Here is a 129,220-nt window from a genome sequence, read left to right on the forward strand (position 1 = left end):
AGCGCAACGCAACCCACCCATACCCCTACATTTACCCCTTACCTAACACTACGGGCAATTTAGCATGGCCAATTCACCTAACCTGCACATCTTTGGACTGTGGGAGGAAACCGGAGCACCCGGAGGAAACCCATGCAGAAACGGGGAGAACGTGCAAACTCCACACAATCAGTCGCCTGAGGCGGAAATTGAACCCGGGTATCTGGCGCTGTGAGGCAGCAGTGCTAACCGCTGTACCACCGTGCCGCCCACTATTATTTCCCCAGTCTCATGCAAGAGGGGTAGTCAGTAGCAGTATCCTTAGAAGCTTCACCACCCAGAAGCCATAAGCACAAGCTTCTATTTGCGTAGGTTTCATTGTCTGCCTTATCTAAATATTTAATGATGTAATACACCTCTATCATACTTCCTCTCAGTCTACTTGGCTCCAAGAAGAACATCTCCAGCTTCTCCAACTTAACTTTGCAGTCAAAATCTCCCCATACCTGGAAGCATTTTTATAAATTTCTTCTGCAACTTCTCAGTCTTGGTGACTGGAACTGGATGCAATGCTCCAGTTATAGTATAAGCAGAATTTAATGAAGATACAATATAAGCTGCCTGCTTTCATACTCAATTTCATACTCCCAACCTCAGGATTGCACATGCATTATGAACTAATCTATCAAAATATTTTATTTGTGATGTAGAGGTGCAAGTTTTAAGTATCCTTTAAGTCACCACTACCCATGTGACCATATCAATCTACACAATTTTTTTTACTATTTATAGCAAACATTAGGGCTAAGTACATTAAAGGGTCCTGATATACATGAGTTTTTCTGTATCATAATAGAAAAGATTGGTCAATTTTCATTCTCATCATTACTAATATTGAGGAGCTCAATGAAACAGTAAATGGGACTGTGTCACTATTTGGTACATGTTAATCCTTTTGTCTGTTATGGCTGAGTCAAAATTGACTCCCATTGTTTTGTGTTGTTGATTACATGATTACACCACTTCTGGGGGTGAGTTTAGCTCAATTGGTTGTGAAGCAGTGTGATGTTGACCGTGTGGCTTCAATTCCTGCACCAGCTGAGGTTACCACGTAGGACTCCTCTTCTCAATCTCTCCTCTTGCCTGAGGTGTGGTGACTGTCAGGTTAAATAACCAACAGTCCTCTCTCTCTAATGAGAGTGCAGCCCTATGGTCTGGTAAGACTATGGTAACTTGACTTAACACCACTTCCTTGTCATGCTGTATACTCGTGCATCCACAGAGCTAAGACTTACTATTAGAGTGCAAAGTGTTTGCAAAATAAACTATTATTAATTGATGTGTTTTTCAAATAAACTTTTGTTGTTGTTCTTCATTGTGTGTAAAGTATTATAAATAAAGATTTTGGCAAACTTTCGATTGTTTTGTTTATGAGTCCTCGAGTGGAATTTCCTGTTTATTTTGTGTACTACAAGAGCTGGAATTCCAAGGATACTTGTGAAGCAAAATCAGGTAGTATTAGGAGCTACCTACTGAATAGCTGGTTTCATCTGGACGTTTCATCTGGACAACACTGATGGAGTTGTTCTGCAGATTACAAAATGACCTGACGTCTATGAGAAGGGGCAAGTATTGTGTTACCTGTTATGTATTCACTGAGTTACTCTATATCTTTGAGTCACATGTGGCAGTGATGAATCCAGTTCCAAATCTATAATGATTTATTTACTTTACTTTAAAATGTCTCAAAACTTACAGAATTTCAACACACATAACTGGTCTCAACTAGATTCCCAAGCCTTATCTCTGGAAGCCTCTCTCTTTGATTAGTTATCTAACTCCACTCATAGACTCAAGCAATCAGATCAGACGATGGCATATGATAAATTTCTCCCTTTTAACCAAAGACACTATTTTCAATTACATCATTTTAAACATTAGGTCATTTCATAGAGTTCTACTTGTTTGTTTTCTCAAAATACAAAAATAAATCTTTGACATACAAATATCTCATTGACCTGTGATTTGATCTATGGGCTGAATCTTACATTTTATTGGCTAACTGTGAGGTGTATCAAATTTTTTGGTGGGATTTTCATCACAATGTCTAACAAGATTTCTTGCCTTATCTTACAAAATATACTTCATTAACTACCTACCCCACCCCATGTCATCTCTTATGTCCAATTCTAGCCCTATCTTACCACATGCATTCCTGGAACAACTCTCTACTGCCAGAATATTCCAGAATTGACCACCAATCATGCTGCCATCTGTTGTGCATCTGGGTAAGTACTGTCGGTTGGACAATGATCTGCACAGTGGCATTTCTGGCATTTGTCCCGGCAAACTAAGGAAATTTTCTGCAACATTTTGCGGACAGGATCCTGGAGATCCTACTGGACACAACAGTGCACAGGCAGGATGTCCTCTTCCCCAGGACCCAGCAGAGGAGGCAATAACACCAAACTATGCCAGCCTGATTCAAGTTTGCCATCTAGGTCAGTGCAGTCTCAGCAATGTAGGAATAAGGTCATCAATTCTCATCACTCTGTCAATGAAAGTGGCATTATCTCCTCTCTGATATGCCACACTCACTCTAGCTCTGCCACCCTATCCATCTCTCATAAAGGCTCATGTTCTACCACTTTCCCTATTGCCCACAACATCTTCTCTCACTCACTACCACTTCCCCCAGCCCCAACACCACTAAACCTGCATGCCTTCTGCGCTCCTTCCTGTCTCACTGGAGACACCACCCCACCTGCACCAACAGTAAAAGTTATGCCATCCATCTTGATCTCCCTTAAAACTTGCCTGTATCTTACTTCAGGAGAAATACAGCTTACAATAGAGCAGAAAAACTGAAAATGGCTGATAGGCAGGCTAATATTAATCTCTTCACCTCTTATGTGGAGAGCACCCTGACTCTGACTACAACGAGCATCTGACTAACCGTGTCCAATCTTCTGGACTGGAATTTGGGGAATTTTCTGACTTAGTGTGACATGGCCACCAATTGAAGGCTATACTCACTCCCTGAGGCCTACTGACAACCATGACAAGTTTCATGGCTTATTTTTATTCATTCATGGGATGTGGACGCTCTGGTCAGATCAGTATTTATTGCCCATCCTTAATTGCCTTTGAGAAGGTGGGCGGCACGGTGGCACACGTGGGCGGCACGGTAGCACAGTGGTTAGCACTGCTGCCTCACAGCGCCAGAGACCCGGGTTCAATTCCCGACTCAAGCGACTGACTGTGTGGAGTTTGCACATTCTCCCCGTGTCTGCGTGGGTTTCCTCCGGGTGCTCCGGTTTCCTCCCACAGTCCAAAGATGTGCAGGTCAGGTGAATTGGCCATGCTAAATTGCCTGTAGTGTTAGGTAAAGGGGTAAATGTACGGGAATGGGTGGGTTACGCTTCGACGGGTCGATGTGGACTTGTTGGGCCGAAGGGCCTGTTTCCACACTGTAAGTAATCTAATCTGTAAGTAATCTAATCTAAGGTGTGTGGTTAACTATCTTCCTGAACCTCTGTGGTTCATTTGCTGTAGTCAGACCCACAATGCCATGAGGGAGAAAATTCCAGGATTTTGACCCAATGGCCCTGAAGGAACAGCAATATATTTATTTCCAAATCCTTCCAAGCATTTTAGGTAGAGTGTTAGGTAACTTTAAGGTGGTGGTGCTTCCATGTATCTGCTGCCCTTGTCCCTCAAGATAGAATGAGTTGTGGGTTTAAAGGGTGCAGTTTAAGGAACTTTAGTGAATTTCTCCAGTGCATCTTCTAGATGATATGCTAATACTGAGCGTCGGTGGCAGAAGGAGTGGATGTTTGTGTATGTGATGCCAATCAAGTGGGCTGCTTGGTCCTGGATGATATCAAACTTCGAGAATGTTGTTGGAACTGCACTCAACCATGCCATTGTGCAAGATTCTATCTCATTCCTGACTCGTGCTTTATGTATAGTTTACAGGCTTTACGAGTCAGGAGGTGAGTTACTCATTACTATCTTCTTAGCCTTTGACTTGTGCTTGTAGCAACTATATTTATATGGCTAGTCCAGTTCAGTTCCTGGTAAATGGTAACCACCAGACTTTTGATAGTGCTAGCATCACCATTGAATATCAAGGTAACATGATTAACTTATTTCTTATTGGAGATGGTCATTGTCTAATATTTGCATGGCATGAATGTTGCTTGCCACATTTCAGCCCAGATCCAAATATATTCCAGGTCTTACTGCATTTGGAAATAGACTGCCTCAGTACCTGAAGAGTCACAAGTGATGCTGAACATTGTGCAATCATCGCCGAACATCTTCACATCTGATCATCTGATGGAGGGAAAGTCATTAATGAAGCAGCTGAAGATGGTTGTGCCTCGACACTATCCTGAGGAACTGGATGACTGAGAAGTCATAAAACTTTGTGCATGTGCTAAATGGAATGTCAGTATAGCAGTACTGTGAGCTGGTACCTCTGGCAAAGGGACAAATGCCTATAAAGGCAATGTAAGGCAGGGATTCTGTGAGCATCCAAGCAGGCTAAGAGTGAGTAAGTGCTGTGAAAGCATGCAAGCAGGCTGAAGGTGAAGCCTGGTTCAGTCTATAAGCCGTGCGTGTGCTTCTAGGTGTCCAGTGCCCTTGCAGCATTACGATGATTGTTGCCAGTGCAGATGTGGGGTTTGTGTGGCTCGTGCACAGGAGGTGTAACATTGTTGGTAGCTGATGACCAAAATGGTGGTCCTTTGGTGTTTATGGGTAGTCAAGTTCAAGATGTACCCATCCTGACTTCCAATTCTTGATATCTAGCCTGTTTGGCACATTTGGCAAGATTGAAGCTGAAGATTAATGACGCATGTTATTGAAGCGTTTAACAAGCTATCATCCATTTTAACGGAAAATGGCAGTTGGATAGAGCTTTTAAGGATAGCGGAATCAAGAGTTATGGGATAAGGCAGGAACAGGATACTGATTGAGGATGATCAGCCATGATCATAGTGAATGGTGGTGCTGGCTCAAAAGGCAGAATGGCCTACTCCTGCACCTATTGTCTATTGTCTATAAAACTCATCTCTGCCAAAGGAGAACTTGACTCATCACTGGGCAAATGTAACAACATGCTGCTGATATCAAGATAGGCCTTGTCGGACTTCTTATGAAATTTTGCCATGACATTGGTTTCAGATAATGTCGCTTGGGCCCTTATAAGATTCTGCACAAAAGAATTTGAAGTCGTGGTGCTGTGAGATCATCTTGTGAAGCAAATGATCAACATCACTCGTAGGATATAGAAATATATCCACATAGTTACTGTCCTCATATGTTCATCAAGGCCTCTCTTCTGACTAAAGCCTTATGTTCTGTGTACTGATAAGATATTTCCTTGTCTGTTATGCATTTTTAATCAGATATTCTGGCTGAAAGGTTTGTTACCGTAAGGAGACTGGTAAGGGTGCTCACCTGCGTAACTTCTAATGGTCTTACGTAATGTATTCAAATTTCTGGTAACAATATGGGCAAATGTTTTCCTTCTCTCCAGGTGTCTTTTAATGACTCTTAAACACTGTGGGAATCACAATGGCCATGTTGCATAGAATATATTCAAAAGTACATTAATTGATGCATATTAATAATGTCTCTGCAGATGTAAAGGTGTCCAAGAAAAGCCTTAGATTCATTACATGGATATGGTCTCTCTTTCGAGTGGCTCTTTTTATGGTTCTTTTCTGTGTGCAATTCCTTTTTCCATTGGTATATGCATATGCATGAACTGGTGATGCTGAACCTTTGCTGATGTTTCAGTTTAAAGCATGAGTTATACTTATTTCACTTGAGCTGACAAGTGTTGTAAGTTAATGAGTGCTTCCACAATTTGGACAGTTTTGAAAGTATCTGACTGTGATGGAACACAAATTGATGAGATTGCTGAGGTCTCCTAGTCTATATCTTGAGCTGGTTGGGCAAGCTGTGCTTACAACTTGAGTCTGCCTTGTCAAGCCTATTCCATTGCACTTTCCTCACACACACTTACCTTGCAAGCTTTCCTTTCCATTGTCTTTCCTCACTTTCAATCTATCTTCTGCCACTCAGAGTTCATCTGCGACTTACCCTCATCCTTATGCAATTTCATGCTTCACCCTGATAATCTCCCGCATTAAAGACAATGCGATTCATTGCTGAACACATGTCATTGTTGTTACTTCAAACTTCATTTGTTGCAGAAGGGAACACAGAACACCAGAGAGGAGGGAATGAGCCAGTGGTAGTTCTCCACAGATTACAATGTTTTTGCATAGATAGAGGGAAAGTGTTGGAAATCAGTGAAGTTTTGACATCCCACAGATTGCCACTTGCAGATGATGATGATGCCATGTAACCGTGGAATGCCAGCCAGAGAATCAAACCTTAACAACTGCCGATCATGTTGTTATCAAAGAAAAAATTAATATAATTCCTAGCCCTGACAAATATGTCAATCAGTCATCTGTCTGTTACAATTATTAGCCTCTAAGACAATAAAAAATAGGAATAGGAATTTTTCATTCGTCACGTCCACTTTCCTGCATTTTCCTCATAACTGTTGATTCCTCTGTTGACCAAGCATCTATCCCAGCCTTAAATATACACAAGGTCTCTGCCCCCTCAGCTCTCTGTGATAATGAGTTCCAAAGACTAACAACCCCCTGATTGACTAAGAACCTTCCTTCTCATCTCAGCCTTAAATTGACACCCCTTAATTCTGAGACTTGGAGTTCTGGTGTCAGACTCTCCTATGAAGTGGACAACATCCTCCCAGCATTTACCCTGCCAAGCTCCTTAAGAATCTATATAAGATCATCTGTCATTCTTCTAAATTTCAAAGAGTACAGTCTCTAACTGTTTAATCTTTGTTGATGTGACAATCCCTCCACACTGTAGATTATCCTAGTGAACCTTCTCTGAATTGCCTGCAATGAAATTATATACTTTGTTAAATAAGTGGACCAAAACTACCCACAGAATTCCAGATGTGCTCCCATCAGTCCCTCATATGTTACAAGACTTCCCTATTTTTTACTCCAATGCCCTTGAAATTATTTATTATAATATTCTCATGAATTAGAGTCAACTTGTCATTTGCCAATGTTTGTCTTAGATTCACTGGCAATTTTCAGGACACTTTGGAAATTGTGAATGATTAAATTTGGAAGTCAGTAACCCAACTCGCGAGAGTTAAGGACAGAAGTCAATAGGTTCGAAATGGCTTTCTGAAATGCTCATATTTTTGCTGATTTTTAACCAGATTAATACATGTTATATTTAACTAGAAAATTGTGAAAATTATAAATATATTTCTTTCCAGATATGAAACATCTACCAGAAGTATCGACATGCAATGAAGACCTTAGAAAAGTTTTGAAGAAAAATCCAAATATAGTGAAAGAATTGCACAAAATAGTGGAGCAAAGTTTGGCAGAAAAGTTAGAAAATCTAGGGATAAAACCTGTGAGTATTTAAGTGGGTATATATCAAATAAAAAATAATGTTATTTTAACTAAAATGCTTTGCCAGGTTATTAGTATAAGCTGTTAAAATTTCAGCATGAGAATTGCGTCCTTTGCCTCTGCTACCACCAGCTTTGTGACTGCATATCTGTGAGAATCATTTCAAAATAAGGGGGCACCCATTTAAGACAGATGAGCAGGTTGTTTTTTTCTCTGAGATGATAGGTGGCATGGCTGTGTGCAGGGAAGGTTGTGTCTCACAAACTTGTTTGAGTTATTTGAGTAAGTGACAAAGATCATTGATGAGGGCAAGTTGGTGAAGGTTATAAAGTCATTGAATCATACAAGACCTTTGGCAATACAGAGGTGAAGTGCACCTGGGATGCATAGAGAGTTGGCAAAATGGATTCAGAACTACCTTGGTCATAGAAGACAGAGAATAATGATGGAAGGGTGTTTGTCTGCCTCGAGATCCGTGACCAGTGGTGTTCCGCAGAGATCAATGCTGGGACCCCTAGTGTTCTTATTACATAGGAATGATTTGGAGAAGAATGTAGGTGACCTGATTAGTAAGTTTGCAGCTGTCACAATGACTGGGGGAGCTACAGATAGTGAAGAGGACTGCCAGAAAATACAGCAGGATATAGATAGGCCGGAGACTTGGGTGGAGAAATGAATGATGGAATTGAATCTGGATAATGATGATAAAAAATGATGCATTTTGGAAGGTTTGATGCAGTAGGAAAGTACAGCAAAATTTTTATTAACCAGCACCCATGGGACCAGGAATGTATCGGCTGATCAAATATTCCAGATAATTAAGAGTAACTCTTAACCACAGTCAATCCTAACCAAGCAAAACTTTGCAGCATCAACATCCCTCAAGCAAACTGTAAAAAAATTCAACACACCTTCCAATATAAGAATACACAGTAAGCAATAGAACCATAATGCAGGGAGTATACACATCACTGTTGTACTTTATTTGTATCAGAAATACTTATATATAATCTTTGCTGGTTATCAAGAGTGCCGGTTGATAAAGTACCGATTAAAACAAAGTTTGCTGCATGCAGTAAAGGATAGAACACTAGAAGCATTAACTTACAAAGGTATCTAGGCAAACAGATCTTGGCACCACAAGTGGATATAGTGATTAAGAAGGCATATGGTTTGCATTAATTGACCAGACCATTGAGTGCAAAAATTGGCAAGTCATGTTGCAGTCATTTAGAACTTTAGTTTGGCCATATTTGGAATATTGTATACAATTTTGATTGCCACACTAGCAGAAGGATGTGGAGGCTTTACGGAGAGTACAGAAAAGGTTTATCAGATGTTATCTGGTTTGGAGTGTATTATCTAAGAGGAGAGATTGGACAAACTTGGTTTGTTTTCATTAGAGAGGACAACCTGATCTCAGTTAACAAGATTATGAGAGGATGAGTAGAATGGATAGTCTGAGTCTTTTTCCCTCAGGGTAGAAATATCAATTACTAGGAAACATAGGTTTAAGGAAAAAGGGAGATAGCTTATAGAAGATGTGAGAGGTAATTTTTACATGGCGGGTGGGAAGTGTGTGGAATGCTGTGCCAGAGGAGGTGGTAGAAGCACATACAATAGCAATGTTTAAGAGCCATCTTGACCAATACAAGAATAGGCAGGGAATAGAGGGATATAGAGTGTGTAGAGGTAAAAGGATTTTGGTTTAGAAAGATGTTATATGTCGGTGCAGTTTCGAAGGGCTGAAGGGCCTGTTCTGTGCTATATTATTTCTTGTTTTATTAGTGTGAATCTTTGGAACTCTTTTCCTCAAGAGATGATGGACGCAGAATCTCTGGACATTATTAAAGCAAAGCCAAATAGAAACTTAGTAAGTAAGAAGATGAAAGGTAATCAGAGGGAGGCAATAAAAAACCAGAGTTGAGATTGCAGTCAAATTAGCCGAGGTCTTATTAGATGGAGGAGCAGGCTCAAGGGTGCCAAGTGGTGGCCTAATCTTGCTCTTAACTCATATGTTCATTAGTACGTCATAAGACATTTTGCCCAAATGTCTGTTGCATGAATATTAAGTTTTGTTTATTGGCTCATCATTCCCAATGAACCACAATGATAGTCTAAACGATTAGCCAACATTTTCAGGAAATATAACATTGTAGAGACTTTTGTAAAATTAAAAATGGAAATTTCAAATTTTGAAAAAAAAACAAAGATGACAGAAATAATAAAGTTGTTCCATAAAGTTGATGCACATTATAATACACTAACAGATGTTTATATCCAATTTTCTGTTGGAAGTTATTTAGAACTTGCACCCTTTCACATTGCAAATTGTAACAACTCACTTTATAATACAAAATATTCTAGATCTTTTCACCATTATCTTAGAGGGTTTTTTAATGCTTGGCAGAAATAAATCTTTGAAAATGACAGAATCCCTACAATGTGGAAACATTGAGTCCACACCAACCCTCTGAAAAGCATCCCACTCAGACCCACTTCACTACTCTATCTCTGTGACCCTGCAATTCCCATGGCTAATCCACCTAGCCTGCACAACCCTAGACACTATGCCACCCAATCATGACTAGACAAAGGGTGTCACATTGTGTAAATGTTTTTACAAAAATACAGGCCAACCACCATATCCACAGGTCCAGTCTCTGTGGTTTCAGTTACCCGTGGTTTACTGTGGCCCAAGCATATTACAGGGAACGTTCCAGAACCCAGAACTAGGGGGCTGCCGGGAAGGTAAATTTCCCATTTAAATGAATGGATTTGCAACTATCCGTGGTTTTGGGTGTCTTGGAATGTATCCCCATGGGTACAGGGGTCTACTGTATTCAGAGACACTGGACTATCCAAGCACAAGAAGGTTGAGTGCAAGCTTGCCTGTACCAGCCCTCGAAGCCATGACACAAATTTACGCTGTTCAGGTCTTGTGTATGGTAGTGACTTCACCCCTTCAAGTTGGGACATCCCATCTTCAGGAATGCCAGTCGATCAGAGGGATGGCAGATCTTCAGTCCCGGTAGCTGGCAGCTGTGAGACTGTAGCAAATCATGGAACAACTCAGGTCTTGGAAGCCTGGAGTGCTGCTAAATGGTGTTGAAGCTTGTTGGTGGCAATCAGGCAAGTCTCATAGAAGGGTCTGTGAGCATTAACAATGACAAAGATTAAGGATGTCTTCCATCATGGCAATCCTTGCCAATGGGCGATCCCTCTATGGGTCACAGATTACTTGATCAGTAGGGACAACCCCATCATGAGACCACAGACAGCCCGTTTCACATGACCTCCCAAAGTGTTGAAGCACCCATCCACCACTAACTGTCTAGTATGTGCAAGATATCATCACAGAGTCAGGTACTCACCTTTTCAGTGGCAAGATGGTGTTTTTAAGGCCACTCACAGGTTCAGTCAGCAAACACTCTTCAACAAGGTGACTTCTTGATTAAGTGGATCGCAGCTACAGCTTCGGTGGTCTTAACAACTTCACTGATATTCCATGGCTGCACTGAGAGCTCAGCCAACCCAGAAACAGCTTAAGATGGCCCGTTGTCTCCATGAGAGATCAAAACCAGGTGGCTGAGCAATGGGGTCTTCTACCAGATATTTACTTCTGCCAGTCCTCCTACTATTGGCTGTCAGCTGTTGTTCCTCGATGTGCTATTTTACTATGTAGGGTGATGTGAGGGAAGGTGTGCTGTTGTAGTGTTGAGAAAGTGATTGAATGATGGTGGACATGGGTTGGATTAGACTTCTTCAGTAGTTTTCTTTTTGTCAGTGCCCTTATAATGTGGAGGTGGGGGTACAATATGGAGTCAGGGATATTGGGTTAGTTGCACTTTAAAGGTTTCAATTAACTTAAGGTGGGAGGGGTACTCAAAAGTTTACATTTTCTATTGCCAAAATACCTGCAGATGTGGGAAATGGATGGATAGGTCAAGACCCAATTATGCCTACTCAAATTTACATCTTCCCCATCTCCCAACATATTTCCAGAAAGAGGTGGACCATAAGATTCCAGCTGCAGAGCTGAGCACCCTTACCATTACTCCATTGAAAGTGTGCCAGGAAAGCTAGAATATACCAAGAAATATGCCAGTTATTAGCCTTTTTATGACTCATCAAGGTGGCTCAGTTGTTAGCATATTGTGTTCAGGCTATATTTGAAGATTCACATCCCAGTATAGGAGTTGAGTGCAACAATCTTATGTTAAGCTGAAGCTTTATCTTACCTTTCAGGAAGACGTAAAAGATTATAAAGCATTATTTTGAATAAGAGCAGGGGATTTATTCTGATTAACTCAGCAAATATTTATCCCTTAATCAACATTCTAAAAAGAAATCCAATTATTTGGTCATTATCACATTGTTTTTTGTTGCAGTTTGCAAATTTGCTGCTGTGTCTCTTATAATACAATGATTACACTGAACTGGGTACCTCAAGGGTACCTCAGTAGCTATGAATTAGTCTTGAAAAGTTTAGAGTTTCCTCCATCCTCAAATAAAATGTTGGGGGAGCAGTATCTCCCTGGGCAGGGGTTTCCATATCTCTGGAAAGATTGAAATGAATGAGCCAGTAAGCTAAGGGAAGCTTGGTCACATGAGAAAATGTTGCCCATCTGGATTCCAGGACTGGCTCATAGCCCGACTACCCAAATAACATAAAGAGATAATATTTGTGGCCTCTTCACAAATGGGATTAGAAATTTATTTTTCCTTTGGTGAGATATGCTCCCAACTTACACCGTGGTTTGTCATGCCTATCCCAAGGTTATGAGCCAAATTTGAATTAGCATCTAAAGGCTGCCATTGAAGCAATTCTCATAACTTCTTGAAGCACTTTCTTTATTTATCAATAAAGGAATGCTTAACAGTCCATATGAATATTAAATATTGTAACAATTGTAATGAGGCCAGCTAGCTGGAGTTAATAGAATATCAGTTCTCTGATTGGGTCTGGCTGAAAGATAAAGAGTGTAGTGTCAAGGGTATTGCCACTCTGATAGCTGATTCTGAAGAGGCAGTACTAAAGCCAAGGACTGTTCACATGTAAATAAAGGCTGACTTGGTTGTGGGATACTGGGTTTTGTGGAGTTATTTCAAATATAACATTGCTGCAGTTTCCTGAATTCCCTTCATGGTTCTTTGGAGGTTGATACAAAGCACCATTATTGAAATTTTAAGTTTACTGTGAGTATTCAAGAGAGATCCTCAAAGCTGCACATATTATCTCTGGGTTCAGTTGAGATTTGCAATGGAGTTGACAGTGCTGTAGTTTGAAATTACTACTGGAACAATCTACATTTCCACAGACATATCTAATTAGAATCAAATGTTAAAATTATCTAGCCTTAGAAGATGGATTTGTTTTGGGACAATGTTTTTAAATGAAGACAAAATGGAGAGGGTCACATGACTTGTTTTCAGTTCGGTTACAGAAAGACTGGGTGACATTGCTGTTAAATATAAAGGGAAGGACCACATTAATTTGTTGGGTTTGCTGAAGTTGCTCATACTCTGACAACTCCAGCAACCCCTAAGCTAACATACTTGGACTGATAGGGCTGATTCTTATAGTATCTTTGACGAAGTTCAAGTTGCGTTGAATTTATTGGACGTTTTGTGCCCTGAGGCCTGATAAGTGCTCTCGTCATATCTTACCAAACACGGCACGTCAATTTCTGGATTAGTGGTGCTGGAAGAGCACAGCAATTCAGGCAGCATCCGAGGACAGGCAAAATCCGAGGACAGGCAAAATCGATGTTTCGGGCAAAAGCCCTTCATCAGGAATAAAGGCAGAGAGCCTGAAGCGTGGAGAGATAAGCTAGAGGAGGGTGGGGGTGGAGAGATAAGCTAGAGAGAGTAGCATAGAGTACAATAGGTCAGTGGGGAGGAGATGAAGGTGATAGGTCAGGGAGGAGAGGGTGGAGTGGATAGGTGGAAAAGGAGCTGGGCAGGTCGGACAAGTCCGGACAAGACAAGGGGACAGTGTTGAGCTGGAGGTTAGAAACTAGGATGAGGTGGGGGAAGGGGAAATGAGGAAGCTGTTGAAGTCCACATTGATGCCCTGGGGTTGAAGTGTTCCGAGGCGGAAGATGAGGCGTTCTTCCTCCATGCGTCTGGTGGTGAGGGAGCGGCAGTGGAGGAGGCCCAGCACCTCCATATCCTCGGTAGAGTGGGAGGGGGAGTTGAAATGTTGGGCCACGGGGCGGTTTGGTTGATTGGTGCGGGTGTCTCGGAGATGTTCCCTAAAGCGCTCTGCTAGGAGGCGCCCAGTCTCCCCGATGTAGAGGAGACCGCATCGGGAGCAACGGATACAATAAATAATATTAGTGGATGTGCAGGTAAAACTTTGATGGATGTGGAAGGCTCCTTTAGGGCCTTGGATAGAGGTGAGGGAGGAGGTGTGGGCACAGGGTTTACAGTTCCTGCGGTGGCAGGGGAAAGTGCCAGGATGGGAGGGTGGATCGTAGGGGGCGTGGACCTGACCAGGTAGTCACGGAGGGAACGGTCTTTGTGGAAGGCGGAGAGGGGTGGGGAGGGAAATATATCCCTGGTGGTGGGGTCTGTTTGGAGGTGGTGGAAATGTTGGCGGAAGATTTGGTTTATGCGAATGTTGGTAGGGTGGAAGGTGAGCACCAGGGGCGTTCTGTCCTTGTAGCGGTTGGAGGGGTTGGGTCTGAGGGCGGAGGTGCGGGATGTGGACGAGATGCGTTGGAGGGCATCTTTAACCACGTGGGAAGGGAAATTGCGGTCTCTAGTGGTGGAATTGGTCCTCCTGGGAGCAGATACGGCGGAGGCAGAGGAATTGGGAATACGGGATGGCATTTTTGCAAGAGATAGGGTGGGAAGAGGTGTAATCCAAGTAGCTGTGGGAGTCGGTGGGTTTGTAGAAAATGTCAGTGTCAAGTCGGTCGTCACTGATGGAGATGGAGAGGTCCAGGAAGGGGAGGGAGGTGTCAGAGATGGTCCAGGTAAATTTAAGGTCAGGGTGGAATGTGTTGTTGAAGTTGATGAATTGCTCAACCTCCTCGCGGGAGCACGAGGTGGCGACAATGCAGTCATCAATGTAGCGGAGGAAGAGGTGGGGAGTGGTGCCGGTGTAATTACGGAAGATCAACTGTTCTACGTAGCCAACAAAGAGACAGGCATAGCTGGGGCCCATACATGTGCGCATGGCTACCCCTTTGGTCTGGAGGAAGTGGAGGATTCAAAGGAGAAATTGTTAAGGGTGAGGACCAGTTCGGCCAAACGAATGAGAGTGTCGGTGGAAGGGTACTGTTGGGAACGTCTGGAGAGGAAAAAATGGAGGGCTTGGAGGCCCTGGTCATGGTGGATGGAGGTGCAGAGGGATTGGATATCCATGGTGAAGATGAGGCGTTGGGGGCCGGGGAAACGGAAGTCTTGGAGGAGGTGGAGGGCGTGGGTGGTGTCTCGAACGTATGTGGGGAGTTTCTGAACTAGGGGGGAAAGGACAGTGTCGAGGTAGGTAGAGATGAGTTCAGTGGGGCAGGAGCATGCTGAGACAATGGGTTGGCCAGGGTGGTCAGGCTTGTGGATCTTGGGAAGGAGGTAGAACCGGGCAGTGCGGGGTTCCCGGACTATGAGGTTGGAAGCTGTGGATGGGAGATCTCCTGAGGTGATGAGGTTCTGTATGGTCTGAGAGATGATGGTTTGGTGATGGAGGGTGGGGTCATGGTCAAGGGGGCAGTAGGAAGAGGTGTCCTCGAGTTGGCGTTTGGCTTCAGCAATGTAGAGGTCAGTGCGCCAGACTACCACTGCGCCCCCTTTATCCACTGGCTTGATGGTGAGGTCGGGATTGGAGCAGAGGGATTGGAGGGCTGCGCGTTGTGAGGGTGAGAGGTTGGAGTGGGGGAGGGGGGGTCGACGGGTTGAGGCGGTTAATGTCCCAGCGGCAGTTGGAAATGAAGAGGTCGAGGGCAGGTATTAGGCCAGCGCGGGGTGTCCAGGTGGATGCAGTGTGTTGGAGGTGGGCGAAGGGGTCATCGGAAGGTGGGCGGGAATTCTTCCGTCAAACAATTCTTCCGTCGCCTCCGCCTCCGAGCTTACTTTCACAATCAGGACTCCCGCCCACCATCATCTCCCAGACCATACAGAACCTCAACACCTCAGGAGATCTCCCATCCACAGCTTCCAACCTCATAGTCCGGGAACCCCGCACTGCCCGGTTCTACCTCCTTCCCAAGATCCACAAGCCTGACCACCCTGGCCGACCCATTGTCTCAGCATGCTCCTGTCCCACTGAACTCATCTCTACCTACTTCGACACTGTCCTATCCCCCCTAGTTCAGAAACTCCCCACATACGTTCGAGACACCACCCACGCCCTCGACATCCTCCAAGACTTCCGTTTCCCCGGCCCCCAACGCCTCATCTTCACCATGGATATCCAATCCCTCTACACCTCCATCCACCATGACTAGGGCCTCCAAGCCCTCCGTTTTTTCCTCTCCAGACGTTCCCAACAGTACCCTTCCACCGACACTCTCATTTGTTTAGCCGAACTGGTCCTCACCCTTAATAATTTCTCCTTTGAATCCTCCCACTTCCTCCAGACCAAAAGGGTAGCCGTGGGCACACGTATGGGCCACAGCTATGCCTGTCTCTTTGTTGGCTACATAGAACAGTTGATCTTCCGTAATTACACCGGCACCACTCCCCACCTCTTCCTCCGCGACATTGATGACTGCATTGGCGCCACATCGTGCTCCCGCGAGGAGGTTGAGCAATTCATCAACTTCACCAACACATTCCACCCTGACCTTAAATTTACCTGGACCATCTCTGACACCTCCCTCCCCTTCCTGGACCTCTCCATCTCCATCAGTGACGACCGACTTGACACTGACATTTTCTACAAACCCACCGACTCCCACAGCTACCTGGATTACACCTCTTCCCACCCTATCTCTTGCAAAAATGCCATCCCATATTCCCAATTCCTCCGTCTCCGCCGTATCTGCTCCCAGGAGAACCAGTTCCACCATAGAACACACCAGAAGGCCTCCTTCTTTCGAGACCGCAATTTCCCTTCCCACGTGGTTAAAGATGCCCTCCAACGCATCTCGTCCACATCCCGCACCTCCGCCCTCAGACCCAACCCCTCCAACCGCTACAAGGACAGAACGCCCCTGGTGCTCACCTTCCACCCTACCAACCTTCCCATAAACCAAATCATCCGCCGACATTTCCGCCACCTCCAAACAGACCCCACCACCAGGGATATATTTCCCTCCCCACCCCTCTCCGCCTTACGCAAAGACCGTTCCCTCCGTGACTACCTGGTCAGGTCCACGCCCCGTACGATCCGCCCTCCCATCCTGGCACTTGCCCCTGCCACCGCAGGAACTGTAAAACCTGTGCCCACACCTCCTCCCTCACCTCTATCCAAGGCCCTAAAGGAGCCTTCCACATCCATCAAAGTTTTACCTGCACATCCACTAATATCATTTATTGTATCCGTTGCTCCCGATGCGGTCTCCTCTACATCGGGGAGACTGGGCGCCTCCTAGCAGAGCGCTTTAGGGAACATCTCCGAGACACCCGCACCAATCAACCAAACCGCCCCGTGGCCCAACATTTCAACTCCCCCTCCCACTCTACCGAGGATATGGAGGTCCTGGGCCTCCTCCACCACCACTCCCTCACCACCAGACGCATGGAAGAAGAACGCCTCATCTTCCACCTCGGAACACTTCAACCCCAGGGCATCAATGTGGACTTCAACAGCTTCCTCATTTCCCCTTCCCCCACCTCATCCTAGTTTCTAACCTCCAGCTCAACACTGTCCCCTTGTCTTGTCCGGACTTGTCCGACCTGCCCAGCTCCTTTTCCACCTATCCACTCCACCCTCTCCTCCCTGACCTATCACCTTCATCTCCTTCCCCACTGACCTATTGTACTCTATGCTACTCTCTCCCCACCCCCACCCTCCTCTAGCGTATCTCTCCACGCTTCAGGCTCTCTGCCTTTATTCCTGATGAAGGGCTTTTGCCCGAAATATCGATTTTGCCTGTCCTCGGATTTTGCCTGTCCTCGGATGCTGCCTGAATTGCTGTGCTCTTCCAGCACCACTAATCCAGAATCTGGTTTCCAGCATCTGCAGTCATTGTTTTTACCATATTCACAAGGATGAGATTAGAAAGGGCATTTGAGTGTCTTTGGGTCAGCATGAATAAGATGAATGGCTGAATGGCCTCATTCTGTGCTGTATCATTTCTATTGTTATATTTGAGGTACTGTACAGTTTTCCATGGTACATTTAAGGTCAGTTCTTAAAACAAGGCGAAAGTGAGTATTGCAGATGCTGGAGTCAAGAGTGTGGTGCTGGGAAAGTACAGCAGGTCAGGCAGCATCCGAGGAGCAGGAATATTGATGTTTCGAGCAAAAGCCCTTTGTCAGGAATTCCTGACGAAAGGCTTTTGCCCAAAACGTCAATTCTCTTAAAACAAGGCCTCATGTAAAATGGAATAAGTGTACTGGTGCTCATACCTAACACTTTACTGAGATCCTGACACCTGGAGAATAGCTTTCCGGAATCTGTTATATGATCGGTGTTATTCTTTTATGTGATGGTTTTCCACAACCAGTTCAGGGTTTTGTGCCAAAATAGTGACATGCCCATGAATTCAGTTGAATATTTCTTCCTGTCAGTTATCATGTCCAGAGATCTTTTGTGCTGCGTTCTTACTGTTCATAGAAAGTGTCTACTTCACTGTTTGATTCCATATAATTTAGCTGCTTGAGCACTACATTTCCTGTACTTTTTATTAGACATTCGGTTCACATTATTGTTCGCAATCCTCACACATCAACATTTCCTGACAACATCCAGATTAAAATTGAAAATTAATGTCGATTTGTTTCAAAAAGAGCAAACATTTTAACTCCTATTTCAACTAACTCAGTTTCGACAGTAAGTACAGTTTCACCTCAATAGTGTATTATCTACTTGATTTGTAAAACGTTTTGTTTATGATGTGGAGTAGCAAATAGTTTTAGTCAGAAAGTATCACAATTCTCAGATTTTTTTGATTAATAATGTGGAACACATTAATTCCTAGGGTGTTCAAGGCATTTCTGAAGGACAGCTTATGAAAGTTCTGGATATTGTTGATTCTGATAGAGAAGAAAAATCTACAGCATTCCCAAACTTCTATCTTTATCGTGAAAGCTTGTCACGCAAGGTTGAGGATAAGATTAAAGGCAAAGAGGAACTTTGTCATTTAAAAAGTAAGACTTCTTGTATTGTTATATCACTATCTTTTCTAATGAGAGTGCAAAACTAAAATTTTAAGACTAAAATTGGGCCCTAGAAGACAGAAACAGGGGAATATATTACAGGGAACAAAGAAATGGCAGAAGAATTTAATTGGTACTTCAGATCTGTGTTCACTGGGGAAGACACAAGCAATCTCCCTGAGGTAACAGTGGCTGAAGGACCTGAACTTAAGGGAATTTATATTTGCCAGGACTTGGTGTTGGAGAGACTGTTAGGTCTGAAGGTTGATAAGTCCCTGGGACCTGATGGTCTACATCCCAGGGTACTGAAGAAGGTGGCTCAAGAAATCGTGGATGCATTGGTGATTATTTTCCAGAGTTCGATAGATTCGGGATCAGTTCCTGCGGATTGGAGGGTAGCTAATGTTGTACCACTTTTTAAGAAAGGTGGGAGAGAGAAAATAGGAAATTATAGACCAGTTAGTCTGACCTCAGTGGTGGGAAAGATGCTGGAGTCTATTATAAAGGATGAAATTACGACACATCTGGATAGTAGTAACAGGATAGGTCAGAGTCAGCAATGATTTATGAAGGGGAAATCATGCTTGACTAATCTTCTAGAATTTTTTAAGGATGTAACTCTGAAGATGGATGAGGGAGATCCAGTAGATGTAGTGTACCTGGACTTTCAGAAAGCTTTTGATAAAGTCCCACATAGGAGGTTAGTGAGCAAAATTAGGGCGCATGGTATTGGGGGCAAAGTACTAACTTGGATTGAAAGTTGGTTGGCTGATAGGAAACAAAGAGTAGTGATAAACGGCTCCATTTTGGAATGGCAGGATTGACCAGTGGGGTACCGCGGGGATCAGTACTGGGACCGCAGCTTTTTACAATATATGTTAATGATATAGAAGATGGTATTAACAATAACATTAGCAAATGCGCTGATGATACAAAGCTGGGTGGCAGGGTGAAATGTGATGAGGATGTTAGGAGATTACAGGGTGACCTGGACAAGTTAGGTGAGTGGTCAGATGCATGGCAGATGCAGTTTAATGTGGATAAATGTATGGTTATCCACTTTGGTGGCAAGAACCGGAAGGCAGATTACTACCTAAATGGAATCAATTTAGGTAAAGGGGCAGTACAGAGAGATCTGGGTGTTCTTGTAACTAGTCAATGAAGGTAAGCATGCAGGTACAGCAGGGAGTGAAGAAGGCTAATAGCATGCTGGCCTTCACAACAAGAGGGATTGAGTATAGAAGCAAAGAGATTCTTCTGCAGCTGTACAGGGCCCTGGTGAGACCACACCTGGAGTACTATGTGCAGTTCTGGTCTCCAAATTTGAGCAAAGACATTCTGGCTATTGAGGGAGTGCAGCGTAGGTTCACGAGGTCAATTCCTGGAATGGCGGGATTACCTTATACTGAAAGACTGGAGTGACTGGGCTTGTATACCCTTGAGTTTAGAAGACTGAGAGGGGTTCTGATTGAGATATATAAGATTATTAAAGGATTGGACACGCTGGCAGCAGGAAACATGTTTCCGCTGATGGGTGAGTGCTGAACCAGAGGACACAGCTTAAAAATATGGGATAGACCATTTAGGACAGAGATGAGGAGAAACGTCTTCACCCAGAGAGTGGTAGCTGTGTGGAATGCTCTGCCCCAGAGGGCAGTGGAGGCCCAGTCTCTGGATTCATTTAAGAAAGAGTTGGATAGAGCTCTCAAGGATTGTGGAATCAAGGGTTATGGAGATAAGGCAGGAACAGGATTAAGGGTGATCAGCCATGATCAAATTGAATAGTGGTGCAGGCTCGAAGGGCAGAATGGCATACTCCTACACCTATTGTCTATTGTCTAAACTATTGGTTTTGTTATGATGCAAAAAACATAAAATTTATGTGACTATACCCATTCATTATACATCTGAATGGTTATTTACTAGTTTAATTTAGTCACTTGTAAAGCTATATAGCTCTCTTGAAAATTTTCATTGTTAATTATTTGAGGTCAACTCTGAAAAAGGATGCAAGTGTGAATAGGTCAATCAGTTGAGAGGGGGAATAAAGAGGAAAATGGGCTGACAAAAAGAGAATATGAGTAAACAAGAGGCAACATATAGGGAACCCAAAAATGTTTTACCACTTCATAAATAGTATGCTCAAGTAAACAATGGAACAAATCCAATTTGGGGACGTAGAGAGCAATAACCTAGAAGTGAAGGTCAAAGCAAGAAAACTTAATGAATATACTTTGTTTTGGTGCCAACTGTAGAAGAGGAATTTCCTGCCTCCAACCATGTAGTCAGCTTACTCAGGTGATCACAGTTGAGCCCTGCATTGGGAGTTTTCCCCTTTTACAGTGCTGCTCTTGCTTGGTTTTAAAATTTCTAATAACTCGTTAAAGGACTCCTCAATCTTTAGAAGCCCTCTTTATTCATTTTCCTATCATGAAAGCTCCCCGTGCTGAAATTGTTGCTGTCAATGGTGCCTTTGATTGGCCTTCTAACCTCGGGATTGCACCCTGATTATTATTTACATGAAAATCCCAGAGGTAACCACCAAATTGGCCACTTTCTCAATAATTGCCCTTTGGTTCATCTGCCCAAATGTGTATGTTTGTGAAATGTTTGTCCTTCCAAGAGTAATATTGGGACCCATAAGCAAATGTTTGGTCGCTTGCATCAATATCAAGCACTTCTGAATCAGGTAATCAAATTGCCTCAGCCCCACCAATTGAAAAGTACCCCTTTAATATGGCAATTTTCTGCTCCCTATATTAACCATCCTTGCTATTTCCTTGTCTGAGTTGCATTGCCAGTTTAGAGAAATATTAAATAGGACTTACTTAAACATAGGATTCTTAGAGCAGTTAGGTTGTATTTGAACTGTGTCTCAGAGATGACAAACTTTCTTTTGCCCACTAAGTCCCAGTTCCCTCTCTCCAGCACAACTTTTCCCATTAGTTTGTGACTGAAGGAGTCAAGTTGTGTTGCTGGGCTCACTGCTGATCTGACTTCAGTTAATGCAAATAAGTCAATTATAAATGTGCATAAATCATTTGCTTAGCTGTGCACCAGTCTCAAAGACCTGTTTTAGGACAACTAGGAAATTGAACATTGTAATTTGAACTGATACTGTGTTTTAAAGCAGCATCAATTTTGAAGAACTGCAGATCATTGAGGTGAGTTACCTTTATGATGTCATTTCACAAATTAATATGTACACTCTGCTTCTATATAGCCATCTGACCTTATTTTTGCAAACAGAAAAACAAGTGTATAAATGACACAAACTAGTTTGACTCCTCATATACAAGTCAAAATGGAGCTTCAAATGACCAGTATGTTTATTTCCAAGTTTTGCATGTTCTTTTACTGTTTTTGTTCCTCTGGATTTTCTTCATGTTTTGCTGAATTTATAGAATGAAATCATAATTGAAATTTATGTCTTGGTATAATTTGCAAAGTATTTCATAGAAGGTGCTACCTAAGGAAAAGAAAATATCACATTTTGAAAAGCAAGACAGCTTTCAGTCAGGGGATCCAAGCACATTAACTCAAGGGCAGCATCTGATACTTGGACGTGGTCAATCTGCCAAATTCAGTAGTCAGGAGTTCCATACCACTACAATCAGGGTAGGAGGCTATGGTCAGTCCTATTGGTCAAGTACAATCAATCCAAGTATTGGCAGTAAATGGTCAGGGTCGAAAAGTGTGGTGCTGGAAAAGCACAGCAAGTCAGGCAGCACCCGAGGAACAGGAGAATTGACTTTTTAGGCTTAAGTCCTTCATCAGGAATTCTTGATGAAGGGCTTATGCCTGAAACATTGACTCTCCTGCTCCTCAGATGCTGCCTGACCTGCTGTGCCTTTCCAGTGCCACACTTTTCAACTCTGATCTCCAGCATCTGCAGTCCTCATGTTCTCCTAGTAGATAGTCAGGGAGTTGCACAAAGATCAGTCAACCATCAATCAGATCTTTCCATTGAAGTCCGTGAGTGTGGTGGTTCTTGGTCAGTCTTGAAGGGCAACTCAGTGAAAGTACAGTGAGAGGGGAGCAGTTGGGTAACGCAATTGTGAAGGGGGATATCTCAACATGCAGCGGTGAGAGAGAACTGTCGTGTTTGGAGGACATTATTACTGCAGGACAGTTGTGGGAGGTGAGTGTCATATATGTCCACAACCATCCTGGTTTTGAAAGGAGGTGTGGGATATTGTAGCCCATGAAATTGTTCTGGGGCTGGGCCTCAGGGTATAAAGTTAGGAAATGAAGTCATAGTTCATGGAAGTGTGTTGGAACTTGTGGAAGCTCAGTACTTTTGGGCTCAACGGGGAGTGAAAGAAGAAAAGAACGTGGAGATTTGAGGTTTCCCCTTGATTACCAGGCTGAGCATGTGACACAGTCTGTGAAGAATAGCCTGTATGACCTTCCATCCTCATTAGAATCATAAATGCTCAATGTAAGTGGAAAATGATGAATCAAACCCAGAGTTGGCAGAGTAAGTGTTTTATTCATGTCAGAGCTCACAAATTTGCTTGTGAGCTATGAGAGGTTCTTCAATGGGCATTTGCATTAATCAGTTACTTTCATAATGTAAGCTCAAGTCAGCTGGGCTGCACGGTGGCTCAGTGGTCAGCACTGCCGCTGCACAGCGCTAGGGATCTGGGTTTGAGTCGAGCCTCGGGCTGTGTGGAGTTTGCACATTCTCCCCATGTCTGCACGGGTTTCCTCTGGGTGCTCCGTTTTCCTTCCACATTCCAAAGATGTGCAAGTTAGGTGAATTGGCCATGCTAAATTGCCCATACTGTTCAGGTATGTGTAGGCTAGGTACATTAGTCAGGGGTAAATGTAGATTAATGGGGTAGAGGAAAAGGTCTGTGTGGGTGTTGAAGAAAAACCCTTGAGACACAGCCCTTGAGAACTGATTAGTTTATTATATGGTGTATCATGGGGAATTCACCGTCCTAACTGTGGCTCGGTGATATCGGTCAAGAGGTTAAGGTCAAAACTAAATACTCTAACATATTCTATAAGTGGACCAAAGTGAATGTTATCACCATATGTTCTGCTCACACCAATCTGTTAACACTAAGCAGAGATGTCCTTAAGTAGCTGAGCAACTGTGAAATGGCAATAATTTGTAGAGGAACAGGTCTAATTGACAAGTCTAGCTCTGCTTGACTGACTATGCTGCATGCACTGGCCATCCACCAAAGTGGGAAAAACACTAACTCGACAGGCGAGAAGCCTCAGAGAGATAAGGCCTCATAGTAAGGGGTGCAAAGCTAACAGACATCTTGCTTTAAAAAATGGTTTCTCAGCCAGAACAGGAAAATGGCTTCCAGGCAAACTATGTCAAATTTTCCTCCACAGTGGGTTACACTTCGTTGGGTCAGTGTGAACTTGTTGGGCCCAAGGGCTTGTTTCCACACTGTAGGGATTCTATGAAATGATTCTATGAAAACTGCTGTAATCATAGTACCCTGAATTTGAACTCCACACAGTGTCCAACTGTGTGGGTTACAAATCCTGGTCACGAGAAATCTTGATCATGTTATTGGTCAGTAAAGAGCGGGGTAACTTTAAAAGTTATTTTTCAGACTGGCAATGGTAAACAGAGAAGGGAGTGAGTGAGTCACCATAGTATTACCAGAGGGCTACTCTCTCATTAGAGAGAGACACTGGTGGCAATTTAACATGAGGCCCACTATGCCTCAGGCGAGGGAGAGGTTGAGAAGGAGAGTCTTTCATGGTAACCTCAGCCAGTAATGGGAATTGAACCCACGCTGTTTGCATCACACTGCTTCAAAACCCAACTGTCCAGCCTTTGCTTTTTTGATATCCATATGTTTAAATGATTTAGATAGTAGAATTTACTGCTGGAACAGTTACATTGACCACACATAAGTCAATTATGCTTCTAAATATTTTGTATCAACTTAATTTGAAGAACTTTTAAAATGTAATTTTGGATCCTGAGATGTTTCCCCGAATATTTAACTGACTGTGAGTAGTTTTACTCTTTTATTCATTGCTGTTGGCAAGTATGTTTCTGGTATCATGTAACTTGTGTAAAATTTTGAGAGATTAGATGACCTTATCCTGTACAAAATATTGGTTTGGAATTATTTTTAAATATATAACCAAACTTAATTCCATATCACAATGGTAAATCCAAAGATTGAGATACATAAAGATGATTCCACAAATTACTGTTTGTAAGGTACAGTTCTTTTGATTTATTTGAGGCAATCCCAACTCACCAGTGATCCAAACACAAATGACCCTCTTCGTTATCCTGTCTGCCTGAATTTACAAGTGAGTGATAACTTTACAAAATGGCACATGTATATCATCTGTGAATTAGAGTGACAACTCTCAGTTCCAAGTAATGAGAAGGTAAATTTACATCGAGGACTTCATTTCACTCATTGGTTTTTATGATTCTCTATTTATAGGTAAATTCGAAAACAGGTTAAGTGGAAAATCAGACGTTTTGAGTAAAGTTTCACAGCCGTCTTGTTCCAAGACCTGTAAAAAAAAATCACCTTCTCCAAAGTTATCATCAACAACATTGAGGTATTTTCAAAGCTTTTTCTATAAAATAAATTTCAATAAAACACTACAAAGGGTTAGGAATTACTTCCATTGCATCAGGTTGAATTTAATAAGAAGTGTTATATACACTAGCAATTCTGGTTGAGATGGTGCTGGAACATGCTCCTCTCCCAGGGGAATTCAAGTCTAGAAGAAGCCCATTTGGCCTGTTATGGCTGTGTACTAGTTCTTTCAAGGAGCAAGACACCCACTGCCACTCCTTAGCTCATCACACATTACAGTTTTTTTTTCAATTAGCTGCAAATGTCTTTTTAAAAGTCACAGTGTCTGTTCTGCAATCCCCTTTCAATTTTTTTTTCATTATCTCATTCAATTAACTGCAAACATTCTACATTATTTTACAAAAGATATTCACCACACTCATCATCATGTCCTTCAAGAGGTTAGTCTCTAGCATATCAGCTGAAATAACTCCAAGCTGGGCCAAAAAAAATCTAGTAACTAAAATTATCCAAAATATCCATCTAGTAACAGTTAATTCTCCATAAATAATTTGTCAGAAAGAAAGCTGGCATTTTGAGTTTTCTGACAAAACAAAATGGAGCCACTCACTGATCTCCACACTTTTTAAAAACTTGCTGCCCCTTATCAAAGAGCAATGTTCAGAATGAAGCCACTGTATGTAATCTTTTTAAACTTGCAGCTTCCTCTCTTGACCTGTATTCAAAATGAACTTCTGACTAAAGATGGATGGAAAAATTCAGTCTTGTGTTTTGTGCTATTGTACTGAGCTCCCGCATTGTTGATGGAGATATTTTATCAGCTTCAACATTCTGTTTGGTGATGGACATCTGGGTGAAGTCCCTCACCCAGAGTACATTCTGTGCCTTTGTCACCCTCAGTGCTTCCTCTGAGTGGTGTTCAGCATGGAGGAATACTGATTCATCAGCCAAGGTGACGTAAATGTGGAAATCAGCTGGCAGCTACCTTGCCCATGTTTGACCCAATGCTATGAGATTTCCTGGGGTCTGGAGTTAATTGCCTCCTGACTTTGTATTATGCTGCCACGTCTGGAGTCTGTCTTGCCATTGGGAGAGCAAATACCCAGGAAGCATGATACATTATCTGTAAGGCATGATTCTGTGTATCTTGATTCTGTTGACCAATCTGTGGGATAGTTCTTCCAATTTTGGCCCGAGCCCACACATGTTGGTAAGGAGGAGGTTATAGGTTGAAAAGTTGTGCTTGTTGTTGTCACTTCCATTGCCTAGATCAATGCTAGGTGGTCTTTCTAATTCAATTCCTCTGTACAGAGAGTAGGTTAAGAGACAACCATTTTTTTTGGGTCTGAAGTCTCATGTAGGCCAGACCATCAAGGGTAACAGATTTTCTTCCCTAAAGGATGTTAATGAACCAGAGGGGATTTTACAGTGTTACATAGCCACCATTAGACTACTTCTAAAGCTAGATTTTATCAAATTCAAATTTCATCATCTGCCATGGTGGGATTTGAACCCATACTCCCAGAATGTTAGCCTGACGTTCTGAATTGCTAATCCAGTGACATTACCACTATGCCACTACCTACTCTAATGTAGATTATTTTGATTTATACATCTTTACTATCACTCTCTATGTTTTATTTTTCCCCCAACTATGGATGTCCTTCTCTTTTCCACTGGTATCCTTTCTGTCCTTCTTCAATCTTAACCTGTGATCATTGGCTATTTTATCATCTCCCCTGATATTCCTGGTCTTGGCCCAATCCTACTCCCATTCAGATCCCCATGACTAACTTTAGCTTTATAAAGCCTCTTACTCATTTTACCTACTCTTTCTCCCTTCCCAGTACACCAATTTACCCCATTGTGTTCCTCACTGCTTCCATTTTCCCTTATCCCCTTTTCCCCATCAGTTAGTGATTCCCTAACTGCATCCAAAAGTATCATCTCTCCATTTCTCAGGATCCTTTAAGTGCCTCTGACAATCTCCTCTTTTAAGTTCCATTCCTACTTTTCCTTTTTACTTATCCACCCTTTTTCTAAACTTTTTGGTTAAGATCTGGAGTGTTCCATCCAACAAAGAGGCAAGTCAATTACAATTAAAGACCAAATTTGAGATAATAAATCTACAGGTCTTTTACATTAACTAAATACAGCATCACTACAGGCATGACTTTGTTCAAACAATGTTCACAGAATATACTACATGCATTAAATATTAACAGAAGAAAGAATATTTAATAAAAATTGTGGATTCAGTCAATTCACAGTGGAATGGTTTCTGGTTGAATGGCCACATGTCTCTTGTTGAGTGAATGTTTCCTTATATTTTCAGTTTTCTTTTCTATACACAGAACCATTAAGAATCACCACTTATTGGCCCTTGCTAGTCTCTGCCTTGGTGCATGGATAGAGACATCCTGAACTCTGATTGCCTTGCCAATCCATCGATATCATATGATCATTCTCGGACCAGCTAGGTAGCGTGTGTCCAATTCCTAATTGGTTTCTTCAAAAATTATGTTCACCTTACTGATATCACTTCCTACAATCTCCTGATTTGTTCCTTTCAATGATAATTACATTATTTTATGGCAGTTTGCTACTTTACTAATTCCATTGATTCCTATCAAGATAATGTGGCACCAGCAGAGCATTTTGTGTGTCTAAGAGTGTAGTGTTACTTCGTAGTGATTTTATATCTTCCTGATGTCGTACTGATAATTTAACTGTTTTGAAAAATTCCAAAGACTATCAACATTTTTTTACTAAAAGAACTCTTTGCTAACATATGGCTTCATTGTAACTGTGATGCTAGAAACAAGTTAACTAAGGGGAACAGATTGCACCAGCAACAAAGAACAATGCAGTGCCTATATTTTTAAAAAGTACACAGAGATTGTCAGGGGGCTAAAATTAAGTTAAATATGTAAATTCAATCAATGTACATCAAAGGTAAAAATAACTGCAAAACTTAATACCAAAATTCTGTATATACTACATATATGTCATGTGCATGCTAAGTAAGAAGTAACTTAATTCTTAAAAGTTTCAAAGTGTCTTTGTGAACATATGTACAACTGTAAAAGTGTTTATTTTGACCACAATGTTTAATTTTAGCCTTGACCATAAAAACAACATTAACAAGATTGACCTGCACCATATGGCAGTTCTTCCTGACAAGGAGTTATAATTATTTATAATTGACCACACTTAAACTCAATATAATGTTCATATCTTGTTTACTGGCCAAATCAAAACAGCCAAAAACCTTATTAACAGACTTGTCTGGCCTGTTCAAGTTTGATGGCATCATCCAGGACAGCCAGTGTGGCTGTCGTGTTTAGGCAAGCTTGTTGATATGGTGAGGCTTCACCCCTTTGGCTATAAGCATTTAAGAATGACAAGCAGGCCACATGCGGTCTCAACCTTCTCAAAAGCTGGTAGAGCTGGTCACCACTTGTAGTCTAATTGTTTGCGCACAGAAGTAGCTTGGTTATGAAGGAGTTAAATAACTGAAGAAGTTTATACTCACCAGAATTTGGAGAAATAAGGCTACACCACCAGATACATTCCTCATGTTAATATTATATATATACTTGGGTTTGTGAGCACTCATTTCCCATTTGTGTCTGATGAGCTTGCATCCAAGAATGTAATTCCAGCAGCCTGGAATGTTAATGTATATTTATGACATGTCAATGAATGAAAAATAAGTTCCTGACCATCAAGATCCGGAAAGCCAAACTTCCTAAATTGTTCTGCAAACTTGACATCAAAATCTTAACCAATGTCACAAAACTGATTTTTTGTCTGCCACTCAATTAAATTGCCCTGCCTATACTTCTGAAAGCTCCCAGCAGTCCCAGGGCATTCTGTTCATGAAATAAGCAGATACATGGCACATGAAAATTAATGCAAAGGCAAGAATGAGATGGGAAGAACAAGGTGATGCAAAATAAATTAAGATAAATTCAAAACAGTGTGCGGGCACAGAGAAACCTGAAAATAAGTATGCACAAATCATTGAACGTGGCAAGGCAGTTTCAGGAAGTGATTAAAAAGGCATACAAGGTCCTGGGTTTATTTATAAATAGAAGCATTGAATGCAGAACTGAGAACTTACAAGCCAATGGTTGACCTCAATTGTAGCAGTCTTTCTCATTCTAGTACCACATTTTAGAAAACATTACAAAGGATACTGGAAAGATTTTATGGGAACAGTTACAGGGATGAAGAAAATATATGGATTGGAGAAGATTTAGTGTTGTCCTTTGAGAATCATAAAATCCCTACCGTGTGGAAGCAGGCCATTCGGCCCATCAAGTCCACTCTGAAACTCCAAATAGCATCCCACCTGTACACCCCGTCCCTGTACCCTGCCATTCCCATGGCCAATTCACCTACCTGCACATGCCTGGACATGATGGGCAATTTAACATAGCCAATCCACCTGACCAGCACACCTTCCGACTGTTGGAGGAAACTGGAGCACCTGGAGGAAACCCACACAGACACAGGGAGAAAGTGCAATCTCCACACATTTGCCCAAGGGTGGAATCAAACCCAGGTCCTGAGTGCTATGAAGATGCAGTGCTAACCACTGAGCCACTTTGACAAGCAGCTTTTATAAAATCTATTCAAAATTAGAAAAAATGAACTCTTTCAATTGCTGAAAGCATTACAAAATAAAGGACACAAATTTGAAGTGATTGACAAAAGTCAGGGAAAAAAAGTCACCTTGACTCTTCGAATAGTTATGATCTTGATTGTGCTGCCTGAAAGAATAATGATGGCAGATTGAGTATGGAGATCCAGCGTGGAAATGATAGGCTGCTTTCATCTGTAACTATTTGATCCCATGATTCTGAGGTGAATCATGCTCAGGTAATAGGGTCTAAACCCATATCATTCTCTAATGCCTTTCATTTGGTTCTAAAATTCACTCTAAAACATCTAGAATGTTAAAAATCACAGAAAACCAGTCCAACAGGTTTATTTTGAAGCACAAGCTTCTGGAACACTACTCCTTCATCAGGTAGCTGGTGGAGCAGGGTCATAAGACAGAATTTATAGCAAAAGATCATAGTACCATTCAACTGATGCCAAATATTGAACAAACCGCGATTGCTGTTAAGTCTTTCATCTTTTAAAATGGATTGCAGATTTCAGTTCATTAATATGTAAATCCCAGAACGTCTTTCAAGTCCCATTCCCGAGATAGCTTAAGAATTTATGAAAAAAGATGACATCTCAGCTCAGACAATGCATTACAGGTGTGAGATTAGAGTTTGTATATATTGCAATTTAGTGTCAGATTGGTTCTATTTCCAAAGTAGGAATTTATAAAATGTCACATGGAGTGACTGTCAGGAGATTGCGTGCTTTTTGAACAAAATATAATGTATCTGCAAATACAAATCTATAAATGCAGTTTCACCCCATAGACTTATATGTGTGCGTGTATGTGTGTAAGAGAAGGAGAGAGTGTGAGTGTGCGCATGCTTGATAGATGTGTGCACGTGAATCTGATGGAGCATATCTGTGAGAGGGTGTGCACATGGGTGTGAGTGTGGTCAGTAGGGGATGGGCAGGGTGGTTGTGTGTGTGCCTGAGAGAGCATGTCTATATGAGACAGGGTCTGCATGAGTGTGTGAGTACATAAGAGTGTGTGTCTATGAATGCTTGTGTGTGAATGTGAATGTATGTGTGAGAGTATATATTGTAGTGGGGTCACCTGGAGCATGTCACTACAGGTGACCTCATTACACTATACACTGTCTCAAACACAGACACACCCTTACATACTCACACACTCAGACAGACCCTCACTCAGACTCACACTGTCTGTTAGGCACACAAATGCATCCCCCACACTCATACCCATGCACATACACTCTCACAGGCATGCCCTCCATCACACTTGGACACACTCTATCATATATACACACACACTCTCTCTCTCTCTCTCTCTCTCTATGTAACTCTCTCCCTCATAAGTACGCTTAAACATGGGGTGAAATTACATTTGCAGAATTGTATTTGCAGATATTTTGTTCAAAAGGCACACAATCTGTATGGAGTTAATCCACGTGACATTTTATAAATTCCCACTTTGGAAATAGAACCACTCTGACACTAAATTGCAATACATACGGACTCTAACCTGACACCTGTCATTGTCTGAGCTGAGATGTCCTCTTTTATCATCAAACCTTAAGCTATCTCGGGAATGTGACTTGAAAGAAGTTCTGGGATTTAAATATTAATGAATCAAAATCTATAATCTATTCTAAAAGATGAAAGATTTAAAAGCAATCTAGATTTGTTCAATATATTGCATCAGTTGTATGATACTGTGATCTTTTGCTAGAAATTCTGTGTCCTATGATCCTGCTCCACTAGCTACCTGATGAAGGAGCGGTGCTTCCAAAAATTTTACTTCCAAATAAACCTGTTGGACTATAAGCTGGTGTTATGTGACTTTTAACTTTGTCCACTGCAGCCTAACACCGGCACCTCCACATCATCTAGAATGATGAACTTAACGCTCAAATTATTTTTCTCATTCTGTCTAATTTCCTTAGTCTCATTCTCTCTTTAAATTTTACAGAACTTTCAAATACTATTCCATCTTATCTTGAACCTGGAGGAATTTTACTGATTAATATAGTATGATTATTTCACATAGTAACATTGAACTTGGGAACAGGAGTGGCCATTTCACTCTTTTTCAAGTTAGCACATGGAAAACAATGGAACAACAAGGTGATCAGTGCTACAAACTTTAAAATCTATATTAATGATTTCAATGAGGGTTTGAGTATATTGTAGCTAAAATCATTGATGACACTGAGATAAGTAGGAACTTGAGCTGTCAAGAGGAGGTAGGGAACCAACAAAGGGATATACATCAAGAGACTATTTTGTACAATATCTCCACTCCGTCTGCAAACATGACACCAAGTATTTGTTTGCCTGTCATTTTAATTCTCTACCACGTTCCCATTCTTATCTAGAAATGATCTCCAATTTGTAGAGCTATAAAAGCTAACTCAAGCAAAAGCAAGGAGTAGGATTAGCATAATTTAAACATTATAGTATTGGCACATCTCATCACTGAAAAACATCCACAAAGACTGGGTTCCCATCACAAAGTCTTCACTTATTTGCATATGCATAATTCATAACACCAACCCAGCTAGCACAGAGCTGGTTCCTAAAGTGAGCGGACCTCCTGACACTACTGTTTATCTTTTTTTTAATTTTCCCCCCAACACTACTGCCTAACTGTGGTAGTGCTTATTTTTCCCCTGCACCCATATTGTGTGTACAGGTGTGAGGCACAGTGAAAGAACACCACTGTTTATTTATTTTTTTTTGCATTAACTCCACACTCCTGTTTTTTTTTTATTTTAACCCCCACACAACCACCTAAGTGCGGTAGTGCTCATTTTTTCCCCCAGCACCCATGGTGTGTGTGTGCAGGTGTGAGACACAGTGAAAGACACAAAGTGCACGAATCTTTACTCAAATTCCACCACCAGGAAGATAGGAAAACACCCGGGTGGCCAGTGACAAACATTGCCCTTCACATCAAAGGGCAGTGCTGTGTGATCAAAAACAGTGAAGGGGAGGGTAGGGACTAAATCAAAATAGAGTTGGAGGGAGAAATGATGCACTTCACTCCCTGCGGCGCCCACCTCTCCCTGAACAACTCCAGGGTGTTGGTCGACACCGCGTGCTCCTTCTCCAAGGACACCCGGGCTCTAACGTAACCGCGGAAGAGGGGCAGGCAGTCGGCCCTAACGACCCCCTCCACGGCCCGCTGCCTCGACCTGCTGATGGCCAGTTTGGCCAGGCCCAGGAGCAGACCCACGAGGAGGTCTTCAGGCCTGCCCTCCTTCCTCCGTACCGGGTGCCCAAAGATCAGGAGCGTGGGACTAAAGTGCAGCCAAAAACAGAGGAGAAGGTTTTTCAGAAAATCAAAAAGGGAGTGCAAACGCCCACACCCAATATATACATGGTCCACGGACTCCACAGCGCCACAGAACAAGCAGTTGGGCTGGAGGTCCGTGAACCACCGCAACCTGCGTTTGCAGGGGACTGCTGCGTGCAGCACCCTCCACCCCAGATCCCCGAGAGAAAGGGGGAGGACTCCCGCGTAGGGAGCCCTCCACTGGGGATCCCCACCACCCGGTGGCAAATGGGCACGCCAAGGTGTGTCCGGACGGTGGATGAGGGAGAAGAGGTGGACGGTGTGCAGCAGCAGTCTATACAGGGCCCTCCTTTTTACATCTTTGAAGGAGACAAAATTAAAATTTCGGAGGCAGCTCAGGTTATGGGGCGACTACTGTTTATATCTGTCAGCTGGAACACCCTGATTGGACCAAATTAACAAACCCACTGAGGGAACTCATATTCTATAAGATCCACCTGGCTGACATCATTCCAATCACTCTATCCTCACCCTCTCAGTTCTGGAGTAGGCCCATTCTTTTTCCTGTAGCTTCTCCTGGGGCATTTTTGCACCTGCTCCAGTTCTTCTGACTCTGCCTCAGATACTGGCAGCATGACATATCAGACTATAGCCCTGCCTCTTACCCCCAGAGCATCTCGGCCAAAGCTCATCTTTTTCGGCAATAGAGACATCAAGCCATTATATCTGAGGTGTCCATCTTGTCCTCAGAGGTTTATTCAATGTTAGGTGGATTAGATTAGATTAGATTACATTACAGTGTGGAAACAGGCCCTTCGGCCCAACAAGTCCACACCGACCCGCCGAAGCACAACCCACCCATACCCCTACATTTACCCCTTACCTAACACTACAGGCCAATTCACCTGACCTGCACATCTTTGGACTGTGGGAGGAAACCGGAGCACCCGGAGGAAACCCACGCAGACACGGAGAGAATGTGCAAACTCCACACAGTCAGTCGCCTGAGGCGGGAATTGAACCCAGGTCTCCGGCGCTGTGAGGCAGCAGTGCTAACCACTGTGCCACCGTGCCGCCCACTAGTGGGGCGAGCCCACCAGTTCTGAGAGCCTTGCTTGATGTTATGAGGGGCTGGGTATGTTATGCTGCCCCCCCTGTTTGAGAAGCTGCAACTTTCATGTGCTCCATGTGCTTGTTCAGAACCACCTCACTGAACCAGATTTTGTATGTCATGGGCCCTGACCTTGCATGAGGCATGCCTTTTACCCATGCAAGACCATTCCCATGGTTTCAACACCAAACTATGCCCTCTGAAGTAAAGTGCCTTTCTCACTTGAAGGAGTCTTGTGTCCAGCATTGGCATTCCCGATGCCATTTCATCCTACCCCAAGGTCAGGAAGGTCAGATCTAACCTGATGTGGAGTCTTCTCTCCATTAGCAAAGCTGCTGGAGCTGTCCCTGCAGTTGCGTGACTGGTGTTCTTACAATCAAACAGGAACCAGGACAGTTTGGTATTGAGTGAAACTGTAGGCTGTTACTTTAAACTTGCCTTCAAAGTTTGGACTGCTCCTGCTGTCAAATCATTGGATGGTGAATGGTTTGCAGCTGTCCTTACATGTCAAATGAGGAGAAAGTGAGGAGAAGGGCTGATGAAGGCCTGAAGAAGGGCTTATGCCCGAAACGTCGATTCTCCTGTTCCCTGGATGCTGCCTGACCTGCTGCGCTTTTCCAGCAACACATTTCCAGCTTACATGTCAAATGCCATTTGACTTAAGGAAATACTCAAATTCCCTATTGGTAAATGATGGCCCATTGTCTGCGACCAATACCTCCGGAAGTCCATGTATTAAAAAGATCTCCCACTGCGGCTATGTCAGCAATTAAACCTGACCACCAGACATAACTTCTTGATAACATCTTCATTTTGGACCCCCTGTATGACTGTGCTGGAGTTCAGCCAGTATCTGTTGGCAAACTTCACTCAGGACAATCACACTTGGTCCCCTTAATAATATGCCATCCTGTAAGTTGATCTGGTCTCACTGGGTCCAGAAAGGTTTAATTTCTGGTTGCGATGGCCTTTTTGTTTTCCTCATCACTACCAGCTGTTTTAGTTTTAACAGTACGGATCTTCTTGTGTCCGCAGTCTGATATTGTCAGCAGTGACTGAAAGAGTGTCCAGAATGTTTATAACCAGGATGAACATTTCTAGTGGTGGCACCACTGGTGGTGTATCTGCCAGTGGGAGGTAGCTCAAGACATCCACATTAGCCACTGAGCCTCTGACTTGTAGGTGTATGCACTCAGGATAACAGCCTACTGCTGAATTTGACCTGAAGCTATGGGTGACACAGTCCTGTTCTCCTTAAGTCGCTTTAGCAGCGGTTTGAGGTCTGTTACTATAACAAATATATGTCCATAAAGGTATTGGTGAAGCTTTCTCACACTAAAAATAACCATCAGACCTTCCCTCTTTGTCTGGGCATATTTTTGGTTGGCATCAGCCAAAGACTGGGAAGCGCATGCTCTTGGTATTCCTCTCACTGGGCCACCAGTGATCCAACACTACCCTGATACTCTACAGGGAGGTATCGCATGTCAGCACCACATCTCACTTGGATCATTGTGTGCCAACACATTCGACAATGATAGCTGCTTTATCATTTTCCCTGACAGCTACATGTTAGCTGTGAGACCATTTCAAAGACTAAAACATTTTTCAATAGCAAATGTAAAGGTGCCAGGATGGAGGCGAGGCAGCATATGAATTTTCCATAATAATTCACCAACTCAAGGAAAGATCTAAGTTCCAGTACAGGCGTGGCAACTGGGGCAACCTTCATTGCCCTCACTTTATCTTCCAACGCTGTAACCCAGTCTTGTCAACTCTATGTCAAGAGTGTAGTGCTGGAAAAGCACAACAGGTCAGGCAGTATCTGAGGAGCAGGAGAATTGATGTTTCAAGCATAAGCCCTTCCTGATGAAGGGCTTATGCCCAAAATCTTGATTCTACTGCTCCTCGAATGCTGCCTGACCTGCTGTGTTTTTCCAGCACTGCACTCTCGACTCTGAGCACCAGCATCCGCAGCCCTCACTTTCTCCTTGTCAACTCTATGGCCTAGCTAGGTCAATTGGGATGCCTGAGACACACATTTATCCCCCTAAGGCATATCCCCACCTTGGAGAAACTTCCAAGCTCTCTAAATGCTCTCTGTTGGTCTTCTCGGTTATTAGCATGTCATCCAGATAAATGATGACCCTGGGGTAGACCTTGTGAAATGTTCCCATTGTCTGCTGGAAAATGGCACAGGCTAATGATACCCTAAAAGGCAGTCTTGTTTTTTTGCCACAAACCATAATTGTAGCATACCTTTAGAAATCCTCATCTAATCACAATTGCATGTTCACATGGCTCCTGTCCAGCTTCGTGAGGGTAGTCTCCCCATTAGTTTTGTATATAAGTCCTCTATGTAAGGGATTGGATATTTATCCTTCAGCGAAAAGTGGTTCATTGTTTGAAATCCCCACAAAGGTGAACTGACCATTGGGCTTCATAATTGGTACAACCAATGCAGCCCATTCCACAAACTGTACTGGTTTGATGAATCCTTCACTTTCCAGCCTCCTGATATCAGCCTCTATTTTTGTACATGAGGCAAATGACACTTGATCGACGTTGCAGAATTTGGAATTGTTTCTTGGTCAACATATAAGGTGGCCTTGGCACATTTGATGGTCCATAGACCTTCCTAAAACAAACATTTGCTTAGGTACCATCAGTTCTGAGGAAAGGTCCTGAAAAGTTAACTCTGCTTCTATCCACAAATCCTGCCAGACCTGCTAAGCTTTTCCAGCAATTTCTGTTTTCGTGCAAGAGATGCTTATTTCATTTCAAAAATGAATATTTTGAGAGAATCTCTTCGGGGCTGTGTTTTTCTCTCATCATCAATGAGATAACTCCTCAAAAGCCAGCATCCTGCCACAAACTCACCCTTTATTTACACGTCCACAGTACATGGCACTGACCTAGCTCGCACAGACCTGGCTCCTCAAGTGAGCAGAATCCCTGACACTCCTGTTTATTTATGTCAGCCAGGACTTCATGATTGGACCAAGTTAACAACCCAATCAGGGAATTCATATTCTATGAGATTCATAGAATCCCTAAGTGTAGAAACAGGCCATTTGGCCCAACAAGTCCACACCCACCCTCTGAAGAATAACCCACCCAGATCCACTCCTCAACTCTATTACTCTACATTTACCCCTGACTAATGCATCTAACTTACACACTCCTGAACACTATGGACATTTAACATGGCCAATTCACCTAACCCGCACGTTTTGGATTATGGGAGGAAACTGGAGCACCCGAAGGAAACCCAGGCAGACACAGGGCAAATGTGCAAACTCCGCACAGACAGTCGCCCAAGACTAGAATTGAACCCAGAACCCTGGTGCTGTGAGACAGCAGTGCTAACCGCTGATCTATATCAATGGAGCTGAGATGGAGATGATCAAGAGCGTCAAGTTCCTATGAGTGACAATCACCAACAATCTGTCCTGAACCACCCACATCTTTGATGATGGTCAAGAAGGCACCACAATGTCTCTTCTTCCTCAGGAGGCTAAAGAAATTTGGCATGTCCATAAGGGCCCTTACCAATTTGTACACATGCACCATAGAAAGCATTCTATCTGGGTGCATCACAGTTTAGTACAGCAACCAGTCTGCCCAGGACTATAAGATTTAATTGGAAGCAAAACCCCTAACCAGGGACAAAGACTCAGAGGAGGCAGGCAGAATACAGGCACATGGCAGTTTTTATAAGCACACACTGGATCGTGCCGGGAAAGGGCCAAAGGCAATCCCGAATCTGGCCTTGACATGAGGATGCAACTATCTGCTAAATCTTTGGCTACGATCAGAAGAGAGGTTGATGAGGCTCTGATTTTCCCAGTAGGTTACAGTATTTTTATATATTCTATGATACGATAATCACATACAATGTGGTCACTGTGCCTTTCCCCTTATTCTTTACATCCAATCTTGTGAATCACTTAATCAATGATGGACACTTCTATGGACAGTCTCAGGTTCCCCATGATCTCTTTATGTTGTAGTCACCAGGTCTTGGAATCTTTCAATGCATCCTATTAATTCGCATTCCAAAGTTACTGGCTGCACTCCTTTGACATGTCCCAGACTTGCATATCTCTCAGGACTGCTTGAATTATGTTATTCATTGCATTCATTTGCTATCAAATTCTGTTTCTCATCTTATATTTCCCACTGTCCTAATTATAAAAAATATAAAAGGCAGTTAGTTCTTACTGCTATGAGATTCATAATATTAATTCTGTTATAAATTTAGTTATATGTAAACTTCAAAATCTACGCCTACTGTTAACATTCTTTAGCTAATTAATGATGAACAATTTGTATCTTACACTGTGCACTAGATAATCCTTAATGATAAGGGGAAGGCTATCTGAGACTAGTTAACTTTCACATCAATATTTGATCTTTTCGTCTAATGCTTTTAGTGATCTTTGTATTTTTGATCTATATGTAGATTTACAATTATGTTAAAAGCTATCTCTGTGATTATCTGAAGAAACTTTAATTAGAACCTATTTCCTCATGCTGTGATAATTTTGAAGAAATAATTAATTACTGTAAATCTGTTGTTTTCACAACTGTACAATGACCTAAACTGCCTACACACTGTCTTCTGAGATGAGATTTACGTCCCTTGTTGTGACTAACACTTTTCACCTAATTGGACAACATCCTTTCATTAATGAAACTCGAGTCAAATCATTGTCATAGTTTATTGAACTTGTTTGATGCTCTAGATTTTTATGAACTATAATCCCAAAGGTTCATCTGTGTTTGCTCATGTGAGAGCTTACTTTTCCTTTCAATGTTTGTTACAAATTTTCCGTCCTTGGATGTTTCTTATTAAACTATCTCTGACAAACGTTTTGCATCTGTTGTTTGTGCAGGACTCTCTTTCACCTTGGAATAACCCCTGTTCAAAGGTGCCATTTTGTCAACTCATGATCTCACTTAAATACTCCATCGGGCTTTTAATTCCATTTAATTATTTGTCAGCTATTTTATGTCTCTCAGTTATGGGCAGTCCTAACGGGATCCACCTGGTTGATATCATTCTATTTATTATAATTACAGTGGTTAGCACGGCTGCTTCACAGCGCCAGAGACCCGGGTTCAATTCCCGCCTCAGGCGACTGACTGTGTGGAGTTTGCATGTTCTCCCCGTGTCTGCGTGGGTTTCCTCCGGGTGCTCCGGTTTCCTCCCACAGTCCAAAGATGTGCAGGTCAGGTGAATTGGCCATGCTAAATTGTCCGTAGTGTTAGGTAAGGGATAAATGTAGGAGTATGGGTGGGTTGCGCTTCGGCGGGGCGGTGTGCACTTGTTGGGCCGAAGGGATTGTTTCCACACTGTAAGTAATCTAATCTAATCTAATCTAATCTAATCTAATCTAATCTAATCTAATCTACTTGTGTTTTTTCCTTAAGCTGTTCTTTAACAATGCAAACATGTTTCATTAAGACTATGCCCCAACTTTATAACTTAAGTTTCCTAAGTTATCTCATGAAACTGTCTACTGTTGCCTTAATAATTAAAGTTTCAAATCAGCAAATAAATACGGGATGTGGGATTTGGTTTTTAAATTGTACCGTAAAACCAATGTTAATAGGATCTATTCATGAGTGTCCTTGCACACCAGTCGCTGAAAGTAAGCATGCAGATACAGTAGGCAACGAAGAAGGCAAATCATATATTGGCCTTTTAAGTGAGAGGTTTTGAGTGCAGGAGCAAAGATGTCTTGTTGTAGTTGTACAGACCTTGGTGAGATCACACCTAGAGTACTGTGTGCAGTTTTGGTTTGCTTATCTGAAGAAGGATGTTCTGACTAAGGGGAAATGTAACAAAGGTTTACCAGATTGATTCCTGGGATGATAGGTCTGGTGAATAAAGAGAGACTGGATCAGTTAGGATACATTCACTGGAGTTTAGAAGAATGAGGGGGTGAATCTCACAGAAACCTATAAAATTCTAACAGGACTAGGCAAGGTCAATGCAGGAAAAATGTTCCCACAGTTCAAAACCAGGATTTGAGGTAGGCAATTTAGGACTGAGATGAGGAGGCATTTAGAAAGGCCCTTTGGCCTATTGCATCTGTGCCAGTCAAAAACAACCAGCTAAGTACTAATTCCATTTTTCCAGCCCTTAGCCTATAGCCTTATATGTCTTGGCATCGCACATGCTCATCTAAATACTTCTTAAATGTTATGAGGATTTCTGCCTCTGCCACCCTTACAGGCAAAGAGGTTTCCAGACTCCCACCACACTATAGGTGAAAAAGGTTTTCCTGAAATCTCAAAACCTTCTGCCCCTTACCTGAAGTTCATGTCACCTGATTGTTGATCCCTCTGCAAGTGAAAAGTGTTTCTTCCTGTGTCCCATCTCTATGCCACTCATAATTTTATACATTTCAATCATGTTCTCTCTGAATCTTCTCTGCTCGAAGGAAAACAACCCCACCTGCCCAACCTCTCTTCATAACTGAAACTCACCAGGCCACGTAACTTTCTGGTAAATCTCCTGTGCACCCTCACCACTGCCACCATATCCCCCCTGTAATTCGATTCCAGAACTGTGCACAATATTGTAGCTGTGGCCAAGCCAATCTTTATCCAGTTCTAGCATAATCTCCCTCTACTCTTAAACCTTCTGCCTCGACTAATAAAGGTAAGTATCCCATAAGCCTTCACCTTTATTCACTAATTTCATAGAATCCCTACAGTGTGGAAATGGGCCATTTGACCCAACAAGTCCGCACTGACCCTTTGACAAGTATCCCACCCAGACCCATTCCCGTACCCTATTACTCTCAATTTTCCCATGACTAATGCATCTAACATGCACATCCTTGGAATATGGGAAGAAACCAGAGCACCCGAAGGAAAGCCATGCAGACATGGGGAAAATGTGCAAAATTCACACAGACAATCATCCAAGGGTGGAATTGAACTTGTGAGGTAGCAGTGATAACCACACTGAGCCACCATACCACCCTCACTGAGCCACTTGATACTTTATACTTGATACTTTAAGGCACCAGTATACATGCACACCAAGGTTCCTCTGATCTTCGGAACATTTGGAGGCACAGAGTCATGCAGCAGGAGAAAACAGACCCTTCGGTTCAAACTAATCCAAACAGACCAGCTATCCCAAACTGAATTAGTCCCGTTTGCCTGTATTTGGCCCCCACATCACTCTAAACCTTTCCTATTCATCTACCTGTCCAAATGAATTGTACCCACCTCTAGCACTTCCTCTGGCATTTCATTCCATATATGCACTGCCTTCTGTGTAAAAGCATTGCCCTGCAAGTCCCTTTTAAATCTTTCCCCTCTCAACTTAAACCTTTGCTCCTTAGTTTTGGACTCCCCTGCTCTAGGTAAAAGACCTTTGGTATTCACCTCATCTATATCCCTCATGATTCTACAAACCTTTATTATGTCACCCTCCTACACTCCAGAGAAAAATGTCCAGCCTAACCAGCCTCTCCTTATAGCGCAAACCCTTCAGTCCAGGCAACATCCTTGTAAATTTTTCTGTTCCTTTTCTAGTTTAACAACTTCCTTCCTATCACAGGGTGACCAGAATTGTGTGCAGTACTAAAAGTGGCCTCATAATGTCTTGTATGACCACAACATGTTGTTTCAATTCTTATACTCTGTGCTCTGACCAATGAGGCAAGCATGCCAAATGCCTTCTTCACCACCCTGTCTACCTGTGATGCCACTTTCAAGGAACTATGAATCTGCAACCTTGGGTTCCTCTGTTTAACCACACTACCCAGGACCTTACCATTAACTATATAAATCCTACCCTGGTTTGCCTTAGCAAAATGTAACACCTCACATTTATCTAAATTAAACTCCATCTGCTGCACCTTGGTCCCTTGACTCATCTGATAAAGATCTCATTGTACTCTTAGACAACCATCTTGATAGTCCACTCTATCACCATTTTTGGTGTCATCAGCAAACTTACCATGCCTCATATATTTTCATCCAAATAATTGATATAAATGATGACTAATAGTGAAGCACAACCAATCCTTGAGGAATGCTGGTGGTCACATACCTCCAGTTTGAGTAACAACCCTCTACCACCACCCTCTGTCTTCTAACTTCAAGCCAATTTTGTATCCAATTAGCTATGTCTCCCTGGTTCCCATGTGATCTAACCTTACTAGCTAGTCAACCGTGCAGAACCTTGTCAAAGGTCTTGCTAAAGTCCGTGTTGACAATGTCTTCTGTTCTGCCTTCATCCATCTTCTTGGTAACCCCTTAAAAAATCTCAACCAAATTTAGGAGACATGATTTCCTATGCACAAACCCATGCTGACTATCCCTAATCAGTCCTCACTTTTCTAACTGCATGTAAATCCTATCACTTAGAATCCCCTCCAACAACTTACCCACCACTAATGTTAGGCTCCCTAGTGGATAGTTTTCTGGATTTTCCTTGCAGCCTTTCTTAAAAATTGCGCAGCATTAGCCACCCTCCAGTCTTCCTGCATCATGGCTATCAATGATACAAATATCTTTGCAAGGAGCTTGGCAATCTCTTCCTTTGCTGCCCACAATGTTTTTGGATCCGAGGGATTTATCTACCATAATGCATTTTATGACCTCCAATACCTCCTCTCCTGTATTGTGGACGTTTTTCAAGACATTGTTATTTATTTCCCCAATTTCCATAGCTTCCATGTTTTTCTCCAGAATAAATAGAGGAAAAATATTTGATTAGCATCTCATGATCTCCTGTGCTTATTTGTCCTGCATACGTGCATCACCTCACTAGGTTGGATTCAATTCCACTGGCTACTGATCAGCCCATCTGACTAACCGTTTACATTGTCTTTCAACCTTAGATTATACTCCCCACTATTTACCACCCCACCAATTTTTGTAACATTGGCAATTTACAGATAAAACTCCTACATTCAAGTCTAAATCATTTATATAAACCACGAATAGCAAGAGCCCAGCACTGACCCCTGTGGGCCCTAACTGGTCACCGACTTCCAGTCAAGAAAAGACCCCTCAACCATCATCCTCTGCCTCCTTCCATTCAACCAATTCTGGACCTAGTTTGCCAAATTTCCTTGGATCCATAAGCTCTTATCTTTGCTGTCAATCTCACCTGTGAGACCTATCAAAAGCAATGCTGGAGTCCAAGTAGCCAACAGAATGCAATTGGCACTGGGAATTGAGCTAAGTGGGGAGTCTAGGCATGTGATGAAGGGAGGCATTGCTGTGTGTTGTCCAGTCATCTTTGCAAGGGTTGCTTTCTTGTCAAGGTGTTGCTGTTGGTTTGATCCTAAGAGCAGTCCAAGCTGAATGCCAGGCTTTGTTGATGGGAGGGGAGTAGCAATAAAGTAAGGGTAAAGTTAAATCTTCTTTTTTCCCCTAAGTCAGCTAGTTATTAAAGAGGCAGAGGTGGCAGTCAATGGTGTGGTATGGTCCTCCTGTCCTATGTGAGAGATCAGGAAGAATTCAAATGTCCCTGGCAACTAGGAAGTGTGACTGGCTACAGCTCCTCTCACACTACAGGGATTGGTTGGAGCAACAATCAGAAGAACTGAGGAGCATACAGGAAGCAGAGCACATGATAACTTCAGGGAGGTGGTCACACCACAAGTACAGTCAGGTAGATGGGTCTTCACCAGGAGAGATAGGAAGGTAGTAAAGGAGTCTCCTGTGGCTATTCCCCCTCTCAAACAAGTATTCCATTTTGGATACTACTTGGGGGGAATTAGCCTCTGAGGAGAAATTAGCAGCAAGGTAAATCTGGGTATGGCAAAGTCCAAGTGGGCAATTGTGATAGTACATTCTCTAGTCAAGGGCATTTCTGTGGCCATTAGTGAAACTCCAGGATGTTGTTTTCCTTCCTGGTGCCAGGGTCAAGGATGTCTCAGAGCAGTTGCAGCAAATTCACAAAAGGGAACATAAGCAGCCAAATGTCGACATACATGTTGGTACCAATGACGTAGTAGAAAAAGGGATGAGCCACCAGAGGAAATAGTTCAACATGATGTGAGTACAATTATAAAATTTATGAGACATTTCGACAGGCATAAGGAATGGAAAGGTTTAGAGGGATATAAGCCAAATGCAGGCAAATGGGGCTAGTTCAGTTTGCAATACCTGGTCAGCATGGGCGAGTTGGGCCAAAGGGTCTGTTTCCATGCTATATAACTGCAGGATTCTGCATGAAAAATATTGCCCCTATCTGCATACCTGATTACCTCTTTGAAAAATTCAGTCAAGTTGGTCAGACATGACCTTTTAACAAAACCATGCTGACTATTGATTAATCCCTAACTCACCAAGTGCAAATTAATTGTGTCCCTCAGAGTTGGTTCCCTACCACTGTGTTCAGAATGTAGTTTTTCTTGCTCACTTCTTGAATAATGGTACCACACTGGCTGCCTTCAGTCCTTCAGCATCCTGTCTGTGGTGACAGAAGAATTGAACCTTTTTCAAGTGCCTGTACTATATCTTCCTTTGCCTCATTCAACAACCTGGTATACATTTCATCCAGCCTGGATATTTATCAATCTGTAAGCCTACCAGACAAGCAGAACTTCCTCTTTGTCTATGCTAATTTTTTCAACAATGTCCCTGATTTCTATTTCTGTATTGCCCCTCTTATTGTTGAACACCGACCCAACATATTCATTTGAACCCCAGTTACATCTTCTGACTGCTATGGTCCTTAATGGGCCAGATCTTTCCTTCCTTTTACATTTAATGTACTTGTAAGCTATTTAGGATTTTCCCTTATTTTACTGCCAGTATTCTTCCATATCCCCTTTTAGTTCTCCTCATCTCCTTTCTAAGTTCCCTCTTACACATTATATAACCCTCTAGGGCTTCTACTGTTTTGAGATCTCGTATTTGCCATAATCCTATATCCAAATATTTTTCAATATCCAGTGTTCACTTTGATGGTTCCATCCTTTCTCTTTATTGGGACATGTTGGCATTGTACTTACTATATTTCTTCCTAAATGTATCCCATTGTTTTTAGACAGATTTGCCTGAAAGTATCTGGGCCCAAATCCACCCTAGCCAAATCATGTCTGACTTTATTAAAATCACACTTACCTCAGTTGAAAACTTTGATTTCAGACCCATCCTTCTCCTGTTCCATTATAGTCTTGAATCTAACAGTCATGAGTTAAGATCACTGTCTGCAAAATCCCCCACTGATACTCCAATCACTTGTCCAGCTTCATTCATCTAAAATTAAGTCTTGGACAACCCCCTCTCTTGAAAGCTGACCTAAATGCATTTTCCAAATTCCATTCCCTCCAATAACTACCTCAGTTAATGCTAACGAAGTTGAAATACCCTACAATCACTTAACTGTTACCTTTACACTTCCCTGAAATTTGCCTACATATCTGCTTTTCTATTTCTCTCAGATTGTTAGACACAACTGCCTGATCCTTTACCTGTTCAAGTTTTTCCTTCATCAACAGGGTGTCAGCTAACTGAACCTCAACTCCTTCGTCTTTCTGTTTGGTTTTTCCTTCTTGCTTTTACTTATAACCGTGGGATATTAGTACCACACACTGAAAAACGTCCAGGGTCTTTTCTTTAACTCTTCATTTTCCTTGTTTTCCTTCTGCTTCTTCACTACAAGGGACGTCACTCTCACTTTTGAACTTGCTAGGTCATTTCCAAGAACAAACTGTATTCCTGGAACAAACACTGTTTCAGTCACACCCACTGTCACTTCCCCAGTCTGAATTGAACTTTTCAATCTGATTTTATGCAGGTGAACACTAAATCTCACTCCATTTATCCCACAGATTATCACTCTCTTAGGTAACATTTCAGAAGAAGTGCAAATACTTTTGTCTCTTACTGTTAGTGACTGACTAGCTCCCATATGTCTCAATATTTTCACTTCTCTCCCGTTCTTCCTGTGTAAACCTTACCCACAGTGGTGAAGTCTTTGTAAAGATCAGGTGCTATCTTGTTATGACTTGTCGATGACTAGGCTGCGCACTGTCCTACAGTTCCTCGACTTCTTTTGGGATTTCTTTCACTATCTTAAATAATCCCACTAGTGTAGCCTCTTTTACCACATCCCCTCTCCCTGTGACTTTCTTCAACCACCAGCACTGTGACATTAAGGTGTCCCACCATATTACGGTGAAAACACCTGAGGCCTTTCACCTCCTTTTCACCCTCTTTGGTTTCTTTTCTCACGTGTAATAAACTGTTCCCAGTTTTTGTTTATCATTGAAGGATCATCCTTTTCTTCCCAATTTCTATCCCTCATGGAATGAAATTGCTGTCGGAAGCTAAATTTCGATTTATGCACTAATGCATATGCCTCTGCCATCTCTGCAGCTCTTCTCACTGTTGGAACTCTCTGTTCCTTAATATGAGTTCTTATCATTTCTGAAAGTGACTTCTTAAACTCCTGCAGCAGAATAATCTCCCTAAGATCCTCATATGTCTTATCTACCTTTAATGCCGTCACCCATCTATCGAAGTTGCTGAGTTAATTCTTTCATAAGTCTTACCTGGTTCCTTCTTTATGTTTCTGAACCGTTGTCTATATGCTTCTTGTACCAATTAATAGGCACTCAAAATAGCCTGTTTAACATCTTCATAATCTCTTGAACTTCATCTGACAGTGCTGCAAACACCTCACTAACCCTGCCCCCAAATTTGGTCTACATTATCATTACCCACAGAGTCTCTAGCCAGTCCATTTGCCTAGCCAGTTTCTCAAAGGAAATGAAAAATACTTGTACACCTTTTTCATCGAACTTTGTAATGTTCGGACATATTTGTATGTATCCCTACTAGGCTGTTGGCTGTGATGAGCTTGCTCATCAACAATTCTATCCTGTAATTTTATTTCAGTCATTTGAAGTTGTTTTGCCTCAAGTTACAACTTCATCTTTTCCAACTTGAACATTCTTTCCCTTTCCTCCTCATCTGCTTTTAACCATGATTCAAACTCTCTCACTTCCATTCTATAACTCCATTTGTCTCATTTGCAATCTTATTTTTTCTAACTCCATTGCACTTGACTGTTTCTCTGATATACCTCAATGCTTTACCAACTTCATTACAATGTCAGCTTTCCTCTCATCCCAACTCTAATCTCTTTACTAATTCTAAAAATGTTCCTTTTTCTGTTTTTCTAAACCTTCTTGGCATATTTGGGAAGCATCTTCGAACCTCAGAACCGCTTTAGCAATGTTAAGAGTCATTTCCCCATTTTTGATTTCGCCAACCACAAGTAACATAAATTTAGTGGGCGGCACGGTGGCACAGTGGTTAGCCAGAGACCCGGGTTCAATTCCCGCCTCAGGCGACTGACTGTGTGGAGTTTGCACATTCTCCCCGTGTCTGCGTGGGTTTCCTCCGGGTGCTCCGGTTTCCTCCCACAGTCCAAAGATGTGCAGGTTAGGTGAATTGACCATGCTAAATTGCCCCTAGTGTTAGGTAAGGGGTAAATGTAGGGGTATGGGTGGGTTGCACTTCGGCGAGGCGGTGTGGACTTGTTGGGCCGAAGGGCCTGTTTCCACACTGTAAGTAATCTAATCTAAGTAGGTTTTCCACTTTTCACCCAAGTTGTACTGAAAGATCTCAGACACTAATCACCAAGTTTGTTTAAATCTGCTGGGACCTTTCGTACTCCAAGTCTGTTCAAATCAATTCAGGTACGTACACGAACCGGCCAGATCCCAGACCTGCGCCCCCCAATCTGTTACGGAGCAGAGATTGACCCCCCCAACTCTGAGAGCTCATACCCTAAATCCCCAAAAGGAGCATCCCGCCGCGTAATCTGTTAGAAGAATGGTTAAATGAAAGGAATCTCTGTTCACTACTTCATAAGAAACAAGTAGCAATTTATTTATTTAACCCTAACAGTGAACAACTTAACAGAATTGCTAACAAACTGAACATTTCCACCCAACTACCCACTATTACTTTACTGAGCTAAATTCTACTGGGATACTGTTATAATAAAATACAAGTAATAAGAAAACTAACTTAAAACTTAGACTCTCAAAATCCACACAGGATGTGTCTTCCCAGAATTTTTCTCTGTCTCTCCAGTCATAAATGCCTTTCTTCCACTAATCCTTCTTTCAGGGACCGTTTCTCTTGGAATTCTTCTGTTTTGAATGCCTCTCTTTGTCGAATTCTGGCGTCAGGAATATTATCTAGTACTGCCATGTACCTTTAAGTCTGAATTGATGTTTTTTGGGACAGTTTTGAGATTTCTGTGAGGGCAAGATATTTTTTCTGTAGATGGCGGATTGCTCCTGTCTGTTCTTTTTACCTGTGATGGCATAACAATTTCTTTATAATTGGATTAGTTCGACGTGATTAAAACCATCAGGTTTAAATTTAATTGGGTTTTGGTTTCTAAGGGCTTGGTTTAAATTAATTGATTGATTTGAAGTAGTTTCAAAAACATTAAAACAAGCCTAAGGTTTTTCAATCACACAGCCAATGTTTATTACATATTTCAATTTTAGAACTATCTGTTTTATGGACCAAACCAGACACCCTCAAATGTTTTCAGAGGATTGTCAAGACTGTAACTTTTTCTTATTTTAAAGGCAGATGTGAAGTGGAGTTCCAGGTATGATTCACCTGGTCAAGCCACTCAGCTTTAGTGAAACAATTTATTTAAACACTACAGTTGAAACACGAAAGCTGAATTTAGAATAACTTAAGTATTGGAGAATTAACAGACCTGACAAAGTAAGTAGTACTAATTAACTGTTCCAATACAGTAGCATCTCATAAACACACCCCTTGGCAAAAAGGTAAATTCAAACACAGATTCTTACAGGCAAAGGGGAACAACTTCCAGAGAGAGATTAAAGAAGAAAGTCAGTGGAATTCTTGACTGAAGCTTCCAACATTCCTGGACTCACACATCTTGTGACTGCCATACTAAAAACAAAACTAGAGAAAAACCTGAACTGGGAAAACTGGCCACTGTCCTTCCATTATTAAATTAGACTCTTTGGCACCTCTGCCTTTATGAACTTTCTTCAAAAATAAGGACAAAACAACCATTTTAAAGTGACAGCGCTGTCACACCTCACTCCTTTCTAAAAAAAAAGATATACAAAGATGGTTTCATTTTAAAACCCCTTTGTCTTATTCTGTTAGTACACTACAGCACTACTACACTAAGTTACTCCTCCCAACAAACACCTCCGTTTTTCTTCATTCAAGTCTTGACATTCCAGTGGCAATTACGTTTTCTTGTCCTCCCACGTGTATAGTTTTCAAATTGAGTGGCTGCAATAAGTTCCATGTAAACAGTCGGGGATTTTTGTTCTTAAATTTCTCCAAAACCTTTAATGGGTTATGATCAGTGTATGTTATTGTCTCAGACACATTACTGGCTAAATAAATGTTGAAATGTTGTAATGCCAGCACCAAATCCAAGGTCTCCTTCTTAATTATGTAATATTTCTGTTGATGAATATTCAGTTTCCAGAAAAAGTATTGATAGATCTTTCTATTTTCTCATTGTCTTCTTGTAAGAGTACAGCACCAGCACCCACATCACTCATACCGATAGCCACCTTGAATGGCTTTGTGTAATTAGGTGTGGCTAATACTGAAGCAATGGTTAACACAGCTTTCAGGCTGTCGAATACTTTCTGTTCTGCACTTCTTCAATAAGTCAATGAGTAGATCAGCCACACTGCTAAAATTCGGTATAAATTTCAGACAAAAGCATTCTATTCCAGGAGTCTTAGTACTGCTCTCTTCGTCTATGATATGGCAAACTTCCCAATAACCTGTGTTTTCATATTCTGTGGGTCCACCTCTCCATGTCCAATAACATGGTCCTGGAATGTGACTTGGACTTTGGTGAATTCACTTTTAGCTAGGTTGATCACCAGTCCTGCCTCCCGAAGTCAATTGAATAATTCCGGTAAATGCTGCAAATGTTCCTTCCACGTGTGACTAAAAATCACCAGATCATTGATGTATAGCATACAATTGCAGAATCCAGAAATGAATTTATTGGTTAGTCTTTGAAATGTGGCAGGCACAGTTTTCATACCAAATGTCATGACTTTAATTTGGTATAGTCCACTTAGTGTTGTGAAAGCCAAAATTGTCTTCGCTCTTTCCGATGAAGGCACCAAGGTATCGACTGAGAAGTCCAATTTATAAATATAAGTTGCTTGTCCTACCTTCTCAATACAGTCATCTATACGTGGATATGAATCAGACTTTGTAAGTGCATTGACTTTGCGATAGTCTGCACTTAATCATTGGGTACCATCTGGTTTTGGCACGATTACTACGAGTGAGTCGCTGCAACTCACTTCAATTATGTTGCTTTGGATCATGCATTCAATCTCTTTTTGACTCTGCCCAACCTTAGATGGTTAAGTTTATAAATATGTTGCTTAATAAGAACAGCATTTCCTATATCTACATCATTCATAATTAGATTAGTACTTCTCAGCTTATTGCCATTTATCTCCCCATGCAATAGTAATAACTCTTTCAGGTCATTTTGACAGTCCTCTGGAAGGTAACTCAATAATTTATCCCAATTGTTGAGAATTTTTCACTATCTAATTTATTTTGAGGAATAATCAATTCCGAATCCTCTAAATGTGGTTCTTTGCTCTTGTTGTAACCAGTGACACATTTTCCTTTTACTTTCCTTCCCTATCAAAATGCCTTTTGACCAGATTCACGTGGCACTGTGAGACTTCTTTCTATCTGGAGTTCCTATCAATTAGTTCACCTCACTCAATCTCCTTTCAATTTGGTACGATCTACTAAATCTTACTTTTAAAGGTTCACCCATCATCCATCACTAACACTTCATCTCCATTTTTGATTTCTTGTCTGCTTTGTGGTTCATGATATGCTGTGATATTTTTAAATGCTGTCTAGCCAACTCCCCTGCTCTATTTAGTCATTCCCTAAAATTTGACACATAGCACAAATATGTGGTCTCTGAATTCTGACTCACCAATTTCTCCTTAATTAATTTCAGTGGTCCTCTCAACTCATATCCAAAAACTAATTCAAATGGACTGAATTTGATCAAGTCATTTGGTGCATCCCTTTTGGCAAAAGGTACAAATGGAATTCCTTTATCTTAAGTGTCTGGATAGTCTTGACGAGAAGCCCTAAATATGATCTTTAAAGTCTGATGCCACCTTTCTAATGGTCCTTGCATTTCCAGATTTGAATTGTTTTATTCCTAAGGTATCCATAACTTCCCTGAATAATTTTTATCTAAAGTTTGATCCTTGATCTGATTGTTTCTCTGTAGATACTCTGTAGTTGTGGGTGTGGCCTGGAGTAAGACTGGAACAAGGAATGTTCCATAAAAAACAACAAAGAGACAGGTATAACTGGGGTCCCTACAGATATCTATTTCCACACCTTTGAGCTGAAGAAAGTGAGAGGAGTTAAAAGTGAAGTTGTTCAGAGTGAGAATGAGCTCAGCCAGCTGGAGGAGGGTGGTAGTTGACGGGGACAGTTCCAGGAAGGAACACAGCACTGAGACCATCCAGATTGGGGATACACGACTAAGATAGAGAGGGCATGGCTGGAGCTCACTCATTGGAAATTCTGAAACTGATTTGAAGCATTAAAGGAATCATGGATGGAAGTGACTGGACAAGGCAAGAAAAACTTGAATCAAAGTCGGAAGAAATGAATTCTGAGGAGCAGGAGCAGGCAGAAATAAAGGGTCCGCCCAGGCAGTGCTGTTCGTGGATTTTGGGAAAGTCGAAGTGGACTGTGGGAGACTATGAGCTTGGAGGCAGTCGGGAGGAGATCACCAGATGAAATGAAGTTAGTGACCATTGTGGACACAGTAGCCTGGTGTTCCACAGTGGGGTCAGGTCCAGGAGGAGATAGGAGGAGTTATTTAAGAGGTGGTACTCAGCCTCCACAATGTAGCGGACAGTATGCCAGACAACATTAGCACCAGTCTTATCCTATTCCTATACTAACTTGCACATGGCATCAGAAGTTATCCAGAGATTAATATGTTTGGATCCTATTCTTTAACCTACTTCCTAGACTTTTAAATTCTGCTTTCAGGACATCATCCCTTTTCGTCCTGATGAAGGGCTTTTGCCCGAAACGTCAATTTTCCTACTCCTCGGTTGCTGCCTGACCTGCTATGCTTTTCCAGCACCACTCTAATCTAGACTCTGATTTCCAGCATCTGCAGTCCTCACTTTTGCCTATTGGTACCAATATGTATCACAATTTCTGTCTGTTTGCCTTTTCCTTTCAGAATGCCCTTTCAATTACATTTCTGGCACCAGGGAGGCAACATACCATCCTCGAATCTCTCACAGCTGCAGAAATGTCTGTTCCCCTCACAACTGCATCCCCTGCCACAATATTGCTGTGTTTTCTTTTCCTCACCACTTGTGTAGCAGACCCATCAGTGGTGCCATAAATTTGGCTGCCATTGCTTGCCCCTGGACACTCATCTCCTCCAACAGTATCCAAAATGGTATATATGTTAGAAAGATGGATGGCCACATTGAGCTCCTGTCTCACAGATGCTGCCAGACCTGCTGAGCTTTTCTAGCAATTTCTGTTTTTGCTTCTGGGCTCCTGTACTACCTGCCTTCCTGTACTCTACCTGGTCACCAATGCCCTATCTGCTGGTTGAATCTGCACCTTGTAGCATAACTACCTCTTCAATGATGCTATATTTGACTTGTTCAGCATCAGGAATGCTTCACAGTGAATTCATCTGCAGCTCCAGCTCCAAAATGCTGTTTGCCAGTCTCTGCAGCATGGCATATGTCTTGCACATGTGTATGCCAGGGGCAACTGATGCTTCCATGATTTGCCACATAGCAGAAGAAGCATATCATTGGTGTCTGCTCTGCTTCCATGACTTCTTTTAAGACCTACCAAGAGGGGTGGACCTGTGTAATTCTCTGCTGCCATAGCGGCTAAGGCTAAACACAAACACATCGACCTGGACCCAATATACCAACCACTACAGCGGACAGCTGAACCTGACAACCGGAAGTGGCAGGGACAGACCACTATAAACACCGGAGGAAACATCAAAGAAGCGCTTCGCAGGAGGCTCCCAAGCACTGATGATGTCGCCTAGCTAGGGGACGAAACGTTTGCAGCAAAAACTTCCAGCTCGGCGAACAGAACCACAGCTAAGGCTAAAACATTGAATGTTTTCGAAAATTAAGACATGTGTAGTTCTTAGGCTAAAAGAATCAAAGGATATGGTAAAAGTGGGAACAGGGAACAAAGGTGGACGATCAGCCATGATCATATTGAATGGCAAAGCAGGTTTGAAGGGCTGAATGGCCTTTTCCAGTTCCTTTTGTTTTATGCTTCTATGACTCACAAAGCATCACTCCAGCAACTAATTTCCAACATGATTCTAGCTCTTTTGGATAGCTAACTTTAACTAGCACTACCTCTGGGTTTCTCTGAACTCCAGACTTCTGTGCCTTACTTTGCAAATACTGCTCATGAGCCTCCTTGAATCTCAACTCTCAGCTACCAAATGGACTCCTTAGGCTTCAGTGAGCCTCCAAATCACAGAGGTAGCAGGTATAGGTTTGCTGAATGCAGCCAACTTCTTTGGCTTTCTCACTGACTGACTTCCAGTTTTCTAGCAGACATCTCACTTTCAGTTCTATTGGGTTGATGAGTGCTCCAAGGGCTTTCGTGACCCCCTACAATTCAGCAGTACAGATTAAGAAACCAGTGCCTACAGACTTCCCTCGGACCCACCTGCACTGATCCAACTAACTGCAGCACTTTTTGCTGCATGGAGCCTCATCACCTGCTCCTAACCAACTCACTGACTAAGGTTTACTGTTGAACCTTTGTGCATTGACTGTAATCTGGACAATTGTTTTGAGTGACCTATTGAAAACCTCATAACAAGCCTTGCCTTTGTTCCCAAGTAAGATCAACAGTAACAGGGGCCATATTTCATAGCACACAGAAGAACAGAAAATTGATTTGTCATGCTCCTCAGAGAATAATGCCAATATCCTAGAAACTAACCTATTAAATACAAAAACAGAAATTGTTGGAAAAGCTCAGCAGGTCTGGCAGCATCTGTGGAGAGAAATCACAGCTAATGTTTCGGATCCGGTGACCCTCAGAACTGGCCTATTAGATGTTCATTGCACTCCCATTAGACCAGTACTTACCAAATTAATTTCTGCTGTGACTTTATTTCAATGTTTCATAGTTGCTATGATTCCAAAGTAAAAGTGGGATTGATTTGCTAAGTGAGGTTGGACTTCAAGCAGCAGAGATACATGCACATAAAATAATTGGGACAGTATGGTGGCTCAGTGGTTAGCACTGCTGCCTTACAGCATCAGGGGCCTGAGTTTTATTCCAGCCTTGGGCGACTATCTGTGTGGAGTTTGCACTTTCTCCTCGTGTCTCTGTGGGTTTTGTCCAAATGCTCTGGTTTCCTCCATTTCCAAACTTATCTTAACTCTTATCTTGAGGCGTGGCATCAAATGGAAGCCAAGATAGTGTGACCATGAAACTTCTGTATTTTTTCCCCAACCTTTTTCCCTTAGTCCAGTCCTTTCCATTTGTGTGAGTATTTTTATAACCGCTGCCTGGACAGCAGAGGCCAGAAGAAGAGAAAGAACTATCCTATGAAAGTGATGAAGGTGAGACATCATTTGTTTGGCCACTTGCATTGACTCATTCAGATGCTGGGATTGCAAGGATCTTAGAGAGTAGTATAGAGTCCCAGTCAGGACATGATGAATGCAGCCAGGCCAGTGAAAAAATGTAAATTGTGTGCCAGCTTCAGTAGAATGAGGATTTAGCTGAGATCTGTTACATGGGATTTAGATGAGAGCTTCAACAGGGTAGACTACAAAAGAACATTGATGAACTTGCACACCAAAATGTTTAGGGTGTTTGTACACTCTTTTGATATGTTTCTGTCTAGAAATATGGATGAGTATTGCTTCAGTGTGGACAGGTAATTCTGGATGATTGATGCATAACTCTCCCAATAGGAGTATGAGCAACTCCATGAAGTTGACCTGTGATAGATCATCTGGTGGACACATGTTACCTTCCACTGTATCACAAGCGGAATGTGCCCTATACTTTTTAGTGCTGTAATGGAAACTCAGAGTTAGGCCATGGTGTTATGAACCAGGCTAGACCCCCTCAAAACATCTTAGGAAGGTAGCCCAGAACCTAACTTTTCTAGTTGTTTTAAGCAGATGTAAGATGAATATTCCAGGAGCAACGCAGCTACTCAAAACACTCGGTTTTAAACAAAGCAGAATTTATTTACACACAAACCAAAGAAAACTGAATTTAGAAAAACATAACTATTTGAAAACCCAACCGACATGAAAATGCAACTTAACAAAGAGCTGTTCCAATTTCCTGCAACATCTCATAAACACACCTCTTGGCAAAAAGGGAAATTCAAACGGAGGTTCTTGCAGGAGAGAGATGTCCGAGACAGAGGGGATCAGCATGGAGCTGTTTCTTTGAGTCCACAGCTAAAACTAACCCAAAACTAGAAAAAAAAGTCCTGAACTGGAAGAACTGGCCACTCCCCTTGCATTGTACAAGTGGTTTTAATAAAAAACCTGAAAGCCTTTTCTGATTGTTGGCTGAAGCAACATCTGTAAGCCATGATTAAAGTAGCCAGTTCAGATATTTCGGCATCTCTGCCTTTACAGCCCCTCTTGAAAGTAAAACCAAGGACAGAATAACCCCTTGTTAAAGGAACAGCATCGTCACAATGGTGAATGCCATGCAGTGTCAGATTTCTTTCATGCGGACACAGCCAAATGACATTGGAAATTTGAATCTCAATATATCTGCTATAATTTTTTGGGAAGTGCTGCAACAAATATCCCCATCCCTGGCTCTGGTGCCTGTCTCATGCCTGATACTAAACATCTATATGCTTCTATTGTGCTTCTACTAATTTTGTCCAAGCAAATATATATGTAAAATATTTCACCTGCAATTTAACTGAGTGGCCATGTAAATCACTTAAGTTCAGCACACATCTTTCTGTGTCTGTCCTTTCTTCATTGATTAACAACACATAGATAGAATCTTTGTGGGGCAAGTTTGCAATCGATTCACAGTGTTTCAGTGCACGTAGGGAGAATATCTGTATTTGTTTGTTTTTTATACTGATGCTGTGTCAATTCTGCAGGAAACAGATACTAGCACAGTGCATACTCAGTAAGTGTCATAAAGCCCTGTTTGCTGTTAGATGCTACAAGTGTGTCATTTTGCCATCCAAACAGGTTACTTAAGAAAATAATGTTGAGAAAATACGCAAATAACATAAAAGTGTTTATTAAAATGTACAGATGAACAATTTTTACTTTCTTTTCAACACAGTACCACATCATCTGCTTCAGACGAATTTGTAGGCGATCTAAGTTCTGACACTACATCAACTGAAAGCAGTGAAAATCAAATGTCTGAAACCTGTGAGCTTGAGGAAATCTGTACCTTTGAGGACCAGAAAACAACTGAGAACAACAGCGTTGAATCAAAATCTTTTGAGAGTATGCCAATAGGTTTTTAAAGTATAAAATTCATATTGCTTTTAATCACAAAATATGTTGACAAATTCTAATGGCACAGTGGCTCGGTGGTTAGCCTCACAGCACCAGGTACCCGGGTTCAATTCCAATCTCGGGCAACTGTCTGTGTGGAGCTTGCACATTTTCTCGGTGCCTGAGTGGGTTTCCTCCATGTGCTCCGGTTTCCTCCCACAATCCAAAGATGTGCTGGTTAGGTAAATTGGCTGAGCTAAATTGCTATTGTGCTCAGTGATGTGTAGATTAGGTGCATTAGTCAGGGGTAAATGTAGGGTAATAGGATAGGGGCATGGGTCTGGGTGGGTTACTCTTCGGAGGGTCAGTGTGGAATTGTTGCGCTGAATGGCCTGTATCCACACTGTAGGGATTCTCTGATTCTGTGAAATCCACACAGATTTTGTAAGATCTTTTGTCCTCTACATTGTTCAGCATATGCCAGGTAGGGGCATCAAAATCTACATTAAATGTAAGCAGGATAATAAGTTGAGGTGCTGAACCCCAACTTTAGAAGTTCACCCCTATTGTTTCAGTACTGTATTTTGAGAATCCATAGTTCCCATTTACTGCCCAGTTGATGTTGATATATCCCCAAGAACAATGTCTAACTCCTTCTGAAAAACAATACATATTTTTTTTTAACAGCAGAACATTAACTCTGTGCTTATAGGGGTTTTGATCATGGCCAGAAACAGTTTGGTGCTAATTGAAGTAAAGGCACTTTAAGAAGTGTATAAAATCATGACAGGCATAGATGAGGTAGATAGCCTTCCTTCATGGTAGGCGAGTTTAAAACTAGAGAGCATAAGTTTAAGGTGAGAAGGGAGAGATACAAAAGGGTCCAGGGGGCATTTTTTTTCATACAGAGGGTGGTGAGTGTCTGCAACAGGCTGTCAGAGGTGAGTATTTAAGCAACCTTTAAGAAACAAGGAGTAGGAGGATGGAGCAGATATGTGAATGGCTGAGGAGCTGGTGTATGGGAGAAGGATTCACATTTTTGGATCTTTGGAATCTTTTTTGGGATAGAAGTAACCTGTACAAGAAGGACGGATCGCACCTAAATTGGAAAGGACAAATACACTGGCAGGGAAGTTTGTTAGAGCTGCTCGGGAGAACGTAAACTAGTAAGGTTGGCGTGGGGGGTCGGGAAGGCAGGGTGGGTCCTAGGGAGATAGTGAGGATAGAGATACGTCTGAGACTGGTACAGTTGAGAACAGAAGCGAATCAAACAGTCAGGGCAGGCAGGGGACAAAGCAGAGAACAAGGTAGGAATGATAAATTAAACTGCATTTATTTCGATGCAAGGGGCCAAACTGGGAAAGCAGATGAACTCAGGGCATGGTTAGGAACATGGGATAGGGAATCAGCAGGGCAAAAGGGAACATGAGATAGATTTGGCAAATTGTGTTCAGGAGAATCCAAAGGATTTTTACAAATACATTAAGGACAAAAGAGTAACTAGGGAGAGAATAGGGCCCCTCAAAAATCAGCAATGCCATCTTTGTGTGGAGCCGTAGGAGATAAGGGAGATACTAAATAGTATTTTGCATCAGTATTTACTGTGGAAAAGGACGTGGAAGATATAGAATGTCGGGAAATAGATGGTGACATCTTAAAAAAATGTCCAGATTACAGAGGAGGAAGTGCTAGATATCTTGAAACGGGTAAAGGTGGATAAACCCCTAGGACCTGATCGGGTGTACCCTAGAACTCTGTGCGAAGCTAGGGAACTGATTGCTGGGCCTCTTGCTGAGATATTTGCATCATCGACAGTCACAGGGGAGGTGCCAGAAGACTGGAGGTTGGCTAACTTGGTGCCATTGTTTAAGAAAGGTGGTAAGGACAATCCAAAGAACTATAGACCAGTGAGCCTGATGTCGGTGGTGGGAAGGTTGTTGGAGGGAATCCTGAGAGACATGTATTTGGAAAAGCAAGGACTGATTAGGGATAGTCAACATGTCTTTGTGCGTGGGAAATCACGTCTCACACACTTGACTGAGTTTTTTGAAGAAGTAACAAAGAGGATTGATGAGGGCACAGTGGTGGACGTGATCTATATGGATTTCAGTAAGGCGTTCGACAAGGTTATCCATAGGAGACTGGTTAGCAAGATTAGATCTGATGGAATACAGGGATAACTCACCATTTAGATACAGAACTGGCTCAAAAGTAGAAGACACAAGGTTGTTTTTCAAACTGGAGGCCTGTGACCAGTGGAGTGCCATAAGGATCAGTGCTGGGTCCACTACTTTTCATCATTTATATAAATGATTTGGATGTGAGCATAAGAGGTACAGTTAGTAAGTTTGCAAGTGACACCAAAATTGGAGGTGTAGTGGACAGCAAAGAAGGTTACCTCAGATTACAAGAGGATCTTGATCAGATGGACCAATGGGCTGAGAAGTGGCAGATGGAGTTTAATTAAGGTAAATGTAAGATGCTGTATTTTGGGAAAGCAAATCTTAGCAGGAATTATACACTTAATGGTAAGGTTCTATGGAGTGTTGCTGAACAAAGAAACCTTGGAGTGCAGGTTCATCACTCCTGGAAAGTGGAGTCACAGATAGATAGGATAGTGAAGAAGGCGTTTGGTCAGAGTATTGAGTACTGGAGTTGGAAGGGCATGTTGCGGCTGTACAGGACATTGGGTAGGCCACTGTTGGAATATTGCATGCAATTCTGGTCTCCTTTGTATTTGGAAAGATGTTGTGAAACTTGAAAGGGTTCAAGGATGTTGCCAGGGTTGGAGGATTTGAGTTATAGGGAGAGGTTGAATAACCTAGGGCTGTTTTCCCTGGAACATTGGAGGCTGAGAGGTGATCATATAGAGGTTTATAAAATCATGAGGGGCATGGATAGGATAAATAGACACAGTCTTTCCCTGGGGTGTGGGAGTCCAAAACTAGAGGGCATAGGTTTAGGGTGAGAGGAGAAAGATATAAAAGAGACCTAAGAGGCAACCTTTTCATGCAGAGGGTGGTTATGTGTATGGAATGAGCTGTCAGAGGAAATGAGGGAGGCTAGTACAATTGCAACATTTAATAGGCACCTGGATGCGTACATGAATAGGAAGGGTCTGGAGGGATATGGGCCGGGTGCTGGCAGATGGGACTAGATTGGGTTGAGATATCTGGTTGGCATGGACAAGTTGGATCTAAGGATTTGTTTCCATGCTGTACATCTCTATGACTCTAAATATTTGCACAGATACACGGATGGGATAGGTATGGAGGAATATGGACCAATGCAGGCAAATGGGACTAGTTTAATTGTGAAAATTGGACAACATGGACAAGTTGGACCAAAGGGCCTGTTTCCATGCTGTAAACCTTTATGACTATACATTTGTGTCCACGTGAGTGAATGTAGGGTCTGCCTGAGGTGCAGAATCTCCTGTCTTTCATGTTCACTTTTATATTGCTGTCCCACTGTCTTGAATAATCTTTCAGCTTCTCCCCGTTTCCATTCATTCCAAATGGATGTCCAAAGAAACTTTGGGTTCAGCTGCCCAGCTCATTGAAATGACATGAATGGGTGAAAAAATAATCAAAGAAACTAATGGAATACTGGCCTTTATGTCTCATGGACTGGAATATAAGGATGCAGAAGTTATGTTGCAGTTGTGCAGAATTTGGTTAAATGCCACTTGGAGTACTGTGAGGCAATCCAGGCACAGCACCTTTGGAATGATATATTAGTCTTGGAGAGAGGCCTACAATGTAGGTTTACAAGAATGATACCTGGGGGACTTTAGGAGTTTAGTTATGAGGAGAGATTCAGTTATTTTGCAAAAGCATTGACGAGCAAGATGAGGGAGAATCTTAAAATATCCTGCAAATATATCACGAGGAAGAGAACCAGAAAAAAAGCATTGCCTATTATGATCCTACAGGGCAATCCACTTATGAAGCCGATGGACATTGGTAGTGTGTTAAATGCATACTTCAATCCTGTCTTTCCACAGAAGAAGGAGGATTCAAGGACAGAATTCAAGGAGATGGACTGTGAGGTTCCTGGGCAAACTTATGTAAGAAGCAAGGAGGTATTGGAGGCTTCAGCAGTTTTAAAAGTGGACAAATCCCTAGGTCCAGATGACTTGTACACAAAACTACTATGGGAGATGAGGAAGGAAATTACACCCAACTTTTCAGATCGTCTCTGGCCAAAGGGGTGGTGCCAGAGGACTGGAGGACAGCTAATGTGGTTCCACTTTAGGAGGTAGGTGGTAGAGATAGGTCAGGGATCTATAAACAAGGAAATCTAACATAAGTAGTAAGGAAAACTGTTGAAGAGAATAGTAAATTTAATCGTAAGGACAGACTGACGGGCAGAGGGGGTGGGGTGGCCTTGTTGGTAAGGGAGGATATTCAGTCCCTTGCGCGGGGGGACCTAGAGTCAGGGGATGTAGAGTCAGTGTGGATAGAGCTGCGAAATACTAAGGATAAAAAGACCCTCTTGGGAGTCATCTACAGGCCCCCAAACAGTAGTCTGGATGTCGGATGTAAGTTGAATCAGGAGCTGAAATTGGCCTGTCGCAAAGATGTTACTATAGTTGTTATGGGGGATTTTAACATGCAGGTAGACTGGGAGAATCAGGATGGTATTGGACCTCAAGAAAGAGACTTTGTGGAGTGCCTCAGAGATGGATTCTTAGAGCAGCTGGTGCTGAAGCCAACCAGGGAGAAGGCAATTCTGGATCTGGTATTGTGTAACGAACCAGAATTGGTCAGAGACTTCGAAGTGAAGGAGCCATTGAGAAGTAGTGACCATAATACATTAAGCTTCAATCTGCAATTTGAGAGGGAGAGGGTACAGTCGGAAGTGACAGTACTTCTGTTGAATAAAGGGAACTATGGAGCTGGCCAAAGTTCAATGGTGCAATACCTTAGCAGGGATGACCGTGGAGGAACAATGGCGGATATTTCTGTGTATAATGCAGAAGTTGCAAGATCAGTTCATTCCTAAAAGGAAGAAAGATCCCAGGAGGAGGCATGGGCGACCGTGGCTGATGTGGGAAGTTAAGAAACATATAAAATTAAAAGAGAAAAAGTATAACATAGCAAAGATAAGTGGGGAAACTGAGGACTGGGAAGCTTTTAAAGAGCAACAGAGGATTACTAAGAAGGAAATACGCAGAGGAAAAATGAGGTACGAAGGTAAACTGGCCAATAATATAAAGGAGGATAGTAAAAGCTTTTTTAGGTATGTGCAAGGCAAAAAAATGGTTAGGACTAAAATTGGGCCCTTGAAGACAGAAACAGGGGAATATATTACGGGGAACAAAGAAATGGCAGAAGAATTAAATGGGTACTTCAGATCTGTGTTCACTGGGGAAGACACAAGCAATCTCCCTGAGGTAACAGTGGCTGAAGGACCTGAACTTAAGGGAATTTATATTTGCCAGGATTTGGTGTTGGAGAGACTGTTAGGTCTGAAGGTTGATAAGTCTCCGGGGCCTGATGGTCTACATCCCAGGGTACTGAAGAAGGTGGCTCGGGAAATCGTGGATGCGTTGGTGATTATTTTCCAGAGTTCGATAGATTCGGGGTCTGTTCCTGAGGATTGGAGGGTGGCTAATGATATACCACTTTTTAAGAAAGGTGGGAGAGAGAAAGCAGGAAATTATAGACCAGTTAGTCTGACCTCAGTGGTGGGAAAGATGCTGGAGTCTATTATAAAGGATGAAATTATGGCACATCTGGATAGTAGTAATAGGATAGGACAGAGTCAGCAAGGATTTATGAAGGGAAAATCATGCTTGACTAATCTTCTTGAATTTTTTGGGGATGTAACTCTGAAGTTGGACGAGGGAGATCCAGTAGATGTAGTGTACCTGGACTTTCAGAAAGCTTTTGATAAAGTCCCACACAGGAGGTTAGTGAGTAAAGTTAGGGCGCATGGTATTGGGGGCAAAGTACGAGATTGGATTGAAAATTGGTTGGCTGATAGGAAACAAAGGGTAGTGATAAATGGCTCCATTTCGGAATGGCAGGCAGTGACCAGTGGGGTACCGCAGGGATCCGTGCTGGGACCGCAGCTTTTTACAATATATGTTAATGATATAGAAGATGGTATCAGTAATAACATTAGCAAATTTGCTGATGATACAAAGCTGGGTGGCAGGGTGAAATGTGATGAGGATGTTAGGAGATTACAGGGTGACCTGGAGGTGAGTGGGCAGATGCATGGCAGATGCAGTTTAATGTGGATAAATGTATGGTTATCCACTTTGGTGGCAAGAACAGGAAGGCAGATTACTACCTCAATGGAATCAATTTAGGTAAAGGGACAGTACAGAGAGATCTGGGTGTTCTTGTACACCAGTCAATGAAGGCAAGCATGCAGGTACAGCAGGTAGTGAAGAAGGCATGCTGGCTTTCATAACAAGAGGAATTGAGTATAGAAGCAAAGAGGTGACATCACACCTGGAGTACTGTGTGCAGTTCTGGTCTCCAAATTTGAGGAAAGACACTCTGGCTATTGAGGGAGTGCAGCGTAGGTTCACAAGGTCAATTCCTGGAATGGCGGGATTACCTTACACTGAAAGACTGAAGCGACTGGGCTTGTATACCCTTGAGTTTAGAAGACTGAGAGGGGATCTGATTGAGACATATAAGATTATGAAAGGATTGGACACTCTGGCAGCAGGAAACATGTTTCCGCTAATGGGTGAGTGCCAAACCAGAGGACACAGCTTAAAAATACGGGGTAGACCATTTAGGACAGAGATGAGGAGAAACTTCTTCACCCAGAGAGTGGTGGCTGTGTGGAATGCTCTGCCCCAGAGGGCAGTGGAGGTCCAGTCTCTGGATTCATTTAAGAAAGAGTTGGATAGAGCTCTCAAGGATAGTGGAATCAAGGGTTATGGAGATAAGGCAGGAAGAGGATACTGATTAGGAATGATCAGCCATGATCATATTGAATGGCGGTGCAGGCTCAAAGGGCTGAATGGCCTACTCCTGCACCTGTTGTCTATTGTCTATTGTCTTCATTTAGAGAGACAAGGTTTGAGTAGGGATGGTCAATATGGTTTGTCAGAGAAAGGTCATGCTTAGCAAATGGAGTCAGTTTTTTTGAGGATATGATTTAGTGTTTTGGGAAGGATAGAACAGTGTTGTTGGATTTCTGCAAGGCTTTTGACATGTCCCACATAGGAAACTGATAAAGAATGTAAAGGCTCAAGAGATGCAGGGTAACTTGGCAAGTTGAATCCAAAGTTGGCTTAATTGGCAGGATAGAAGGTGATAGTGGAAGGCTGTTTGTGTGACTGGAGTGCAGTGTGCAGTTACATGCCATTGGGATTAGCGCTGGATCTCCTATTGTTTGTGATAACCATAAATAATGTAGATAAGAATATGAGATGATAAGTAAGTTTGCACATGACACAACGATTGACTGGGTGGTTGACAGAGAGGTGGAAGATGTTAGGTTACAGGAGGTTATAAATGGATTTGTCAGAGGGGTAGATCAATGTCGGATGGAATGTAACCCTCATAACTGTGAACTGATGCACTTTGGAAGAAGGAAGAAGACCAGGAATTACTTAATGGACACCAGGAAACTCAGCAGAATAAAGCAATCTATGGGTGCTTGTTCTCAGATCCCTGAAGGTGAAAGGACAGATTAATAGGATAATTAAGAAAGCATATGGGATGCTTTTTTCTATCAGTAGTAGCAAAGATAGGAGGTTATGTTAAAGCTATAAAGAACTTATGTTAGGCCACTGCTAGAGTACTCTGTGTAGTTATGGTCACCACACTATTGGAATAATGTGGTTGCTGCGGAGGAGTACAAGTATATTCACCAGGATGTTGCCTGGAATGAAGAGAGGCTGGAAAAATTCAGGTTTTCTGCAGAGATGGTTCAGGGGGAAACCTGATAGAGATGTATAAGATTGTGAATGGCATGGTCATGGTAAATAGAAAGCAGCCACTTCCCTCAGTCAAACGGTCAATAACAAGGGTATATAAGTCTAAAGTGAAAGGGGGTTTTGAGGAAAACCTTTTCACCCAGAGTGCAGTAGGGGTTTGGGATGCATTGCCTGAGGGAGTTGTCAAGTGGGGAAAACTCACAACCTTTAAAAAGAACTTGGATGAGCACTTGAGTCATAAAGTGGGCCTAATGTAAGTAATAGTATATTTTTGACAGTGCTGAAGGGTTCTGTATGATTCCATGATTATACAAGTTAGGCCTGTGTTTATAATTCAGAAGGTTAAGCAGTGATGTTATCAAAGTCTTCAAGGTATTAACAGGAAAAGGCAGGGTTGATAAAGATAAATTATTTCTGGTTGGGTATTCCTTTTAGGAGAGATGCCATTAAGCACTTCTACACAAAGGGTGATAGGAGTTTGGAACTCTCTTCCACAAATGGTAGTGGATGCTAAATCAGTTTTTAATTTTATAACTGAGATAAATAAATTTAAGTAAACATGTTAAGGAATGTGAGCCGAAAGCAGGTATATGGAGTTAGGCCATACATCAGCCATGATTTCATTTTTTAGTTGAACAAGTTCAGGGACTGAATGACCTATTCCTGTTCTTGATTTAAAAACTGAAAGAACTGTAGATGCTGTAAATCAGAAACAAAAACAGAAATTGCTGGAAAAGTTCAGCAGGTCTGGCAGCATCTGTGAAGAGAAATCAGAGTTAGCGTTTTGGGTCCAGTGACCCTTCCTCAGAACTCTATGAAGAGAAATCTGAGGAAGGGTCATTGGATCTGAAATGTTAACTCTGATTTCTCTTCACAGATGCTGCCAGACCTGCTGAACTTTTCCAGCAATTTCTGTTTTTGTTTCTGCTTCTGATTTGCCTTTCTTTAAGTGATGAACCAAGTACTTGCATTACTTGATTTGGTTTCAAAACTTGATATTAACAGTATTTGTTGCAATGAATGGAACTTGCTTTTTTGGTTGCATTCACTATCATTTGACACAATTAATATTGGATAAGAACATATCTGTTCTGTGCTGTTTTTGAAAGTAGGTGGAATGAAAAATGCCGCCGCCCACTACAAAACCCCCCCCCAACACCCTCTACAGAACTCCACATTCCACACTTCGATCTTTAATTGGCCCCTTTCTCTATAATTATTCCCATAGCAACCAAGCCCAATGAACCTGAATCATAAATTTGAGCTTCCCATTTTCCCCAGGACCCCACTGGCTGTTCCATATTAAGAGCTGTGACCATTAATGCCCAACCTCCAGGACTGACTGTACCACACTCCGCAGAACTTACCCAACTGAAAATGACTCAATCCTTGGATTAGTGTCCCCACAACACCACATCTGAGATACTTATTATCCCCAGACTCGTTTAACGTGACCTGTCGGACAGACCTTGTCTCAATTTTCAAGCTGCAAGGACATAGATCTCCAGACTGTGGTAGAACCAAGTGTCTATGACTGTGGCCAACCCTGCACTGAATTGACTAGATATGGTGACAACCTGTGACTGATTAAGGATTGGTGCCCTTTGACTTTCACACATGACCATTTGATTCAATCATATGTAGCATGTTTGCCATAAAAAGGTTGATGGCACATACTGCAGTTGCAACATTGGCATATTATGGTGCCGTACAGCAAAACATCTATCCCCTTAACTGCTGAATATTTTTAACTATACAAGAAACCTGCCTATACATCTGTTAAAAAGCAGTGCAAGCACAGATGTTGGCAGCATTCAAATAAGCACAAGGTAACTGAGTGCTAAGAAAGTAAGCCAAGAGCCATAAGATACATCCTGTAGATAAATGAAATATGTGTGTGTCGCTTGGGCATACTGACCTGGCAGAAACCCGGTGTCCCTCAGTTCCGGAATGAAGTCTGAAGGGCTAAAGTGGTGTATAAGTGGGTCTGAGAGCAGCCATGATAATGTGGTGAGGCTGGTAGTTTGGCAATACCCATTTCTGGAGATTATGGTGAAGACAGAGTTGTCTGAATTCCCAGAGAAGCAAGTAGCAAGTTGCTACCCCCAGTTTATTTGAACAAATAAGACTGGCAAAGAGAGAATATGAGATTGAAATAGTAGTTAGCATAAAAGGGTAAATGGGTAGTAGAAAGGATGTAATTTCCATGTCCGGAAATAGTGCTGTCTAGTTTCTCAGGGAAGAAGATGAAATCTGCGAGCTGCATGTAGATGAGGTGAGAGTAGCTAATAATAAGATGCAAATAAATAGAAATAAGATAGTCACCACTCATTAGTAAGATTCAAAATTGTTGTTTTAACCTTAAAAGAACAATGGAATATTTTCACTTCAATTTCCTGACTTTCTTGCCACTGCCCAGAAATGGAAAATTTTGGTCACCATTTCCAATCCTCAAACTCCCTTCCCAACAACAATAATCCTTTCTAACAGCACTGTCGGTATCCCCATACACTGAAGACTGCAGCTAAAGAAAACAAATGCTGACCTAGCCAGTGACATCCACATTCCATGAACAAATAAAAAAAGCAAGTAACCATCTATCCTTCAGACATAAGATAGTCAGTGGAGATAGTGCATCTTTCTGTGTAGATTTATCAAGGCCTGTTGCAGAATAGTTGTTAATGACAACTTTGAATCTCAGTTCTACAGCAAGAACTGCTGTGAAAGAGAATCCTTACAACGCACCATTGCAGAACATCAAATAAATTAGCCGTAAGGCTTCCTTTTATGACAGCCAAATTGACCTTGTTGTTAAAACAGCCGCTAAAGCATTTTTGTACTTTCAATCAATACACAACTATGAAATACCTACCCAAAAGGTTACTTTGAATCACTATTTAGAAGGATGTAATGGGCAGTTTGATAGAGATGAACAGAACAGAAAATGAACAGAAAATGATAGAGATGAACAGAAAATAGAAACAGATTGTCAAACAATTTAAGGTCCACATGATTTAAGACCTGAAACCGGAAGCAGAAATCTTTCAACACAGAGATTTATTACACTATGCAATTTACAATTTAAATTAGTAATTAAACCATAGCTAAAAACTACTTCTGAACCACTGCTTGTCAGTCACTAGCTTTATGGAAATGCAGTTTAAAACAGTTGAAAATAGGTTTCTTCCACATGCATGTTGGTTCAGTGGTTAGCACTGCTGTTTCACAGTGTCAGGGACCCAGGTTCAATTCCAGTCTTGGGTGACTGTCTCTGTCAAGTTTGCTTGTTCTCCCTGTGTCTTCATGAGTTTCTGCCAAGTCCTCTGCTTTCCTCCCACAGCCCAAAGATGTGCAGATTAGATAAATTGGCCAAGCTAAATTGACCCATAGCGTCCATGGATGTGCAGACCAGGTGGGTTAGACATGGTAAATGCAGGGTTATGGGGATAGAGTGGGATGTTCTTCAGGAGGTTGGTGCAGACATGATGGGCCAAATGGTATGTTTCCACACTGTAGGGCTTGTATGATTCTAAGTGGCAAATAACATTAGTGCCATACAAGTGCTAGGTGATGACCATCTCTAACAAGGAAGTGACTACTTGCTTGCTCTTGAAATTCAGCAGCATTACCATTGACTTGATCCAGGCCATCAACACCTTGTTTGTCACCATTAATATTCAATTAATAGAAGTCACACAAATAAGATACTACAGCAGGTTGCATGTTGGTTATTATCTGGTGATTGGCTCACAACCTGGTTCCCAAAAGATGCAAAGGTACCAGCTCCAAAACCAAGTCTGGAATGTAATGGAAAATTATCTTCTTGCCAGATTGATTACTGCAAAAACTAGAATCTGAATGAACAGGATAATGCAGCATACTAAATTGCCTAATTAATTAAATCAAATTCATTGGGTTCCTATTAAAATTAGACTTAACATTTTTTTAAAACAGCTGCATTATATAAATTTGAATTATAAATGGATAAACTAATCATGTTGTAATTTGATTCAACAGCTACTTAATTTTAAGTCTTTATGTTCTGATCTGTTTTCATATGGTTCTCTTATAGAAGGCTTGACTGAAATCATGGAAGAGGAACTTAATCGACGTTTAATGGCTAGAGCTGATAAATCTCTGAAGATACCTGTGAAAAAAGTAGTTAGAGAACTGAAGGTATTGCATTAAAAATCAGCAGTGAGATGACAACTTGTGTTCACATATGAGAAAAGACAGAGACTATAAGTATCTGACTCTGGACAATTTTGAAAATTAATTAACCAGCCAGCTATCCACAAACTCCACCATATTGACTGTCTTTTTCAAGTTCTCCACTATCATCCTCACAGGTTACATTGCTTCCAAGTTTAATCAATATAATTGCAGTAATCTTTCAGAAGTCTAATTTATAAGTGTAGAGATGCAGCTTCAGATCACACTGTGGAAACTGATGTAATTTGAATCAATACATTTATAAGTTTTGATTTGAGTTATGATGTCCTTACAAACTGATAACTCTGAAACAAAGATTAATGTACAGCAACTGCCAGAAATGATCCAAGGTGTCAGATTTCATATTTTAAGACTATTACAGTAAAAAGCAAACTAAAATAAGTATAGATCATATATTCATGCATTCTTTAAGAGGCAACCAATATACCAGTACTTTTGCGTTAATTAATTAAGGCAATTGAGATATATCTTAACAAATCCTTTAACTGTTCATCCCACTTATGGCAGATATATTACATTACAATCCTATGTTCCAAGTTACTTCCAACTTGGCAGCAGGCTTACCTTTCTCTACCACACCAGGTCAGTTCTTCTAGTGTCCTTGAAAAATCATTCCACTCAATCTGTATATACCAAATTTACTTCCACCAGCAATGTGTACCTCAGCACCTCCTTGTTCCTTAAACCTTCTAAAGTGTCTTAGCCTTCTTTTTGAACAAAAAACTGGTATCCATAGCATCCTGCTTTGGTTATGGACACCAAATAAGATCTTTACCTTCTCTTCGCAGCTGTGGTTGCACTGTCTCTTTCTCTTTCTTTCTCTTTGTATAAAAATTAGCTGTCTTTTGTGAAAACTGTGAGGCAGGTGTGGTGTGGTGGTAATGTTACTGAACTATTTATCCAGAGTCCCAGGCTAATATTCTGGGGATATGGGTGAGAGCCCAATCATGGCAGATAGTGAAAGTTGACATAACTAAATGTTCTGGATCTAAAAAGCAATGTAAAGGCAATTGTAAAGCTGCTTTTGATGGCTCTTGTGATGCAATGATACTCTGGGCAGAAAACTTCGGTTCAGGTTCCACCTGCTTGAGCGATGCATAATAACATTTCTCAATATATTGGTTAGAAAATATCTATAGCCATTGTTGATTGTTTTAAATCCCATCTCGTTCACTAATGACTTTTACGTAAGGAAATCAGCTATCCTATATGTGACTCCAGACCCACAGCAAAATGGTTGACTCTTAACAGTCCTCTGGGCGATTAAAGATGGGCAATAAATGCTAGCCTACCCGTGATGCTTTTGTTCCATGAATAAATAAACACAAATAGGCTTTGGGTTGGCTTTCTTTATTCATGACAATTAGCTCTCACAGCCTGTGTCTAGGAAGAGGTTTAACATGAACACGTCCCCTATCCAAAACATGCTACATATCTTATTGTAGAGATGACTATAACCATCTTTGAAGGTCCTGCAATTATAACTATTGTGATGAAAACTCATCTGGTTCTCTAAAATCCTATGGAAAAGAAAATCTGCAGTCCTTAGCTGGTCTGGTTAATAAATGGTTCCAGACACACTGCACTGTGGTTTCATATCGGATATCAAGCAACTCAGTTGTACCAAACTGCTATGAGAAAGTGGATGAAGAATGGATGGCCCAGCATGACCTATCCATAAAGGCATTGAAAATGACAAAGTTATACACTGCCTTGTATTATTCCTCTTACAAATATCTTGGAGCTTATGCGAAAGTGGAAGAGCTGGCCTACAGACTAATCAAGCAATAGCCTGGGGGCTCAACAAATCAACCTCAAGACAATGTCCCAGATTCTTTCCTATCATCCCTGGATAGTTCTTGTTCCAACATTGCCTTACTCTCAATGTTGACTGCAGAATTGGTACATCTTATGGAGTCAGGGCAAAGATGAATAAGGAAACTTCCTGCTGATTACCACCATGCAGATCTCCTTCAGTGTGATTTGGACAAGTTGAGTGAGAGGGCAAATGCGTGGCAAATGAAGCATATTGTGGTAATTTATGAGGCTATCCACATCTGTCGCAAAAACAGTAATGCAAATTATTAATTGAATGGTGATAGATTGGGAAAGTGCAGTGTTACATTCTTGTCCTTGTACATCAATTGCTGAATGTAAGCAGGAAGGTGCAGCAGATGGTGAAGAGGCAAGATTAGGAACATGGATGTCTTACATCAATTTTACAGAGCCTTGCTGATTCTGCACTGGAGTATTGTATGCAGGTTTGGCCACATTATCTGAGGAAGCATGTTCTGACTATTGAGAGAGTGCAACAAAGGTTTACCAGACTAATTTCTGAGTGGCAGAACCGATGGATGAGGAGGACTGGATCAGTTAGCATTCTCCTCACTAGAGTTCAGAAGGTTGAGGGGGGAATCATAGAAATAGAACATAGAACATAGAACAATACAGCACAGAACAGGCCCTTCGGCCCACAATGTTGTGCCAGACATTTGTCCTAGCTTAAGCACCTATCCATGTCCCTATCCAATTGCCGCTTAAAGGTTGCCAATGATTCTGACTCTACCACTCCCACAGGCAGTGCATTCCATGCCCCCACCACTCTCTGGGTAAAGAACCTACCCCTGACATCCCCCCTATACCTTCCACCCTTCACCTTAAATTTATGTCCCCTTGTAACACTCTGTTGTACCCGGGGAAAAAGTTTCTGATTGTCTACTCTATCTATTCCTCTGATCATCTTATAAACCTCTATCAAGTCACCCCTCATCCTTCGCCGTTCCAATGAGAAAAGGCCTAGCACTCTCAAGCTATCCTCGTACGACCTATTCTCCATTCCAGGCAACATCCTGGTAAATCTTCTCTGCACCCTCTCCAAAGCTTCCACATCTTTCCTAAAGTGAGGCGACCAGAACTGCACACAGTACTCCAAATGTGGCCTAACCAAGGTCCTGTACAGCTGCAACATCACTTCAGGGCTCTTGAATTCAATCCCTCTGCTAATGAACGCTAATACACCATAGGCCTTCTTACAAGCTCTATCCACCTGAGTGGCAACTTTCAAAGATCTATGAACATAGACCCTAAGATCCCTCTGCTCCTCCACCTTGCTAAGAACCCTACCGTTAACCCTCTATTCCGCATTCTTATTTGTCCTTCCAAAGTGGACAACCTCACACTTGACAGGGTTGAACTCCATATGCCACTCCTCAGCCCAGCTCAGGAACATATCTAAGTCTCTTTGCAGCCGACAACAGCCCTCCTCACTATCCACAACTCCACCAATCTTCGATCATCTGCAAATTTACTGACCTACCCTTCGACTCCCTCTTCCAAGTCATTAATAAAAATTACAAACAGCAGAGGACCCAGAACTGATCCCTGCGGAACTCCACTTGTAACTGGGCTCCAGGCTGAATATTTACCATCTATCACCACTCTCTGACTTCGACCGGTTAGCCAGTTTTCTATCCAACTGGCCAAATTTCCCTCTATCCCATGCCTCCTGACTTTCCGCATAAGCCTACCATGGGGAACCTTATCAAATGCCTTACTAAAATCTATTGTACACTACATCCACTGCTCTACCCTCATCCACATGCTTGGTCACCTCCTCAAAGAATTCAATCAGACTTGTAAGGCAAGACCTACCCTTCTCAAATCCGTGCTGGCTGTCCCTAATCAAGCAGTGTCTTTCCAGATACTCATAAATCCTATCCCTCAGTACCTTTTCCATTACTTTGCCTACCACCGAAGTAAGACTAACTGGCCTGTAATTCCTGGGGTTATCCCTATTCCCTGTTTTGAACAGGGGCACAACATTCGCCACTCTCCAGTCCCCTGGTACCACCCCTGTTGACAGTGAAGATGAAAAGATCATTGCCAACGGCTCTGCAATTTCCTCTCTTGCTTCCCACATAATCCTAGGATATATCCCATCAGGCCCGGGGGGCTTGTCTATACTCAAGTTGTTCAAAATGCCCAACACATCTTCCTTCCTAACAAGTATCTCTTCTAACTTACCAGTCCGTTTCACATTCTCCTCTTCAACAATACGGTCCCTCTCGTTTGTAAATACTGAAGAAAAGTACTCATTGAAGACCTCTCCTATCTCTTCCGACTCAATACACAGTCTCCCACTACTGTCCTTGATCGGACCTACCCTCATTCTCGTCATTCTCATGTTTCTCACATACGCATAAAATGCCTTGGGGTTATCCTTGATCCTATCCACCAAAGATTTTTCATGCCCTCTCTTAGCTCTCCTAATCCCTTTCTTCAGCTCCCTTCTGGCTATCCTGTATCCCTCCATCGCTCTGTCTGAACCTTGTTTCTTCAACCTTATGTAAGCCTCCTTCTTCCTCTTTACAAGACATTCAACCTCCCTCGTCAACCAAGGTTCCCTCACACGACCATCTCTTTCCTGCCTGACAGGTACATACATATCAAGGACATGTCGTATCTGTTGCTTGAAAAAGTTCCACATTTCCACGACATCCTTCCCTGACAGTCTATGCTCCCAACTTATGCTCCTCAGATCCTGTCTTACAGCATCGTATTTACCCTTCCTCCAATTGTAAAACCTACCCTGTTGCACGCACCTATCTCTCTCCATAACCAAGGTGAAAGTCACAGAATTGTGGTCACCATCACCAAAATGTTCACCCACTAATAAGCCCACCACTTGTCCTGGTTCGTTACCGAGTTCCAAATCCAATATGGCCTCCCCTCTGGTCGGTCAATCTACATACTGAGTTAGAAAAGCTTCCTGGACACACTGCACAAACACCGCCCCGTCCAATCCACTTGATCTAAAGAGCTTCCAATCAATATTTGGGAAGTTGAAATCGCCCATGACTACTACCCTGTGGCTTCTGCACCTTTCCAAAATCTGTTTCCCAATCTGTTTCTCCACATCTCTGCTGCTATTGGGGGGCCTATAGTAAACACCCAACAAGGTGACCGCACCTTTCCTATTTCTGACTTCAGCCCATACTACCTCCAAAGGCAGATCCCCCTCGAACTGCCTTTCTGCAGCCGTTATACCAGTTCGAATTAGCAACACCACCCCCCCCTCCTTTTTTACCACCCTCCCTAATCTTACTGAAACATCTGTAACCAGGAACCTCCAACAACCATTCCTGTCCCTCTTCTATCCACGTTTCCGTGATGGCCACAACATCGTAGTCCCAGGTACCTATCCACACCTTAAGTTCACCCACCTTATTTCTGAAACCTACAAAATTCTAACAGGATTGCTACTACTGTTGGGGAGTTTTTAAACTAATGTGGCAGGGGGCTGGGAACCAGAAGACAGAACAAGTAGGCAGTGAGGTGGAGACTGGAGACTGTAAGAATTATGAAGAAAGCATTAATGAAGGGGAAGAGTAGTCAGAGAGTAGATTAGATTAGATTAGATACAGTGTGGAAACAGGCCCTTCAGCCCAACAAGTCCACACCGACCTGCCGAAGCGCAACCCACCCAGACCCATTCCCCTACATTTACCCCTTCACCTAACACTGCGGGCAATTTAGCATGGCCAATTCACCTAACCTGCACATTTTTGGATTGTGGGAGGAAACCCACGCAGACACGGGGAGAATGTGCAAACGCCACACAGAGAGTCGTCTGAGGCGGGAATTGAACCCAGGTCTCTGGCGCTGTGAGACAGCAGTGCTAACCACTGTACCACCGTGCTGCCCATAAAATATGACATGAAATATGTAAAAATGTACAAGACCCTGGTCAGACACAGTGAACAGTTTTCTCTGCCTTATCTCAGGAAAGGTATACTGGCATGGAAACAGTCCAGAGAAGGTTAATACAAAGTACAGAGGAAGAACTGTCTTCTGAGGAGGGGTTGAGCAGGTTCAGCCTGAACTCATTGGAGTTTAGAAGAATGAGAGGTGACCTTATTGAAACTAACAAGATTCTTAGGGGATTTAACCAGGTAGATGTGCAACGTTGTTCTCCAATGAGGGAGTTTAGGAGCAGGGCATGTAATCTCAGAATAAGAGGTTGCAATTTTATGACAGAGGTGAGGAACAATTCTTTTCTCTCAGAGTAGTAAGCCTGGGGAATTACTAACTACAGATGGCTGTAAGTCTATTCAAGGGTTGTTAAGCATATTCAAGGCTGAGATACAGATATTTTACTCAGTGTGGGAATCAAGGCTTAAATCGAAATAGCAGGAAACTGAATTTCAGGTTTATCAGATCTCATTAAATGGAAGAGCAGACTCAATGGGCCAAATGGCCTACTTCCGCTCCTACATCTGATAGAAACATAAACATTGAGGATCAGGAGGAGGCCATTCAGCCCTTCAAGCCTGCTCCCCCATTCATCACGATCATGGCTGATTGTCCAACTCAATACCTAACCCTGCTTTTTCCCCATAACCTTTGATCCCATTCACCCCAAGTGCTATATCTCACCACCTCTTGAATACATCAACTCCTTCCTGCGGTAACGAATTCCACAGGCTCACCGCTATTTGGTTGAAAAATAAATGTCTCCTCATCTCCATCCTAAATGGTCTACCCGAATCCTCAGACTGTGACCCCTGGTTCTGGATGCACCCGCCATCAGGAACGTCCTGTCTGCATCTACCCTGTCTAGTCCTGTTAAATTTTATAAGTCTTTGAGCTCCCCCCTCATTCATCAGAACTCCAGTGAAAACTATCCTAACCTAGTCGACCTCTCCTCACACATCAGTCCCACCATCCCTGGGATCAGCCTGGGAAACCTTCGGCTGCACTCCCTTGAGAGCAAGAGCATCCTTCCTCAGATAACGAGAGCAAACTGCACACAATATTCCAGGTGTGACCTCACCAAGGCCCTGTATAACTGCAACAACACATCCCTGCTCCTGAACTTGAAACCTCTCACTAATGAAGGCCAACATACCATTTGCCTTCTTTAGTGTCTGTTGTACCTATACGCATATCTTCAGCAACTGATCCCCAAGGACACCCGGGTCCTGCTGCATGCTCCCCTCTCCCAATTTATAGAGTCATAGACAGAGTCATAGAGATGTCCAGCATGGAAACAGACCCTTCGGTCCAACCCGTCATGTCGACCAGATATCCCAACCCAATCTAGTCCCACCTGCCAGCATCCGGCCAATATCCCTCCAAACCCTTCCTATTCATATACCCATCCAAATGTCTTTTAAATGTTGCAATTGTACCAGGCTCCACTACACCCTCTGGCAGCTCATTCCATACACGTACCACCCTCTGCGTGAAAGGTTTGCCCTTAGGTCTCTTTAATATCTTTCCCCTCTCACCCTAAACCTATGCCCTCTAGTTCTGGACTCCCCGACCCCAGGGAAAAGACTTTGTCTATTTATCCTATCCATACCCCTCGTAATTTTCTAAACCTCTATAAGGTCACCCCTCAGCCTCCAACGAGCGCAAAAAAACTGGTGGCATGAAATGCATCTACTTTAATGCAAGGAGTATAGTGTGTAAGGCAGATGAACTTAGGGCTTGGATTGGTGCCTGGGAGTATGATGTTATTGCAATCACAGAGACTTGGTTGAAGGAAGAGCATAATGATTGCCAATTAAATGTTCCAGGATATAGACCCTTCAGACAGGGAGGGAAGTAAAAGGGGGGTTGGAGTTGCATTGCTGGTCAAGGATGATATCACGGCTGTGCTAAAGGAGCACACTATGGAGGTCTTGGGTAGTGAGGTATTATGGGTGGAGCTGAGAAATAAGAAAGGTGCAGTCACACTGTTGGGGCTGTATTACAGGACTCCCAACAGTAAGCATGAGGTAGAAGAACAAATAGGTAAACAGATTATGAAAAGATGTAGAGGCAATAGGGTAATGGTGATGGGAGATTTTAATTTTCCCAACACTGACTGGGATACACTTAACGTCAAAACTTCTGGATGGGGTAGAATTTGTAAGAAGCGTCCAGGAGTGTTTTCTAGAGCAGTATGTCAATAGTCCAACGAGGGAAGGGGCCATATGGGACCTGGTACTGGGGAACGAGCCAGGACAGGTGGTAGAAATTGCGGTAGGGGGTTTCTTTGGGAACAGTGACCACAATTCTGCAAGTTTTAGAATACTCGTAGATAAAGAAGAGAGTGGTCCTAAGGGAAGAGTACTAAACTGGGCCAAGGCCAATTATATCAAAATTAGGCAGGAGCTTGGAAATGTGGATTGGACACAGCTATTTGAAGGGAAGTCCACATTTGAGATTTGGGAGGCTTTCAAAGATGGGTTAAAGATAGTGCAAGATACGCATGTCCCGTTGAAGGCAAAGGATAGGAAGGGCAAGATTTGTGAACCGTGGATAACAGGAGAAATTGTACGACTAGCCAAGAGGAAAAGGGAAGCGTACATAAGGTCGAGACAGCTAAGAACAGAGCAGGCCATGGAAGAATATCGGAAGAGTAGGACAGTCTTAAACGAGGAATCAAGCGGGCTAAAAGGGGTCATGAAATAGCTTTAGTGAGCAGAATTAAGGAGAATCCCAAAGCATTTTATTTTTATATTAGGAGCAAGTCGGTAACTAGAGAAAGGATTGGTCCACTAAAGGATAAGGAAGGAAGGCTGTGTGTCAAATCTGAGCGAATGGGTGAGATTCTGAATGATTACTTTGCATCAGTGTTCACTGAGGAGAGGAACATGATGAATGTTGAGATTAGAGATAAAAGTTTGATTAGTCTGGATCACGTTGACATAAGTAGGGAAGATGTGTTGGGTAGAGATTATTGAGGTGGACAAATCCCCAGGACTGAATGGGATTTATCCCAGGTTGCTGAGGGAGGTGAGAGAGGAAATAGCTGGGGCCCTGACAGATATTTTTGGGGCATCCTTAAATACAGGTGTGGTGCCAGAGGACTGGAGGGTTGCTTATGTTGTCTCCCTGTACAAGAAGAGTAGCAGGGATGTTCCGGGTAACTACAGAGCAGTGAGGCCGACATCGGTGGTGGGAAAGTTGCTGGAGAAGGTACTGAGGGATAGGATCTATTTATATTTAGAAAAGATTGGGCTTATCACTGATAGGCAATATGGTTTTGTGCCTTACCAACTTAATAGAGTTCTTCGAGAAAGTGACCAAGTTGATAGATGAAGGAAGGGCTGTTGTTGTCATATACATGGACTTTAGTAAGGCGTTTGATAAGGTTCCCCATGGTAGACTAATGGAGAAAGTGAAGTCATATGGTATGCAGGGTGTTCTAGCTAGGTGGATAAAGAACTGGTTGAGCAGCAGGAGACAGAGAGTAGTAGTTGAAGGGAGTTTCTCGAAGTGGAGAAAGGTGATCAGTGGTGTTCCACAGGCTTCAGTGTTGGGGGCACTGTTGTTTGTAATATACATAAATGATCTGGAAGAGGGCACTGTTGGTATGATCAGCAAGTTTGCAGATGACACGAAGATTGATGGAGTAGCAGAAAGTAGAGCGGACTGTCAGAGAATACAGGAGGATATAGATAGACTGGAGAGTTGGGCGGAAAAGTGGCAGATGGATTTCAATCCAGACAAATGTGAGGTGATGCATTTAGACAAGACTAATTCTAGAGCGAATTATGCAATGAAAAGAAGAGCCTTGGGAAAAGTTGATGGGCAGAGAGATCTGGGAGTGCAGGTTCATTGTACCTTGAAGGTTGCTGCACAGGTGGATAGAGGGATCAAGAAGGCATACAGTATGCTTGCCTTCATTGGACGGGGTATTGTTGGCAAATCATGTTAAAATTGTACAAGACATTGGTTTAGCTGCATTTAGAATACTGTGTACAGTTCTGGTCGCCACATTACCAAAAGGATGTGGACGCTTTGGAAAGGGTGCAGAGAAGGTTTATGAGGATGTTGCCTGGTATGGAAGGTGCTAGCTATGAAGAAAGGTTGAGTAGGTTAGGTTTATTTTCATTAGAATAAAGGAGATTGAGGGGGGACCTGATAGAGGTTTATAAAATCATGAAGGGTATAGACAGGGTGGATAGAGACAAGCTTTTTCCCAGGATGAAGGATTCAATAACGAGAGGCCATGCTTTCAAGGTGAGAGGTGGAAAGTTTAAGGGGGATACATGCGGCAAATACTTCACACAGAGGGTGGTGGGTGTTTGGAACACGTTGTCAGCAGAGGTGGTAGGGGCAGGCACGGTAAATTCATTTAAGATGTGTCTGGATAAATGCATGAGTAGGTGGGGAGTAGAGGAATACTGATGCATAGGAATTGACCGACAGGTTTAGACAGTACATTTGGATTGGCTCAGGCTTGGTGGGCCAAAGGGCCTGTTCATGGGCTGTAAATTTTCTTTGTTCTTTGTTCTTTGACTAGACAGGGTAGATAACGAAGGATGGGATAGACCATTTTTAGGATGTAAAAGAGGACTTCATGCATTGTATAGGGATGGTTTTCTGGACCAATACATTAAGGAACTAACTAAAGGACAGGCAATCTGTCTTGAGGATACCATGTGCTTACCACTTCCTGATGGACTTTTCCTTACCACCTTTCTTAAATAGTAGCACTATGTTAGCGAACCTCCAGTCTTCTGGCATCTCACCTGTAGCTATCGATGATACAAATATCTCAGCAAGGAGCTCAACAATCACTTACTTAGCTTCCCACAATGTCAACTGTAAGTTTGCTCCAGATGTATAGGTGATTCTTCTAAAATTTATATCAATGAGGCTTTTTTAAGAATTATCTTGAATATAATTGTGTTTGTTGTAGGAAACGTTTTGGAAAGGATTATAAGAAGTAGGATTTATAATCATTTAGCAAGCATCAATTTGATTGGAAATAGTCAACATGGATTCATCAAGAGCAGTTGATGTTGTGTACATGGACTTCAGTTCTATTCTGTACTCTACATAATAATTTGTGTTACGGTACATTTTATTTAATTGGTATTGCAGATCAATTTCATATGTTCTCTTTTAAAATCTGAGAGGAAATTACAGTAATGTACAAAGAACATTATAAAAATGGCTGAAAAAAATGTAAAAGTTCAGAGTTTAAAAAATTGAGACATTTTTAATTCCATCTATAGAACTTAAATGTATGATGCTTGCCACATACATGTTTAATGAGACCCACCCACAAAATGTGTCAGGTATGCTATTGGCAATGTCAGCTTGTCAAAATCTACCACACAGCCTTGCAATTAAAATTTACTTTGATCAGTATTAACCTCATTTTTCAACTAGCTCCTGTGTTATATTTAAATTTGTTTATAGTTTGCAGAAACGAAAAATGGTGATGTCTGGGAGGTCTCTCCAGTAGATGATGATAAATGTCGAATAACAAAACCTGAAAGAGAAAGAGACAGCTCTGCCATGGCAAAGACTGATCAATCAAATTCAGGACATGGTAATGACGTCATGAATATATCTTCAGAAAAAGCCACAAAATGAGGTTGGTGATGCTTCAAACAGATATTCAATCTTTACTGGGCAAGTCATTTAGCATTTTATCTATGCAGATATGTGAAACACAAACAAAACATTAATTTCCTAGACACTGGATACAGATGGATATTGATGAGAGTTTTTTTTTTCAAAATAACTGGCTCACATTCCATCACCCTAAACACACCTCCCACATATTGGTGAGTCACAGCCAATGAATTTGTATTAACAATAAACGTAGAACATAGAACAATACAGCACAGAACAGGCCCTTCGGCCCACGATGTTGTGCCGAACATTTGTCCTAGCTTAAGCACCTGTCCATGTACCTATCCAATTGCCGCTTAAAGGTCACCAAAGATTCTGACTCTACCACTCCCACAGTCAGCGCATTCCATGCCCCCACCACTCTCTGGGTAAAGAACCTACCCCTGACATCTCCCCTATACCTTCCACCCTTCACCTTAAATTTATGTCCCCTTGTAACACTCTGTTGTACCCGGGGAAAAAGTTTCTGACTGTCTACTCTATCTATTCCTCTGATCATCTTATAAACCTCTATCAAGTCACCCCTCATCCTTCGCAGTTCCAATGAGAAAAGGCCTAGCACTCTCAACCTATCCTCGTACGACCTATTCTCCATTCCAGGCAACATCCTGGTAAATCTTCTCTGCACCCTCTCCAAAGCTTCCACATCTTTCCTAAAGTGAGGCGACCAGAACTGCACACAGTACTCCAAATGTGGCCTAACCAAAGTCCTGTACAGTTGCAATATCACTTCACGACTCTTGAATTCAATCCCTCTGCTAATGAATGCTAATACACCATAGGCCTTCTTACAAGCTCTATCCACCTGAGTGGCAACTTTCAAAGACCTATGAACATAGACCCCAAGATCCCTCTGTTCCTCCACCTCACTAAGAACCCTACCGTTAACCCTGTATTCCGCATTCTTATTTGTCCTTCCAAAATGGACAACCTCACACTTGGCAGGGTTGAACTCCATCTGCCACTCCTCAGCCCAGCTCTGCATCATATCCAAGTCCCTTTGCAGCCGACAACAGCCCTCCTCACTATCCACAACTCCACCAATCTTCGATCATCTGCAAATTTACTGACCCACCCTTCGACTCCCTCATCCAAGTCATTAATAAAAATTACGAACAGCAGAGGACCCAGAACTGATCCCTGCGGAACTCCACTTGTAACTGGGCTCCAGGCTGAATATTTACCATCTACCACCACTCTCTGACTTCGACCGGTTAGCCAGTTTTCTATCCAACTGGCCAAATTTCCCTCTATCCCATGCCTCCTGACTTTCCGCATAAGCCTACCATGGGGAACCTTATCAAATGCCTTACTAAAATCCATGTATACTACATCCACTGCTCTACCCTCATCCACATGCTTGGTCACCTCCTCAAAGAATTCAATCAGACTTGTAAGGCAAGACCTACCCTTCTCAAATCCGTGCTGGCTGTCCCTAATCAAGCAGTGCCTTTCCAGATACTCATAAATCCTATCCCTCAGTACCCTTTCCATTACTTTGCTTACCACCGAAGTAAGACTAACTGGCCTGTAATTCCTGGGGTTATCCCTATTCCCTTTTTTGAACAGGGGCACAACATTCGCCACTCTCCAGTCCCCTGTTACCACCCCTGTTGACAGTGAAGATGAAAAGATCATTGCCAACGGTACTGCAATTTCCTCTCTTGCTTCCCACATAATCCTAGGATATATCCCATCAGGCCCGGGGGACTTGTCTATCCTCAAGTTGTTCAAAATGTCCAACACATCTTCCTTCCTAACATGTATCTCCTCTAGCTTACCAGTCCGTTTTACACTCTCCTCTTCAACAATACGGTTCCTCTCATTCGTAAATACTGAAGAAAAGGATTAGTGTACATGCACCAAACTAGAATATTGTATCCAGGTAGTTAGAACATTATTGTTGTAGGAGGAGTTGTAGACAGTGAGGAAGGATGTGGCAGGTTACAGCGGGATATAAATAAGCTGCAGAGCTGGGCAGAAAGGTGGCAAATGGAGTTCAATGTAGCTAAGTGTGAAGTGATTCACTTTGGTAAGAGTAACAAAAAGATGGGCTACTGGGCTAATGGTCGGATACTTGGTAGTGTGGATGAGCAGAGGGATCTTGTTGTCCATGTACACAGATCTTTGAAAGTTGCCACCCAGGTAAATAGTGCGGTGAAGAAGGCATATGGCGTACTGGCTTTTATTGGTAGAGGAATGGAGTTCCGGAGTCCTGAGGTCATGTTGCAGTTGTATAAGACTCTGGTGCGGCCACATCTGGAGTATTGTGTGCAGTTTTGGTCCCCATACTATCGGAAGGATGTGGAGGCACTGGAATGGGTGCAGAGGAGGTTTACCAGGATGTTGCCTGGTATGGTAGGAAGATCGTATGAGGAAAGGCTGAGGCACTTGGGGTTGTTTTCATTGGAGAAAAGAAGGTTTAGGGGTGACTTGATAGAGGTGAACAAGATGATTAGGGGTTTAGATAGGGTTGACAGTGAGAATCTTTTTCCAAGTATGGAGTCAGCTATTACAAGGGGGCATAGCTTTAAATTAAGGGGGGGTAGGTATAGGACAGATGTTAGGGGTAGGTTCTTTACTCAGCGAGTCGTGAGTTCATGGAATGCCCTGCCAGTAGCAGTGGTGGACTCTCCCTCATTATGGGCATTTAAGCGGGCATTGGATAGGCATATGGAGGATAGTGGGCTAGTGTAGGTTAGGTGGGCTTGGATCGGCGCAACATCGAGGGCTGAAGGGCCTGTACTGTGCTATTTTCTTCTATAACATTCTCAGATCTCAATTTCAGATTTAATTTTAATAATTGACAGTTACCAATTTTTATTCCAGGGTTGCGAGTGCAGAAATGCTACATTTCCCTGCAATATAATCTGAAACCAGTAAAAGGTACCAAGGAAAGCTAGATTTTTGTCTCAAAGCAGCAGAGATCCATGGGATGTAAGCTGGGCAACCAAGAATGGAAGCTGCAGATGCAAGTGGGTGCAAGTCCTGCCTCCCAGCACTGGTGCTGTACTGCAGTTTAATAAGTAAACTAAAAAATATTACTCTGGCCCATACCCCAAAATGTCTTACTCCATCCCATAGATCACACATCCTATCAATGATAACCCATGCCAGTTCATTACATCAATACCATGCCATGGATATCAAACATCCCCTGCCACTAATGTCCTTTACCCAAACTCTATGGCCCCTCATAACCATATAGCCCTCTACCCATCCCTAAAGTCACCTGAAACCTCCTCTGACAATCTGTGGCCTTGTGCACATCACCCTGGCCCTTTTAGCCCCTCTGCCAACTCAATTCCAACTCATGAAACCCATAGCTGAGCATGTCAATGTATCCACCATGGGCAAACCTCAGGAGCCATGCAGAAATAAGATAAAGGTATACATCTATTTATGAAGCCATGATTAGTAACATAGACTTAAAAAAATTCAAATTGTTGAAATTTTTTCAATTAACCTCTAATGAAATTAAACAGCTTTTGTCAAAGTCGCTGACAGCTTTGATGCATTTTTGGCAGCTTTGACAATCACAATGGGCTTATCCACTTTTTACGCACATGCTTGTGTACTTTTCGTGAATCCCAAATGGCAAATTACCACTGTCATCAAGGTGTGCTGGGACCATATCCGCAGTGATATTGCACCTCTCCAAAGTGGTAGCCTGACAGTCCAAATCAATTCACTGAAGCAGAATCAAAGAATGATTAAGTGCGTAAGAGGCCCTTTGTCCCATTGAGTTCTGTACCATGAAAACTGCACCACTGCCTATATGTGTCCCATTTTCCCACACTAGGCCTTGACTGTTGTGACAATTCAATGCTCATTCAAGTGATTATTAAAGGTTGTGAGGTTTCCCACCTCAAGTAATCTCCCAGTCAGTGTATTCCAGACTACTGTGGATGAAAAATGTTTTCCTCAAATTCCCACTAAAACCTCATGCCTTTCACTTTAAAATTATGTTGTCTTGTTATTGATCCTTCAACTAAGGGGAACAGCTGTTTTCTATTCACCCTGCCTACGTCTCTCATAATCTGTCAGTTTCCCCCGAACCTTCTCTGCTCCAAAGAAAACAACCCAAGCTTTTCCAGAATATTCTGAAAAAAGATCACTGGACCCAAAATGTCAATTCTACTTTCTCTCCAGAAATGCTGCCAACCCTGTTGAGTTTTTATAACCATTTCTGTTTTTTAATTTCCCGGACTGCAGTTACTTGTTTTTGCCCCAAACTTATCCAGCCTCCGTTCATAGCTGAAATGCTCCAACCCAAATAGCATCCTGGTGAATCTCCTTTGTACCCCTCCAATGCAATCACATCCTTTTTCCGGCATGGTGACCAGAATTATGCACAATAGTCCAGCAGTGGTCTAAACAAAGTTCCGTACCGCTCCAACATAATCTCCCTCATCTTATAGTCCTTGCCACATCTGATAAAGACGTGCACCCATATGCCTTCTTAACCACCTGTCCTGCCACCTTCAAGGTCCTGCTTCTTAATCTATGACCTAGCTCCTTGAATTGTTGGGGCATGGCTTTACCTTTCATCCTATAAATTTCATTGGTACCAATGTGTACCTTGACCACTGCCTAATCACATCCCCACATGCTCTGACTCCCAGGTTAACGGGCCCAATTTTTTAGCTGTAAAGTTTGTACACTCACAACTCTGTGCACCGCCCCCACAGGCTCTGACACTCAGTTAAGTGGGCTAGAACTCCCGATTGTAAACTTTCATATTCATTGATCCATATACCTTCCCGACAAGTTTCATAGCTGTTTCAGGTCCCCAGGAAATGTTCTAACCACATTCCAAGTTCCTGGCAGAGGACAATTCAAGATTGGAATTCAGTGGCCAGCTGTCTTGAGGAAATGTGCATGTATGAAGCCCAGAACTTCCCTAAACCCAGCCCACATAAATGGAAAATGATCTGTGTAGGGATTTTTGGCAGGACAGAGGCTTTCTTTCACGGCTCATTGCAAGAGCATCAACTGCATTTTCCCACACATTGAACTTAGAATCATTGAATTCCTACAGTATGGAAGCAGACCATTCAACCCATTGAGTACTCACAGACCCTCCAAAGAGCATCCCAGTGTCTAATCAAACTATTCATATTCCTGGAGTCAAAGAGTGTGGTGCTGGAAAAGCACAGCTGGTCATGCAGCATCCAAGGAGCATAACATTTCAGACACAAGCCCTTCATCAGAAATGAGGCTTGTGGATCAAGGGGGCTGAGATAAATGTCGGGGGGGGAAGCTGGGGGTACAGTAGCTGGTAATGCGATAGGTAGATGAAGATGGGGGTGAAAGTGATAGATCGGAGAGGAGGGTGCAGCAGACAGATAGAAAGGAGGATGGACAGGTTGGATCGTTTAAGAGGGCGGTGGCAAGTTGGGAGGTTGGAACTGGGATGAGGTGGGACGAGGGACTCTATCAGCAATTTAACATTGCACATCTTTGGACTATGTTTGGAAACCAGTGAACCTGAAAGAAACCAATGCACACACGGGGAGAATGTGCAAACTCAAAACAGATAAAAGCCTGAGGGTGGAATTGAACCTGGGTCCCTGGTACTGTGAGGCAGTGGTGCTAACCACTTGAGTCACTGTGCCACCCATTATGCAAGTTTAATCTAGATAATCCATAATAATTTGCAATGAATTAATTATCCCTGTGACAGGTTTTTATGGCTTCTGGTTAGCTAAGAATTCCTCTGTTTCTCGATTTAACACTTCTCTCAGCTTTACAATGTCCCTCTCCCTTCAGTTACTTGCATCTTCCCTCTCCTCCAAATCCCTCTTGCAGCATCCTCCTTTTCAAACCATACTGATCACTTGCAGCTTTTAGATTAGATTACATTACAGTGTGGAAACAGGCCCTTCGGCCCAACAAGTCCACACCGCCCGCCGAAGCGCAACCCACCCATACCCCTACATTTACCCCTTATCTAACACTACGGGCAATTTAGCATGACCAATTCACCTGACCTGCACATCTTTGGACAGTGGGAGGAAACCGGAGCACCCGGAGGAAACCCACGCAGACACGGGGAGAACATGCAAACTTCACACAGTCAGTCGCCTGAGTCAGGAATTGAACCCGGGTCTCTGGCGCTGTGAGGCAGCAGTGCTAACCACTGTGCCACCGTGCCGCCCAAGTAGCTTCTGCTACTTCCCCATTCTTCTTAAAACTTTCTATTCTTCCCACCCCTGCTTGTAGCTTCCATGTCTTCCCAGCTCCTTGCAGCTTCCTCATCACTCTACACATGCGCAGGTTAGGTGGACTGGCCATGGTAAGTTTTCCGTAGTGTCCAAGTATGTGCAAGCTAGCTGGGTTGGCCATAATAAAATGTGGGGTTACTGGAATAGGGTAGGGGTCAGGGTCAGGGTGTGGGTGGGATACTGTTTGGAAGGTTGCTGCAAACTCTAATGGGTTAATGGCCTCTTTCCACACCTTAAGGATTCTATGAGTTGATGATTCATCACCTCCATCCATCTTGTAGTCACCTCCTTCAACAACCGCTTCAGATACCTCTTCAACACTTTGATTCTTCAGCTAAAGATTGCCCCTGGCAAAAGGCACATATCCAGCTCTCAGAAAAGGCACAGTCCATGATAAAAGGCAGCTTCAGCTATACCAATGACTCCCTCATTGGCACGACTTACTAACTGTTCCTCCAACCACAGTCTTTTTCTCTCACATGTTTGCTGATTTTAGGCTCACTAGTGAGCCTGTCAGCACCATATACAGGAGAGAACCTACCGGTCATTGGAAGACGACTTAGAGATTCTTTGCAGGGACACCTGTGCTCTGATTGGTCACTACTATAATTTAGTTTTCCCAGGCATTTTGGTACCTTCTGGGGTCAAATTCATTGCCTATCCAAGTGTCACCCAACAGCCTCATTGTTGGGTAGGGTAAAGGATATTAAGGTGGACAAATCCCCAGGACCGGATGGGATCTATCCTAGGTTGCATAGGAAGGTGAGAGAGGAAATATCTAGGGCCCTGACTGATATCTTTGTAGCATTCTTAAACACAGGTGAAGTGCCAGAGTACTGGAGGGTTGCTCATCTTTTCCCCCGTACAAGAAGGATGGTAGGGATATTCCAGGTAACTACAGACCAGTGAGCCTGATGTCAGTGGTAGGAAAGCTGCTGGAGAAGGTACTGAGGGATAAAATCTACTTATATTTGGAAAAGAATGGGCTTATCAGTGATAGGTAACATGGTTTTGTGCGGGGGAGGTTGTGCCTTAGTGACCAAGTTGATAGATGAAGGAAGGACTGTAGATGATAAATACATGGACTTTAGTAAGGTGTTTGATAAGGTTCCCCATGGTAAACCAATGGAGCAAATGAAGTCACATGGTGTGCATGGTGTTCTAGCTAGGTAGATAAAGAACTGGTTGAGCAACAGGAGACAGAGAGTAGTAGTTGAAGGGAGTTTCTCAAAATGGAGAAAGGTGATCAGTGGTTTTCCACAGGGATCAGTGATGGGGCTACTGTTGTTTGTGATAGACAGAAATGATTTGGAAGAGGGCATAGTTGGTCTGATCAGGAGGTTTGCAGATGACACGAAGATTGGTGGAGTAGCAGAAAGTAGAGGGGACTGTCAAAGAATACAGGTGAATATAGATAGACTAGACAGTTGGGCCGAGAAGTGGCAGGTGGGGTTCAGTCCAGGCAAATGTGAGGTGATGTATTTTGGGAAGTCTAATTGTAGAGCGAACTATACTGTAAACAGAAAAGCCTTGGGAAATGTTGATGAGCAGAGAGATCTGGGAGCTCAGGTCCATTATACCCTGAAGTTGGCTGCTGAGCTGGATAGAGTGGTCAAGAAGGCATATGATATGCTCGCCTTCATCCAATGAGGTATTGAGTATAAGAGTTGGCAGGTCATGTTAAAATTGTACAAGACATTGGTTCGGCCGCATTTAGAATACTGTGTACAGTTCTGGTCACCACATTACCAAAAGGATGTGGACGCTTTGGAGAGGGTGCAGAGAAGGTTTCTGAGGATGTTGCCTGGTATGGAAGGTACTAGCTATGAAGAGAGGTTGACTAGGTCAGGATTGTTTTCATTAGAAAAAAGGAGATTGAGGGGGGACTTGATTGAGGTTTATAAAATCATGAAGGGTACAGACAGGTTGGATAGACATAAGGTTTTTCCCAGAATGAGGGATTCAATAACGAGAGATCATGCGGTCAGGGTGAGAGGTGAAAAGTTTAAGGGGGATACATGTGGAAAATACTTTACACAAAAGGTGGTAGGTACCTGGAATGTGTTGCCAGCAGAGGTAGTAGAGGCAGGCACGGTAAATTCATTTAAGGTGTGTCTGGACAGATGCATGAGTAGGTGGGGAGCAGAGGGATACAGATGCTTAAGAATTGGGCAGTAGGTTTAGACAATGGATTTGGATCGGCTCAGGCTTGGAGCGCTGAAAGGCCTGTTCCTAGGCTGTAAATTTTCTTTGTTCTTCTCCTTTGTTCTCATCTGTATTGCACCTCTATTGCAGCCTACATTAACTCCTCTGTAGTGATTCAAACCAGTTGGATTTTATTGGCTATGAGATCCTTGATTGGGGTTGTTAACTTGGGCTAATCTCTAAGCCCTGGATAGCCAATATAAACAAGGAATTGGGTCTATGTTCTATGCACTGTTTCTTATTTAATTGCACTGTCTTGTTTGTGTTTGTTACTGTTACCTTTGACTGAAAGTGGGACTTTTGAGGTTTGACCTCATTTCCCTGAAAACTGGTTGTACAGTGGGGTTTGGGGTTTTGCTTTGCTGCCCCTTCCCCTGTATGTTGTGGTTTTTTTTATGAACTGCTGTTTTCTGTATATTGTCAATTGTATTTTATACTGTTTAATAAAATTTTAAAAAACATGGAATTAAGAATCTCCTCACCTCAGGGACTGATCCTAAGCTGACTGGCCATGCACAGTCAATATGTAGCTAAGAGTATGACTTTTGTTCTGGTCTCCTATGTGAAATAGTTGGTGCAGTTACCAGTGATGGTGGTAACAGGTTCAAGTGGAAGCTTTTGAGGAGCAGAATGGTTGAGAAAGATTCACCTTGATTGGTCCAACATTTTTCAATTAGAAAATGGCTGTGTCAGTGAAGTCCTAACGAAATGCCCAGGAAGTTTTCAGGAAGTGCTCGGGAGTATCAAAGGGGCCAAAGCCACTGTAAATGTTGACCAGGGAACAATTCTGCAATTTTGCAAGGCCCACCCAGTGCCATTTGCCTTGCAGGCAGAAGTAGAGGTAGAAATCAAGAGGCTGGAAGGCGAAGGAATCATGAAACCAGTGCAACTTGTGGAATAGGCAGCACTGGTCAGAGTGATTGCGCAGCCTGACAGCTCAGTTCACCTTTGTGGAAATTTTAAGCAAACGGTAAACTGCTTCTCACAGCTGGATAAATGCATAATCTCTTGCATAGAGGACTTATATGCAAAGCTGGCTGCGGTGTGGGGGTGAGGGGAGTTCTGTCCTTCACAAAGCTGGAAATGAGCCATGCATACCTGCTATTGCAGTTAGGTGAGGACTCCCAGAAGTAAGCCACAATTACTGACCATAAGTGTTTGTGCCAATGTATGAGATTACCATTTGGGGTATCATCAACAGTGTCCTTTTCCAGTGAACCATGGAGAACATTTTACAAACTCTGCCCCAGGTTTCTATTTATCTGGTTATGAGGTAATAAACGGAAGACCAATAAAGAGCATTTGGAGAACTTGGACATAGTGCTTAAATGGTTCTCCCGGACAGGCTTGTACTGTAGAAGGGAAACATATATGTTCCACTTGGATTAAAGAGTCAACAAAACAAGGTTACACCCATTGGAAGGTGATCAAAGGTGCCTTGGCTCCCACCTCTGAACTGGCAGTTAGTTCTTTCCTTGAGTTAGTGAATCATTGCGTGAAATTCATAGATAACCTGGCCTCCATCTTAATACCCTTACCCCTGTTATTGAAAAAGGGTCATCCTTGGAAATGGTTGCATAGTCAAGAACTAGTGTTTAGAGACAAAAGCAGCTATTGTCAGCTAAGGTGTTGGCCCACTACATTCTGAAGCGAGATGTGGTCTTGAAACGCCATGCCTCCCCGTGTGATACTGGCGTAGTGTTGGATCACCGGTGGCCCGACAGAGAGGAATGCCCAACAGCATATGTTTCCTAAAAACAAATACACCTAGATAGAGAAGAAAGGTTTGGTGGTCATCTTTGGTATGAAAACTTTCCACCGTTACCTTTATGGACATGTATTTGTATTAATGGAACACAAATCCCTACTAGGGCTACTGAAGGAAGTCAAGGTGATACCTTCCATAGCTTCTGATCAAATTCAGCAGAGGGCCCTTATCTTCAGTGCGTTCAATGAGAAGTTGGAATGTTATCCAGGAAACCAAGTGGCTAATGCAGATGCCTTGAGCCACTTCCCACTGGCAGATATTCCACTGGTAGTGCCTCCCCTGGAAGAGTCCATTCTCGTTTTAAACTTTCTGGATATCCTTCTGTTCGCCACTACCAATATCTGACTGTGGACACAAGATGTCCCAGTCCTGGCAAAACTAAAACAGCTGGGGAAACAGAAGGGCCATCACAAACAGGATTGAAATATTTCTGGTCCCAGAAAGACCAATCACCGTAGAGGACAGACTAAAACTATGGTGAGCAAGAGTGATTGTCCCGAGTAAAGGTTGCTGCCAGATAATGGCTGAACCCCAGCAGGTTCATCCAGAGGTTTCCAAAATGAAGATGTTGGCAATACATGGATTGGATGCCAACATAGCTGCATTGGTGAGCAGGCTGAAATAGTAAAAGGAATTTCAATGCCAGCCACATACCTTCTCTACATATGACAGACAGTTTACTTCAGGGGACGAAGTTTGGTGCCGGAACCATGGAAATGGCTCTGCATGGGTATGAAGCGAGGTCAGGTCCTGTGCCATACACAGTTCAGGTGGTGAGGCAGTCCTGAACAAAAGTGGATCACTTTAAGCTGCTACCTCACAAATGGTGCAGGAGCAAAACATACCTGGCCCCTCAAAACAGCCAGAAGACCTGCTAAAAACCATGGGATCTCCCCCTTCGTCTGAAGTTAAGGGAACTTTGAACCTGAGATGGATGTGGCATTGATGCTTTTACCTCGGATAGAAGAGGAGGAAACTTTCTTGAGATGTTCCAGACACAAGAGAGGGGCTATGGTCCAGTACATGCTGCCCATGTCTGAGTCTGAGTCAGAGGAACCAGACCTGGGGCAAAATCATCCCAGCCGAAGCTACCAGAGACAGACAAGGCCTACATCCCCTGACTTGGGGAGGTGGGTTGTAGTTATTAGAGTTAGGTGGATCTTATTGACTATGAGATTTTTGATTGGGTTTATTAACCTGGCTAATCAGGGAGCCCTTGCTGAGAGATATAAACAGGGGAGAGGTGGGCGCCGCAGGGTGTGGAGTGCATTATTTCTCCCTCCAACTCTATTTTGATTTAGTCCCTACCCTCCCCTTCACTGTTTTGATCACACAGCACTGCCCTTTGATGTGAAGGGCAGTGTTTGTCACTGGCCACCCGGGTGTTTTCCTATCTTCCTGGTAGTGGCATTTGAATAAAGATTCGTGCACTTTGTGTCTTTCACTGTGTCTCACACCTGCACACACACACCATGGGTGCTGGGGAAAAAATAAGCACTACCGCACTTAGGTAAAAAAAAAGGGAAGTGTTCTGCACACAAAGAAAAAAAATAAAAAATAAAATAAACAGGGGATCCAGAATTCCCTCACTTCAGGGACTGACTCTGAGCTGGTTGGCCACAGCCAGTGTGTATTGCTGTTGGTTTTGGGAGACCTGATTCCTGAACTGGCTGATCTGCACAGCCAGTTTGTTATTGGTATTCATATTTTTTGAAGACTGATTTCTGAACTAGCTGATCTTCACAGTCAATGTGTTACAGATGTAATTCAGTTCTCATGAGAGCGCTGTTGTTTCACTGGCTAGTTGCAGCTGATGTGTTACTCTTTTTCTGTTTTATCTTGAGAAAAAGACAATGCTGATTTTGTGGCAGGGCTTAGCCTTTGCCCTCTGGTTTTCTTTCTTCTTTGCATGTTTTTACTTGGTGTTTGGTCTGAGTCCCTGTGAGTCAACTGCACCTTTCCAGATGAACTGTTCCTCTATGGGTAGACCTGACCCTCTGTGGGTAGACTAGGCCTCTGTAAAGACTGAATAACTGTGTGTGTTGGGAGGTGAGCATTTGATGCATGCTGGAGTGAGTTCTGGCTTCAGGAGTGGACTCTGCCTTTGAGAATGGACTAGGCCCCTGTGAGTTAATTGCACCTTTACAATGAACTGTATTCCTATGAGTGGGCCTGGTCCTCTGGATGGACCAGGCCTCTCTGGAGACTGAACACTGTGTGTGTGCTGTGCAGTGTTCATTTGCTGTCTTCAGGAGTGGACTCTGCACACTGGGGTAGACTCTGCTTTTGGTTGTGGACTCTGCATTCTGGAGTGGACTCTGTTCCTGGTAATGGACTCTGCATTCTGAAGAGAATTGTTTCTGGTAATGGACTCTGTTTTTGGTAATTGACTCTGTCTTGTTGCTTGTTGGGTTATCACCTGCACAGTATCTTGTGTCCCTGGGTCTGACAGGCCTTACTGTGAGCTGAGAGGCTTATAGGTCATCTGGACAGCTGTCACCCTGAGAGCTGGAAGGTGGTAAGGCCATTCTGAGCATTGCTGTGCTGAGAAAGGAGTAATCTGGCTGTCCTAGAAGTGGCCAGAAGGTGTCAGGGCAGCCAAGAGCCAAAAGTTGCGTAGTTGAAGGCTGGAAGGTATGGGCTGCCCTGAGTGCTGTCATCCCAGGGAGGGGGACAGGCTCTCCTAGAGGTGGCTGGAAGGTGTGTCAGTATGGGTGAGAACCAGATGGTGCATAGGAGTGGACCAAGAAACTGGAAGGGGTATAGGACGGACCAAGAGTGGGAAGGAGCATTGGGGCGGGCAACCTTTGTGTGGCTGGAATGTGGAAGGGACAAGTGGTTTCCTGGGGACAGGGGAGAGGAGGGGAGGAGGTTGTTGTGTTCTATGCACAGTTTTTCATTGGACTGGACTGTCTTGTCTGTTTGTTATTGTTTCCTTTTTGATGACTGAAGTTGGGATCTGTGGTTCACCCTCATTTCCCTGTTCACTCACTGGATGATGGGGTTTGGCCTTGCTGTCCCTTCCCCTGTAAATAGTAGCTTTTGTGAACTGCTGCTTTTTGTTTATTGTCAATTGTTAATATTTTGTTCTGTTTCATAAAATAAAATATAAACAGGTGATTCAGGAACTGACTCTGAGCTGGCTGGTCACAGCCAGTGTACTGTGCACAAGTAAAGAAAAGTTGACTTGGTGATACGATACTGACTTCTGTGCAGTTATTTCACCTCCAAACCCAAACTGAAAATCAGAAAACAGAACCAGTTTTTGATCAGAAATCTCCTGTCTCAGAGCAAAAGTCATGGCCTCACCCTTCTGTAATTCATTCTATTCATGAACTCACTTTTATTCTTATCCCACACACCCACTAGTTCAAAGGCATCTTCCTTTCATACTGTCCAAGAAAATCTTCATCCTTTTCTGAAAATCACCTCCCTCCTCCCTATGATTTACCCTTTGCCTTCAGGTTGTCCACTTATAAAGTCATAGAGATATACAACTCGGAAACAGACCCTTAGATCCAACTCCCATGTCAACCGGGTATCCCACCCTAATCTAGTCCCATTTGCCAGCACTTGGCCCATATCCCTCTAAACACATCCTATTCATATACCCATCCAGATGCCTTTTAAATGTTGTAATTGTACCACTTCTTCCGGCAGCTCATTCCATACATGCACCTCCCTCTGCATGAAAAAGTTGGCCCTTAAGTCCCTTTTATATCTGTCCCCTCTCAACCTAAACTTATGCCATCTAGTTCTGGACTCCCCCACCCCAGGGAAAAGACTTTGTCTATTTATCCTGCCCATGCCCCTCATGAATCTTATAACTTATGAGATTCCCCCATTCTTCTGATTTCCCATATCTGATATCCACTTTTCTGTTCTCTAACTGCTCCATGCTAGTAAAGGCCTCAGTGCACCACCTATAACTAGTGCCTATCTAATGCTTGGCAACCAGCTGAGAAATGGAGAAAAATGATAAAACAAGCTCATCTGCCCCTCCATCATCCCCTACCTTCCTTCCACTACTGTCTTGTGATGAATGCAGAGGCCATTGTTACTTCCTCCTACTATCTTATGATGAATACAGAAGCCATTGCTACCTAAATAGCTTATCTAATATGAGCTGATAAAATGTAATGCTCAATGTATGTATTATGTGAAGGAGCTGTTAGAATGCTTGACTGCTTTGTAGCCTCCCTCTCTGTATTAAGCTAAGTTGAGTGATAGACATATTGTAGTTACAGTCTTCATCTAGACATGTTCTTCCATTTGATAATCTTTCTTCGGCCTGATACCTTTTACTTCATTTGCTTCAACAGTTAAAGCAAACTTCCCCCAAGCTTTGTTCCTGATATGACATCTTATGCTTGTTGTATAAATATTGCATCTAAAATATGACGAGAGGTACTCTAGTCAAGTAATATTGCATTTCATGTGATGTTTTTGTTTCTTTCAGTGATAAAAGTATCACAGGGTGATGTGCCCATTCCTTTAAAGGGCAATCCAACCACTGAACAGACTGGAGGTCTGTTATCCAAAGGTATAGATCTACGATCATTAGAAGTAGCTTCATTGGCCTGTATAGAAGAATGGATAAGAAAGAGACCAACCTTAATCTTATACTAACTGGTTGCTGACCTTTTTCTTGTTTCTGTTTTAATTCTCTTCTCGATCTTGTAAGGAGCAATACATGCTTTGAATGCATTATTTGTTAGTAATTTCCATGTTAAGAAAGTTGTTTGTTGCACATTTTAAAAAAAACCCTTGAGCAGAAATTTTGAGTTACATATGTAGAAAGCAGTTTAAATGTTCATTTTCCCATCTTATGTAATTTGTCTACATTATGTGGTATAGCCTATTTCATTTCTAAATAAACAAAAGTATTACACTGCCTTTCCACAAGTTTATTTGTTGGTTTTGCTGTAGATCTTGTAGGTGGGACGCATTGTATAAAGTTTTAGGACATTCACATTCAACCTCCAGCTGTAATTTTTTTGGTTGCAAAAGGAATACTAGACGGTGTCCAAGAATAGGAAATGCAATTCAACTTTTACAAATTCTGAAATTTACTGCAGTCATTTTCAGACAAAAAGGTACTGAGTTTTTTACACAACCATAATTCAGAAGATGTTGTTAATATACACACTTTCAAAGATATCTTGTGAACACAGTTCTGGACAATTGCAGAAATTTGACAATCTATAAAAACAGGAACAGTATTTCAATATAATAAATGATTTGAATTATAACAGCATCTACAAACATTCACTTCCCCTCATCCATTCTTAGTAGTTCTTCCCATCTATAACATTATTATTCTTGAGGCATGGATATCTTAAAATGCATAAAGGTGGATAAATCCCCAGATTAAGTATAGGAGTTGGGAGGTCATGTTGTGGCTGTACAGGACATTGGTTGGGCCATTTGTGGAATATTGTGTGCAGTTCTGGTCTCCCTTCTATAGGGAGGATGTTGGGAAGCTTGAAAGGATTCAGAAAAGGTATACAAGAATGTTGCCAGGGTTGGAGGGTTTGAGTTATAGGGAGAGAGGAATATCTGGTTGGTATGGACGATTTGGATCGAAGGGTCTGTTTCCGTGTTGTACATCTCTATGATTCTATGTTTAAGTATCACTTAAAACTGCATCCTCAGCACAAATGATTGCTGTATTGCAATCAGGAATTATAGTAATATTACAGATAGTCCCCTGCTTTATATTTCAGTGTGTATAATGTAAACCTATACCAAAATAATTAAAAAGACAGGTAGAATAGCATGGAATAGAATACTTACAAAACAGGAGGAGGCCATGGGCATGTTGGTTCTTTTATGAATCTTACTGAAATTGTGCTCTCTGGTTCTCAATTCTTCTGCTAATAGGAACAGTTTCTCCATATTTACTCTGTCCAGACTTCTTGGGATGTTTTACATTTCTATATATTCTCAGAATAATTTCAGCTTTACCAATCTTCCTTTACAACTTGGGTTCCTCACCAATCTTTTCTGCACCCATCTAAACTCTTCAATCCTTTCAGCAGTATGCTGTCCAGAACTGCAAACATTACTCCAGATTAAAATTGTGTTTTATAAATATTCATCACTGTTCCCTTACTTTTGTACTCTATGCCTCTATCTATAAAGTCCAGGATCCCAAATACTTTTCTTATCACTTTCTCAACCACATCTGCCACACTTCCTCCTCTGTGCCCTACACACTATTACTGTCTGGACTGGAGGAATGATTGTAGTAGAGTTGTACAGGGATCGGTATTGAGACTTTTGCTTTTTCTGATATAAAATAATGATATGAATCTTGGTGTGCAAGGGGCAATTTCAGAGTTTGCAGCTGACACAAAATTTGGAAAAATAATAAACTGCGTGGAGGACAGTATGGAACTCCATTGACAAGTTGCTGGAATGGGTGGATTTGTGTAAGATGAGGTTCAATGCAGAGAAATGTGAAAAAATGAAGTTGAAGAACAGAGCGTACAATTTTAAAGTGGGTGCAGAAGCAAAAGAACCTGGGTATAAAAGTGCACTGATCATGAAAGTGGCAGGACAGTTTGAGAGCTTTATGAAGAGTATCAGAGTACAAGAACAGGGAAGTGAAGTGGAACTTGTATAAGCCACTTAGAGTCATAGAGATATACAGCATGGAAACTGACCCTTCGGTCCAACTCGTCCATGTTGACCAGATATCCAAAATTAATCTAGTCCCATTCGCCAGCATTTGGCCCAAATCCCTCTAAACCCTTCCTATTCATATACCTATCCAGATTCCTTTTAAATGCTGTAATTGTACTAACCTCACCACTTCCTCTGGCAGCTCATTCCACACACGTACCACCCTTAGGTCCCTTTTAAATCTTTCCCCTCTCACCCTAAATCTATGCCATTTAGTTCTGGACATTCCCGCCCCAGGGAAAAGATCTTGTCTATTTACCCTATCCATGCCCCTCATGATTTTATAAACCTCTATAAGGCCACCCCTTAGCCTCCAACGCTCCAGGGAAAACAGCTCCAGCCTATTCAGCCTCTCCCTATAGTTCAAACATCCAACTCTGGCAACATCCTTGTAAATCCTTTCTGAACCCTTTCAAGTTTCCCAACATCTTTCCTATAGGAGGAAGACCAGAATTGCACACAATATTCCAAAAGTGGCCTAACCAATGTCCTGTACAGCCAGAACATGATCTCTTAACTTCTATACTCAATGCTCTGACTAATAAATGAAACCATACCAAACACCTTCTTCACTATCCTATCTATCTGGGACTCCACTTTCAAGGAACTATGAACCTGCACTCCAAGGTCCCTTTGTTCAGCAAACTCCATCAGACCTTACCATTGAGTGTGCAGGTCCTGCCCTGAATTGTGTTTCCAAAATGCAGCACCTCACATTTATCTAAATTAAACTCTACCTGCCACCCCTCAGCCCATTGGCCTACTGATCAATGTCCTATTGCACTCTGATGCAACCTTCTTCGCTGTCCACTACACCTTCAATTTTGGTGTCATCTGCAAATTTACTAACTGTACTTCTGTGTTTACATCCAAATCATTTATATAATTGACAAAAAGCAGTGGACCCAGCACAGATCCTTGTGGCATATCACTGGTCACAGGTCTCCAGTCTGAAATGCAACTCTCCACCGCCACCCTCTGTCCTCTGTCTTCTACCTTTGTGCCAGTTATGTATCCAAGTGGTTAGTTCTCCCTGTATTCCATGTGATCTAACCTTGCTAACCAAGTGATCTACCATGAGGAACTCTGTTGAATGCCTTACTGAAGTCCATATGGATCACATCCACCACTCTGCCCTCATCAATCCTCTTTGTTACTTCCTCAAAAAACTCAATCAAGTCAGTGAGACATGATTTCCCATGCACAAAGCCATGTTGACTATCTCTAATCAGTCCTTGCCTTTCCAAATACAGAACAACCTCAATTATCTGAACAAGATGGCAGGGAGTATTTTGTTCGGATAACCGATTGTTCAGATCATAAACAAAGGAAGCCAGACTGAACATAAAATGTAAAAAAGCATGTTTACAGAGTTTTTATTTCATTCAATCAATAAAATGTGTACAAACACTGGATATTGCTTAAAAATTAATGACACTTTGCAAATAAATTAACTTTTTGTGTCCATCACTTCACTCTACAACAAACTGCTTCACTATGCACACCTCCTTACACCAAGTTGACAGGCAGAGTTGAGTTTCTAACTTAATGTTGACAGAAGTCGGATTACTTGCTTTACCACCTCCCTCAGTGGCCAGCCATTCTCCTTGCTTCATGATACTGATGAAAGGGATCTCCAGGAAAGATGCTAAAAAATCCATTTGGACCAGTTGGTCAGCAGATTGTGTGAACGCCAGAATGATTCCCTGGGCCACAGTGGACTGGCAGATGGATTGTAGGAGGGACTCTGGATCAGGCTGCCAGCACTGATTACCATCTCTAGGCTCAGGTTGTAGGGGAGGAAGTTGCTCCTTAAGACTGCCTCCACTACTTTGAGCAGTGCTTGTTGCAGGAGGGCTCGCCGGGGGTGCGGGCAGCACATTGCCTAGGCTCACGGTGTGTCCGATCCAGTTCAGGATGTGGCACAGCTATGGGTGAGGTTGGTAGAGACTGAGGACAGTGTGCAGGAAGCCAAACAGGGTCCAGAGCTGCTGCTTGCACTCCATGGCAGCAAATAATACTAGAGCAACATACCAGGCTGCAAGGAGCAAATTGCACAAGTCCAGTTAAACTGAGAAGTACTAAACCCTCACCGTCACATGAATATGGAAATCCCAGCATTAAAGAAGGTCCTGAACAGCTTCTGACATCACAAGAGCATTTGTCAGTTTCCACTGAACTCAGTGTCATGATAGAAAGACAGAAGCTCCGCCTCATTGATGTAACATTTTTATGGGACCTTGAGATCTTGTTCGAATAATCCAAAATTCGGATAATTGATATTCAGATAACAGGTTGTTCTATACGTACAAAACCTGTCCATCAGGATTCCCTCCAACAATTTTCCACTATCGATTTCAGGTTCACCAGCCTATAGTTCTCTTTTCCTTACCACCTTTCTAAACTGGTGGTATCACATTAACCAACCTCTAGTCTTCCACCACCTTACCTGTGACTATCGATGATGCAAATATCTCAGCACGAGACCCAGCAATCACTTCCCTAGCTTCCCACAGCGTTATAGAGTACACCTGATCAGGTCCTGGGGATTTATTAACTTTATGCATTTCAAGAAATCCAGCACCACCTCCTCTTGTAATATGGACATTGTTCAAGATGTCAGCATCTATTTTCCCACATTCTATATCTTCTATGTCCTTCTCCACAGTAAACACTGAGGCAAAATGCTCATCTGGATTCCACACAAAGGCTGCCTTGCTGATCTTTGAGGGACCCTATTTTCTCCCTAGTTTTGTGCTTAATATGTTTATAAAATCCTTTTGAATTTTCCTTAACCCTATTTACAGAACTGCTTTATGTGCTCTTTTTTCCCTCCTGATTTTCCTCTTAAGCATACTCCAACTGATTAGATTAGATTAAATTACTTCCAATGTGGAAACAGGCCCTTCGGCCCAACAAGTTCACACCGACCCGCTGAAGCGCAACCCATCCAGACCCAGACCCCTACATTTACCCCATCACCTAACACTAGGGCAATTTAGCATGGCCAATTCACCTAACCTGCACTTTTTTGCACTATGGATGCAAACCGGAGCACTTGGAGGAAACCCACGCAGACACGGGTAGAATGTGCAAACTCCACACAGAGAGTCGCCTGAGGCGGGAATTGAATCTGGGTCTCTGGCGCTGTGAGGCAGCAGTGCTAACCACTGTGCCACTGTGCCGCCCACAGATTCCCTACAGTGTGGAAACAGGCCCTTCGGCCCAACCAGTCCACACCGACCCTCCAAAGAGTAACCCATCCAGACCCATTTCCCTCTGACTAATGCACCTAACATTGTGGTGCACTATGGGCAATTTAGCATGGCCAATTCACCTGGCCTACACATCTTTGGATTGTGTGAGAGCACCCAGAGGAAACCCATGCAAAATCCACCCAGACAGTCGCCTGAGGCTGGAATCGAACCTGGGACCTTGGTGGTGTGAGACAGCAGTGCTAACCACTGAGCCACATGCCGCTAGCCTTTACACTTTTCTAAGAACTCGCTCGATCTCTGCTGTCTACACCTGACATATGCTTCCTTCATTTTCTTGACCAAAACCTCAATTTGTCTAGTCGTCCAACATTCCCTACACCCAGCAGCCTTGCCTTTCACCCTAACAGAAACATACTATCTCTGGGCTCTTGTTATATCATTTTTGAAGGCTGCCCATTTTCCAGCCGTCCCTTTATCTGTGAATATCCGCCCCCAAACAATTTTTGAACGTTCTTGCCTAATATCATAAAAATTGGCCTTGCTCCAATTTAGAACTTTAACTTTTAGATCCAGTCCAACCTTTTCCATTGCTATTTTAAAACTAACAGAATTATGCTTGCCCCAAAGTGCTCCCCTGCTGACACCGCACTCACTTACCCTGCCCTATTTCCCTAGAGTAGGCCATGTTTTGCACCGTCTCTAGCAGGAACATCTGCATATTGAACCAGAATTTTTTTTTGTACACACTTAAATTTCTCTCCATCTAAACCCTTAACACTATGGCAGTCCTAGTCTCCATTTGGAAAGTTAAAATCTCCTACTATAATCACCCTATTATTCTGAGAGATAACTGAGATCTCCTTGCAATTTGTTTCTCAATTTGCCGCTGACTATTTGGGGTTCTCTAGTACAATCCCAATAAATTGATTATTCCCTTCTTATTTCTCAGTTCTACCAAAATAATGTACCTGGATGTATTCCCAGGAATATTCTCCCCTAAGGACAGACTTAGTCTTACTAAAAATGGCACTTCCCCTCCTCTCTTGCCCCCTTCTTATCCTTCCTGTAGTATTTGTATCCTGGAACATTAAGCTGCCAATCCTTTCTATCCCTGAACCACGTTTCTGTAATAGGTATGATATCCCAGTCCCATGCTTATAACCATGCCCTGAGTTCATCTGCCTTCCCTATTAGGTCTCTTGCATTGAAATAAATGCAGTTTAATTTATCAGTCCTACCTTGTTCTCTGCTTTGTACCTGCCTGCCCTGACTGCTTGATGTGCTTCTTTTCCCAACTGCACCAGTCTCAGACTGATCTTTTTCCTCATTATCTCCCCTCCCCCCACCCTAATTCAAATCCTCCTGAGCAGTTCTAGCAAATCTCCCTACTAGCATAATAGTTCCATTCCAATTCAGGTGCAATCTGTCCTTCTTGTAAAGGTCACCTCCACCTCAGAAGAGATTCCAATGATCCAAAAATGTGAACCATTCTCCCCTGCACCAGCTCCTCAGCCACACATTCTATCCTCCTATTCCTCCCCTCACTAGCTCACAGCACCAGGAGTAATCTAAGTATTACTACCCTAGAAGACCTCCTTTTTAAATTCCTCCCTAATTTCCTATATTCTTGCTTCAGAATCTCATCCTTTTCCCTTCCTGTGAAATTAGTTCCAATGTGTACAACATTGCTTATCTCTCTCCCCTTTGAGAATGTTCTGAACTCTTTCCAAGCTATCCTTGATCCTGGCACCAGGGAGACAACACACCATTCTGATTTCTCGCTGTTGGCCGTAGAAACATCTGTCTGTGCCTTTGACTAGAGAGTCCCTTATCACGATTGATCACTTGGAACCTGACATGCTCCTCGTTATATTAGAGCTAGTGTTATGACACAGCCGTAAACCCTTCTGTTAATTAAACCAAACACACCAAAAATCTCTCCTCACTTCGTAATTTGTTAAAGTATCAGTGACAGAGAATTACCCAAATTCCGCTATTTAAAAAAAATATCAATTTTATTCTTTACTTCTAAAGTGAACATTAAACAACATCTATTTACAATTCTAAGCCTCCTTTCTCTTAAAGATTTGTTATCTACCTCCACTCTATAACAATCTACTGATCCAATAAAGCCCCTGTTAAATTTACACTAAATAAAGTGTTTTCAAAACCAGACAGTGGCTGTCGCCTCCAGTGTGGATCTTCCCCTGGCTGTAGTTTTCCCTGGGTCGTCTTCAGTCTTCTGCTGCAAAGATGTTTCATATGAAAAAGGTACCTTTGACTGTTTTCAGGCAATCTTTCTGACAATGGCAGATGGTGTTCTTTTCTCTGGGTAACTGTTCAAAATGCTGGCTTTTTATATCCCAAACATCGGATCATCTCATTGATTCGATTTTGTCAAAGCAGTAAAATTTAAATTTTTAGTATCTTGGGTCATAATTTAAACTGATTGGTTAAATTCAAACTGTTGTGAAAACAACTGGTACCTAGGTTACAGCCAAAATGTTACATCTTTCAATTTTCTAGCACACTCTGTGACATGACAGGTGTCGCCAGTTTTCAATCTCTCTTAAAGGTAAACGCCTTCAACATCATTACAACAGTCTCAATACCAAAAACTTGGCTGTTTGTGCTACATTCCCCTGAGAATCACCACCTACATTTTCCAAAACAGCAGACTTGTTTGAGATGGGGACCGCCATAGGAGACTCCTGCACTACCTGCCTCCCTCTGCTTCTTTTCATCTACCTGACTGTATCTACAGTTTTCTCCCTTCCTATAATTGCCACCCATCACACCACCATCTCCTGTAAATTCCTCATTATCTCTAACTGCTGATTCATGAGATTTCAGCTATGTATTGCGTACAGTTCCAGTGACACTCTATAGGAAGGATGTGAATGCATTGGAGAGAGTGCAGAGGCAATTTATAAGAATTGTTCCAGCAATAAGTAGCTTCGGTTATAAGGACAGATTGGAGAAGTTAGGACTGTTGTTCTTGGAGAGAGGAACACGGAGAGAGGATTTGATTGAGGTTTTCAAAAGCATTAGTGAGCTGGATAGAGAAGATAGTTGATCCCACTTGTAAAAGAGAAATGAATGATGAGGCATGAATTTAAAGTGATGTGCAAGCGAAACAAGGTGATGTGAGATAAACCTTTTACACACAGCAGTTAATGATGATAAAGAATGTACTGCCTGGAAGTATGGTCAGACAGGTTCAATTTGAAGCATTTGGGGACATTGGATGACTATTTGGATAGAAATGGTGTACAGGGTTTTGGGAAAATGGTAGGAAACTGGCACTAGGTAATAAACCTAGTACAGACATGATGGCATCCTTTTGCACAGTAATAATTATGTGAATCTGTTGCAGATCAGATTAAGGACAATCCTAAGATGTTCCATATGTATATCAAAGGGAAAAGGATGAAGAGTAAAGCCAATTAGAGATCAAGGTGGAGATTTTTGCATGGAACTGGAATACATTGGCTGGGTGTCAAACAGGTAGATCAAATCTATGTTCAGTTTGGAGACGGAGAACATCGGCACAAAACTTGGAGAAAGTGACTGTGAAGTTCTTCAGTAATTTGACATAGGAAGTGAGGAGGTATTAGAGATTTTGCCAAATTTCCATGTCCATCTGAATTGTATTCCAGGTTGCTGTGGGCTAAGAGGGAAAAAAATACAGAGTTCTGACCCAAATGTTTAATTCTTCTCTAGGCACAGGTAACATTACTCAGGACTGGACATTAGCTAATGTAGTTCCACTTTTAAAAAAGTGTGGTAGGGAGAAACCAGGGAATTATAGATCAGGTGAGTCTTACTTAATTAGTAAGGAAACTATTGGAGAAAATTCTGAAGGAGATAGAGAATTAATCTCCACTTGGAGTGGTAAAGTTTGATCAAGGATAGTCACCATGGCTTTGTCAGAGGGAGGTCATACATAACAAATTTGATTGAACTTTTTGGGGAGGTGATCAGGTTTTTAGACAAGGATATTGCAGTTGATGTAGTTTTTATGGATTTCATCAGTGCCTTTGACCATGTCCTACATGGAAGATTGAGAAAGAAAGTAAAGGCATATGGGATCCAGGGTAACTTGGCAAGATGGATTCAAAATCAAGCTTAGTGATTGCAAACAGAGGGTGTTTAAACAGAAACCTGTTTATGTGACTGGAGGGTGGTATCCTGTGGTATATGTCAGTGCTGGGTCTGTTATTGTTCTTGCTATATAAGAACAATATAGCAAGATGATCTCGAGGGTACTTAAGTTTTCGGATGGCACAAAAATTGGTTGGAAGATTGATAGTGAGTAGACAGGTTCTTAGTTTATAGGAGAATATAAACAGATTGGACCTGGAATTTAACCCTGATAAGTGTTAGGAAGAAATATCACTTTAAAGGATTACTCAATGAATAGCAGAGCACTTGGAAGCTTAGAAGATCAAAGGAACTTTGAGGTGCTTGTCAACAGAACTCAATGCAGCAGCGCAGGTTAATAGGATTGTTAAGAAGGCATACAGAACATCTGCCTTTATCAGTCATCACATAGATTATAAACCATGATGCAAAAGTGCAGGTGTTGCACCAGTGTTGGTGTTCACCTGATGAAGGAACAGTGCCCCGAAAGCTTGATTTCAAGTAAACCTGTTGGACTATAACCTGGTATCATGTGACTTCTGACATAGATTATACAAGTAGAGAGGGTATGTTGGAATTGTACAACACTTCTGTTCAGCCACAGCTGGAGTCCGGTGTGCAGTTCTGGTCACTATTACATGGAAGTTATAATTTCATTGAAAGAAATGCAGAGGACATTCACCAGTGTTGCCTGGGAGGGAGCAGTTTAGCTAAAAAGACAGACTTATTAAACTTGGGGATAGAAATCAGCTATTCCCCTTAGTTGAAGAATCAGTCATAGAGTCATAGAGATGTACAGCATGGAAACAGACTCTTCGGTCCAACCCGTCCATGCCGATCAGATATTCCAACCCAATCTAGTCCCACCTGCCAGCACCCAGCCCATATCCCTCCAAACCCTTCCTATTTATATATCCATCCAAATACCTCTTAAATGTTGCAATTGTACCAGGCTCCACCACATCATCTGGCAGCTCATTCCATACACATACCATTCTCTGCGTGGAAACGTTGCTCCTTAGGTCTCTTTTATATATTTCCCCTCTCACCCTAAACCTATGCCCTCTAGTTCTGGACTCCTCAACCCCAGGGAAGAAACTTTGTCTATTTATCCTATCCATGCCACTCATAATTTTGTCAACCTCTATAAGGTCACCCCTCAGCCTCAGACACTCCAGGGAAAACAGCCCCAGCCTGTTCAGCCTCTCCCTACAGCTCAAATCCTCCAACCCTGGCAACATCCTTGTAAATCTTTTCTGAACCCTTTCAAGTTTCACAACATCTTTCTGATAGGAAGGAGACCAGAATTGCACACAATATTCCAACAGTGGCCTAACCAATGTCCTGTACAGCCTCAACATGGCCTCCCAACTCCTGTACTCAATACTCTGACCAATAAAGCAAAGCATACCAAATGCCATCTTCACTATCCTATCTACCTGCGACTCCACTTTCAAGGAGCTATGAACCTGCACTCCAAGGTCTCTTTGTTCAGCAACACTTCCTAGGACCTTACCATTAAGTGTATATGTCCTGCTAAGATTTGCTCTCCCAAAATGCAGCACCTCACATTTATCTGAATTAAACTCCATCTGCCACTTCTCAGCCCATTGGCCCATCTGGTCCAGATCCTGTTGTAACCTGAGGTAATCCTCTTCGCTGTCCACAACACCTCTAATTTTGGTGTCATCTGCAAATGTACTAATGTTGCATCCAAATCATTTATGTAAATGACAAAAAGTAGAGGACTCATCACTAGTCCTTGTGGAACTCCACTGGTCACAGGCCTCCAGTCTGAAAAACAACCCTCCACCACTACCCTCTGTCTTCTACCTTTGAGCCAGTTCTGTATCCAAATGACTAGTTCCATGAGATCTAACCTTGCTAATCAGTCTACCATGGGGAAACTTGTCAAACGCCTTACTGAAGTCCATATAGATCACATCTATTGTTCTGCCCTCATCAATCTTCTTTGTTACTTTTTCAAAAAACTCAATCAAGTTTGCGAGACATGATTTCCCACGCACAAAGCCATGTTGACTACCCAAATCAGCCCTTGCCTTTCCAAATACATGTACATCCTGTCCCTCAGGATTCCCTCCAACAACATGACCACCACCAAGGTCAGGCTCACTGGTCTATAGTTCCCTGGCTTGTCTTTACCGCACTTCTTAAATGGTGGCACCACGTTTGCCAACCTCCAGTCTTCCTGCACCTCACCTGTGACTATCGATGACACAAATATCTCAGCAAGAGGCCCAGCAATCACTTCTCTAGCTTCCCACAGAGTTCTCGGGTACACCTGATCAGGTCCTGGGGATTTATCCACCTTTAATTGTTTCAAAACATATAGCACTTCCTCCTCTGTAATCTGGGCATTTTGCAAGATGTCACCATCTATTTCCTTACAGTCTATATCTTCCATTTCCTTTTCCACAGTAAATACTGATGCAAAGTATTCATTTAGTATCTCCCCCATTTTCTGTGGCTCCACACAAAGGCCGCCTTGCTGATCTTTAAGGGGTACTATTCTCTCCCTAGTTACCCTTTTGTCCTTAATATATTTGTAAAAACCCTTTGGATTCTCCTTAATTCTATTTGCCAAAGCTATCTCATGGCTCCGTTTTGCCCTCCTGATTTACCTCTTAAATATACTCCAACTTTCTTTATACTCTTCTAAGGATTCACTTGATCTATCCTGTCTATACCTGACATATGCTTCCTTCTTTTTCTTAACCAAACCCTCAATTTCTTTAGACATCCAGCATTCCCTATATCTACCAGCCTTCCCTTTCACCCTGACAGGAATATACTTTCTCTGGATTCTTGTTATCTCATTTCTGAAGGATTCCCATTTTCCAGCCGTCCCTTTACCTGCGAATATCTGCCTCCAATCAGCTTTCGAAAGTTCTTGCCTAATACCGTCAAAATTGGCCTTTCTCCAATTTAGAACTTCAACTTTTAGGTCTGGTCTATCCTTTTCCATCACTATTTTTAAACGAATAGAATTATAGTCGCTGGCCCCAAACTGCTCCCCCACTGACACCTCAGTCACCTGCCCTGCCTTATTTCCCAAGAGTAGGTCAAGTTTTGCACCTTCTCTAGTAGGTACATCCACATACTGAATCAGAAAATTGTCTTGGACACACTTAAGAAATTCCTCTCCATCTAAACCTTTAACACTATGGCAGTCCCAGTTGATGTTTGGAAAGTTAAAATCCCCGACCATAACTACTATATTATTCTTACAGATAGCTGAGATCTCCTTACAAGCTTGTTTCTCAATTTCCCTCTGACTATTGGGGGGGGTCTATAATACAATCCCAATAAGGTGATCATCCCTTTCTTATTTCTCAGTTTCACCCAAATAACTTCCCTGGATGTATTTCCGGGAATATCCTCCCTCAGCACAGCTGTAATGCTATCCCTTATCAAAAATGCCACTCCCCCTCCTCTCTTGCCTCCCTTTCTATCCTTCCTGTAGCATTTGTATCCTGGAACATTAAGCTGCCAGTCCTGCTCATCCCTGAGCCATGTTTCCGTAATTGCTATGATATCCCAGTCCCATGTTCCTAACCATGCCCTGAGTTCATCTGCTTTCCCTGTTAGGGCCCTTGCATTGAAATAAATGCAGTTTAATTTATTAGTCCTACCTTGTCCCTGCCTGCCCTGATTGTTTGACTCACTTCTGTTCTCAGCTCTACCCGCCTTAGATCGATCTCTTTCCTCACTATCTCCCTGGGTCCTACCCCCCCCCCCCCCCCCCCCACCTTACTAGCTTAAATCCTCCCAAGCAGTTCTAGCAAATTTCCCTGCCAGTATATTAGTCCCCTTCCAATTTAGGTGCAATCCGTCCTTCTTGTACAGGTCACCTCTACCCCAAAAGAGATTCTAATGATCCAAAAATGTGAATCCTTCTCCCATATACCAGCTCCTCAGCCATGCATTCATCTGCTCTATCCTCCTATACCTGCCCTCACTAGCTCGTAGCACTGGGATATTACTCAAAAAATGAACAGGAAATGACATCACCACAAATCCCAGGAACCTCATCCAGGACAAACATATAAATAGAAAGCAGGAGACAACAGCTTTGCTTCACTTGGAGGTCGCCACTGATGATGTTACCTAGCCAGGCAATGAAACGTCTGGATATCAAACCTACAGCTCAGCGAGCAAACCTACACCATAAACCTCAACCTGAGCTACAAACCTTCACGAACCTTGCAGATATTTCTACCCTTGAGGACCTCCTTTTTAAATTTCTGCCTAACTCTCTGTAATCTCCCTTCAGAATCTCAACCTTTTCCCTTCCAATGTCATTGGTTCCAATGTGGACAATGACCTCCTGCTGGCCCCTCTCCTGCGTGAGAACATTCTGCACCCTCTCTGAGACGTCTTTGATCCTGGCACCAGTGAAACAACACACCATTCTGCTTTTTTGCTGCTGGCCACAGAAACGTCTGTCTGTACCTCGGACTACAGAATCCTCTAACACAATTGATCTCTTGGAAGCCGACGTACCCCTCATTGCATTAGAACCAGTCTCAATACCAGAAACTTGGCTGTTTGTGCTACGTTCCCCTGAGAATCCATCACTCCCTACATTTTCCAAAACAGCATACCTGTTTGAAATGGGCATATCCACAAAGACTCCTGCCCTAGGTGCCGATCTCTCTCACCCTTCCTGGAGTTAACCCATCTATGTAACTGTATCTGAGATTTTCCCCCCTTCCTATAACTGCCATCCATTGCATACTGTTGCTGTTGCAAATTCCTCATCGCTTCTATCTGTCTCTCCAACCGATCCATTCGATCTGATAAATTTTCAATGTGACAGGTGGAGGTTTAATGTAGATTTGAGGAAAATTCATCCATAGTTTCCTGGAAGTGTGGAATACAATATCAAGAAGGGCAGTTGAGGTAGAAAATCTCATAATCTTTAAAAAATATTTGGATTTGTGCTTGATATGTCATAACATTCAGGCTATGGGCCAAGTGCTGCAAAGTGGGAGAAATGTAACTTTAGACTAGTTTTTGTTCATATTGTCTAACTATCACCATTGTTAACAGCTAACCCGAGAATGCAACTTTAAAAAGAAGGTTTTGTGATTTACACATGAAAGAAGTGAAACTATCACTGTATTCTAACAGATGAATGGCTTAACAGATCATCAATTTTTCAATGTATAATTTCAGTTACATCACACTGTAAATTTTTGCTATAAATTCTGTGTTACGATCAAGCCCTCCACTATCACCTGATGAAGGAGCAGTGCTCTGAAAGCTAGTGTGCTTCCAATTAAACCTGTTGGACTATAACCTGGTGTTGTGTGATTTTTAACTTTGTTGGAGTAGACGTGATGGGCCAAAATGCCTCTTCTGTACCTTATGACTCTTTGATTCCATATACGGTAATCTTTTGTTTTGACTGTGCTTAGAAAAATCTTTGCCCACTGAATGTGCTTGATATAAATCATGTTTTAAGGCTTGAGATTACACTTGTTTACGTGCTAATTTGCTTCTTTCAAGGCAAGTTGTAATGTCAGCTATTGTCTTTGAGGCACAAACAACAATAGACAGAAATACCCATTATCATAAGCATGGAACTGAACCTTTCTGTACTGATGCATTCAGATCATTTTAAAATAGCAACACCCCAACACTGCATCTCTTCCCAATGCAGGAATACTCAGAAGGGGAGTTAGCCACTTTGTTGAACTTAGAGCCTTACAGCAATACCACTGCCACTGACTTCCAGAATTTTCTGGCTACTGCATTCTAACCAAAATTACAGCTACAAGGTCTGCAGCATCACTTCTCAATTTTGAGTACAACAATAACACCTATTGGGAAAGGAGATGCTTGCAAGGGAAAGGTTCTGTTTTTAATGAACGTGTTAGTTTCTGTTAATTGTTTGTTTATTTCAAAAACTTATTTTATTAATAAAAATACCCTTTAAGTATATATTTATGCACACACACAATCACAAATGCAGCATATCATGGAAACAAGCAAACATTGGGGTTTGACTGTATCCAATAAACCAAAGGCATCTCTTACTTGAACTAGATTTTATGTACATATACTTGAAGTATCAGGAGAGTCCAATAACTGAACAGACCCCCATTTAACTTCAGCTGAAAGACCTCAAACAGTGGCCTTGACCGATTGTACTATGACAGTAGCTGTGCCATGCTTTATTGCATCCCTCAGCACATAGTCCTGGACCTTGGAATGTGCCAGCCTGCAACGTGGTGGGCGGCATGGTGGCACAGTGGTTAGCACTGCTGCCTCACAGTGCCAGAGACCCGGGTTCAATTCCCGCCTCAGACGATTGACTGTGTGGAGTTTGCACATTCTCCCCGTGTCTGCGTGGGTTTCCTCCAGGTGCTCTGGTTTCCTCCCACAGTCCAAAGATGTGCAGGTCAGGTGAATTGGCCATGCTAAATTGCCCGTAATGTTAGGTAAGGGGTAAATGTAGGGGTCTGGGTGGGTTGCGCTTCGGCGGGTCGGTGTGGACTTGTTGGGCCGAAGGGCCTGTTTCCACACTGTAAGTAATCTAATCTAAAACACTTGATCAGGGTCAATTCCTTGTTCTGGAAGGCTGTGGGATCGTGTTCAAATAATGACCGGAGTCGGTCTTTTATTCAGCACTCACAGCACAAGTTTGAAGCTGCAATAGAATCCCAAAATACCGTTCTTACAAGAGCCCCATCATACACAATTCTTATATATATTAAAGTTGCATTACTATGGTGTTACTTTTTTATATCTCTAGTACACAAAAGTTTGAAGGGCTTCTGTGTTAGGAGACAGGAGATGGGTTAAAACGTGTTAAGTGCTGGCTGCTATTTCTTTTGGGATTAAGAGTGTCTAGTCTGCTTGCATAATTAAGAGGTGTTAATCCTTTTGCCATTTAAATTAATAATTGTTCGTAAAAATACTAGGCCTACATACTCTGAATAAGTTAGAAATTGTATCTGTACTTCAAAAACGAATAAAGAATATTAAACGGAATACTGCAGCTGGGTAGTGAGGTTTATTTACGATTGGTATGAGTTTCATTCATTCATGCAATTTCGTGGAAGCTCTGTTTTGCTAGATAGTTTCTTAAAGGGATAATGGCCCAGTTAAAATGTCTTTAACAGGTACATACTAATTAGGGAATCTAAACAGGTCCAGGAGACGGTTGGTAAGGGCTGATTAATATTATAATGACAATTCGTGAGACATGATGGCGGGGTTGGTATTGTTCTGCACGCTGTACTTATTCAGAGGTAAACACTGCTTGTAGCAACGGCTGATAAGGTGTGAAAATGCAGTAATTGGTTTGAAAGGGTTGTTTTTAAATATGGACAGTAAAATATACTACAGAACCGTGGTTTTATGAATGAATGAAACTGTGTTTTAATAATTAACAAGTTAGTAAAGGGTTATGAATGAACGGGAACCCAGTATTAATGAGAAAAAGCGAGCTGGTGAGTGTGTTAATAAAGATAGCCTATAACACAATATCTCACAGTCCCCCTTTTGATTCCACTGAGAGCTCTCAAAGACAATCACACAATCCTTATCCTAGCTCAAAAAAACCACTTGGGTCTCTTAGGTGATGGAGGGGCTTTCAGGGACATGGCTTGTAATTGGGGATGGTTCACAACAGCCTATTGGCAAATGGTACTTTATAAAAGAGAAAACAACATACACAGCTGGAAAAACAATCATAACCATCGGGTGAAGTCCCAGCGGATTGGAAATTTATTAATGTTGTCCCTTTGTTTAAGAAGAGTAGCAGGGATAATCCAGGTAATTATAGACCGGTTAGCCTGACATCAGTGGTAGGGAAGCTGCCGGAGAAGATACTGAGGCATAGGATCTATTTACATTTGGGTTTATCAGTGATACGCAACATGGTTTTGTGCAGGGAAGATCATGTCTTACCAACTTTATAGAATCCTTTGAGGAAGTGATAAAGTTGATCAATGAGGGAAGAGTTGTAGATGTCATATACATCGACTTTAATAAGGCGTTTGATAAGGTTCCCATTGTAGGCTGATGGAGAAGGTGAAGTTGCATGGGGTCCAGGGTCTACTGGCTAGATGGGCTACAGGCTATGGGCTAACTGGCTGGGCTACGGGAGACAGAGAGTAGTAGTGGGAGTTTCTCAAAATGGAGACCTGTGACTAGTGATTTTCCACAGGGATTCGTACTTGGACTACTGTTATTTGTGATATACATAAATGATCTGGAGGAAGGTATAGGTGATCTGATTAGCAAGATTGCAGATGACACTATGATTGGTGGAGTAGCAGATAGTGAAGGGGACTGTCAGAAAATACAGCAGAATATGGGTAGATTGGAGAGTTGGACAGAGAAATGGGAGATGGAGTTCAATCGGGGCAAATGTGAGGTGATGCATTTTGGAAGATCCAATTCAAGAGTGAACTATATGTTAAATGGAAAAGTCCTGGTGTAAAGTGATGTACAGAGGGATCTGGGTGTTCAGGTCCATTGTTCCTTGAAAGTGGCAATGCAGGTCAAGAAGGCATACGGTATGTTTTCTTCATTAGACGGGATATTGAATACAAGCATTGGCAGGACATGTTACAGTTGTATAAGACTTTGGTTCAGCCATATTTGGAGTACTGCATACAGTTCTGGTCGCCATATTACCAAAAAGATGTGGATGCTTTGGAGGTGGTACAGAGGAGGTTCACCAGGATGTTGCTGGTATGGAGGGCACAACCTGAAGAGAGGTTGAGTAGATTAGGATTATTTTCATTAGAGAGACAGAGGTTGAGGTGGGACCTGATTGAGGTTTACAAAATCATGGGAGGTATGGACAGGATGGATGGCAAGAAGCGTTTTCCCTAAGTGGGGGACTCAATTATTAGGGATCACAAGTTCAAAGTGAGAGGGGAAAAGTTTAGGGGAGATATGTGTGGAAAGTTCCTTACACAGCGGGTGGTGGGTGCCGGGAATGCGTTGCCAGCAGAAGTGACAGAAGCGGGTAGGATAGCATCATTTAAGATGTACCTAGACAGATACATGAATGAGAGGGAGCAAAGAGATATGGAACCTAAGAAAATAAGTGACAGGTTTAGAAAGAGACCTGGAACGGCACAGGCTCAGAGGGTCAAAGGGCCTGTTCCTGTGCTGTAATTTTCTTTGTTCTTCATTGTGAGTTCCTGCATAATTGAGGTTCCTAAGGACCCACATAATGGAGTTTCCGGATCTTTTCAACCTCCTTCCTGATACAGTCAGCCAGATTAGTAATACTTTCAGAGTTATCTGGAATATAGGTGCAGCATTCAGTGACAATCAGGACACACGCTATTCCAGCAACACATTTTCAGCTCCCTCCACCTTACCCCAGTTCCAACCATCAAACTCGGCACCACCCTCATGACCTGTCCCACCTCTCCATTTTCCTTCCCACCTACCCGCTCTACCCTCCCCTCTGACCTATCACCATTACTCACACCTCAATTTACCTATCGCACTCTCAGCTACCTTCCCCCAAGTCCCACCCCCCCTCCCATTTATCTCACCATCCCCTCAGCTCACAAACCTCATTCCTGATGAAGGGCTCTTGCCTGAAACGTCGATTCTCCTTGCTCCTCGGATGCTGCCTGACCTGTTGTGTTTTTCCAGCACCACACTCTCAAAATGATAAATGAGGCCTTGCAAAACCCAGACCTCATCCTACATACCGACGGACACTCTTTCATGGAGAAGGGTATAAGGAAAGCCAGCTGGGCTGTCACCACACTCCACACCATCATGACATAGAAGGCCTATCCTCTGGAGCATTGGCACAGCAAAGCGGCTCTGACTGAAGCCTGCAAAATAGCAGCGAATCAGTCTGCCAACATTTATACAGACTCCTGGTATGCTTTTGGGACTGCCTATGACTTTGGCCAATTATGGAAACAGCTGGGTTCCTAATGGCTGCAGTAATCCCTATCAGAAATGGGAAACAAGTCAAGGACTTGCTGGAAGCTCTCCAGCTGCCCAAAAAAGTGGCCATATTAAAGCGCAAAGCCCACACTAATGATAACATGATGGAAGCACAGAGTAATGCACTGGCAGATCAGGTGGCCAGAAGAGCTGCCTCCAATCATTCCTACCAAGAGCCTCAAGAGTACATCTGCCAGCTCGACATTGGAACTGCAAATCAAAATCTGAAAGTTCCCAGGGAGAGAAGTGGGAATGGATTAAAAATGGACATAGAGTGTGCGAGGATGGAGTTTGGAGACATCAGGAATCAAATCAATCAGTTGCACACACTGGCTTGATGCCATACCTAACACAACAAATTCATTCCTGGGAATATTTGGGGCCTGAACAAATGATAGCCCAGTTCCAGCACAGCTGGGGCGATCAAGGCTTCAAAAACTATGCCCAAGCAGTAGTGGGCCGCTTCCTCACTTACCAGTAGAACAACCCCGGAACCAAAGTGCAAGTTCCCCAACTGAAAGCACTGGCGCCTCCGGGGCCGTTCCAGCGCTTGCAGGTTGATTATTTCTCACTCCCACGCTGTCAAGGCTATTCAGATGTCCTGGTAATTTGGAAAGGTTTTTCAGGTGGATGGAAGCTGTTCCTGCAAGGAAAGGCACAGCCAATCACACAGCCAAAGTACTGTGTAAGGACTATATACCCCGGTGGGGATCACCCATCAGCATTGACTTGGGCCAGGGACATACTTCACGGGAACAGTATGTCAAAACGTTTGCTGGCTGTTGAGAATTGACTGGAACGTTCACTATCCCTATCAGCCACAAGCATCAGGGGAGGTATAAAGAATGGATCAGATTCTGAAACAGCGATTCTAAACACCACCAGGAAGGAATGCCCTGACCCCAGGCTCAACCAATAGCTTTGTGCAGCATCAGGTCTACCGACAACAAAATGACAGGTCTGAACCCATTTGATATAGTGACAGACAGGCTAATGTCCCTATCCAGGACAATAGACCTATGGAGGGCTGACTGTCATCTTATGAGAGATGAGGAGAAAATGAGGGCTGCAGATGCTGGAGATCAGAGCTGAAAATGTGTTGCTGAGAAAGCGCAGCAGGTCAGGCAGCATCCAAGGAACAGGAGAATCGACGTTTCAGGCATAAGCCCTTCTTCAGGAATGAGGAAAGTGTGTCCAGCAGGCTAAGATAAAAGGTAGGGAGGAGGGACTTGGGGGAGGGGCGTTGGAAATGCAATAGATGGAGGGAGGTCAAGGTGAGGGTGATAGGCCGGAGTGGGGTGGGGGCGGAGAGGTCAGGAAGAAGATTGCAGGTTAGGGAGGCGGTGCTGTTAACCTATTATCAAGCACTAACAGATGCTACAAGTTCTGCTTCCTCTCAGGTATTGGTTGAAGGAATTGGGAGAATGGGATGGCGTTTTTACAGGGGGCAGGATGGGAGGAGGTGTAGTCCAGGTAGCTGTGGGAGTCGGTCGGTTTGTAGTAGATGTCCGTGTTGATTCGGTTGCCTGAGATAGAAATAGAAAGGTCGAGGAAGGGGAGGGAGGAATCTGAGACTGTCCAGGTGAATTTGAGGTCGGGGTGGAAGGTGTTGGTGAAGTGGATGAACTGTTCAACCTCCTCGTGGGAGCACGAGGCGGCGCCGATACAGTCATCGATGTAGCGGAGGAAAAGGTGGGGGGTGGGGCCAGTGTAGTTGCGGAAGATGGATTGTTCCACATATCCTACGAAGAGGCAGGCATAGCTGGGGCCCATGGGGGTGCCCATGGCTACTCCTTTCGTTTGGAGGAAGTGGGAGGATTGGAAAGAGAAGTTGTTCAGGGTGAGGACCAGTTCAGTCAGTCAAAGGAGGGTGTCAGTGGAAGGGTACTGGTCGGTACGGCGGGAAAGAAAGAAGCGGAGGGCTTTGAGTCCTTCGTGATGGGGGATGGAGGTGTACAGGGACTGGATGTCCATGGTGAAGATAAGGCGTTGGGGACCGGGGAAGCGAAAATCATGGAGCAGGTGGAGGGCATGGGTGGTGTCCCGAACGTAGGTGGGGAGTTCTTGGACTAAGGGGGACAGGACAGTGTCAAGGTTTGCGGAGATGAGTTCGGTGGGGCAGGAGCAGGCGGAGACAATGGGTCGGCCGGGGCAGTCAGGTTTGTGGATTTTGGGCAGGAGGTAGAAGCGGGCGGTGCGGGGTTCATGCTACCCCGGCTATGTAGTCCTGTATGTTTATTACTCCGCTTTGCTGCCTAGCTGGAGACACAGGAGAGTCATCTCCGAAACCCAGTGCTTCTTTGCAATTGCATTCCCTTTCTATGGTACAGCCAAACTGGCCAGGAGAGCCATAACCATGGTCTCAGATCTGGCAAAAGTGGAAAATGATACATTCTCTGCTCTTAGTAGGATAAATGATGAAATGGTTGTTATTCACATGGTCGCACTCCAGAACTGAATGGGCCTTGATTTCGTTTTGGTCAAGAAAGGAGGGACTTGTGTCCTGATTGTCACTGAATGCTGCACCAAATTCCAGATAACTCTGGAATATAGGTGAAAATGTGTTGCTGGAATAGCGCAGCAGATCAGGCAGCATCCAAGGAACAGGAGAATCGACGTTTCGGGCATAAGCCCTTCTTCAGGAATGAGGAAAGTGTGTCCAGCAGGCTAAGATAAAAGGTAGGGAGGAGGGACTTGGGGGAGGGGCGTTGGAAATGCGATAGGTGGAGGGAGGTCAAGGTGAGGGTGATAGGCCGGAGTGGGGTGGGGGCGGAGAGGTCAGGAAGAAGATTGCAGGTTAGGAAGGTAGTGCTGAGTTCGAGGGATTTGACTGAGACAAGGTGGGGGGAGGAAACTGGAGAAATCTGAGTTCATCCCTTGTGGTTGGAGGGTTCCTAGGCGGAAGATGAGGCACTCTTCCTCCAACCGTCGTGTTGCTATGGTCTGGCGATGGAGGAGTCCAAGGACCTGCATGTCCTTGGTGGAGTGGGAGGGGGAGTTGAAGTGTTGACCCATGGGGTGGTTGGGTTGGTTGGTCTGGGTGTCCCAGAGGTGTTCTCTGAAACGTTCCGCAAGTAAGCGGCCTGTCTCCCAATATAGAGGAGGCCACATTGGGTGCAGCGGATGCAATAATTGATGTGTGTGGAGGTGCAGGTGAATTTGTGGCGAAGCCCTTCATCAGGAAGTATCCCTTGGGGCCTTGGAGGAAAGTAAGGGGAGAGGTGTGGGCGCAAGCTTTGCATTTCTTGCGGTTGCAGGGGAAGGTGCCGGGAGTGGAGGTTGGGTTGATGGGGGACGTGGACCTGACGAGGGAGTCACGGAGGAAGTGGTCTTTTCGGTGGGGGGAGGGGAAATGAGGAGACTGGTGAAATCCACATTAACCCCGTGTGGTTGGAGGGTCACCTGGCGGAAAATGATGCGTTCTTCCTCCAGGCGTAAGGTGATAAGGGTATGGCAATGGAGGAGGCCCAGGACTTGCATATCCTTAGGGGAGTGGGAGGGGGAGTTGAAGTGTTCGGCTAGGGGCGGTGGGATGGGTTGGTGCGGCTGTCCCAGAGAGGTTCTCTAAAGCACATTGCAAGTAGGTTTCCTGTCTCCTCAGTGTAGAGGAGATCACATCAGAAGCAACAGATGCAGTAAGTGACATGTGTGGAAGTTCAGATAAAACTCTGATGGATGTGGAAGGCTCCTTTGGAGCCTTGGATGGAGGTGAAGCGTGAGGTGTGGGTGCAGGTTTTGCAATTCCTGCAGTGGCAGGGGATGGTGCCAGGAGGGGAGGGTGGGTTGATGGGGTGCTTGGACCTGACAAAAGAGTCGCAGAGGGAGTGGTCTTTACAGAAAGTGGAAAGGGAAGGGGAGGGAGATATATCTCTGGTGGTGGGTTCTGTTTGTAGGTGGCAGAAATGACGGAGAATGATGCGATGTATACGGAGATTAGTGGGGTGGAAAGTGATTTATCATTTGGCTATTGTCCTCCATTTCCTGCAGGATCCCAACACAATCATGGTCATCTCCTTCTTCTTCTGCAGGCACCGGTAATAGTGAGGCTGGGTTGACTGGGCCCACACAAATTATGTGCATATTAGAGGCTTTTAGGACTGCTGTTCAACAGGCCCACTGGGCAGCATTTACCTGGGATACTCTGTTCATGGAGAGCAAAGCGTGTACACCATGTGGGCAGGTAACTATCAATTTGTGATCCAACACCAGACTCACAGTAACTTCCACTGCCATGCACGTAATTTACACCGCTCTCAAGCAGCTCCCCCATCTGAGGGCTACACTCTCCAATTTTCCAGGGTACTATCCAACAGTTCTCAGGCTGTCCTCATATTCCTGGGACAGGACCACTATCATATAGCCCTCCTTCTCATGGACAAACAAGGTAAAGTGTTTCCCGTTATTGGCGATTCCTAATTCTGGTGCAGAACAAAATGCTTTCTTTCGGTCCTGAAAGGCTTCTTCCTGTTCCCTTGTCAGTACAATCTGTTCTTTTGAGTTCCAATTCCCTTTCAAGATGTCTGTCAAAGGCTGGGCTATTTGGGTATATAAATCAACCCAGCTTTGATTAAAGTTACAGACCTCAGGAAGTCCTCAGTTCTCCGATCGTAGTGGGCTGTTTGGTAGCCTGAATGACTGCAGTGTGGCTTTGGGTGATTTCCCTTTCCCGTGGGAGATTTTCTGTCCTAGATAGACAACATCTTCCAGGGTGATCAGAGCCTTCTTAATACTGGCCTTATGACCATTTTATTGTAGGTGGTTTAGAGGGGTATTAAGGTCTATTTCAGATGGGATGGTCTTTTAGTTCTTCCCTTTGTAGTGTTCTGATGGACCATGTTACCTGTCTGTCATTGAAATGTAAAGAGGAATTTAGCTGGGTATCCATCCTGAGCAGCGGCTGGGCTACAGGTCGTACCCGTATAAAGGTTACTAACTTGTGGGGACTGAATTGTAGGTGTATGAGTTTGGTCGTTTTATTTTCAACCCAGTCAGCTCCTGCTCCATAAGCTGTCCGCACTGTCCCGTCCGTGGGAATCTGGTCTCATACCTCTGGGATAGGCATGTCAATTCTGCTTCTGTGTCCAAAAGACAGTCAATGTTCAGGTCACCCACCCTCATGGTCACATATGGTCCGTCTCCCTTCTGCTGGCATAAAACCAGTGTGAGCGTAGAGGAACACAGGGCAGCCTCTTTCAGTTTTGTCAACTTTAGCAGCTCCTGCTGCTGCTGGAAGGTTAGGTTTTTAAATTGTTCCGGGAGATTGGTGTTATTCCCAGCTTCTGGGGTCCCCTCTTTCTCATTTCTTATTCGGCGATTTCTTCCTTTCCCTTTTTCACAGCACCCTCTGGCCCAATGACCTTCCTTCCCATCGAAGTGACACTTGTCTGGGCGTTTGTCTTGGGTTTTCATGGGGGTTACTGCAGGTCTGTTTCATTTGTTCTATCTGTCAGGCTTGCAGTTTGGCGCCCATATCTCTGTCGAGCTGGTGGGCTCGGTCCACTGATTCATAATAATTAGCCCCCCTCTGATCCCAGTCCGGTTTGGTGATCTTTAACATTTTTGTGAGCGCAGGTTTAAGTTTCAGCCAAAAAGGAACCATAATCACAACCTTAAAAATCCCTGTTATCCTGCACATTTGGGACTCCTGCATACTTTTTTCACATTGTCCTAAACACTTCCTCATATTCTGTGACTTCTGTGGGTTTTTGACAGCAAGCTGTGACTTTTGTCCAATTGGTCTTACGTGAACTATACCCTTGGAACGAATGTTTTATTGCTGTCAGCCAGCTTGTAGTTCCCTCTGAAACTCTCCAAGAGGACCTTTGACTGCCTCATGGAGGAGGCGTCCTCCTCTTTTGGTTATAATAACGTTCAGAATCTGTACCCCGTCCCCAGGGATGGAGCATATATATTCCCTTTAATCAGTCCAGGCTTTCCCATGTCTTCATTGGCCCCTTATTTGGCTGAGGCATTTCTTTAGATAATCTGGGCATACTCACAGGGGTCACAGGTCCATGCACAGTGTGCATTTCAGTCTGTAGTAGCGGAATATCCACCTCAATGACATCCTCTAGTCTCTGCCTAACCATTTTCTCAATCGTTACTTCCCTGGTTTTAAGGAGTTATATAAATGGTACCGGGAACATACAGTCCTCGTGGCTTTCACTGGTAGAGACCCTCTGTTTTCCAAGAGCAATAGCTTTGTTTTTCTGAATCACTTCCTGGATGTCTCGGGGGTGGGGAGGGTCGGGTTCAAATTCTTTGTGGAGTTGGGAATTGGGGAAGAAATTGACAGGACTGTTATCGCATTCTTCCGTTTCTTGTTCTCTTTCTCAAGCACCTGATGTTTAAGGTGAGTTGTTTCCTGTTTGGATCTATCTTGCTTCAGCTGTTCGTACATTGCTTTTAATTGCTCTTTAAGCCGGGTTATTTCATGGTCATGGGCTGATCGGGATTTGACTTCATTTCTCTAGTGAATTTGTCCCATTAATGCAATTTAATTCTATCCTTATTTTTCTTTTCGGTGGTTTTCCCCCAGACCTGTCTCATATCATCGAGGGTCCACAGTCCTTGGGCCATATTATACCTCTGCCTATTTTGGTTAGGGTCTTCCCTAACGAGAACTGAAACTCAAGGTCGTTCTGTAACTGCCACAGTATTTCTTCCTCAGTTATGCCAGGCGGAGCTCGGCACGGTGGCACAGTGGTTAGCACTGCTGCCTCACAGCACCAGAGACCCGGGTTCAATTCCCGACTCAGGCGACTGACTGTATGGAGTTTGCACATTCTCCCCGTGTCTGCGTGGGTTTCCTCCGGGTGCTCCGGTTTCCTCCCACACTCCAAAGATGTGCAGGTTAGGTGAATTGGCCATGCTAAATTGCCCGTAGTGTTAGGTAAAGGGGTAAATGTAAGGTATTGGGTGGGTTGCGCTTCGGCGGGTCGGTGTGGTCTTGTTGGGCTGAAGGGCCTGTTTCCACACTGTAAGTAATCTAATCTAATCTAATCTAACCTCTGGACGTTGTAGGAAGTTTCCTGCGGTCACTCATGACCACCATAGTTCACACGTCGTAGATAATTTACAAATCACACAACACCAGATTATAGTCCAACAGGTTTAATTGAAAGCACACTAGCTTTCGGAGCGATGAAATCTCCAAATCATAGATAATTTCCTGGCGTGGATAATTTCCTGCCATAGACTATGTCAGCCGATCTGAGATCTAGTCGCCGGGGATTCAAAATAAAACAGCCAACTCACAAAAGGTTCAGGATGGCATTCAGGGACTAGATCACAACTCTAAGAAGGAAGCTTCTTACGCTTGAAGAACTGTCAGTGACCGGTCGGTTTAGGTGATGTCCCCAATAATCCTGCCGACTATACCAGGTTGTAGGACTGTGTTCAAATAATGACCGAATCAGTGAGTGGTGAAAATAGCCTCTTTTATTCAGCAATCACAGCACAAGTTCGAGGCGGCAATAGAACCCCGAAATACAGTTCTTACAAGAGCCCCTTTATACACAGTTCTTACATATATCAAAATTCTATTACTGTAGTGTTACATTTGGGGCTTCTGTCTTGGGAGACAGGAGATGAGTTAAAACATGTGTTAAGTTCTGGCTGCTACTTCTGATGAGATTAAGAGTGTCTGTCTGGTCGGCTTGCATAATTACGAGGTGTTAGTCCTTTTGCCATTTAAGTTAGTAATTGTTAGTAAAATACTAAGCCAACATGCTCTAAATAAATTAGAAATTGTACCTGTTCGTCCTAAAGAATAAAGGTCTTCTTCCTATGGAAAGATGTGAAACTTGAAAGGGTTCAGAAAAGAATTACAAGGATGTTGCCAGGGTTGGAGGATTTGAGCTATAGGGAGAGGCTGAACAGGCTGGGGCTGTTTTCCCTGGAGCGTCAGAGGCTGAGGGGTGACCTTATAGAGCTTTACAAAATTATGAGGGGCATAGATAGGATAAATTGACAAAGTCTTTTCCCTGGGGTCGAGGAGTCCAGAACTAGAGGTCATAAGTTTAGAGTGAGAGGGGCAAGGTATAAAAGAGACCTAAGGGGCAACTTTTTCACGCAGAGAGTGGTACGTGTATGGAATGAGCTGCCAGAGGAAGGAGGCTAGTACAATTGCAACATTTAAAAGGCATATGAATAGGAAGGATTTGGAGGGATATAGGCCGGGTGCTGGCAGGTGGGACGAGATTGGGTTGGATATCTGGTTGGCATGGACGAGTTTGATCGAAGGGTCTGTTTCCATGCTGTATATCTCTATGACTGTATGAGTCTATGAAACTGAATACTGCAGCTGGGTTGTGAGATTTATTTAGGATAGGAATGAATTTCATTCATTCATGCAATTTCATGGAAGCTCTATTTTGTCAGTTAGATTCTTAAAGGGATAATGGCCCAGTTAAAACATACTTAACAGGTACTTACTAATTAGGGAATCTATAACCAGGTCTAGGAGATGGTTGATAAGGGCTAATTAATATTATAATATTTCGTGGAGTCATGATGGCGGGAATGGTATTGTTCTGTATGCTGTATTTATTTTATAAACACTAATTTCTAATTTCCTCCATCTCCCACTTCTGCTTCTAAATGAGGGTGATGATATCTTTGTTCATAGATTTGCATATGTTCCCTGACCGAGCAGGACTTGGCTAATCAAGGCTTACAGAGCTGAATGCAACTCAGCCGGTAAGCCATCGCTTTGCAGAGTTTTATTCATTTCTTAAGGTTTCGAGGGCCACGGTTAGCTCATCCAGTGATGATGGCTAGTCCAGCCTCTCCCACATGCCATCACTGAAGACCTCCGTGAGGACAAGAATGGCTGGGAGGCTGCACTGTTTGTTTGCTTCATATCATAGAGAGTGGCATAAAAAGATTTAAATACGCAACCCTGACCAGCTGAAGGGTGACATCAGCAATCCATAATGGTCCAATTCATGAACTGGGTTCATGTTCCTGAGCACACAGTGTGCTCGCTGCAGCATTATAATGATAGTTGCAGATATGCCCTGAAGTGCAGCACTAAAGTGCAGAAGCATCTTCCCAGTGAATCAGAGATATGCCATGGGAGTTCTTAGAGACTGGCATGTGTTAGATGCCAATGCCTGTAGATGAATGAAGCAGGTGGCCAGTGACCATGAATTGTGCTGGTCTGGAAAATGAAGTTTGTTTGGAGCCAATGGTGAGCAGGAGGTGCCAGGTAACTGCTCTGACTTCCATGTAGAATGACATCTAATTTGTTTGACTACCCAATCTACTCAACCTCTTGTCATAAGATGGACCCTCCATGCATGGTATTGGCTTATTGCAAACCTTCTCTGAGCTGCCTCCAGTTTAAAAGAGGACCAAAGCTGTTCACAGAATTCCAGCTATTGCCTTACATAGTTTTAGCGAGGCTTTCCACTTTTTATATTAATTTTTTGAAGTAAAAGTCAACATTCCATTTACCTTCCCTATTACCTGCTAAACTTTGATATTAGTTTTTGTGATTTATGCTTGAGGATCCCCAAATTCCTCTGTGCTGCAGCTTTCTGCAGTCTTATTCATTTACGTCATTTCCAGTTCCTCTATTCTTTCCGCCAAAGTGCATAATCTCTCAGAATTTCCCACATTATATTCCATCAACCAAGTTTATGCCAACTCACTCAACCGATACATAGGCCTTCTGCAGACTCTGTTTCATTCTCAACACTCATAAAGTCATAGATAGAGTCATATAGTCCTACAGCATGGAGACAGGCCCTTCAGCCCAAACTGGTCCATGCCATTCACACTAATCCCATTTCCCTGCACTTGGCCCATATCCTTATAAACTTTTCCTGTCCATGTATTTGTCCAAATGCCTCTAAATGTTGTTAATGTACCTGCCTCAACCACTTCTACTGGCAGTTCATTCCGTATGCGCATCACAAGTTGCCCCTCAGGTTTCCTTTTATTCTTTTCCCTCTAACCTTAAACTGATGCCCCATAGACCTTGATTTCCTTGCAATCTTGTCCAATGCATCACATCAGTTGTATGACTCTTTGATCTTTTGATAAATCTCTTTGATCTCTTTGATAAATTCTGTGTCCTATGATCCTGCCCCACTAGCTACCTGACAAAAGAGCAGCACTCCGAAAGCTTTCAAATAAACCTGTTGGACTATAACCTGAGGTTGTGTGATTTTTAACTTTGTCCACTCTAGATCAAGCCAGCACCTCCACATCATATATCCTTTATAACAAACCCAAGCATTTCCTCAATGACAGATGGTAAGCAAACTGACCTATAGTTACCCATTTGTTTTATTCTCCTTCCCTTTTTGAATAAGAGTATGGCAGTTTTCAAAACATCTGTGACTTTTTCAGAATCCAGATTCACCGTCACCTCCATACTGCTACTATTAGAAGGCCTATAGACTACCCCCAATAGTCATAGGATCATTGAATCCTTACAGTGTGGAAACAGGTTATTTGACCCAACAAGTCCACACTGACCCTCCGAAGAGTAACCCACCCAGACCCAACTTCCTACATTTCCCCTAACTAATGCACCTAGTCTGCACATTCCTGAACTTTATGGGCAATTTAGCATTGCCAGTTCATCTCACCTGCACATCTTTGAATTGTGAAACTAGAGCACCCAGAGGAAACCCACCACAGACACAGGGAGAATGTGCAAACTCTACACAGACTGTCGCCTGAGTATCTGGCAGTGTGAGGTAGCAGTGCTAACCACAAGCCACAGCAGTGTCTCCTTCCTCTTGTTTTTTTTAATCTCCATTATATTGATTCTTTATCTCCTGATCCAAGATCATTTCTTGCTATCAAACTTATTTAATCTTGTATTAACAAAATTTTCCCCACTTTCCTTCCTGTCTGTCTTTTTGAAAGATTACATTTCCTGTATACTTAGTTCCCACTTTGATCTCTTTGTAACTCTGTCTTTACATAATGACTATAGGATCAAAACTATTAACTTGTATTTGTGCCATTAATTAATTTTATTCTGAGTACTGTCTGTGTTTAAGTAAACAGCCATTACCCATGCTTTCACCCCTTGACCCTATTTGTGCTTTTTTTGTGTTTGTACACTGTCCCTTCCAGTTCCACTCCAGAGTTTCATTAACTAAATCAATGCCTTGCTATAGCACCATCATTTTGCTTTATAAGCCTATATATATCCACTATCCAGAAACGCTACACCTTCTAATTAGCATAAAGCCCTCAGTACAGTTCTACTTACTCAATTCACCACGTGACTAGTCCTAGAGCAGTTCTGGTGAAGCCTGTCCCACCCGTACAGCTCGTCTCTACCCCAGTACTTGTTCCAGTCCATTGTAAACTGAAGCCCATTGCATTCACACCAATCTTTGAGCCATTAATTTAGCTTCTTGATTTTATTTAACCTGAGCCAATTTTCCTGACACCTGTAGTAACCCAGAGATTATTACCTTGGAGGTTCTGTTTTATAATTTTGCTCCTAACTGTTCAAAATCTTTGAGCAGAACCTCATTTTCAGTCCTACCTACATCTTTGGCACCAATGCGGGTGATGTCAACTGATTCCTCCCCTCTCAACCCTCCTCAAGCTCCACTCCAGCCTGGATATAATGTCCTCAATTGTTGTACTGACCTCACATTCAGATCTGTAGAAGTCTATCCCTTAATGTTACTCTTACCTGTCATAGCTACATTCCTATTTCCTCCGTCCTCTCTTTGAATGACTTCCTGCACAATGGTGTCATAGTCTGTTCACTCATCCTCCCTACAATCCAAAGTTTTGTCTATGTCACTTGCTAAAACCTTATAATTGTCAGACAAAAGAAATCTCACATTTCAAAAAGGAAAACATTACTAAGTCCGTAATGTTCACATGAGTAACGGAACTTTTTTATTTCTTCCAGTACGATATAAGTAAAGTTAGAACAAAATGATTTTGTTTCTTGTTAAATATGCAAAGATGTCCTAAGAACACTAACATTGTCCTTAGTAAAAGTTAAAGTTATACCTGTAGCTTTGTTTTCAAACATAACTGAATCATTGAATCACAAATGTTCATGAAATACTTGACTGTTTCATTCACAATGGCCTTGGAAATGTTTCCTCTTTATTCAGTTTCCTTTTCGAAAGTTGTACTTGAATTTGCTTCCCCAACCTTTTTAAAAAGTGAAATCTAGATCATAAAAATTGGTCTGCAAAATAATTTTTGCCTTTGGTTTTTTGTGGGCGGCATGGTGGCACAGTGGTTAGCACTGCTGCCTTGCAGCGCCAGAGATCCGCGTTCAATTCCCGCCTCAGGCGACTCTCTGTGTGGAGTTTGTACATTCTCCCCATGTCTGTGTGGGTTTCCTCCGCGTGCTCCGGTTTCCTCCCACAATCCAAAAATGTGCAGGTCAGGTGAATTGGCCATGCTAAATTGCCCGTAGTGTTAGGTGAAGGGGTAAATGTAGGAGAATGGGTCTGGGTGGGTTACGTTTTGGCGGGTCGGTGTGGACTTGTTGGGCCGAAGGGCCCGTTTCCACACTGTAGGGAATCTAATCTACCTTAAATCTATGTCTTCTGGTAACCAAGCATCCTGCCTCTGGAAACAGTTCCTCCTTCTTCACTTATTCAAAATTCTTTAGACTTTTGAACACACCTATTAAATCTCTCTTTGACCTTCACTGCTCCAGAGAGAGCAATCCCAGTTTCTCCCACCTCTCAAGAAATAGACATTCCTCATCCAGATGCCGCAAATTCTTGGGAAAATTATTGACTTCATGGATGCAATGCAGCACTGAAACTAAAATGGAGCCATATGCTGTGAGGATCATCATCCAGTTGTGAAACTGGTGGGGAGCATATTCGAGGCTGGGAGAAATATCCAGATTGCAGCCTTTGCCACCAAGTTCAGTGTGAAACATTAAGCCTGAGAAATGAAAATAATATATTAAAAAGCTTTCACACAGCTATCCAAAAGAGGACATAAAGGGGAATATATTAAAAAGTAGTTGACAACTTTCTTGGCAGAAGGAACAAGTATGGTTCTGTGTCAAAAGATAGAAAGCAGCAATTGTCAGATTCCCAGAGCCATCGAGTTGCCATATTGTTGAGTGACAGAAACGATGCATGTCGATATGTGGATGTTCAAGTAAACATGTTTCACATCAAGCTAAATCAAAACTGACTTCACTCCATGAGATATAAAACAATCCTTTAGCCTCCTCCTTAATATCTACATTAACAGGTGGAGTGATCATTTTGTCTGCTTGATGGTATTTGGTAAAGACACAATATCCTGTATAAAAAGGATATTTTGATTTGATTTTGATTTCATTGTCACGCGTATGTAAGTCATCATCATCAGTGGTCCCTCGCAGACAAGGATTACTCTCTGCGACTCTCAGGGTGAGTCCATAAGTGGCAGTTTCGACTAATGCAGCTACTGCAGGCTCTGTTACACTTGGGGTAAATGGTGGTTAGAGAACGGGGTGGGTGGGGCATTGGTATGGCAGTGTGCGCTTTTCACTGTTACTGTACAAAAGTACAGGAGTACAGTGAAAAGTGTATAATGTCACCACACAAGACTCCATCTTAGGTACAGGTACTCAGGTGCAGAATCTTAAGAACAAGGTAAAAAGAAAGAATAAAGTTAAAAGTTAAACATTGCAGTAATTATAGCATAAAACAAACAACATAAGATTAGAAGTTACACATTGCAGAACATCTTAGTTTTAAGTAAAAAATAAAGAATAAAGCTTAACGTACAAACATTGCAGTCTTTCTTATGTGCCTAGCCACGGTGAGATTGCACTTCGAGGAATCACCTCAGGACTAGAAGTCCACACTGGGTTGAGTCACCCCCACATACTACTGAAAGATCATAATGCTAGGCTGAGAGACTGCCCTGCTGGGCCACTGAGAGATCACCACATCGGGCAAGAGACCACTGTGACAGGCTAAAAGACTGCCACACCAGGCTGAAAGTCTGCCACACCAAAGCAGCCTAAAGTTGACCTTGCCAAACTGGGAGGATGCCACACCAAGTCAGGAGGCTGCCATGCCAGACTTCAGAGGTGGGTTGGTGGTGAAGAGAAGTGAATACAGAATTCTGGTGATTACTTCACAGAACTTGATTGGGATTCAATTCTTGAAAGGATGCAGACAAACCTGATCAATGACCGGCCATTGGTATATGATAAGAAACAATTTTGGTAAAATTCAGTTCCCAACGTTCGTGTCTAGATTATTTAGGAATAGCCTCCACTGCTTGAACCACCCATGCATTGAAGCAATGGATAGCCATTCCAAGGCCAGTTTGAAAATTTCATAAGTTAGTCAGCACCAGGTTACAGACCAACAGGTTTATTTAAAATCACAAGCTTTCAGAGCACTACTCCTTCGTCAAGTGAAAGCAATGAATAATTCAGCTTTGCTGTCAAACCACTGTTTGACCTAATCTCACTAGTTTTCTGATGGTGCACATGATGTTAACATGATCTGTAAAACATACAACAGAAATGTGACAGTAAAAAATCATTGTGATAATAAATTTGTATGATGTAAGCTTTTTTA

The 129,220-nt window shown here is 42.8% G+C and overlaps 1 protein-coding gene across 1 annotated transcript; it reads left to right on the forward strand.

Moving 5' to 3' along the window:
- Positions 1–7,329: 7,329 nt before the first annotated feature.
- On the forward strand, positions 7,330–80,424 carry LOC148149760 (uncharacterized). The gene is made up of 6 exons (XM_087988541.1): positions 7,330–7,470; positions 18,563–18,731; positions 25,181–25,301; positions 56,740–56,909; positions 68,885–68,988; positions 80,248–80,424. Exons 1-6 carry the CDS (start codon positions 7,330–7,332, stop codon positions 80,422–80,424), a joined length of 882 nt encoding a protein of 293 aa, XP_087844667.1.
- The last annotated feature ends 48,796 nt before the right edge of the window (positions 80,425–129,220 follow it).

Source organism: Chiloscyllium plagiosum, unplaced genomic scaffold, assembly GCF_037043375.1.
Source record: "Chiloscyllium plagiosum isolate Xiang-an unplaced genomic scaffold, Cpla_swu_hap1 HiC_scaffold_6, whole genome shotgun sequence".
NCBI classification, from domain to species: domain Eukaryota; kingdom Metazoa; phylum Chordata; class Chondrichthyes; order Orectolobiformes; family Hemiscylliidae; genus Chiloscyllium; species Chiloscyllium plagiosum.

Excerpts from the sequence above, each read along its gene's own strand:
- LOC148149760 (XM_087988541.1), top strand. The coding sequence starts at position 7,330 with ATGAAACATCTACCAGAAGTATCGACATGCAATGAAGACCTTAGAAAA. Across the intron at positions 18,732-25,180 it reads GGAACTTTGTCATTTAAAAA|GTAAATTCGAAAACAGGTTA; the intron begins GTAAGACTTCTT and ends CTCTATTTATAG. Across the intron at positions 68,989-80,247 it reads AAGTAGTTAGAGAACTGAAG|TTTGCAGAAACGAAAAATGG; the intron begins GTATTGCATTAA and ends ATTTGTTTATAG.